The 144,179-nt window shown below is 36.9% G+C and overlaps 1 protein-coding gene across 2 annotated transcripts; it reads right to left on the bottom strand.

The window, feature by feature from the left end:
- Nucleotides 1-51,178: 51,178 nt before the first annotated feature.
- Nucleotides 51,179-143,355, bottom strand: SLCO6A1 (solute carrier organic anion transporter family member 6A1). 2 transcript variants are annotated; one of them, XM_003920939.3, is made up of 14 exons: nucleotides 143,132-143,355; nucleotides 132,416-132,673; nucleotides 129,955-130,137; nucleotides 127,956-128,052; nucleotides 121,937-122,055; nucleotides 120,342-120,451; nucleotides 104,248-104,392; nucleotides 89,543-89,738; nucleotides 81,732-81,885; nucleotides 69,333-69,520; nucleotides 64,990-65,054; nucleotides 62,354-62,491; nucleotides 52,758-52,912; nucleotides 51,179-51,531 (listed from the first exon to the last, which is right to left on the bottom strand). In XM_003920939.3, exons 1-13 carry the CDS (start codon nucleotides 143,163-143,165, stop codon nucleotides 52,773-52,775), a joined length of 1,827 nt encoding a protein of 608 aa, XP_003920988.2. In that variant the 5' UTR covers nucleotides 143,166-143,355; the 3' UTR covers nucleotides 51,179-51,531; nucleotides 52,758-52,772. The 2 variants fall into 2 exon arrangements, with proteins under 2 accessions (XP_003920988.2, XP_010338424.1); XM_010340122.2 differs by having other exon boundaries at nucleotides 51,179-51,479.
- Nucleotides 143,356-144,179: the final 824 nt, after the last annotated feature.

The following is a 144,179-nucleotide window of genomic DNA, read 5'->3' as shown; positions in this document are numbered from 1 at the left end:
TTTTACCCCATATCCACCATAATGTGCTGAGTCTTGCCTGAAGACAGCAAATCTCAGATTCTCACTGCACTGGGTCAGACCTATAGCCAGCACAACACTGACTCTCATTCAAGGGCTGTTGTAACCACTCCCTGACTACTGCCTACGTTTTCTCAAAGGCCTGGGGTACTGTAATCACCAGGTGGCAAAGTCAGTCATGCCTGCATTCTATCCTTCAGGGCAGTGAGGTCCCTAAGGCCCTGGGTGGGTCCAGAAGTGCCACCCAGGATTCAGGGACTAGTTAAATTGTGTTTCAGCTGAGCCAGCACTCAAATTGCAGGATGCAGTCCTTCCCATTCTTCCATCCTTTTTCCAAAGGCAGAGGAGCTTTTAAAATGCCTGTCACATGACCTATATGCCTAGTTCTTACCAACTTTTAGAAAACAAAATTTGGATCATTGTGACAGATAATTGTTGATTATCCTCCATATATTCCTTTTCTTGTTAAGTAATCCCATTTTTTTTTTTTTACAGTGATGGCATGTGTACTTCAGAGTTATATTTCCAGTTTTATTGTAACTAAGGACCTTCAAGTGACAGTTTAGGACAATGAGTTTAAGCATGTAAACAAAGCCACTGGTGGGGGCTTTTAACATGTGGCTTTTTTCATGCTTGTCTTTGGCTCTTCTTTCTACCTTTTTTCCTGCCTAGAATGAGGAGAAAACGCTTGGAACATCTATCTTATGACTACGAGAAGGGAAGTCAAATGTTAAGGATGTCTTTCCTCCGAGAAAGGCAAAAAAATACTGGGTTCTTATTTTTTTGAAACTGTCTACTCAAGACTTTCTGCTTTGTGAGAAAAGTTAGTCCCTGATTGGTGCCATTTCTGTCATCATCGTCATTCTCTGATCTTTTCACTTTATGTTCATATACATCCTATGTTCTTTTTAATAAAATTCCATTTACAGAAAATGGGCTCCTGGCTTTGCTCCTAGCTGAACCAGATGTTTTCGGTTAGTTCAGAGAATCACCAATGTGTAATTAGTAGTGTCCTAAAGAAAATAGCCACTGTTCCAAAATTTGTGTTTGAGACTGATACCCCAAAGACATTCATACACCTAAACAGATGTTAAATATTTTAGGAACCCTTTGCTATACTACTGTCTTGATTTTCTCATGGGCTCTTTTCCAATAAGAACTCTTACCTAGCCGGGCGCGGTGGCTCAAGCCTGTAATCCCAGCACTTTGGGAGGCTGAGGCGGGTGGATCACAAGGTCGAGAGATCGAGACCAACCTGGTCAACAAGGTGAAACCCCGTCTCTACTAAAAATACAAAAAAAAAAAAAAAAAAAATTAGCTGGGCATGGTGGCGCGTGCCTGTAATCCCAGCTACTCAGGAGGCTGAGGCAGGAGAATTGCCTGAACCCAGGAGGCGGAGGTTGCGGTGAGCCGAGATCGTGCCATTGCACTCCAGCCTGGGTAACAAGAGCGAAACTCCGTCTCCGTCTCACAAAAAAAAAAAAAAAAAAAAAAAAACTCTTACCTAACCTCCGGAATTTAGATCTCTAGGATTAAGTGAGTAGTTAATATAATAATATCTTGAATTGGCCATCGGTTTCTGACTTCCGTTTTGCTTCTGCTTTGCTTCAGCTTTTTTCATAGTGCATAATATAACTGATTGCTCTCATGGCTTACAGAATTTTGGATCCTGTACTATACCTCTCTTGTGAACAAAGATTGTGATATCTGAAAATCATATTTGAGCATATCTACCTCTTAATGTAAAAGATGGGAATCCAAGCAGCTTACCATAGGGCACAGGGCGGGGAAGTGCCATTAATTTAGGAGAAAAACATGACTGTTAACAGCTGGGCTGAGCCAGAGAGAGATGAGCTTTCAGATTTCGAAGTAGTCCGTTAAGACAAGGCAAACTTAGAGTAGCATTCAAGATTGTAATCAGCAACTGTGATAGGATAATAAACTAAACCGGAGAAAGTACTGATGCCCTTATATTTCAAGGGTCAGGGGAGATCACTACAGACTTGTACTTATCTCAGCTGAGGGAGTCTCAAACAAAATGCTCCTGCTATTTTGTGAACTTGGAGGTTAGAGATGGGACATAAGGGATGGGTAGAAAAAGTACTAAATACTGATTCAGAATGAAGAAAATTGTCTTCAAGGCCTTTGGATAATATGCTTTCAGCAGAGGCACCTGAGAGAAACCTTAGGGCCTTTGATAGGGAGGCCTTCAAACTGAGATGTTTGGGTTGGGAATGCAGATATGCATAAGAGCATTTGCCTGGGGAAAGGACTGAATTCATTAGGCAACTCCTCTAGCTTGCATACCAAAACTAGTGTGGGGAAGGCAAATTTCTCCTGACTTGTAAATCAGGAGAAAGAAGAATATATTTATATGGTGTTTAATAATTATCCATATAATTTGCTTTTACCAATGCTCTTTGTTTCTTCAAGTAGACTACCTGGCATCACTTTCTTTCAACTTGAAGAACTTCTTTTATTGTTTTTTGTAAGGTTTCCTTATTGCAATAAATTCTGTCTTTGTTTTAATTAAAATGTCTTAATTTTGTCTTCATTCTTGTAAGATATCTTTTCTGAATGTAAAATTATTGCATGACAGTTTTTTTTTCCAGCACTCTAAATATTTCATGTCATTGCCCTCTTGCCTTCATTGTTTCCAGTGAGAAGGCAGCTGTTTATTTTATTGCAGTTCCCTCATATGTCAATTACTTGCATCCTTCTGCTCTTGAGATTTTGTTTGCCTTTCAACAGCTTAACTATTATGTGGTTTTTGTTGTTGTTGTTTATTTTACTTGGAGATGGTTGAGTTTCTTTGATGTGAAGACTAATGTGTTTCATTAAATTCGGGGAGTTCTGGCCATTAGTTTTTAAAATATTATTCTGTCTTTTCCCCCTCTCCTCTGGAACTACTATGGTAACTTTGATGCTGTCCAGCAAGTCTCTGAAGTTGGATTGATCTTTCTTAATTTTTTTATTTTTGTGTTTTTTAGATTAGATAATCTCTACTGATCCCTTTCAGTTTCACTGATTCATTTTTCTGCTAGCTCAAATCTGCTGCTTACCATCTCCAGAGAACTTATTTCAAAGTACTTTTTAACTTTAGGAAATCCAGCTTTTTTTTTTCTTTTATAATTTCCACCATTCACCAGTGTTTACTTTTATATTATTATTGTTGTTGTCATGCTTTCCTTTAATTCTTTAAAGATGGTTACTCATAGTTCTTCTTACATATTTATAACTGGTTTGATAATCTTGTCTGCCAATTCCTACACCTGAACCCTTCAGAGAAAGTTTTTATTGACTTCCTTTTTTAAATGTATGGTTCACATTATTTATATTTATTTTTATTTTCTTTCTTTCTTTCTTTTTTAATCTTTTAATAGGGCTGACTATTTATGGCTTGTATATTCTATTTTTATTTTTAAGCCTACTTTGCTAGAGATCATCCCTATGGCAGCATAGCTTAATGGCCAGCCAGGAGTTGATCAGAAGTTGTGCTTGTATACCTGGAGACACTAAAGTTTCCACATTTTTCTGAGGGTTCTCTGTGTTGGTTGAGAGTACTTTCAAATTTCAGAAAGTTAATATGTCTATGCTAGTTTTTACCATATGTATTCACCAGGCCTTATATACAACTAGGGGCAAGTAGCTCCTCAGGGCTCTTTTTTTTTTTTTTTTTTTTTTTTTTTAAGTCTCTAATGAGGCTTACTAATGAGTACAGCCTCCCAGACAACCAGCAATATGCAGGATATTAGTAAGACCCTCTTTAGCTATACTATTCCTTAGATTTTCTTCCTGCTTTTCTGTGTGATATGGTGTTTTGTTGTTTGCCCCAACTGTTATTACAACTTCAGATTCGTGGTGATATTAACCGTCCCTGATTGTTTTACTACTGAAATCGCTACTGCTTTTGATGATGCCCTGAGCATGAATTTGTCCATACTCTGTTCCAGTCAGTCCTTTCCAGTGTGACAGCAGAGATATTAGTCCTCATGGCTTTCCCTGACATGACTAAGTAGATCTTCTGTACCATGATGCTGGGGAGACAGTATGAGACTAAACTTTGGTTTAAATGTCATAGACCTTCATTATTCTTAACAAGATTCAGTAGACTTTCTCAAATATTTCTTTTTATTACCTACCTTTGGTTAATTTCCAATCTATAAATGGTCATTTTCAACAACTCTGTCCAGTTTTACTGTTATGCCAAGCTCTTCAGTCACTCATTTTAGAAGTTCTCGGGAGGCTGAGGAAGGAGAATTGCTTGAACCTGGGAGGCGGAGGTTGCGGTGAGCCGAGATCTCGCCATTGCACCCCAGCCTGGGCAGCAAAAGCGAAACTCCGTCTCAAAAAAGAAAAAGGAAAAAGGATTTCTCCTTTTAGTATTTTTTAGATATGTAGTTGTTCATAATCTTAAAATTTATAGCTTTTGTATACTTAATGAAACTTCTGGCTTCGTATTACCACCCTATTTATAGTTCTCTTTGCTCTTACTTTCTAATCTATGTGTTCTTTTCTAAATATAAATACCTATTGGGACATATTTACATTTGATATAAGCAATTTTAAATTTTCTTTGGAAAGAAATAGCATATAATTTGAATAAAATGTGAAATTATGTATTTATTTGAAAATTGTAATTACAGTCTACACCAATGGTCTAAAAATTAATTTTACTTTATTAAAACCTATTGTCTGCATAGTACCATAGTTGGTGCAGCCATTGTTTATAAGCCAAAGAATACGCTTCACAAAATTTGTAATCTCTTAGTATTTTAACTTCTTGAGCTTTTAAATAATTAAAGCCTATTATCATGAGTCTAGTTAGGTCTTTAGGGTAATTTATTGTACTTATTTTTATTTTGAGGAAGCCAACAGGAAGAAATGAGTTTGGTTGTAATAAGAAATGCAACAGCATATATTATTTTAGTGCTTACAATAAAAAACAAAAACAAAGAGGAAGAATACATTATAATAGGAACATTATATCCCTCAACAATATTGACCAAACTACCGTTTCTAGCAATATAATAATTTTAAAAATTGAAGAAAGATGAAAGAAACTGAAATTCACCTATCTAGTATTTAAATGTCTTTTTTTTCCCTGAGTGGACTTATAATCAATTTATTTAAAAATCTTCCCTAAAGTAAGCAGATAATTTAATTCCCTGATTTAAATAAGCAATCTGTCTGAAATAATATGTAACTTGCTGTAATAAATCCAATTTTAGGCACCAAATATATTTTCTTAAATATAAAGTTTATAATAAAATTTTATTGAATAAAAGATTTATGCAAGTCCAGAGGATATCGAATACTTTAAACCATACTTCAATATGGGCAAATTCAAACAAGTATTCTCAAGAAAGTTTGCCACACAATAAGTTCAAGAGAATAAAGGTTATGTGTTCCCTCTTAAACCTACCTAAGAAACAAATCAAGGGGTTACCAGCAAAGCAACAAGTTAGGGGATTCCCTAGAAGGGAATCCCCTGTGCTTTTTGAACCAAACAGCCATAAAGTGTTCATGCACAGCAGCATTTCATCATGAAATAGAAGTGGTATATACTTGATCAGGCTCAAGCAGATCCTGAAGGCAAAAGTAAGTTACATGAGGAAACGGTACAATTGCTCATGGTCTCCATTTCTGCCACCCTGCCTTCTCTCCCTCAGCCTTCACTGATGGCCTCTTGGGAAGTTCTTAAGATCAGTTGACAGAGGAAGAGAAGACTAGGGCATATTTTACAGATGGCTCTGCACAACATGCAGGCACCACCTGAAAGTGGAAAGCTGCAGCACTACAACACCTTTCTAGGACTTTCTTGAAGGACAGCAGCAAAGGGAAATCTTCCCCATGGGCAGAACTTTGAGCAGTGCTACTCGATTATATACTGATTCATGGGCTGTGGCCAATGGTTTGGCTGAATGGTTCAGGGACTTGGAAGAAGCATGACTGGAAACTTTGTGACAAAGAAATTTGGGAAAGAGGTTTGTGGATGGACCTCTCTGACTGGTCAAAAACTGTGAAGATATTTGTATCTTATGTGAGTGCTCACCAAAAGGTGACCTCAGCAAAGGAGTTTAATAATCAAGTGAATAGGATGACTCGTTCTGTGAACACCGCTCAGACTCTATCCTCAGTCTCCCCTGTCATCACACAATGGGCTTATGAACAAAAAGCCTATGGTGGCAAGGATGGAGTTATGCATGGGCTCTGCAACATGAGCTTTCAGTCACCAAGGCTAACCTGGCTACAGCCACCACTGAGTGACCGATTAGCCAGCAGCAGAGACTAACACTGAGCCCTTGATATGGCACCATTTCTCAGAGTGATCAACCAGCTACTTTTTGGAAGGTTGATTATATTGGACCTCTTCCATCGTGAAAAGGGCAGTGATTTGTCCTCACTGGAATAGATACACACTCTGAATATGGGTCTGCCTATTCTGCACAGAGTGCTTCTGCTAAGACCATCCATGGACTCACAGAATGCCTTAACCATCATCATGGTATTTCACACAGCATCACCTCTGACCAGGCACTCACTTTATAGCTAAAGAAGTGTGGCAGTGGGCTCATGCTCATGGAATTCACTGGTCTTATCATGTTGCTCATCATTCTGAAGCTGCTGGATTGATAGAACGGTGGAATAGCCTTTTGAAATCACAATTACAATGATAACTAGGTGACAATACTTTGTGGGGTTGGAGCAAGGTATACACAGAAGGCTGTGTATACTCTGACTCAGTGTCCAATATATGTTACTGTTTCTCCTATAGCCAGGATTCATGGGTCCAGGAATTGTGGGATGGAAGCAGAAGTCACACCACTCGTCATCACCTCTAGTGACCCACTAGCAAAATGTTTGCTTCCTGTTCCTGTGACATTATGTTCCGTTCTGCTGGCCTAGAGGCCTTAGTTGCAGAGGGAGGAATGCTGCCACCAGGGGGAGGAATGCTGCCACCAGGAGACACAACAATTATTCCATTAAACCTGGCCACTTTGGAGTCCTCCTACCCCTAAGACAACAGGCTAAGAAGGGAGTTACACTGTTGGCTGGGGTAATTGGCCCAGACTATCAAGATAAAATCAGTCTACTACTCCACAATGGAGGTAAGGAAGACTATGCATGGAATACAGGGAATCCTTTAGGGTGTCTCTTGGTATTACTGAGACCTGTGAAAAGGTAAATGGGAAACTAAAACAACCCAATCCAGCCAGGACTACAAATGGCCCAAATCCTTCAGGAACGAAGGTTCAGGTCACTCCACTAGGTAATAAACCATGACTTGCTGAGGGGCTTTCTGAAAGCAAAGGGAATACAGAATGGGTAGTAGAAGGAGGTAGTTATCAATACACCTACTACTATGTAACCAGTTACAGAAATAAGGATGTAATTGTCGTGAATATTTTGTTAAGAATATCTTTGTGCAGGAATACACTTGTACTAAGAAAATATATTTCACTTTATTTTCTTTCCCTTTTCTTTATCATGTGACATGAGATTTATTAATGTCATATTAGCATCTTAAGTGTTGTTAACTTTATGTAAAAGCATTTAGGTTCAGATTAGTGCACTTACAGTTGTACATGGGATAACTGTATTATGTTAGGCACAATTATGATATTATTATATTTATTTGGAGATTATGTATGATTTCAGGAGATATTTATGGTTCAAGTTGACAAGGAGTGGACTTGTGATGGTTAATATTGTCAACTTGATTGGATTAAAGGATACAAAGTATTGTTCCTGGCTCTTGTCTGTGCAGGTGTTGCCAAAGGAGATTAATATTTGTTTGTGGCCTTGGGAGAGACAGACCCATCATCTCTGTGGGTGGGCACCAATGAACTAACTGCCAACATGAGGAGAATGATGCAGATTTTCTATGTCTTCCAACCATCATTTTTTATCCATGCTGGATGCTTCTTGTCCTCAAACATTAGACTCCAAGTTCTTCAGTTTTTGAACTTTTGACTTATACCAGTGATTTGCTAGGGACTCTCTGGCCTTTGGCCACAGACTGACACCTGAAATATGAATGTCCCTGCTTTAAGGTTTTGCGACTAGGGTTAGCTTCCTTGCTCGGCTTGCAGAGGCCCATTATGGGACTTCGCCTTGTGATCATGTGAATCAATATTTCTTAATAAACTCCCCTTCACATACACATCTCTCCTCTTAGTTCTGTCCTTCTAGAGAACACTGACTAATATACAAACTTTTAGTTAATTGCATCATTCTTTTAATTAAAAAACTTCACATTACACATGATACATGTAAATTCTGTATCCGATATTTTTTGATATCTATAAAATAGGTAATAGTTCAAGCTCTGAAAGGGTGACAATTTTCACAATATAAATCTCCAGTCATGAGAATGAGAGGAGTGTCTCAGGTACATATCAATCCAAGTGATGTAAACAAAGTGCAAAAAGCTCTGATGTAAATGACTGCAGCAGCCCCAGATAGGTTCACAAGTTCTGTTTTTATTTCTTAGATACTGATGACCACAAAAGAATAATACAGCTTGTAGTACTCCGAGTGACTTACTTAATTTTGGAAATCCAAATTTTTTTAGAAGAACAGATAAGAAGCCGGGCGCTGTGGCTCACACCTGTAATCCCAGCACTTTGGGAGGCCAAGGAAGGTAGATCATGATGTTAGAAAATTGAGACCATTGTGGCCAACATGGTGAAACCCTGTCTCTACTAAAACTACAAAACACAGCTGGGCATGGTGGTTCATGCCTGTAATCCCAGCACTTTAGGAGGCCAAGAAAGGAAGATCACGAGGTTAGGATATTGAGACCATCCTGGTCAACATGGTAAAACCCCATCTCTACTAAACATACAAAAATTAGCTGGGCATGATGGTGTGTGCCTGTAATCCCAGCTACTCAGGAGGCTGAGGCAGAAGAATTGCTTGAATCAGGGAGTCGGAGATTGCAGCGAGCCAAGATCTCACCGCTGCACTCCAGCCTGGCAACAGAGTGAGCTCCATCTCAAGAAAAAATAATAATAATAGATCAGAACATTTAATTAGTGACCAAATTCTTAGACTATATAAAAACAGTGTTTTTAACCCTTAGCCAACCTGAATTTTAGAAAGACTAATAATAAAAACTGCATATTTGGCCCCAGCAAAATTATGTAAGATTTTCTTTAACAAATGAAGTCTATTTTTTGAATAAAAAATGTTCCATGACAACAGATCACACAAGAAAAAAATATTGCTTAGCACTTGAATGTTCTAGGAAGAAGAACATTGAAAGCTCTGCTCATATAAGCAATTATTAAATTCAGTTTGTGTCATCTAAGATACTGCTAATTCATAAATTACACTTCTAGATGGTCTTGAGATGGATTTTTTTACTATAATCCGGGAAAACATTATTTCTTCTAAGAGTGAAAATCTTGTTTAAATTCTAATACGTTGTTCATAAGCATGCATATTTTGAATTTGCACTCATTATTTATTTCAAGTGTGTTTCTAAATGTAAATAGAGTTACATTAATATTTTTAAAAGATAACATATACCAAAGAACCATATTCAACAATTAACTAAATAAAAATTGTATAAAAGGGCTAGAGAATGCTGTCAGATACATACTGGCAAACAAAAAACATGATTGCAACCAATATCCTTGCAATAGATAAAATAGTTCTGCTGTCTTTTTGATGGCAAATGACAAATTTTAGACCACACAGACCTAAGGACATAACACTTGCCTTTCCTCTTCTGCCCTACTCATCACCTCCCCATAAAAGAAAAAAAAAAATTCTCTATGGTTTATGTGGGGAAGGAATGTACAGCCAGAAGTGACTACCAAAATCTGCAAATCTTGCACAAGAAATTAACTACTGACATTTTCTTTCTCTCTCTCCTGTACTCCTGAGCTAAGTAAACAAAAAGCTATTTTCCTTAAGTAACTGGAAATATTTGCACCTGGACTTGCTTAGACAAGACAAAATCACATGTTAAAAATAGTAATATATTCTTGAGCATAAGCAAAAAAAAGTAATATAACAATAATCACTTTAGATAACTTATAATCATATAACAAATCTATCACATATAAAAAAGAAATTAACCTGTTGCAATACTTCATAGGAAATGAAATACAGAAACTGTATTTCATATTTTTTTTTTACTTTCACTTGTCATGATGAACTAAACAGTAGTGTCATCTATCAGATCATGGCATAAAAATTAAATTTACATACACACTTTTGAAACACTTTTGCATAAATTGAGCTAAATGTACCTGTCACACTCTAATATAACATTGTATATTTTTTAAACTCTAATACCATTCTAAATGTTTACTGCTAAAAAATGATTTAAATTTTCACTGACTTTAAGATTATAAAACATGTTTGAAGAAATACTAAATGATCTTTTTGCTATCTCCAGGTTCAACAAAGAGCAAAAGGAGTTGTACCTGAATATTTTGAAACCAAAGTCCCGAATATTTTGAAAACAATCTCCCAAATATTTTGAAAACAAACTCCCATGTGAGCTTATTTTTTTTATTTTTTATCAATTGTGAGGCAGTTTTAGAACTGAAAAATTTTAGTATTTACTTTTTAGTAATCTTCCAGAAATCATTTAGCACAAAGATTTTTCTCTGGTGAAATTTTTTATGTGAAGTATTTAACTGGTGCCAAATCTGTCCTATCACCTACTTAGGTTTTGCTGTCTCCTAAGTGTTATTCATGGAAACTTCAACAGATTAATGTCACTTAAGATCTTTCCTCTTAGTCAAACAATATTGAATTTAAAAAGAAAACTAAAAGTCATAGAGGAAATTTAAAAAAATACAAGAGTACATGCATTTTTGTTCTAAAGATCATAAGATAAGAGCAGATTACTGTACAAATTGCACGTGATAATTGGAAAAAGTAACTTGCTGGATGAAAGAATAAAACCTTTAACAAAAAAGTGAGATTTGTCTAGTTGGAACTTTAATATAACATTCTTGAAATAAATCTAAGCAAGCAAAATCATAATAATAACTAATATTCATATACAATTTCATAGGGCTATTTTAAACAAGTAGCACAAACTATGTCATCTAAAACAACATGACTTTATTTTCTCACAGTTCTGGAGGTTAGAGGTACAAAATCAAGGTTTTGGCAGGGCTGTGGCTTCTCTGAATGCCACAGGGAAGCCTTTCCTTTCCTCTTCCTAGCTTCAGGGTATTGCCTACAACTCTTGGTGTTCCCTGGTTGATGGACATATTGCTCCAATTTTTGCCTCCATCTTCACATGGTGTTCTTTCTGTTCTATGTATACATTTTTCTCTTCTGAAGGGATACTGGTCATTGAATTAGGGCCCACCCTGATCCAGTATGAACTCAACTTTATCACATTTTCAGAGACTATATTTACATATAAGATCATATTCACTGGAACTAGGGGTTCTAATTTGAATGATCTTTTTGGAAGATGTATTTCAACTTAAAATTGAACAAACTTTGCTGAAATAGGCCTTTAAATAGGTGCTATGTTTGTAGGTTAGGGAGGCCAAGATGAGTTGGGAAATGACTTTGAAAAGAAGTCCCAAAGATCTTATTTGCAAATCCTCTAAGATCCACAGACAAATTTATACCTATATCTAGCAAGCTAGGACTTTGATGCCAGTGACATTAAAATAAACTCACTAGCCATTAATTTGTTCAATTGATTTTTTACATTTTTTATGTAAAAAGCAGTGGGAATGGGGGTGATGAACAGACTTTCTTTCAAAGGCTCGTAATTTAGAAAAAAATCCAGGCAGTTACAACAACTTTCATAACCTGATCAGATAGAAATTTTAAAAAGATTTCTTTCACAGCAGGGAGGAGAGTGAGTTGGAAGAAGAAAAGGTCAAGAGACCAGTTAAAGAAGTATCATGCTGATTTTATGACAGAAAATAGAGAAGATTGCAAATATTAGGTCATAATAAAATGATTCTAAGGGCAGAGAGAAGAGACACGTTCAGAATATCCTGTGGGTTGAGGAATTCACTCAAGTTCTAGCTACCAAACCTACAAAATTACCTTCAGTTGTGCCCACCCTTTTCTTCATGCGCTCTGTGGCAATGGAGGAAATCCTTTCTCTTTACTACACAGAATTTTTCTTCCTTTGTTTTGGACTCCACCTTATCCCCTCTGTCTTTTGAGCAATCTAGTTCTATTAGCTATATTTTTGCTCCTAAGTAGCAACCTCGTCTTTGATCCCTGACATGCTCAAGGAACCCTTGAACACGCTCAAGCTCATCACAGCAGTAATAGCAACAGCCCTCATACCTACCACCCTCTACAGATAGCAGTACTCCAGTTAGTTAGTCTTCTCAAATGCATTCCTTGATCCACTGCCATTTGGTTTCTGCCCCTACAATTCCTCTAAATTTGCTTTGAATCCTGTTTTCCAACAATCTTTCTGTTCATCATAAATCTGCTGGGTACTTAGATCACTTATTTTCCCCTGATGCTCGGTGAAAAGTGACAATTTCGACTACTTTCACTCTCTTCATATACTGTTTTGCCTTGGCTTGTATTGCATCCATTTTAATCTTTCTTTCTTTTCTTTTCTTTCTTTCTTTTTCTTTCTTTCTTTCTTTTTCTTTCTTTCCCTTTTTTTTTCTTTCCCCTTTTCTTTTTTCCTTCATCTTCTTAATATTTTCCTCTGACCATTTCTTATACACTGTGTTCCTCAAATCACTAGGTCCTTTTCTCTTCGTAGGCAAATGTGTATTTTTTCCATGTCTCAAATTATTATTTTCATTCATATGATCCCCAATTATTGCTCCAATTTAGATCTCTCTTGAACTTCATCTATGTGTTTTTAACTGCCAAATGCTACTTGGTTACCTCCAGCTTTGTTCTTTCTGCTTAGGATTGTCTTGGCTATGTGGGCTTTTTCACGCTTACATATGAAATTTAAAGCAGTTTTTCCAATTCTGCGAAGAAAGTCAATGACAGCTTGATGGAAATTGCATCGAATCTATAAATTACTTTGGGCAGTATGGCCAGTTTCACAATATTGATTCTTCCTATCCATGAGTATGGAATGTTTTTCCATTTGTTTGTGTCATCTCTTGTTTCCTTGAGCAGTGGTTTGTAGTTCTCCTTGAAGAGGTTCTTCATATCCCTTGCAGGTTGTATTTCTGAGTATTTTATTCTCTTTGTAGCAACTGTGAATGGGAGTCCTCTCATGATTTGGCTCTCTGTTTGTCTGTTATGGGTGTACAGAAATGCTTATAATTTTTGCCACATTGATTTTGTATCCTTAGACTTTGCTGCAGTTGCTTATCAGCTTAAGGAGATTTTGGGCTGAGATGATGGGGTTTTCTAAATATACAATCATGTCATCTGCAAACAGAGAAAATTTCACTTCCTGTTTTCTTAATTGAACACCCTTTATTTCTTTCGTCTGATTGACCTGACCAGAACTTCCCATACTATGTTGACTAGGAGTGGTGAGAGAGGGCATCCTTGTCTTGTGCTGGTTTTCAAAGGGAATGCTTCCAGCTTTTGCCCATTCAGTATGATATTGGCTGTGGTTTTGTCATAAATAGATCTTATTTTAAGACATGTTCCATCAATACCTAGTTTACTGAGTATTTTTAGCATGAAGGGCTATTACATTTTATCAAAGGGCTTTTCTGCATCTGTTAAGATAATCGTATGGTTTTTGTCATTGGTTCTGTTTACGTGATTAATTACGTTAATTGATTTCTGTATTTTGAACCAGCGTCACATCCCAGAGATGAAGCTGACTTGATCCTGTTGGATAAGCTTTTTGTTGTGCTGCTGAATTCAGTTTGCCAGTATTTTATTGAGGATTTTCACATCAATGTTCAGGGATATTGGCCTGAAATTTTCTTTTTGTGTGTGTGTCTCTGCCAGGTTTTGGTTTCAGAGTAAATGCTGGTCTCATAAAATGAGTTAGAGTGGAGTCTCTCTTTTTATATTATTTGGAATAGTTTCAGATGAAATGGTACCAGCTCCTCTTTGTACTTCTGATAGAATTTGGCTGTTAATCTGTCTGGTTCTGGACTTTTTTTGGTTGGTAGGTTGTTAATTTCTGCCTCAATTTCAGAACTGGTTATATTGGTCTATTCAGGGATTCGGCTTCTTCCTAGTTCAGTCTTGGGAAGGTGTATGTGTCCAGGAATTTATCCACTTTTTCTAGATTTTCTAGTTTATTTGCATACTGGTGTTTATAGTATTCTCTGACGGTAGTTTGTATTTCTGAGGGATCAGTGATGATATCCCCTTTATCATTTTTTATTGTGTCTATTTAAGTCTTCTCTCTCTTCTTCTTTATTAGTCTGGCTAGTAGTCTATATTTTTTTTTGATCTTTTCAAAAAACCAGCTCCAGGATTTATTGATTTTTTGAAGGGTTTTGCCTCCGTTTCCTTCAGTTCTGCTCTAATTTTAGTTATTTATTGTCTTTTGCTAGTTTTTGAATTTGTTTGCACTTACTTCTCTAGTTCTTTTAATTTTGATATTAGGGTGTTGATTTTAGATCTTTCCTGCTTTCTCTTGTGGGCATTTAGTGCTATAAATTTCCCTCTACACATTGTTTTAAATGTGTCACAGATGTTCTGGTACATTTTGTCTTTGTTCTCATTGGTTTCAAATAACATCTTTATTTCTGCCTTAATTTTGTTATTTACCCAGTAGTCAGGGTTGTTGAATTTGCATGTAGTTATGCAATTTTGCATGAGTTTCTTAATCCTGAGTTCTAATTTGATTGCACTGTGGTCTGAGAGACTGTTTGTTATAATTTTCATTTTTTGGCATTTGCTGAAGAATGTTCTACTGCAAATTATGTGGACAATTTTAGAAAAAGTGCACTGTGGTGCTGAGAACAATGTATATTCTGTTGATTTGGTGTGGAGAGTTCTGTAGATGTCTGTTAGGTCTGCTTAGTCCAGAGCGGAGTTCAAATCCTGAGTACCGTTGTTAATTTTCTGTCTCATTGTTCTATTGTTGACAGTGGGGTGCTAAAATCTCCCACTACTATTGTGTGGGAGTCTAAGTTTCTTTGTAAGTTTCTAAGAACTTGCTTTATGAATCTGGGTGCTCCTGTATTGGGTGCATATATATTTAGGAGAGATAGCGCTTCTTGTTGCATTGATTCCTTGACCATTATGTAATGTCCTTCTTTGTCTCTTTTGATCTTTGTTGGTTTAAAGTCTGTTTTATCAGAGACTGGGTTTGCAACCCCAGCTTTTTTTTTTTTTTCTTTCCATTTGCTGGGTAGGTATTTCTCCATCCCTTTATTTTGATCTTATATGTGTCTTTGCATGTGAGATAGACCTGAATACAGCACACCAATGGGTCTTAAGTCTTTATTCAGCTTGCTAGTCTGTGTCTTTTAATTGGGACATTTAGCCCCATTACATTTAAGGTTAATATTGTTATGTGTGAATTTGATCCTGCCATTTTGATACTAGCTGGTTATTTTGCCCATTAGTTGATGCAGTTTCTTCATAGAGATGATGATCTTTTGTATGTTTTTGCAGTGGCTGGCACCAGTTGCTCCTTTCCATGCTTAGTGCTTCCTTCAGAAGCTCTTGCAAGGCAGGCATGGTGGTGACAAAATCTCTCAGGATTTGTTTATCTGTAAAGGATTTTATTTCTCCTTCGCTTATGATGCTTAGTTTGGCTGGATATAAAATTCTGAATTGGAAATTCTCTTCTTTAAGAATGTGGCCTACACCTTCTTCTGGCTTGTAGGGCTTCTGCAGAAAGATCCACTGTTAGTCTGAGAGGCTTCCCTTGGTGCATAACCCAACCTTTCTCTCTGGCTGCCTTTAACATTTTTTTCCTTCATTTCAGCCTTTGTGAATCTGACACTTATGTGTCTTGGGGTTGCTATTCTCAAAGAGTACCTTTACGGTTTTCCGTTTTTTTCTGAATTTGAATGTTGGCCTGCCTTGCTGGGTTGGAAAAGTTCCCCTGGATAATATTCTGAAGGGTTTTTCAGCTTGGTTTCATTCTCCCCATCACTTTCAGGTACACCAATCAAACGTAGATTTGGTCTTTTTACATAGTCTTTTATTTCCTGGAAGCTTTGTTCATTTCTTTTCACTCTTTTTTTCTCTAATCTTGTCTTCTCTCTTTGTTTAATTGAGTTGATCTTCGTTCTTTGATAATTTTTCCCACTTAATCAATTTGGTTATTGATACTTGTAAATGCTTCATAAAGTTCTCATGCTGTGTTTTTCAGCTCCATCAGGTCATTTATGTTTCTTCTCTAAACTGGTTCTTCTAGTTAGCAATTCATCTAACTGTTTTTCAAACTTCATTGCCTTGGGTTAGAACATGCTCTCTCAGCTCAAAGGAATTTGTTATTACCCACCTTCTGAAACCTATTTCTGTGAATTCATCAGGCTCATTCTTCATCCAGTTTTTTTCCATTGCTGGTGAGGAGTTGGAACCCTTTGGAGAAGAGGTGTTCTGGTGTTTGGAATTTTTAGCTTTTTTTGTGCTGGTTTCTCCCCACCTTCATGGATTAATCTAACTTTGGTCTTTGATATTGCTGACCTTTGAATAGGGTCTCTGAATGGACATCATTTTTGTTGATGTAGATATTATTTCTTTCTGTTTGTTAGTTTTTGTTTTTTAACAGTAAGGCCCCTGTTCTTTCCTCTGGAAGATTTGTACCAGAGGTGCACCCACCAGATGCCAGCCAGAGCTATCTTGTACAAGGTGTCGGTTGGACCCTACTGGGAGGAGTCTCCTAGACAGGATACATGGGGGTAAGGTACCCACTTGAAGGGACAGTCTTTCTCTTATCAGAGCTCAAATGCTGTGCTGGGAGATACACTGCTCCATTCAGATCTGTCAGGCAGGGATGTTTAAGTCTGCTGAACCCGTGCCCACAGCTACCCTCCACTCAGGTGCTCTGTCCCAGGGAGGTAGGGGTTTTATCTATAAGTCCTCCACTGGGTCTGCTGCACTTTTTTCAGAGATGCTTAGCCCAGAGAGGAAGAATCTAGACAGGCAGTCTGGCCATAGGTACCTTGCTGAGCTGTGGTGGGCTCCACCCAGTTTGAACTTCCCAGTGGCTTTGTTTACACTGTGAGAGGAAAACCACCTACCCAGCCTCAGCAATGATGGACACCCCTCCCCCCACCAAGCTTGATTGTTCTGGGTCAACCTTAGACTGCTGTGCTGGTAGCTAGAATTTCAAGCCGGTGGATCTTAGCTTGCTGTGTTCTGTGGTGGTGGGACCCACAGAGCCAGACCACTTGGCTCCCTGGCTTCAGCACCCCTTACAAGGGATTGAGGGGTTTTGTCCGCTGGGATTCCAGGTGACACTGGGGTATAAAAACAACAACAACAACAACAAAACTCCTGCCACTTGTTTGGTGTCTGCCCAAATGGAGGCCCAGTTTTGTGCTTGAAACCCAGAGCCCTGATGGTATAGGCACTAGAGGGAATCTCTTAGTCTTCCAGTTGTGAAGACTGTGGGGAAAGTACAATATCTGGTCCAGAATGCACCATTTTTCCCAGTACAGTTTCTCAGGGATTCCCTTGGCTAGGGAAGAGAAATCCCCCATTCCTCTTGTGCTTCCTGGGTGAGGCAATGCTCTACCCTGCTTTGGCTTACCCTCCATGGGCTGCACCCACTGTCCAATCAGTCCCAATGAGATAATTCAGGTATCTCAGTTGGAAATGCAGAAATCACCTGCCTTTTGTGTCGATCTCACTGGGAGCTGCAGACCAGAGCTATTCTTATTTAGCCATCTTGCCCGCAGCTCCTGAATATATTACTAAAGGTACATGAGACCTAATTCTTCTGAAAACCCATGACCATGTGCAGCATGCCCCAAAGTTTTCTCATACGAATGAAAACTATATTTTGTGTTTATTCTTCAGTCCCCAAAACTGTATACTCATGGAGTCACATCGACTAATTTCCTGATATTTTTGGCCTACTTTCATTCACAGGCTGAAAGAAACCCCTCAGATAGAGAATCACAGAAGCTTGTGCTAGGATGCTTTCAACATGTAGTAGAACAGTGAACACCGGGAATTGGTAATACATAGACACGCAAAAAAGTTTACCCCTTGCACAGCTGATATTGCCTTGTGCTCCATGTTAAGGTTACGTAAGTTAAATTTCATTATTTTATTTATTGTGTGGCTTCCCTATATGGAAACAGGAATAATCAATTAGGGACTCCGACACCAAAAATAAGTAATTCAATAAAAGGCAATTAAATGGGCTTGGGGGAAGACTTGGACAGTAAACTGCAGTTAATTTTGTTCAATTTCAACTCTTAGCACAGTAGCAGTAGCCCATTTCTCAATCCCAACCCAAGTCAGGCAGCTGTGCATGTGTTTCTGGAAAAACGTATACTCAGTTACCAGATACCAGGGTGAGAAAAAACACCCATGCCTGTAAATATATGGGAACTGTGTTCTTATCCCTCATTGCTGCTTCTAATCACAGATGTGTAGACAAAAAAGCAGATAATCATGGTCGTTACACCTCCTGCCATATTGTTTCAAACTCCTCTTTTTCCAGCTGAAGTGTCTTTTATAAAATTTAAATTATTGGAACCCTTTTTCCTCTTCAGTTTTCTCTTCTTATTCCCTTTTGGTAGCTAGGCATTCTAGAATAAGACATTCAAAATCAACTGCACAAAAAGAGAAAATTAGAAAGTGGCCACATATATCCAGGGAAGGATGTTCCTCAGAAAAGACCTGAGGAGACCTTAAGTTTATACCCCAGGCAGGTTCTTTGCACAGAGAGCCTAAAATTTTTTTTACAACAATAAACAAAAATGACAATCAATAAAATAAAGCTTAGGGTAAGATGGTGAATCTGATCTCCAGTGTTACCACATTATTAAGTTGTCCAGCTTTCAGCTAAAAAATTACAAATCATACAAAAGAATAGGACATCAAAACCCATTCCAAGGAAAAAACTAGTTTGGTAGAAATTTTTCCTGAAAAAAACATATAATGGCAGATCTACTTTAAAAAGACTTTAAAACAATTATCTTAAAGATGGTTAAAGAGAAAAAAAAGTGAAGAAAGTAAAAAAAAAACATATGAAAATATTAATAAGAAAGATAGAAAATCTATAAAGAAATCAAAAAGAAATTCTGGAGCTGAAAATTATAACCAAAACGAAAATTTACTGCAAGAATTCCAAAGCAGATTTGAGCAGGCAGAAGAAAGTATCAGTAAACTTGAAAATAGGACATTAAACTTTAGTTAAATGACCTAATAAAAAATAAAATTAGAAATAAAAATAGGAATCTTACTACCAGTTCTACAGGGAAAAAGGATTATAGAAAAGTACTATGAACAATTATATGCTAACAAATTGGATAATGTAAATAAAATAGATAAATTGTTAGAAACACAAAACCTCTTAAGTTTAATCACAAATAACTAGAAATTTTTAATAAACTTGTATTTAGTAATGAGATTGAATCAGTAATCAATACTCTCTCAACACAGAAAAGCTCTGGACCTGGTGACATCAATGGTAAATTCTATCACACATTTAATGAAAATTTAACATCAATGCTTCTGAGACTTTTCCAAAAAGTTGGAGAAGAAGAAACACTTTCTCATTAATTTAATGATGTCAGCAGGACTCTAATACTAAGTCAAAGAAATTACAAGAAAATGAAACTACAGACCAATATCCCTCATGAATTGAGGCAAAAATCTTCAAGAAATTGCTAGTAAATAAAACTCAATAGCATATTAAAAATAACATTGTTACTGAAAAGGGATCATAATCCAGACACTAAGAGAGGGTTCTTAGATCTCACACAAGAAAGAATTCACAGCCAGTCCACAGTGCAAAGCAAAAACAAGTTTATTAAGAAAGTAAAGTGGTGAGAGAACAGCTCCTCCATAGACAGAGTAGGGTATTTCCAAAAGTAAGAGGAACATGCCTACTGTAAGTACAATACTCATTTATATATAGGATTAAAAAAAGATTATGGAGAGATATGCTCTGCTACAAGTGTTTGTGATAAAAAATTAATTTTTCTTATATTTTTCTATGTGAAATTTTTTATTTTTAAAAATTAAGTCAGTTTGCTGCATAGTTTGTGTTCTTGGTACAAAATACAAATGATATGAGACATTATGAGTCATCCTACTATTTCATAACAATTAATAAAAGAAAAATTAAAAAATTGATTTTCTTCATTACTGTATTTTGCAAGAATTGGTATTATTGTCTTTAATAAAAGCAAAATTAGAAATGCTTCTGTTCTCACGATATCAAGATATCAGGACACTCCTAAGTCTGGGTCTGTTTAGTAAATGTTATCAGTCTGTTCCCTTAACCATAAACATCTAGATGCTAGGAATGCCTAACTCTCTGGGAATGCAGCCCAGTATGTGAGTAGAGAGGAGCACAGTAAGAAAGTGTTAGTACCGACTTTCAAGATGGCCGCCTAAGAACAGCTCAGGACTTCAGCTCCCAGTGAAAGTGCAGAGGGTGAGTGGACGCCGCATTTCCAGACGAACTCTTATTGCCCACAGACCAGGAGATACCCAGGCAGAGGGGTCGCCAGCGTCGCAGTCCCAGCCGGTGCGGCTGTTTTGGCCCCCGCGGGGCTGATTCCGCCCGCGCGGCTGCTGTGACCACTCCCTGTTGCTGCGGTTCTCCGTACAAAAGCCACTGGTCTGGGAGCCCTCTTAGCTGGCGAGCAGAGCCTTGAGACGGCAGAATAGCCCATTCATCTGAAATAGCGAGTCAGGCCAGGAGATTCCTAGGCAAAAAATCCGCCAGGAGCCGGCGCCGCGGTTCGAGCCGACTCCGTGAGTCGCAGCACGGGAGATCCCGGCGCCTTTTCAACAAGCGACCAGAACGCGGGGTCGTTCAACTTAAAAGAAAAGACTCGGAGTCAGGGAGCCAGGTGATCAGGCTCGGTTGGTCCCACCCCTCCACCCCCAACAACAACGAAAACAAAAACAGTAATTGGAAACCCTCTGGGTTGAGCCCTTCAAACCAAGCACAGCTGAACCGGGACGGTCCGGCTCCGTGGGGGAGGGGCTTCCGCCATTACTGAGACTCTCCACCGCTACGGAGGCAGGCTGCCGTTGCCGAGGCAACCCGCCGTTGCCGAGGCAACCTGCCACAACAGAGAGAGTCCGCCATAACAGAGGCGGGGCCACCATTGCCCAGACAGTTCTAACTACGCCCATATAAAAAGGACTGCAGGGAAGAGCTCAGGGCAGCTGGGCGGAGCCCACAGCAGCTCAGCAAAGCCCCTGCGGGCAGGCAGAGGCTAGGCGTGCTGCTAGCTGGGCGGGTCCGACCTGAAAAAAAAAAAAAAAAATCAAAAAAGGCAGTAGTGCAACGGAAACTCATAAAGCTCCAACTCCCTGGGACAGAGACAGACAACAGGTGGATAAACCCACAAAAATGGGTAGAAACCAGCGTAAAAAGGATGAAAACTCCCGAAACCAGAACACCTCTCCTCCTAAAAGTGATCACAACTCCTCACCAGCAAGGGAACCAGACCGGATGGAGAAGGAGGGTGATGAAATGACAGAATCAGACTTCAGAAGATGGGTAGTAAGAAACTACAATGAGCTAAAAGAACATGTTCTAACCCATCGCAAAGAAAATAGGAACCTTGAAAAAAGATTGGACGAACTGCTGACGAGAATGGACAGCATAGAGAGGAGAATAAGTGAATTGATGGAGCTGAAAAACGCAACACGAGAACTTCGTGAAGCATGCACAAGCTTCAACAGCCGAATTGACCAAGCAGAAGAAAGGATATCAGAGGTCGAAGACCAACTCAATGAAATAAAAAGAGAAGGCAAGAACAGAGAAAAAAGCGCAAAAAGGAATGAACAAAATCTTCAAGAAATGTGGGACTATGTGAAAAGACCTAATCTACGTCTGATAGGTGTACCTGAATGTGATGAAGAGAATGAATCCAAGCTGGAAAATACTCTTCAGGATATTATCCAGGAAAACTTCCCCAACCTAGCAAGGCAGACCAATATTCAAATCCAGGAAATACAGAGAACACCACAGAGATATTCCTCAAGAAGAGCAACCCCAAGGCACATAATCGTCAGATTCACCAGGGTTGAAATGAAAGAGAAAATGCTAAGGGCAGCCAGAGAGAAAGGTCGGGTTACCCACAAAGGGAAGCCCATTAGACTCACAGCAGATCTCTCAGCAGAAACCCTACAAGCCAGAAGAGACTGGGGGCCAATATTCAACATCCTTAAAGAAAAGAACTTTCAACCCAGAATCTCCTATCCAGCCAAACTCAGCTTCATAAGTGAAGGAAAAATAAAATCCTTTGTGAACAAGCAAGCACTCAGAGATTTCATCACCACCAAACCTGCTCTACAAGAACTCCTGAAAGAGGCTCTACACATATAAAGGAACAACCAGTACCAGCCACTCCAAAAACACACCAAATGGTAAAAAAGCAGCAACACAATCAAGAATCTGCATCAACTAACCAACAAAACAGCCAGGTAGCATCAAAATGACAGCATCAAATTCACACATAACAATACTATCCCTAAATGTCAATGGACTAAATGCCCCAATCAAAAGACACAGACTGGCAAATTGGATAAAAAGCCAAAACCCATCAGTGTGCTGTATCCAGGAAACCCATCTTACATGCAAGGATACACAAAGGCTCAAAATAAAGGGATGGAGGAAGATCTACCAAGCAAATGGAGAGCAAAAAAAGGCAGGAGTTGCAATTCTCATCTCTGATAAAATAGACTTTAAAGCAACAAAGATCAAAAGAGACAAAGAAGGACATTACATAATGGTAAAAGGATCACTGCAACAAGAAGAGCTAACGATCCTAAATATATATGCACCCAATACAGGAGCACCCAGATACATAAGGCAAGTTCTTAATGACTTACAAAGAGACTTAGACTCCCACACAATAATAGTGGGAGACTTTAACACCCCATTGTCAATATTAGACAGATCAACCAGACAGAAAATCAACAAGGATATCCAGGACCTGAACACAGACCTGGAACGAGCAAACCTAATAGACATTTACAGAACTCTCCACCCCAAATCCACAGAATATACATTCTTCTCAGCACCACATCACACCTACTCTAAAATTGACCACATAATTGGCAATAAATCACTCCTCAGCAAATGCAAAAGAACAGAAATCATAACAAACAGTCTCTCAGACCACAGTGCAATCGAGTTAGAACTCAGAATGCAGAAACTAACTCAGAACCGCACAGCTTCATGGAAACTGAACAACTTGCTCTTGAATGTTGACTGGATAAAGAATGAAATGAAGGCAGAAATAAAGATGTTCTTCGAAACCAATGAGAACGAAGACACAACATACCAGAATCTCTGGGACACATTTAAAGCAGTCTCTAGAGGAAAATATATAGCAATGAGTGCCCACATGAGAAGAAAGGAGAGATCTAAAATTGACACCCTATCATCAAAATTGAAAGAGCTAGAGGAGCAAGATAAAAAAACTCAAAACCTAGCAGAAGACAGGAAATAACTAAGATCAGAGCAGAACTGAAGGAAATAGAGACACAAAAAACTCTTCAAAAAATCAATAAATCCAAGAGCTGGTTTTTTGAAAAGATCAACAAAATAGACAGACCACTAGCCAGATTAATAAAAAAGAAAAGAGAGAATAACCAAATTGATGCAATAAAAAACGATAAAGGGGATATCACCACAGATTCCACAGAAATCCAAACCATCATCAGAGATTATTACAAACAACTCTATGCACATAAACTAGTAAACCTGGAAGAAATGGATAAATTCCTGGACACCTGCAACCTCCCAAGCCTAAACCTGGAAGAAGCCGAAACCCTGAATAGACCAATAACATGGTCTGAAGTCGAGGCAGCAATAAAGAGCCTACCACCCAAAAAAAGCCCAGGTCCAGATGGGTTCACAGCGGAATTCTACCAGACATACAAGGAGGAGCTGATACCATTCCTTCTGAAACTATTCCAGACAATCCAAAAAGAGGGAATCCTTCCCAAATCATTTTACGAGACAAACATCATCCTGATACCAAAACCCGGCAGAGACTCAACAAGAAAAGAAAATTTCAGGCCAATATCCATGATGAACATAGATGCAAAAATCTTCAATAAAATACTGGCAAACCGATTGCAACAGCATATCAAAAAGCTCATCCACCATGATCAAGTAGGATTCATCCCGGGGATGCAAGGCTGGTTCAACATACGCAAGTCCATAAACGTAATTCACCACATAAACAGAACCAAAGACAAAAACCACATGATTATCTCGATTGATGCAGAGAAGGCTTTTGACAAAATTCAACAACCCTTTATGCTAAAAACCCTCAATAAACTAGGTATTGACGGAACGTATCTCAAAACAATAAAAGCTATTTACGACAAACCAACAGCCAATATCATACTGAATGGGCAAAAACTGGAAGCATTCCCTTTGAAATCTGGCACTAGACAAGGATGCCCTCTCTCACCACTCCTATTCAATATAGTACTGGAAGTTCTAGCCAGAGCAATCAGGCAAGAAAAAGAAATAAAGGGTATCCAAATTGGAAAGGAGGAAATCAAATTGTCTCTATTTGCAGATGACATGATTGTATATCTGGAAGACCCCATCATCTCAGCCCAAAATCTCCTGAAACTGATAAACAACTTCAGCAAAGTCTCAGGATACAAAATCAACGTGCAAAAATCACAAGCATTCCTATACACCAGTAATAGACTTCAAGAGAGCCAAATCAAGAACGAACTGCCATTCACAATTGCTACAAAGAGAATAAAGTACCTAGGAATACAACTAACAAGGAACGTAAAGGACCTCTTCAAGGAGAACTACAAGCCATTGCTCAACGAAATAAGAGAGGATACAAACAGATGGAGAAACATTCCATGTTCATGGTTAGGAAGAATCAACATCGTGAAAATGGCCATACTGCCCAAAGTAATTTACAGATTCAATGCTATTCCCATCAAGCTACCAATGACCTTCTTCACAGAACTGGAAAAAAACACCTTAAACTTCATATGGAACCAAAAGAGAGCCCGCATAGCCAAGTCAATTCTAAGCAAAAAGAACAAAGCGGGAGGCATCACACTACCGGACTTCAAACTATACTACAAGGCCACAGTAATCAAAACAGCATGGTACTGGTACCAAAACAGAGATATAGACCAATGGAACAGAACAGAGGCCTCACAGGAAATACAACATACCCACAACCATCTGATCTTCGACAAACCTGACAAAAACAAGCAATGGGGAAAGGACTCCCTGTTTAATAAATGGTGTTGGGAAAACTGGCTAGCCATGTGCAGAAAGCAGAAACAGGACCCCTTCCTGACACCTTACACCAAAATTAACTCCAGATGGATTAAAGACTTAAACATCAGACCTAATACCATAAAAACCTTAGAAGAAAATCTAGGCAAAACCATTCAGGACATAGGTGTAGGCAAGGACTTCATGACCAAAACGCCAAAAGCAATGGCAACAAAAGCCAAAATAGACAAATGGGACCTAATCAAACTCCACAGCTTCTGCACGGCAAAAGAAACAGTCAGTAGAGTGAATCGGCAACCAACAGAATGGGAAAAAATTTTTGCAGTCTACCCATCTGACAAGGGGCTGATATCCAGAATTTACAAAGAACTAAAGCAGATCTACAAGAAAAAAACAAACAAGCCCATTCAAAAATGGGCAAAGGATATGAACAGATACTTTACAAAAGAAGACATACAGGAGGCCAACAAACATATGAAAAAATGCTCATCATCACTGGTCATCAGAGAAATGCAAATCAAAACCACATTGAGATACCATCTCACACCAGTTAGAATGGCGATCATTAAAAAATCGGGAAACAACAGATGCTGGAGAGGATGTGGAGAAATAGGAACACTTTTACACTGTTGGTGGGAATGTAAATTAATTCAACCATTGTGGAAGACAGTGTGGCGATTCCTCAAGGACTTAAAAATAGAAATCCCATTTGACCCAGCAATCCCATTACTGGGTATATATCCAAAGGATTATAAATCATTCTACTACAAGGACACGTGCACACGAATGTTCATTGCAGCACTGTTTACAATAGCAAAGACCTGGAACCAACCCAAATGCCCAACAATGATAGACTGGATAGGGAAAATGTGGTACATATACACCATGGAATATTATGCAGCCATCAAAAACGATGAGTTCACGTCCTTTATAGGGACATGGATGAACCTGGAAACCATCATTCTCAGCAAACTGACACAAGAGCAGAAAATCAAACACCGTATATTCTCGCTCATAGGCGGGTGTTGAACAATGAGAACACATGGACACAGGGAGGGGAGCACTACACACTGGGGTCTGTTGGGGGGAAATGGGGGAGGGGCGGGGGGTGGGGAGGTGGGAAGAGATAGCATGGGGAGAAATGACAGATACAGGTGAGGGGACGGAAGGCAGCAAAGCACACTGCCATGTGTGTACCTATGCAACAATCTTGCATGTTCATCACATGTACCCCAAAACCTAAAATGCAATAAAAAAAAAAGAAAAGAAAAAAATAAATAAATAAATAAAAATAAAAATGGTATTTAAAAGTTAAAAAAAAAAAAAAAAAAAAAAAGAAAGTGTTAGTATGGTGAGAGTTGTTTAGAACTCTGAGTTTTAACAAAAGGTGATATCTGGAAGATTATTAAGTGTCCAGTTTAAGAAAACATTGAGTAAGCTCTTCTTGTACTCCTACACAGAGTACAACCACAATATATTCCACCACAGCAAAGAAAAATAAGTAAAATTATTCCAAGTAAATGATATAGAAAGGCTTTCCAAGAACTGGGCAGTTGTTGGAACCAAGCAGATATAGGGTTGACTGACAGCACATCAATGGCAGAAATGTAAGTGTCTAAAGGTTTCATAGCCTGGGTAATATTATGTGGATAGTCTGGAACATACACGCAACATTTGGGTTTAATCAAAGCAAAAGTTCCTCCTTGGGCTGTTGTTAAAATGTCCAAAGTCATATAACCTTGTAAGGCTGCCTAATCTGAGAAGTTTCCTCAATTAGGAGGATAAGGGCAAGGCATGTATTATTGAAAACTGCAGCCATTTGCTTGGCTAAGGCTTCAACTTGTAACTAAAACTGATTGTAGCTGCTGGCAGGGAAACTATAGCCATTGGGTAGAACCGTGAAAATGCCCATTTTTATCACCTATAAAGAGCCTTTACAATTTCCCAGTTAGATGGAAGAGTCCAATTTGGCGAGGTTGAGGTTATATCCCAGGAGAAAGGACAATCCCACATACACCTTCCAGTCCAGTTATAAGGTAAGAATGGTAAGCCATGAGTTCCAGAAGCCCTTAATCACCCACAAGGAGAAGAGTAAGCACCAATTTTTGGCAAATATTGTTGCCATCCCATCCACATCTACCCTGTTAAAAGAAGGGTCTGATTACATTCTAGAGGTGGTAACCATCCTATATCATAAGATATAGTCTGGTGGTGACTATTATTGTGACTATTTTTTCTTTCTTTAACTTACTTATTATACTTAAAGTTCTGGGGTACGTGTGTAGATTGTGCAGGTTTGTTACATAGGTATCCACCTGCCCTTGTGGTGATTTGCTGCATCCATTGTCAGGTCATCTACATTAGGTATTTCTCCTAATGCTGTCCCTCCCCTAGTCCTCCACCCACTAGGCCTTGGTGTGTGATGTTCCTCTACCTGTGTCCATGTGTTCTCATTATTCAACACCCACTTATGAGTGAGAACATGCAGTATTTGGTTTTCTGTTCTGGTATCAGTTTGCTGAGAATGATGGTTTCCAGTTTCATCCATGTCCCTGCAAAGGACATGAACTCATCCCTTTTTATGGCAGCATAGTATTCCATGGTGTATATGTGCAACATTTTCTTTATCCAGTCTATCATTGATGGACATTTGGGTTGGCTCCAAGTCTTTGCTATTGTAAACAATACCGTAATGAACATACATGTGAATGTGTCTTTATAATAGAACAATATATAATCCTTTGGATATATACCCAGTAATGGTATTGCTGAGTCAAATGGTATTTCTATTTCTAGATCCTTGAGGAACTGCCACACTCTCTTCCCCAATGGTTGAATTAATGTATACTGCCACCAACAATGTAAAAGCATTCCTATCACTCCACATCCTCTCCAGCTTCTGCTGTCTCCTGATTTTTTAATGATTGCCATTCTAACTGGCGTGAGGTGATATCACAATTTGGTTTTGATTTGCATTTCTCTAATAATCAGTGATGATGTGCATTTTTTCATATTGGCTACATAAATGTTTCCTTTTGAAAAGTGTCTGTTCATAGGCTTTGCCCATTTTTTGATGGGGTTGTTTTTGTCTTATAAATTTGTTTGTTCTTTGTAGATTCTGGATATGAGCCCTTTGTCAAATGGGTAGATTCTAAAAATATTTTTCCCATTCTATTTCTTGCTGGTTCACTCTGTCGATATTTTCTTTTGCTGTGCAGAAGCTCTTAAGTTTAGCTAGATCCCATTTGTCTATTTTGGCTTTTGTTGCCATTGCTTTTGGTGTTTTAGTCATGAAGTCATTGCCCATGCCTATGTTCTGAATGGTATTGCCTAGGTTTTCTTCTAGAACTTTTATGGTGTTAGGCCTCATATTTAAATCTTTAATCCATCTAGAGTTAATTTTTGTGTAAGGTATAAGGAGGGGATCCAGCTTCAGCTTTCTGCATATGGCTAGCCAGTTTTCCCAATACCATTTATTAAATAAGAAATCCTTTCCCCATTGCTGGTTTTTATCAGGTTTGCCAAAGATCAGATGGTTGTAGTTGTGTGGCATTATTTCTGAGGCCTCTGTTCTGTTCCATTTGCCTATATCTCTTTTTTGATACCAGTACTATGCTTTTTTGATTGCAGTAGCTTGTAACATAGTTTGAGTCAGATAGCGTAATGCCTCCAGCTTTGTTTTTGTTGTTGTTTTGTTTTGTTTTGTTTTGTTTTGTTTAGAATTGTATTGGCTATGCGGGCTGTTTTTTGGTTTCATATGGAGTTTAAGGTGGTTTTTTCCAATTCTGTGACAAAAGTCAATGGTAGCTTGATGGGGATAGCATTGAATCTATAAATTACTTTGGGCAGTATGGCTATTTCATGATATTGATTCTTCCTAATCATGAGCATGGAATGTTTTTCCATCTGTTTGTATCCTCTCTTATTTCCTTGAGCAGTGGTTTATAGTTTTTTCTTGAAGAGGTCCTTCACATCACTTGTTAGTTGTATTCCTGGGTATCTTATTCTCTTTGTAGCAGTTGTGAATGGGAATTCACTCATGATTGGCTCTCTGTCTATTATTGGTGCATAGGAATGCTTGTGATTTTTGCACATTGATTTTCAAAACAGAAGCTCTTTGATGGTATCTGTACTTGAACAGCTGTCATCTGCCCAAGTCCATTGCGTACAGTACAACCTAAAGTTGGGGTAAAGTTTAGCTGTTTCCTAATTAAATAAAAAGGTGCTTTCTTGTCTCTCCACAGGAGAGAGGAAGGTAAGGCTTGTATGGCTATAATAATGGGAAAAGAGGGGCTATTTTTACAATGTTCAGTTTCCCAATTATAATAAAATCCCCACAAACTTAGGTTGGCCAGTTGAATATGCCAGGGCAACATGGTAGTGGAGGAAAGTGGCAATTCTCCATATACTAAAGAGTCTGTCTGATTATGTAGAGAGGCTAAAGTCTGCCCACTCAGCAAATAAGTTACTTTCTGTGTGATTCCAACTTATACCCAAAAGTAGAATGCCAATCTATATCTCCGTTACCCACCCTTTTATTTCTTCTGAACAGGAGCTGGGGGTCCCTGCTTGCCTTACAACAATATGTGGGGTCAGTCTCTTTTGTTCTGTCACCTGTGGAACTTCATAAGAGACAGATTTAATTCGAGATAAGTGGATTCAGTTGTTTATTTCTAGAAAATTTGTAAAAAGATTCTCTTCCTTAGTAGAGGAAAGGAGTCTTTGATTTCCATATTCAAGGAGTGTCTTTTGCACTTGTCCCAAGTTGATTATGGAATTTCATAGCTTTAAAGTATATGTCTATTAGGAAGTCTGTCCTTCTATACATTTTTTTCTAAAGGGCTGGGCTGCAGATTGCCCGGGAAGCCACTCTAACATGCAACAAGGCTACAAGCAATAAACACAGTCAGGTTTCTGATGTTTCCTGGCATACTTTAGCAAGGGTCCCTTTCAGAGGTTGATTGGCTTTTCTACTGTCCCTGAAGAGTGTGACCTCCATGTCAAGTGAACGCAGTACTGAAAGAACTGAAGATATGTTTGGGTAATTGTTGCTGTGAAAAATGAGCTATTATCACTCTTCAAGCTCTTAGACAGCCCAAATCTAGGAATTATTTCCTTTAGTAGGAAGTTAGAAACCTCAATTGCCTTTTCCTACCTGGTAGAAAAAGCCCAGATCCAACAGGTAAAGGTGGTGATGAATACTAATAAATATTTAAACTCTTTACATGGGGACATCTGAGTATAATCTACTTGTCAGTCTTCACACAGGCATGAGTTACCTGCTTTGCTGTTTTAAGTAAGCCTTATTCTATAAAAAGGCAAGACATCAATTGAAGCAGGGATTCTCTTCCCAAATGAGAAGAGTCACACAAATGTTTAACTATTTTCCACTGATTAGCAACTGTTGTCAACAGTTTGTTGTGATTGATAAACCACCCAGAAGAATCTTGAAGTAAGCCCTGACCTTTAGCCCATTCTTGTCTTGGTTGTGTCATTACTGGGGCAGAGTGCACTAATATGCCTGAAAGTCCAAATGGCTCCTTTAATGCAGTTGCCTTATCTGACGCATCTGCAAAGAAGTTTCTCTTTGCCACACTACAGTCTCCTTTATGATGTCATCTGTGATTAATTACAGCTACTACCTTGTGCAGCAGAACAGCATCCAGTAGATTCAGAATTTTCAAATGATATTTTACATGGGAACTTTTAGCAGTTCAGAATTCTTGTTCCTTCTAGATAGCAGCATGAGCATGAAGTACCAGAAAGGCATACTAGAATCGGTGTAAATATTGATTCTCAAGTCCTTTCGCTATTCCAGGGCTCTACTAAGAGCTATTAATTTGGTCTTTTGAGCAGAGGTAGAAGCTGGTAAGGCCTGAGATTCAAATATCTTGTGTTAACTGACAACAGCATGCCAGCATGTCCAGCTTTCCTGTTTCCCTGGTGCACAAAGTTACTTCTATGTGTAAACGATTCCACCTCAGAATTATCTCAAGGCTTGTCCTTTAAATCTGGTTGGCTGGAGTAAAATTGTCCAATAGCTTGTATACAAGAATGATGTAGGGTACCTGTGGGTTCAGGCAAATAGGTTGCTGAATTCAAAGTATGGCAGTATGGCATACCTTAAGAGTTACATCAGGACTGTCTAGTGGCAAAGGCTGATATTTCAGTAAGCATCCCCCTGTCATCCACTGGTGTCCTTTAGCTTCCATTTGGAGATGCAATGGCTAGAGAATTAAGAACGTTACAATTAAATAAGGCACTCTTATTCAATGTGTGAATGACTTTAAGTTGAACTTTTGTATCGGTATGGTATTAAAACATCCAGATGTTGTCCTAAAGGTAGTTTATTGGCTTCACTTACTAAAAGAGCAGTTGCTGCAACTACCCTGTGGCATCCAGGCCATCCTGAAGTGATATGGTCTGATTGTTTAGAAAAATATCCCACTGCTTGGGGGATATCTCCCAGCTTCTGGACAATGACATCTAGGGTTGTTTCTTGTTTTTCAGCAGTATAAAGAAAAAAATGCTTTATCAAGATTAGGAATCTCTAGGGAATGAGCTGATCCTTATATTATTATTACTATTATTATTATTTTGAGGCTTTAAAAGCTTGTTCACGGTTACTATCCCATTCAAACAGATCTACATTTGCTCCTTTCAGGGCCTCATATAAAGGCTTAGCTATATGCTCAAATCCAGGCACCTATAAATCACAAAAGCCTGCCATCCCTAGGAAAACCCACAGCTGCTTTCTAATTTAGTATTCTGGAACACCCAAGATAGCTTTCCTTTTGGTGCTATTGCCTGGGTGCCAAGTGTTAGGATATATCTTAAGTTTTTAAACTTTTGAGTTGAAATCCTAGAAAATGCAGCAAGACTCTATACTCAGTAGCTTCTGGAAAATTTAGCAACTTAATGGTATTTTTATCTGAGTCTCTTTTGCTTGGGCTAGCAACCAATAAGTCATCCATATGTTAGATAATAGTTTTATTTAATTGTAGCATTCTTAATTCTCTAGCCAATGCATTTCATAGCAAATGAGGGCTGTTCCTAAACTCCTGGGGTAGAGCTATCCAAGTTAGTTAAGAAACCAAATGACTATCAGAATCAGTCTATTCAAAAGCAAAGACGAATTGTGAATCAGGGTGTACTGGAATTTAAAAAATGGCATCCTTAAGATCTAAGACCATAAACCCAATTGGCATCTCCAGGGATGTGGGGTAACAGCATGTAGGAATTGGGGACTATAAAATATATGGAGCCGGGCGCGGTGGCTCAAGCCTGTAATCCCAGCACTTTGGGAGGCCGAGGCGGGTGGATCACGAGGTCAAGAGATCGAGACCATCCTGGTCAACATGGTGAAACCCCGTCTCTACTAAAAAATACAAAAAATTAGCTGGGCATGGTGGCACGTGCCTGTAATTCCAACTACTCAGGAGGCTGAGGCAGGAGAATTGCCTGAACCCAGGAGGCGGAGGTTGCGGTGAGCCGAGATCGCGCCATTGCACTCTAGCCTGGGTAACAAGAGCGAAACTCCGTCTCAAAAAAAAATAAATAAATAAAAAATAAAATAAAATAAAATAAAATATATGGAAACGACAGCCTCATTGACATCTTAAAGATCTTGAACAAATCTAAAGTCTCCGTTTGTCTTTTTGACTAGCAAAATTCGCCTATTACAAGGAGATTCATGGGCCTTAACAAACCAAATTGCAAAAACTTTGCTTTTAATGGTATGATCCCTCTGTGTGCTTCTGGCTTTAAGGAGTATCGTCTCCTACCAGTGGTATGGCACACCAGGCCTAAGTTGGGTGCAAAATTTGAGAATGTTTAACACTTTGCCTGGAACCTTAGTGTCTCATACTATAGGATTTTCTTGAGAAGTTTCTTCAACAGGTAAACTAGATAAGTCCCCTATTAACTTTTCTCCCTTATCACAGGAAAGGAAAAGGAACAATCCCTCATCTGCTTTGATTTCCAAAAGATACCACTGTTTGCAGATGAGTCAACAAATCCTTTTCCAACAAGGAGTTTTGCACTCAGGCATAATAAACTGAGATCCTTGAAGGGCAGCTTAAACAATATGTAAAATTGTTCCATGAGCTTTTCCATCAATCTCTATGACCGTTCAGTGTCTGGGTGACAGAGGCCCATTATAATGGGTCAAAATAGAGTAAGCAGTTCCAATATTGAGAAGAAAGTTAATATTCTTACCTGCCATGTCAAGGGTTACCCAAAGCTCTTCCAGATATATGACTAGTTGTCCAACGGGAGCTGGGGCAGAATGTCTCAGGCTCTGTTCCACACTTGGGCTTGACTGGTTATTTCAGCCATCATTGGTTCTGGTACTGACGAATCCTTTAAGAGTGCTAGGCAGCCCCTCTTCCAATAGCCAGTTTATTTGCAGTGTGCACACTGATTTATGCCCAAGGTATGGTGACTTGGATGCCCAGTTTGGGCTTTCAGCCTTTCTGCATCCCTTGTTTAGGCCAAGACCCAGTAGCAGAACACCATGTGGGAGGTGAGCTTAAGACTGTAGCCAAGAGCTGCACTTTGGTGGAGGTCCTTCTTGTTCTTTCTGGGCTAACAGCATGTGGGGATTGGGCACTATAAAATGTATGGAAACAACAGCCTCAATGGCAGCTTAAAGTTTTTGAACAAATCTAAAGTCCCCACTGGGCTCTTTAACTAGCAAATCCCCTTCTCCTTACCTGTCTAGTTCCGCTTGATACCCATCACTGCCTGAGAAACCTAGCCTTGTCAGTACTACTCATAGTGAAGTAGTACTCCAATGTGCTTTCTATGCTCTTTCTGCTTCCTATGCTCTGTCCCTGATATTAAAAACTAAAAATGTCATCTCCAAAAGCTGTTCCATAGGAGTCTGGAAACTGATGGTTGTTTTTTGTAGTTTTCTACTAATATAAGGGGCAGACTGGCTTATAAGAGATACTCCCAAAAGGGTCTTTCTTTCCCTTGAGGCAGGATCAGTGTTAGTTTATTTACTAATTGCTCAACTAAACGCCCTTGAAACAAAGCTGAATTCTCATCTTTACCCTGAGAAACTTCCTTAACGTTTTCATAATTAACAGGTTTTGTCATACATTCCTTCATCCCTTCCAACAAACAAGCAATGATAAGATCTGCCCTCCCCAAGTCCTCACCTTTGATAGCTTTATTCTGGATCTTGATCTGAAACTGCTATACCTCCTGCCAAATATATACGATGATCAGAGTTGTGAGCCAATACTTTATCTGCATGGATTATAGCTGTCCCCAAAATGTGTTGTTTATCAGCCACTGTACAACACAGAGGCAACAAAACATGCAGACCCTGCCAAGTTAAACTATAGGTCAGAGTTAATTTCACAAACTCATCTACGAATTTTTCTGGATTTTCAAGAAATGATCAAACTTCTTTTTACATATAACAATATCAGGCATAGAAAAGGGGACATGTACTTTTACAGTGCCTTTTTTTCTCATTTTCTACCTCTCTAAGTGGACAAAGATTTCCTTCTTGGAGTTGATAAGAGGTTCCACTATGAGTAGTACTGACAAGGCTAGGTTTCTCAGGGACTGGTGGGTATAGAGTGGAATTAGACAGGTAAGGAGGAGGGGATCAAAGGTTCTCAAAAGAACTTTTTGGTGGACTAGAGGCAGAAAGGGTCAACACATCTGAACTTTCAGAGCTGACAAAAGGAGGTTCTGCTCCACCCCAAAAATCCCCACGCAACTGGGGGTGCTTGTACCAAGAGATCTAGTATGTCAAGTTCTTTTTCTTCTTCTCATTTCTTCAAACATGCACATGCCTGCTGCTGGGTTTTATCCTGACTGAGCAGCAAAAATTCTTGAACATATGCTTTTTTATCCCATTTTCCCTCCCATTTACAAAACAAATCGAGTTTAAGTATAGTATTAAAGGCTGTAATTTCAGTAGGAGGCAATTGCTCTTTTTCCAAATAATAATAAGGCTAAACAGTATTACATAGAAACACCAGTTGTCTCCTCTTCTTAAGCCCATTTAGTTTAAACTCTTCCCAATATTCAAGAATATATCCTAGCTGAGTCCTTTGGGATTGTTGCTGTGGTTTCCACAAAGGAGGCAGGTGATATTGGAAAAATAAAAGTTCAAAATCTGTGAAATTGTATTGCCACTGGCCGACTTCCACTAAAAGGGAAAAGAGAGATTTTAAAGGCTAACTGCATTAACGAGGGGATCCCTGTTTATAACTGAATTTTCTTATTCACACTATCTGAATAATATAAATGAGCTGAGCAATAAATCTTAGATAAATCACAACATGGAATCCAACAAAAGAAATGTTGACTAAGGGAAAGGAAATGATAAGGATTTAGATGGGAATGACCAGAGCAAGCAGGCTCTGGGCAACAGTGACAGCATGGATTGGATAAGCAAAGCTGATTTGCCTGAATCAAAGACAGGAAAAAAGTGCTTTTAATTTTTTTTTTAAGTGTGTAAATGAAATGAAACAGCAAAGAGAAAAGTTCCCTGATTTCCACCTGAATCCTTCTCGATCACACCTAGTGGGTATAGCTGCAATGAAACATAACCACATCTATCTAATCTTATTGCTCATAGCAATCTCAGTCAGAAATAGCAAATCTCAGTCAGAAATTTTAGACATAGAGCCTTCAATATTTTTGCTCTCAATGTTTCACAAACAAATGGACAGAAAATAGGAGGCACACAGGGAAAGAGTAGGTTAAAATATCTAAGATTAGCTAAATTAAGTCTTCTGAAAATTACAGTGAAACTGAGACAGCAAACAAGAAATTAACTCATTCAGCAAGAAGACAAAGGCAGGTTAGTACAAAGAGCCTAAAAATTAACATCCCATGGTGCCAAACCCATCCTTAGGTGAGAGGGACTTTACTGAGAGGGTCTTCTAACCCCCAAAATCTCAGTAAAGATTCTAACCTTCCTAAGTTGGGCCTCAAACCCAAGGTCAGTTCAGCATTCTTGCCTTAAATGAGAGAAATCTTTAACCCTCTCTGTCTTACGAGAGACTCTACCTCCTCTCTAACTTGGGTTTCTAACCCAATCCCATCCTTCACCCAAGTACCCTAACCCTTACCCAAACTCAGCAAATCAGTATTGCAGTCTATTTCTTTTGGGTCAGAGGGGTTTCTTTAGTATTATCCCTTCTGTGGTTCATCAAAAAACATTACCAGAAAGGGGTTAGAATCTAGAGTGTGCACCTCCTGTGGGGCTACACTCACTCTGGATTGTTCCAGAAAGGCTGCATTCCTGTGGGGAACACCCCAGCTGTGCCTGCTCTGGAGTGACAGGGGAAACTAAGACCCCTTCTCCAAGGTCCTTCATGATCAGAGATGCTACCTGCTATCTGCTTGTTAGGGTGTAAGTGTAGAGTTTCCCTACTGCACCCAGCACTTTGTGTATGCTGTTAAAAACTACCCAAAATTGGAAAGATCTGAAACTCATGGCCTACTATTCAGATTATTTTGTCCCAAGGAGCGATCCCTTGATGTGGCACTCTCCCCCTTTCCTAAGGATTAAGCTTCCTAATAGCCAGACTGCAGTGATTGTTATTATTCTCTGGGTCTAACCACCCAACGGGGCTACCAGGCTCCGGGCTGGGGAAGAAGAGACATCTAAATATTTGAAAAACTTAGTTGAGGGAAAAATTGAAGAAAATTTTCCCTGCTTGCTGGAGATCAAGACATCCAAATACAAGAAACTCAAAGAATTCTCTAAAATTAATCGCAAAAAGATTATCATCCAAACAAATTGTCATGAGGTTATCTAAAGTCAAGGTGAAGAAAAACATCTTAAAATCTGAGAGATGAAAACATCAGGTAACCTATAAAAGAAAACCTATGAGATTAAAAGCTGATATCTCAGCAGAAATCTCTCAATTCAGAAGGGATGGGGGTCCTACCATTAGCCTCTTGAAACAAAATCATTGTCAGTCAATAATTTTCTATCCAGTGAAACTGGCCTTCATAAATGAAGGAAAGATAATCTTTTCTCAAATAAATGCTGAGAGAATTAATCACTACCACACCAGCACTATAGGAAATAATAAAAGTTCAAAATTTTGAAAGAAAACCTCAAAATATACCAAAAAAGAATCTTCTTAGGACATAAATCTCAGAAGACCTATAAAACAATAACACAATAATTTTTTTTAAAAGCACTTAGGCAACAGCTAACATGATGAATAGAACAGTACCTCACATCCCAATACTAACGTTGAAAACGAGTCACCTAAATGCTCCACTGAAAAGATACACATTGGCAGAATGTATAAAAATCCACCAATCAGGTATGTGCTATCGTCAAGAGACTGACCTAACACATAAGAACTCATATGAACTTAAATTTAAAAAGTGAAAAAAGATATTCCTTGCAAATGAAAACCAAAAGCAAGCAGGAGAAGCTATTCTTACGTCAGATAAAACACACTTTAAAGCACAAATAGTAAAAAAAAAAAAAAAAATAGAACAGGACATTATACAATGATAAAAGGATTCATCCAAAAGGAAAATATCACAATTTAAAATATATGCACCTAACACTAGAGCTCCCAAGTTTATAAAACAATTACTACTAGACCTAAGAAAAGAGACTGAAAACAACACAATAATAGTGGGGAATTTCAATACTCCACTGGCAGCACTAGATAGGTCATCAAGACTGAAAGTCAACAAAGAAAAAAATGGACATAAACTATATCCTATAAAAAATGAACTTAACAGATATTTACAGAATATTCTACTCAACAACTGCAAGATATACATTCTTTACTTTTTCTTTCTCTTTTTTTTATTATACTTTAAGTTCTGGAATGTATGCACAGAACACGCAGGTTTATTACATAGGTATACAGTAAGTGGAAGTTGAATAATGAGAACATGTGGACATAGGAAGGGGAACATTACAAACCAGGGCCTGTCAGGGGTGGGGGCCTAGAGGAGGGATAGCATTAGGAAAAATACCTAATGTAGATACCATGGTGGTTTGCTGACCCATCAATACATCATCTACGTTAGGTACTTCTTCTAATACCATCCCTCCTCTAGGCACCCACCTGCTGACAGGCCCCAGTTTGTAATGTTCCCCTTCCTGTGTCCGTGTGTTCTTATTGTTCAACTCCAACTTAGGAGTGAGAAGATGTGGTGTTCGATTTTCTGTTCTTATGTTAGTTTGCTGAGAATGATGATTTCCAACTTCATCCATGTGCTGCAAAAACATGAACTCATTCTTTTTTTATGGCTGCATGATACTCCATAATGCATATGTGCCACATTTTCTTTTTTCTTTCTTCTTCTTTTTTTTTTTTTTTTTTTTTTTTTTTTTGAGACGGAGTTTCGCTCTTGTTACCCAGGCTGGAGTGCAATGGCACGATCTCGGCTCACCGCAACCTCCGCCTCCTGGGCTCAGGCAATTCTCCTGTCTCGGCCTCCTGAGTATCTGGGATTACAGGCACACGCCACCATGCCCAGCTAATTTTTTGTATTTTTAGTAGAGATGGGGTTTCACTATGTTGACCAGGATGGTCTCGATCTCTTGACCTCGTGATTCACCCGTCTCGGCCTCCCAAAGTGCTGGGATTACAGGCTTGAGCCACCGCGCCCAGCCTTCTTTTTTTTTTTTAATTGCATTTTAGGTTTGGGGGTACCCCTCATTCCTCCCCCATTTGCCCCCAACAGACCCCAGTGTATAGTGCTCCCCTCCCTGTGTCCATGTGTTCTTATTGTTAACACCCATTTATGAGTGAGAACATGCGGTGTTTGATTTTCAGCTCTTGGGTCAGTTTGCTGAGAATGATGGTTTCCAGGTTCATCCATGTCCCTACAAAGGACACGAACTCATTGTTTTTGATGGCTGCATAATATTCCATGGTGTATATGTACCATATTTTCCCTGTCCAGTCTATCATCGATGGGCATTTGGGTTGGTTCTAGGTCTTTGCTATTGTAAACAGTGCTGCAATGAACATTCATGTGCATGTGTCCTTATAGTAGAATGATTAAAATAATCCTTTGGATATATACCCAGTAATGGGATTGCTGGATCAAATGGAATTTCTATTTTTAGGTCCTTAAGGAATTGCCATACTGTCTTCCACAGTGGTTGAACTAATTTACACTCCCACCAACAGTGTAAAAGTGTTCCTATTTCTCCACATCCTCTCCAGCATCTGTTGTCTCCAGATTTTTTAATGAGCACCATTCGAACTGGCATGAGATGGTATCGCAATGTAGTTTTGATTTGCATTTCTCTAATGGCCAGTAATGATGAGCATTTTTTCATATGTTTGTTGGCCTCCTGTATGTCTTCTTTTGTAAAGTGTCTCTTCATATCCTTCACCCACTTTTGAATGGGCTTGTTTGTTTATTTCTTGTAGATCTGTTTTAGTTCTTTGTAAATTCTGGGTATCAGCTCCTTGTCAGATGGGTAGACTGCAAAAATTTTTTCCCATTCTGTTGGTTGCCGATTCACTCTACTAACTGTTTCTTTTGCTGTGCAGAAGCTGTGGAGTTTGATTAGGTCCCATTTGTCTATTTTGGCTTTTGTTGCCAATGCTTTTGGTGTTTGGGTCATGAAGTCCTTGTCTACGCCTAGTTCCTGAACGGTTTTGCCTAGATTTTCTTCTAGGGCAGGCGTCTCCAAACTATGGCTTGCAGATTGCATGCGGCCCCCTGAGGCCATTTATCCGGCCCCCCGCCGCACTTCAGGAAGGGGCACCTCTTTCATTGGTGGTCAGTGAGAGTAGCACAGTATGTGGCGGCCCACCAACGGTCTGAGGGTCAGTGAACTGGCCCCCTGTGTAAAAAGTTTGGGGATGCCTGTTCTAGGGTTTTTATTGTGTTAGGTCCTATGTTTAAGTCTTTAATCCGTCTGGAGTTAATTTTAGTGTAAGGTGTCAAGAGGGGGTCCAGTTTCTGCTTTCTGCACATGGTTAGCCGGTTTTCCAACCACCATTTATTAAACAGGGAATCCTTTTCCCATTGCTTGTTTTTGTCAGGTTTGTCAAAGATTGGATGGTTATAGATATGTTGTGTTTCCTCCGAGGCCTCTGTTCTGTTCCATTGGTCTATATTTCTGTTTTGGTACCAGTACCCTGCTGTTTTGATTACTGTGGCCTTGTAGTGTAGTTTGAAATCAGGTAGTGTGATGCCTCCTGCTTTGTTCTTTTTGCTTAGAATTGGCTTGGCTATGTGGGCTCTCTTTTGGTTCCATATGAAGTTTAAGGTATTTTTTTCCAGTTCTGTGAAGAAGGTCATTGGTAGCTTGATGGGAATAGCATTGAATCTGTAAATTACTTTGGGCAGTATGGCCATTTTCATGATATTGATTCTTCCTAGCCATGAACATAGAATGTTTCTCCATCTGTTTGTGTTCTCCCTTATTTCGTTGAGCAGTGGCTTGTAGTTCTCCTTGAAGAGGTCCTTTACATTCCTTGTTAGTTGTATTCCTAGGTATTTTATTGTCTTTGTTGCAATTATGAATGGCAGTTCGTTCTTGATTTGGCTCTCTTTAAGTCTGTTATTGGTGTATAGGAATGCTTGTGATTTTTGCACATTGATTGTGTATCCTGAGACTTTGCTGAAGTTGCTTATCAGTTTCAGGAGATTTTGGGCTGAGATGATGGGGTCTTCTAGATATACAATCATGTCGTCTGCAAATAGAGACAATTTGGTTTCCTGCTTTCCTATTTGAATACCCTTTATTTCTTTTTCTTGCCTGATTGCTCTGGCTAGAACTTCCAGTACTGTTGAATAGGAGTGGTGAGAGAGCACATCCTTGTCTAGTTCCAGATTTCAAAGGGAATGCTTCCAGTTTTTGCCCATTCAGTATGATATTGGCTGTTGGTTTGTCATAAATAGCTTTTATTATTTTGAGATACGTTCCATGAATATCTTGTTTATTGAGGTTTTTTTTTAGCATAAAGGGCTGTTGAATTTTGCAAAGGCCTTGTCTTCATCAATTGAGATAATCATGTGGTTTTTATCTTTGGTTCTGTTTTTGTGGTGAATTACATTTATAGACTTGCATATGTTGAACCAGCCTTGCATCCCCAGGATGAATCCTACTTGATCATAGTGGATAAGCTTTTTGATGTGCTGTTGTAATTGGCTTGCCAGTATTTTACTGAAGATTTTTGCATCTATGTTCATCATGGATATTGGCCTGAAGTTTTCTTTTCTTGTTGAGTCTCTGCCAGGTTTGGTATCAGGATGATGTTGGTCTCATAAAATGATTTTGGAAGGGTTCTCTCTTTTTGGATTATTTGGAATAGTTTCAGAAGGAATGGTACAAGCTCCTCTTTGTATGTCTGGTAGAATTTGGCTGTGAACCCATCTGGACCTGGCCTTTTTTTGGGTGGTAGGTTCTTAATTGCTGCCTCAACTTCAGACATTGTTATTGCCACATTTTCTTTATGCAATCTATTATTGATAGACATTTGGGTTGTTCCAAGTCTTTGCTATTGTGAATAGTGCTGCAATCAGTATACAGGTGCATGTGTCTTTATAGTAGAATAACTTGTAATCCTTTGGGTATACACTCAGTAATAGGATGGCTTGGTCAAATGGTATTTCTGGTCATTGAGGATTCACCATACTGTCTTCCACAATGGTTGAACTAATTTACATTCCCACCAACAATGTAAAAGCATTCTATTTCATTAGAATTTCTAATTCTGTGAAGTCAATGGTAGCTTGATGGGGATAGCATTGAATCTGTAAATTACTTGGGCAATGTGGCCATTTTCACAATATTGATTCTTCCTATTCATGAAGATGGAATCTTTTTCCATTTGTTTGAGTCCTCTGAATATCCTTGAAGAGGTTCTTCACATCCCTTGTAAGTTGTATTCTTGAATATTTTATTATATTTGTAGCAATTGTTAATGAGAGTTCACTTATGATCACCATTCTAATTGGTTTGAGATAGTATCTCATTGTGGCTTTGATCTGCATTTCTCTAATGACCAGTGATGATGAGCTTTTTTCTCATATGTTTTTTGGCCACTTTTGAGAAGTGTCTGTTCATATCCTTCACACACTGTTGAAGTTTTTTTTCTTGTGAATTTAAGTTTTTTGTAGATTCTGGATATTAGTTAGCCCTTTGTCAGATGGATAGATGGCAAAAATGTTCTCCCAGCCTGTAGGTTGCCTATTCACTCTGGTGATCATTTCTTTTGCTGTGCAGAAGTTCTTTAGATTCACTAGATCCAGTTTCTTAATTTTGGCTTTTGTTGCCATTGCCTTTGATGTTTTAGTCAAGAAGTCTTTGCCCATGCCTATGTCCTAAATGGTTTCTTCTAGGGTTTTCATGGTTTTAGATCTTATGTTTAAATCTTTCATCCATCTTGAGTTAATTTTTGTATAAGGTGTAAGGAAGGGGTCCAGTTTCTCTTTTCTGTATATGGTTAGCCAGTTTTCCCAACACCATTTATTAAACACAGAATGTTTTCCCCATTGCTTGATTTTGTCAGCTTTGTCAAAGATCCGGTGGCTGTAGATGTTTGGCATTATTTCTGAGGCCTCTGTTCTGTTCCATTGGTCTATATATCTGTTTTGTTACCAGTACCATGCTGTTTTTGTTATTGTGATCTTCTAGTAGAAAGTCAGGTAGTATGATGTCTCCAGCTTTGTTCTTTTTGCTTAGGATTGTCTTGGCTATACAAGCTCTTTTTTGGTTTCATATAAAATTTAAAGTAGTTTTTCTAATTCTGCAAAGTCAATGGTAGCTTGATGGGGATAGCATTGAATCTGTAAATTACTTGGGCAGTGTGGCCATTTTCACAATATTGATTCTTCCTATTCATGAGGATGTAATGTTTTTCCATTTGTTTGTGTCCTCTCTTAATTTCTTGAGCAGTGGTTTGTAGTTATCCTTGAAGAGATTTTTCACATCCCTTATAAGTTGTATTTCCGAGTATTTTGTTATCTTTGTAGCAACTGTGAATGAGAGTTCACTTATGATTTGGCTCTTTGTTTGTCTATTACTGGTGTATAGAAATGCTTGTGATTTTTTGCACATTGATTTTGTATCCTGAGACATTGTTGAAGTTGCTTATCAGCTTAAGGAGATTTGGGCTGAGATGATGGGGTTTTCTAAATATACAATGCAATCCTATCATTTGCAAACAGAGACAATTTGACATTCTCTCTTCCTATTTGAATACCCTTTATTTCTTTCTCTTGCCTGATTGCCCTGGCCAGAACTTCCAATACTGTGTTAAACAGTAGTGGTGAGAGAGGGCATCCTTGTCTTGTGCCAGTTTTCAAAAGAAATTCTTCCAGCCTTTGCCCATTCAGTATGATATTCGCTGTGGGTTTGTCATAAATATCTCTTATTATTTTGAGCTATGTTTCATCAATATCTAGTTTATTGAGTGTGTTTAGCATAAAGGGGTGTTGAATTTTCTTGAAGGGCTTTTCTGCATCTGTTGAGATAATCATGTGGTTTTTGTTATTGGTTCTGTTTATGTGATGAATTACATGTATTGATTTGCTATATTGAACTGGCCCTGCATCTCAGGGATGAAGTCAACTTGATCATGGTGGATGCGCTTTTTGATATGCTGCTGGATTCTGTTTGCCAGTATTTTATTGAGGATTTTCACATCGACAGTCATCAGGGATATTGGCCTGAAATTTTGTGTGTGTGTGTCTCTGACAAGTTTTGTTATCGGGATGCTGGCCTTATAAAATGAGTAAGGGAGGACTCTTATTTTTTATTGTTTGGAATAGTTTCAGAAGGAATGGTACCAGCTTCTCTTCATATCTCTGGTAGAATTCGGTTGTTCGGCTGTGAATTCATCTGGTCCTGGGCTTTTTATTTTGGTTGTTAGGCTATTTATTACTGCTTCAATTTAAGAACTTGTTACAGGTCTATTCAGGAATTCAACTTCTTCCTGATTTAGCCTGAGGGTGTATGTGTCCAGGAATTTATCCAACTTTTTTAGATTTTCTACTTTATTGACATAGATATGTTTATAGTATACTCTGATGGTAGTTGTATTTCTGTGAAATCAGTGGTGATGTCCCTTTTATTATTTTTTATTGTGTCTATTTAATTCCTCTCTCTTTTCTTCTTTATTAGTTTGGCTAGTGGTCTATCTATTTCGTTAATCTTTTCAAAAAAAACCAGCTCCTGGATTTATTGTTTCGTGTGTGTATGTCTGTCTCATTCAGTTCTGCTCTGATCTTAATTATTTCTTGTCTTCTGCTAGCTTTTGAATTTGTTTGCTCTTGCCTCTCCAGTTCTTTTAATTTTGATGTTAGGGTGTCGATTTTAGATCTTTCCTGCTTTCACCTGTGGGCATTTAGTGCTATAAATTTCCATCTAAATACTGCCTTATCTGTCCCACAGATGCGGGTATGTTGTGTCTTGATTCTCATTGGTTTCAAAGAACTTATTTATTTCTGCCTTACTTTTGTTATTTACCCAGAAGTCATAAAGGAGCAGGTGGCTCAGTTTCCATTTAGTTGTGTGGTTTTAAGTGAGTTTCTTAATCCTGCATTCTAATTTGTTTGCCCTGTGGTCTGAGAGATGGTTTGTTATAATTTCTGTTTTATGCATTTGCTGAGAAGTATTTTACTTCCAATTATGTTATCAATTTTAGAATAAGAGTGATGTGGTGCTGAGAAGAATGTATATTCTGTTGATTCGGGGTTAAGAGTTCTGTAGTTGTCTATTAGGTCTGTTTGGTCCAGATCCTAGTTCATGTCTTGGATATCATTGTTAATTTTCTGTTTTGTTGTTCTGTCTAATATTGACAGTGGGGTGTTAAAGTCTCCCACTATTATTGTGTGAGAGTCTATGTCTCTTTGTAGGTCTCTAAGAACTTGCTTTATGTATCTGAGTGCTCATGTATTGGGTGAATATACATTTAGGATGATTAGCTCTTCTTATTGCATTGATCCCTTTATCATTATGTAATGCCCTTCTTTGTCTCTTTTGATCTTTGTTGTTTTAAAGTCTGTTTTATCAGAGACTAGAATTTCAACTCCTGCTTTTTTTCTTTTCTTTTTCTTTTTCATCATTTGCTTGGTAAATGGTTCTCTATCATTTTATTTTGAGCCTATATGTGTCTTTGCATGTGAGATGGGTCTCCTGAATACAGCATACCAATGGGTCTTGACTCTCTAATTTGCTAGTCTGTGTCTTTTAATTGGGGCACTTATCCCCATTACATTTAAGGTCAATATTGTTATGTGTGAATTTGATCCTGTCATGATGCTAGCTATTATTTTGCCCATTAGTTGATGTAGTTTCTTTATAGTGACAATGGTCTTTACAATTTGGTATGCTTTTGCAGTGGCTGGTACCACTTTTTACATCCCATATTTAGTGCTTCCCTTAGGAACTCTCATAAAGCAGGCCTGGTGGTAACAAAAATCTCTCAGCATTTGCTTGTTTGTACAGGATTTTATTTCTCCTTCTCTTATGAAGTTTAGTTTGGCTGGATATGAAATTCTGGGTTGAAAATGTTTTTCTTTAAGATTGTGGAATATTGGCTACCACTCTCTTCTGGCTTGTAGGGTTTCTGCAGAGAGATCTGCTGTTAGTATGATTAACTTCCCTTTGTGGGTAACCTAATATTTCTTTCTGACTGCACATAACAATTTTTTCCTTCATTTCAACCTTGGTGAATCTGACACTTATGTGTCTTGGGGTTGCTATTCTCAAAAAGTATTTTTGTGGTATTCTCTGTATTTCCTGTATCTGAATATTGTTCCGTCTTGCTCGGTTGGGGAAGTTCTCCTGGATAATATTCTGAAGATCGTTTTTCAGCTTGGTTCCATTCTTCCCATCACTTTCTGGTACACCAATCAAACATAGGTTTGGTCTTTTAACATAGTTTCATATTTCTTGAAGGCTTTGTTTGTTCCTTTCATTCTTTTTTCTCTAATCTTGTCTTTACTCTTTATTTCATTAAATTGATCTTCCTTCAATCTCCAATATCCTTTCTTCCAGTTGGCTATAGATACTTGTCTTGTGCTGTGTTTTCAGCTCCATCAGGTCATTTATGTTCTTCTCTAAACTTATTATTCTAGTTAGCAATTTCTCTAACCACTTTTCAATGTTCCTAGGTTTCTTGCATTGGGTTAGAGCACACTCCTTTAGCTCAAAGGAATTTGTTATTACCATCCTCTGAAGCCTACCTCTGTTAATTTGCCTCTGTTAATTTGTCAAACTCATTCTTCATCCAGTTTTGCTCTTTTGCTGGTGAGGAGTTGTGATCTTTTGGAGGAGAAAATGTGTTTTGGATTTTGGAATTTTCAGCCTTTTTGACTTTGTTTTTCCTCATCTTCGTAGATTTATCTACCTTTGTCTTTGATGTTGGCAAACTTTCAATGGGTTTTCTGTGTGGATGTCCTTCCTTTTTTTTATGTTGATGCTATTCCTTTCTGTTTGTTATTTTTCCTTCTAACAGGCCCCTCTGCTGCAGGTCTGCTGGAATTTGTTGGAGGTTCACTCTTGACCCCTTTTGCCTGGGAATTACCAGCAGAGGCTGCAGAAGTGAAGACTGCTGCCTGTTCCTTCCTCTGGAAGCTTTGTCCCAGAGAGGCACTCACCAGATGCCAGCTGGAGCTCTCCTGTATGAGGTGTTTGTCAACCCCTGCTGGCAGATATCTCCCTGTCAACACTTAAGTCTGTTGAAGCTGTGCCCACAGCCGTCCCCCTCCTCCAGGTGCTCTGTTCCAGGAAGATGGGAGTTTTATCTATAAGTCCCTGATGGGACCTGCTACCTTTCTTTCAAAGATGTCCTGCTCAGACAGGAGAAATCTAGGGGAGCGGTCTGGCTACAGCAGCTTTGCTGAGCTACAGTGGCCTCTGCCTAGTTCAAACTTCCTGTTGGTTTTGTTTACACTTTGGGGGGGGGGAAACCACCTACTCAGACCTTGGTAATGGCAGATACCCCTCCCCTCACCAAGCTCAAGTGTCCCAGGTTGACTTCAGACTACTGTGTTGGCAGTAAGAATTTCATGCTAGTGGATCTTAGCTTGCTGGTCTCCATGAATGTGGGAACTGCTGAGCTAGACCACTTGGCTGCCTGGCTTCAATTCAAGATGATATTTGGGTGGGGACATAGCCAAACCATATCATCCTATCCCCAGCCCCTCCCAAATCTCATGTCATTATATTTCAAAACCAATCATGCCTTTCCAACAGTCCCCAAAGTCTCAACTGTTTTCAGCATGAACCCTAAAGTCCACAGTCCAAAGTCTCATCTGGGACAAGGAAGTCTTTTTCATCTATGAATCTGAAAAATCAAAGGCAAGCTAGTTATTTCTTAGATACAATGTGGGTACAGGTATTGGTAAATACAGTTGTTCCAAAGGGGAAAAATTGGCCAAAACAAAGGGGTCACAGGGCCCATGCAAGTTCAAAATCCAGTGGAGCAGTCAAATTTTAAAGCTCCAAAATAATCTCCTTTGATTCCAGGTCTCGCATCCAGGTCACACTGATACAAGAGTTGGATTCCCATGGCCTTGGGCAGCTCTGGCCCTGTGGTTTTGCAGGATATAGCCACCCTCTTGGCTGCATTCATGGGCTAGCATTGATGTTTGTGGATTTTCAAGGAACACAGTGCAAGCTGTCAGTGGATCTACCATTCTGGGATCTGGAGGACAGCGGCCCTCTTCTCACAGCTTCACTAGGTGGTGCCCCAGTAGGGACTCTGTGTGGGGGCTCTGATTCCATATTTTCCTTCCACACTGCCTGAGCAGAGGTTCTCCATGAGGGCCCACCCCTGCACAAATTTTGCCTGAGCATCCAGGCATTTCCACAATCTGCTGAAATCTAGGCACAGTTTCCCAAACCTCAGTTCTTGACTTAGGTGCACTCACAGGCTCAATGCCATGTGAAAGCTACCAAGGCATGGGGCTTCTAGCCTCTGAAGCAATAGCCCAAGCTGTACGTTGGCCCTTTTAGTCATGGCTGGAGTGTCTGGGACACAAGGCACCAAGTTACTAGACTGCAAAAGCACAGGGACTCTGGGCCTGGCCCATGAAACCATTTTCTCCTAGGCTCTAGGCCTGTGATGAGAGTGTTTTCTGTGAGCATCTCTGACATACCCTGGAGACATTTTCCTAATTATCTTGGGGATTAATATTCAAAATTTTTGCAGCTGGCTTGAATATCTTCTCAGAAAATGGATTTTTATTTTCTGTCATATTGTAAGGCTGTAAATTTTTTGAACTTTTGTGTTATGCTTGCCTTATAAAAGTAAATGCCTTTAACAGCACCCAAGTCACGTCTTGAATACTTTGCTGCTTAGACATTTCTTCCACCAGATACCCTATATCATGTTTCTCAAGTTCAGAGTTCTAAAAGTCAACCTTTAGGGCAGGGGCAAAATGTCACATATCTCTTTGCTAAAACATAACAAGAGTCACCTTTGCTCCAGTTCCTAAAAAGTTCCTCACCTCGCGCCGGGCGCGGTGGCTCAAGCCTGTAATCCCAGCACTTTGGGAGGCCGAGGCGGGTGGATCACGAGGTCGAGAGATCGAGACCATCCTGGTCAACATGGTGAAACCCCATCTCTACTAAAGATACAAAAAATTAGCTGGGCATGGTGGCACGTGCCTGTAATCCCAGCTACTCAGGAGGCTGAGGCAGGAGAATTGCCTGAACCCAGGAGGCGGAGGTTGCGGTGAGCCGAGATCGCGCCATTGCACTCCAGCCTGGGTAACAAGAGCGAAACTCCGTCTCAAAAAAAAAAAAAAAAAAAAAAAAAAAAAAAAAAAAAGTTCCTCACCTCAGCCTGGATGTTATTGTCTATATCACTATCAGCATTTTGGACAAAACCATTCAACAAGTTTCTAGGACGTTCCAAACTTTTCCACATTTTCCTGTCTTCTTCTGAACCCCCCAAACTGTTACAACCTCTGCCTGTTACCCAGTTCCAAAGTCCCTTCCACATTTTTGGGTATATTTTCAGCACCACCCCACTCCTGGTACCAATTTATTGTCGTAGCCTGTTTTCACACTGCTGATAAAGACTTATCTGAGACTGGGAAGAAAAAGAGGTTTAATTGGACTTACAATTCAAAATTTCACACCATTCTGGTTAGAGAAATGCAAATCAACACTACAATGTGATACCATCTTACACCAGTCAGAACAGCAATTATAAAAAGGCCAAAAATAATAGATGCCAACAAGTTTGTGAAGAAATGCAAGTGCTTATACACAGCTGATAGGAATGTAAATTTGTTCTGCCATTGTCAAAAGCAATGTGGCAATTTCCCAAAGAACTTCAAACAGAATTGCCATTTGCCCCAGTGATGTCATTATTGGGTATACACCCCAAAGAATAAAATTCATCCTGCCATAACAACACATGGACAGAGATGTGCATTGCAGCCCTATTCACAATAACAAACCTCTAAAATCAGCCTAAATGCCCATCAACAGTAGAATGGATGAAGAAAAGTATATATGTATATAAATATATACATATAATCAATAAGGGAGGACTACAATTAATATTTATAGCGAGTGGAAACCTCCTATGTCAAGAGTCAACAATAGATTAATAAATTCATCACTAGCACTTTTAATACCAGATACGCAGACCCTCCGAAAGTAGTCTCACATTAGAGTTTGAAAACCAAATATTGTGCTGTAATAATACTCATTAAAATATTATATTAGACAATGTTAAAGATATGAAGAGTGCCATTAAAAATATTAAATTGAATATATCTTTACTTCTCTGCATCTAACAGACTGAAATAACAAAATAAAACATGGGACTAAACTCTTTACAGTGCTGAAAACTGAGAAGCATGCCATTAATAAATCCCAAATTAACACTTTCCTACCTACATATTGCATTTCTAGACTACATTTAGCATTAGACTGCTAGATGTTATAAGCAGCAAAATTTCAACCTGATGTTAAAAAAAAAAAATCTGGAAAAAAAATGACTAAGAAACTGGGATTTTCATAGCAATCATTTTAAGACTTCAGAACAAGTGCAACTTGAAGAGCACAAATAAATTATCATCATTTTTAAAATCTGATCATTTTCACTATAATATTTTATAGACACTTCTTTATAGTGTCCCTTTAGGCAAAATTAAGCTCCAGGACTAAGTAGGCTTATGGAGAAAATATTGTAGAGATTAACCATTCAAAAATATTCAACTTTGTAACCAGAGTTCTAACAAAAACTATCAGAATCTCAACACACCTTAGCAGTTAAACTTCCACTAGCATTTTTACCCACCACCATTTCCTTTGTAAGATTAAATGCTGGGGCTCACCTTCTTCCTTTAAAATGTAGGTCCTTGAAGATATAAACTCCAAAAACAGATCAGTTTCATCAAAGTTAGAATCCCAATATTTAGAAGTATCTTTGCACCTTCTTCACCTGCACGTGTAGTATCGTCAGGTACATTAAAACTCTCAAAAGTATAGTGATTCTTGATGGTGTTAAATTATTCAAAACTGACTCCAAAGAAAGGCACTTCTGTGGGATTTTTAGCAGTTTTTAAGATTTTATTTATTGCTAACATCTTCTCTGTAATATTGAGAAACTTCCCCTGATTATTTAAAGAGGTATTAAATTGGAATTAACCAATAGAACTTCTGAATTATATTTACATTACTTCCCTTTTTGTGAATCCTCCATGAATTAGTTTGTGATACAGCAACACATTATTCTTTTATAGCAAAAATCTATATTTAAAGTCTCAACAGTACTTCCCAATATTTAATTTTTATTATACCTTCGCTGATTTATTTTCTGAAAAAAAGAAAGCAAGAGTAACATAAACAGGTAATAATATATCTATACAAACCTCCCCCCAACACACACACCACAAACACACCTTAGAAGCATGTTCAAAGTGGCTCTGAATGTTATTGTTTTACTTTATTTTTTAGTTATATAATTTTTAAAATAATATTCTGACAGCAGAATATTAAGAAGAGATGTAAGTAATCTAAAATTATTAAAATTTAATTATCCCAGTAAATTCTAAAAATTCTATGTACATTAAAAACATTATCAGAAATGTTTCACAAGACGGCACTTTATTATGTAAATATAGATCACTATAAATACATTTAAGCTACTTATGTAAACATCATGTGTGATTTTCCTCTTCTGAAAGTTGGGCACAGCAACAAATCTTCCAGAATCTTTAAAAGAGAAACTCATTTTCACATTCTGATCCTCAAATGATTTGCAATCCTGCTGGCTGAAACAGAGAAGAGTCAAGCAATCAAGTATTTTTACATGAAGACTAGTTCATAGATTTTTGAAATGCATGCTGAAATAAAATGTATAGCAAGAAATAAAAACGTATAGCAAGATGTGAATATTGCCTGCTTCACATTTCCTTCTGCTAGCCATGACCCTGAATAAGAAAATGTCCACACATCCACTTAAGGTCATTGACTACTGTTAATAACAACAGAGAAATTTTGTCAGCTATCACTTCTCCCAAGAGAACAAAGAAACATTGTAGAGAACTTTGTTTCACAACAATCTAATTTTTATACTTTGTTTCACAACAATCCAATTTTTATAATATTTGGAAAATATAATTTGGATCGATGTACAATAATGTATAAAAATTATAACAAAATCTCTATATAAATACATTTTAGTTTAAAAAAATCTATAGTTGACCCATTTTCTACATTTAAATATTTCTTCACATTAAATAATTATGACTAATCATAAAACAAAGTATAAAAGCACAAAAGTAGATTTCAACTCAGATTATCAGTTAGTCTTTATCAATAAAATTCAAGTGAAGTTAAAAAAATGTAAAAAGGTAAAAAAATTAGGTAGAAGTATAGGATTATATTGAATTTTATGTTTACTAAGGTTAAAAAAAAACAGAAAATATTTACTGTAAACTGGTCAATTAACCAGAGAAATATTCTGAGGATACCTCTACATGTCAAATTACAGATAGATAAAATATTAATTTAAAAATGTTTAAGATAGTCTTTTTTAGAAAATAAATATAACTTTAATTTCAACTTTAATTACATAAATTTGATTGACAAAGATGCTTTTATGTAGAAAAGAAAATAAACATCTACTACCCAAATCAAAAGTACTAAGAACAAACTAAAAAGGGAACCTAATTAATTCTACATAGCAAAAGTCAACAATTAATGGGATAGCACTTCAGGCAAAATTAACCTAGGTGTATTTTTCTATTTTCATTCCATCTTTTTCAAAGTATTGTCTTTTATTGAAAGTATTACATGTATATTGTATATTTTTAAAAATTTTAAACATAAAGTCTATATTATTATATTTGCACTCAAAATATAATAAAAGATGTAAAATTATATGAAGCACATTTATTTGTTAAACATGTAATTATATTACTGTTATTTTAAATTTTATTAATATTAATATACTATTTCATTGGTAGATTGACAATATGTAATTCTTACAAAATGATGATCCAGTTACAAGTCAGTTTTTCTTTTCTTAACTTCTGGATTCTCAGATTCTATATCTGGGATGTCAATGCTGTCCTTTACACGATGTTTGTATATGAGAAATGCAATGGTAGTGAAGATGAGAGTGCATAATTTGCAAACAAAACCTAAATTTAAAAAAAAACACAATGATCAGATATGTCCATTTATTTAGAACAAAAATATAGGGGAAAAATGCTATTTACCAAGAAAGATAAGTATATTTCACCTATAAAGATATAAATTCCCCAACTGTAGAATGCAATTAATGTCATAAAATTATATCAAGTTACTTAAAAAAAGGTTTTAAAATGTTTATGTTTTAGATTTCTTAGATATATTATGCCACTCCCAAATTCAAGGTGTGTTATTACCTCATAGAATGTGTTAATTCCGAAGCATAAAATATAAATTCTGACTTTCAAAACTTAACTACCAATAGGAACTAGAGCTAAGTCATTTCATGCAGCTTTACTCTTTTTGAAATATTCATCATTTTTCAAATACAGAAAATATTACAGAAAATTAAATAATGTAGGGTTTTTTCATTTTCATGTTTCAAGTTGCAGTAAGTTAACACATTACAACATTACAAGCTTTACATAAAATACTTGAATATTTGATGCAAATGAATCTGTTAATTCTTTTTTATTTTCTTTTAAGATAGGGTATCACTCTGTCACCCAGGCTGGAGTGCAGTGGTGTGATCTTGGCTTATTGAAGCCTTGACCTACCTGGCTCAAGCGATCCTCCCACTTTAGCCTCCTGAGTAGCTGGGACCACAGCTAATTTTTGTAGTTTTTGTAGAGATGTGGTTTTGCCATTTTATCCAGGCTGCTCTCTTGAACTCCTGGCCACAAGCAATCTGCCTGCTTTCAGGTCCCAAAGTGCTGGGATTACAGACATGAGCCACCACTATGCCTGGCCTTTTTCTTTTTTCTTTCTTTTTTTTTTTTTTTTCATTTAATCCTGAAACAGAGCCTCTGTCTATTTCTCAGGCAGGGGTGCCACTAGCATAGCTCACTGCAACTGAACTGCTGGGCTCAAGTGATTCTCTGGCCTCAGCCTCCTGAGTAGCTGGGACTACAAGTGGTGACATCATACCTGACTAATCTCTTTTTAATGTTGGGAATTGTGCTAGAAACTTTTTTTTCTTTTTTAAAATTATTATTATTATACTTTACGTTCTGGGGTGCATGTGCAGAATGTTCAGGTTTGCTACACATGCCATGGTGGTTTGCTGCATCCATCCCCCATCATATACATTAGGTATTTCTCCTAATGCTATCCCTTCCCTAGCCTCCCACCCCTGAAAGGCCCCAGTGTGTGATGTTCCCCTCCCTGTGTCCATGTGTTCTCATTGTTCAACATCCACTTATGTGTGAGAATATGCGGTATTCAGTTTTCTGTTCTTGTGTAAGTGTGCTGAGAATGATGATTTCTAGCTTTATCCATGTTCCTGCAAAGGACATGAACTCATTCTTTTTCATGGCTGCATAGTATTCCAGGTGTATATGTGCCACATTTTCTTTATCCAGTCTATCATTCATGGGCATTTGGGTTGATTCCATGTCTTTGCAATCGTGAACAGTGCTGCAATAAACATATGTGTGCATGTGTCTTTATAATAGAATGATCTGTAATCCTTTGGGTATATATCCAGTAGTGGGATTGCTAGAAATACCAAATGGTATTTCTAGTCCTAGATCCTTGAGAAATCACCACATGGTCTTCCACAAGGATTGAACTAATTTACACTCCCACCAACAATGTAAAAGTAAAAGTGTTCCTATTTCTCTACATCCTTTCCAGTATCTGTTGTCTCCTGATTTTTTTTTAAATGATCACCATTCTAACTGGCCTGAGATGGTATCTCAACATGGTTTTGATTTGCATTTATCTAATGACCAGTGGTGATGAGCTTTTTCATGTTTGTTGGCTGCATAAATGTCTTCTTTTGAGAAGCATCTCTTCATATCTTTCACCCACTTTTTGATTTTTTTTTTTTTTTTCTTGTAAATTTGTTCAAGTTCTTCGTAGATTCTGGATATTAGCCCTTTGTCAGATGGGTAGATTGCAAAAATTTTTTCTGTTGATTGCTGGTTCACTGTAATGATAGTCTCTTTTACTGTGCAGAAGCTCTTTAATTAGATCTCATTTGTCTATTTTGGCTTTTATTGCCATTGCTTTTGGTGTCTTAGACATGAAGTTCTTGCCCAGGCCTATGTCCTGAATGGTATTGCCTAGATTTTCTTCTAGAGTTTTTATGGTGTTAGGTCTTATTTTAAAATCTCTAATCCATCTGGAGTTCATTTTTGTATAAGGTGTAAGGAAGGGATCCAGTTTCAGCTTTCAGCATATGGCTAGCTAGGTTTCCCAACACCATTTATTGAATAGGAAATCCTTTCCCCTTTGCTTGTTTTTGTCAAATACCAGATGGTTGTAAATGTGTGACATGATTTTTGAGGCCTCTGTTCTGTTCCACTTGTCTGTATCTCTGTTTTGGTATCAGTATCATGCTGTTATTGTTATTTTAGCCTTGTATTGTACCTTGAAGTCAGGTAGCGTGATGCCTCCAGCTTTTTTTGTTGTTGTTGTTTAGGATTGTCTTGGCTATACAGGTTCTTTTTTGGTTTCATATGAAATTTAAGGTGTTTTTTCCCGGTTCTGTGAAGTCAATGGTAGCTTGATGGGGAGAGCATTGAATCTACAGATTAATTTGGGCAGTACAGTATGGCCATTTTCAGGATACTGATTCTTCCTATCCATGAGCTTGGAATGTTTTTCCATCTGTTTGTGTCCTCTCTTATTTCCTTGAGCAATGGTTTGCAGTTCTCCTTGAAGAGGTTCTTTATGTCTCTGTTAGTTGTATTCCTGGGTATCTTATTCTCTTTGTAGCAGTTGTGAATGGGAGTTCACTCATGATTTGGCTCTCTGTTTGTAGAAATGGGGTCTTGCTAGGTTGTTTCGGCTGGTCTCGAACTCCTGGCCTCAAATGATCATCTTGCCTTGGCATCCCAAAGTGTAAAATATTTTACAGCCACAATATCAATTATCTGGCATAATGGTTTCAAGACGAAAAGGAATCATTAATGATTCTATGCCATTTATAATGATACAATAAAGTTTCAAACATTTTAAAGAGAAAGAATACTATTTTTAATGATGGTTGTATCTGACATAGTTGTGACATTATACAATTGTAACATATAAATAACATAGTAAATAATGATAGCATATCATTCTTTTGAGGGTTCAGCTTGCAAAGAAAAGTTGAGCAAATTTGAAAAACAAGCCAGTAATTCTTCCAAGAAAAAGGGAATTGTTGCAGTAGGCAAATAATCTGAAAATGATGGAAAAAGGTAGATTAAAATATTCTGTTTAAAGACTTGATGAGCAGATGAAGAAATGAAAAACAGATAGATTAATATCCAAGGCAGGGCAGAACTTGAGTGAAAGTGATCTGAATCCTGCAACAGCTTTTTCTTTATGGTTATTTTCTATATTGGATGGGGCAAGCGGGTAAGGTAAAAACCTTTACTCTGGCAAAAGATGCTGCTGAAGAACAAAGTTTTATTTGGCCTAACTGGGCTGAAGTGACAAAGATGAAGACAGCAAAGGTTTCAAACAAATGGCAAAAAAAAAAAAAAAAAAAAAAAAAAAAAAAAAAAAAAAGACATACGTTGGATATCAAAAGCCAGCAGAGTCATAACACTCAAAGATATGTAGCCTCTTTGTGAAGCACAGGCAGGTCTACAAATTTTGTCATTGTCCACAACTAAAGCACTAGAGAAGACAAAGTTCTAATCATTCACCCCTTGAAAATTTGAAGCCAAATTGAAGCTACAAACTAGCCAAGAACCGGTTGAGTCGGAAATTTAATTAACTTACCATCCACTTAGGTAGACTAACAGAAGAAAGAAAATGTCCCTTTCTGAGGGTATTTATTACTCTATTATACAAAAGGCCTGAAATGCAATCAAATGTTGCAAGACATATGAAAAAGCAAGGAAATACTATTTCCCATTAAAAGTGGAAGTAGTCAATAAAAGCATACTTAGAGAGGCTTTAGCAGTTGGAATTAACAGAAAGGAACTTTAAAATAATTATGGTGAAGCATAAATGTATCTACTGGAAAAGGCAGACATTGTGCATGAAGAAATGAGAAATTTTCAGTATAGAAACTGAAACTACAAAAATGAACTTTGTAAAATAACTAGAAAAAAAAAAGAAAGAAAGAGAACATAGCATCCATGATACATGAAATAATATCAAGTGGTTGCATATGTATTTAAATAGAGCCCCAGAAGGAGAGAGTAGGAAAAATGAGATCAATGTTTTGAATGGTGATGTCCAAACACTTTCCAAAAATGTAGAAGACATAAACCCATGGATCCAAGAAGCTCAGCATACACAAAAGAAGGGGAAAAACCCCAACAATACATAGAAAACCATACTTAGGCACATTGTAGTCAATTTAACAAAAGTCAAACAAAATCAAAGAGAAAATCTTGAAAAAAAATCCAAATGAACAAGACATATTACATGTTGGAAAGCAACATTACAAATGACAGCTGACTTCTCACCAGAAACAATGTAGACCAGAAAGTGATGTAATGTGTCTAAAGTTCAGAGTTACAGGATTCTATATTAAGCAAAAATATCGTTCAAAAAGTAAACACAGACAAAATACAGTCTCAATAAACAAAAAGGTAAAAAAATTCATCTCTTGTATAAAAGAAATGCTAAAAAATATGTTTTTAAGGTACCTATTTTAGATAGAATATTACAGATCTACAGAAAAGGCACATATTTAGATGAACCTAAAAGAATATATGTACACATACACTGTAGACTTTATGAAAAAGAGCACTGATAGAGGGGGCAAAATGGACATTAAGTAATAATAAAAATAACAATTCATCAAAAACATAAAAATCCTATGTGAGTGTGCCAAACAATAGGGCTCCAAAATATCAAAGAACAAAATGGAAAATTTAAAACTAGAAATGGATTATTAACCTATTTGCAGATTTCAGCATCCCTCAAGTCACTAACAGAACACAAATACAAAATATGTTAGTAAAGATATAATCTGAACATGATCTGAATAATACAAAGTGAGCTAACTGATATTGTCAAAAGATAACACCAAAACTACAAAATATGCATTTCTAGGTGTACATGAATAATTCATGAGATAGAGCATCTGATAGGTCATAAGAGACGTTTCAGACAGGAGGATCACTTGAGGTGAGGAGTTCAAGATGAGCCTGGGCAACACAGTGAGACTTCCTGTTTTAAAAGTAAACAAACTAGCTGGGCATGGTGGTATGGGCCTGTAATTCTAGCTGCTCAGGAGGTTGAGGTGGGAGGATTCCTTGAGCACATGATTTGAGGTTACAGTGAGCCATGATCTCCCACTCCAACCTGGGTGACAGAGCAAGACTTGTCTCAAAATAAATAAATAAATAAATAAATGCATAGAAGCCCCATTTGTACTAACCAAACACTGTAAACAATTCAAGTGTTGTTAATAAGAGAACTAATAAACTGTAGCATATTCATAAAATGAAAATCATAGTAAGTCCTATAAAGCACAAACTTCTGCTGTAGAAAGAATATTCATGAATTTTCCTTGCATAAAATTAAGCAAGATAGACACAAAAAAGAGTACAGTCTTCTACTTATGTAAATTTCTATACCCAATACAACAGATATTTTTTAAAAATCCATGCCGGGCACAGTGGCTCCTGCCTGTAATCCCAGCACTTTGGGAGTCCAAGGCGGGTGTATTGCCTGAGCTCAGGAGTTTGAAATCAGCCTGGGCAACACAGTGAAACCCTGTCTCTACTAAAATACAAAAAAATAGCTGGGCATGGTGGCATGTGCCTGTAGTCCCAGCTACTCAGGAGGCAGAGGCAGGAGAACTGTTTGAACCTGGGAGGTGGAGGTTGCAGTTAGCCCAGATCATTGCCACTGCGCTCCAGCATTGGCAACAGAGTGAGACACCAAAAAAAAAAAAAAAAAAAAAAAATCTGAAAGGACTGTCGGGGACCGTCCGGGAGAGGTAGGCACGTCTGCCAGGGATCTCTCGACCTGCAAGAACACGGGAATGTTCCCCACAAAGGACTCCATCTAAAGAGGAGGGAAAGTGACTGAAAAGGTGGTCATGGGAGAAATTTCCATATTTTGTTTTGGGTGTTGTTTCCACAAGGGTACTCAATTATCAAAAGCCATCAAATTGAACTTCTAAAATCTATGTTAATTGAACTAATTACAGCTCAGGGTTTTTTTCTTTTTTTAATAAAAATAGTATTGTTTAATATATATATTTATTTAAACAACCTCACTCTGTCACCCAGGCTGGAATGCAGGGTCTCAATCTCCGCTCACTGCAACCTCCACCTCCCAGGATCAGGTGATTCTCCTACATCAGCTTCTCAAGTAGCTGGGACTATAATCGTGTGCCACCAAATCCAGTTAATTTTTTAATATTTTTTGTACAGACAGGATTTGGTCATATTGCCCATGCAGATCTTAAACTTTTGATCTCAAGCTATTCGCCTGCCTCAGGGCTTTCAAAGTGCTGGGATTACAGGCATGAGCCACTACATCTGGCTAATTTTTGCATAATTTGTATAGGGACATGGTTTTGCCATATTGCCCAGACTGGTCTTAAACTCTAGAGCTCAAACTATCTTCCCACATCGGCCCTCCCCAAGTGCTGAGATTACAGGCCTGAGCCTCCATGTCTGGCTGTTTGATATATTTTTTACAAACCAAACACAGTGTGACCATCACTTGAATCATGAATGAAATACGGTTAGTACCCTAGCAACCCTACTCATGATTCCTCAAGGTCACTAACTGATAAAACTTAGTTTTGTTTGCTCTTGAATATATTCATATAGCAAGCCAAAATTATGTAAGTGAATACTCATTTGTGCCTGGTTTTTTCAAATCAACATAGTGTTTGTGTGATTCATCTATATTTTACGTAGTCGCGTTCTTTACGTTTTCATTGTTGTATAGAATTCCATTGTTCAATTTACCACAATTTATTAACTATTCTATTGTAGCTTTTTTGTTTGTTTGTGATTTTTTTGAGATGGAGTTTCCCTCTTGTTACCCAGGCTGGAGTGCAGTGGTGTGACCGTGGCTCACTGCAACCTCTGCCTCCTGGGTTCAAGTGATTCTCCTGCCTCAGCCTCTGGAGTAGCTGGGATTACAGGTAGCCACCACCATGCCCAGATAATTTTTGTATGTTTAGCAGACATGGTGCTGGGCAGGTCTTGAGTACCATAGGGGCGGGCCTGTTTTCTGCATCTGCAGAGGTGGTTCTAAAGCCTGGGTCTCCAGGGGACAGGACAGCATCAAAGTCTACTGGAGTGAGCCTGGACCCTATATCCATTGGAACCTAGGGCTAGAGGGATCACTCTGGATCCTGGGAACACAGGGGACAGGGCTGGAACCTGTATCTGCTAGGAATGGCCTGGAAGTTGGGTCTGTGAGTATCAGCCTGGTGCCTCAGGCTGCAAGTACCCAGCCCAGTGCCTTGGGCTACAGATACTAGCCTGAAGCTAAGGTTTTTGTGAGCCAGTCTTGTGCAACACAGACTGGGGGCATAGTCTGTGGGTGCCAACCTGAAGTGCAGAGCTGTGGGAGTCAGCCTGTAGTTGAGGCAGGCCTGAAGACTCCTCCACAGGTCTCTGCCTCGAGCCTGGTGGTAAGGGGATCAGCCTAGAGCTGTATTTTACTGAGGCAGACTTGGTATCTAGTCAACGGCAAAGTCAGATTCTTGCTTAGAGTTCATTCCTTCACATGGAGGGTATCTCTCTGCATTATTCTGCCAGACTTGGGGGAAGGGTGATGCATAACTATACTTCCTATCCTCCTCAGTGTGTCTTTTCTTATTTCTCTGCTATATCCAGGTGCTGTATTCTTTCAAAGTAATTTCTGTAGCTCTTCCGAAGGTATGTTCACACATGGATGGTAAAATAAATGATTCTGTGAGGAAATAAGTGCTGAAAATTCCTATTCCTTAGTCTTGCTAATGTCTTCCAATCCCTGGAATTCTAATTCAGGACCTCAGAATGTATATTTTTAATAAGAACACCAAGTGATTCTGAGTCATATAACCAATTAAATACATTTTAAAATATACTGGCTTACACTAAATTCCCACACATGCATAATATTGCAGTTTTCTATCTTTGCATAGATTTTCTATCTGACCACAATTATTTATATTCTTTGTTATTCATATCTCCTTCCAATAGCACTTTACTGGAGTTTCTTCTAGTTCACCAACTTTGTCAAATACCTTCTGTGAAAACAGGTAACCATGTGACAATTATATCTAAAATAAAAAATTAAAGTCTCTGCAAAGTTTTAAGACTTCCTTAAGAAGAATTCCTATTTTTGTTGAATTACCTCCAACAAGTTAATTTTGACTTCTCAAATGTCATGTTACTCTTTGATTTTTTTACATTTTACTCAGTTTTTGTTGTCGGTCAATCTTGCCGAATAATTGACTTCAGAATTAGAAGGCATTGCTCTATACTTTTATGAAACAGATATTTGTTACTCTTAAATATTAGAGTCTATCATTCATTTTTTTTGAATTATTGAATCTACTCAGTGAAACCACAAAACATGTAAACACTTTAAAGTATTTATAACACAAAACGTATTTATACAATACAATCATTTAATGTTCACTCTGATTAAGACTGAAGAAATTATGCAATACAATATCCTCACTTAAAAGATTAATAAATTATGATTCAGGAAGATTTGATAAGTTTTCTTAAGCAATAAAAACATGTCTAGACTTTCCCAACACTTTGACCATATCTCATACCACCATGGCATCTTGATTCCCTATATCTCTTATGTATTCAGCAAATACTGAATGATTACTGTGTTCTAGGCACTGCTATATCATTGAGCAAAAGAGAAAATACGAAGTGTAGATTTAACTGAAATAAGAGTAGCGTGATGTTCTCCAGTGGTGCAAAAATTTTGTTCAAATTTATCCAGTCTTTTACTGTGGAGGTAGAATGGGTTACAATGTCAAGAGATTTGTTTGTACATGGGCAAAAATATTTCCCAAAACTAAAATTCTGCTAATTATCATTCTTTATTTGGGAACGATTATGTATTTAATGCACTGACTCCAAAACATGTAAATTCTATGGCACTTAGTTTCTAAAATATTTACTATATAACTAGATAATCCTCCTTTTTTATTTTTTATTTTTGAGAGAGTCTCACTCCGTCATTCAGGCTGGCATAATAATGACTCACTATAGCCTCAACCTCGCAAGCTCAAGAGAGCCTCTCACCTCTGAATAGCATGTGACAATATGCTTGAATTTTTTTTTAATTTTTTTTTATTTTATTTGTAGAGATGTGGTCTCACTCTGTTGTGCAGGCCAAGCCTCCTTTACTCATCAAAGTACTTATTTCATTCACAGTTTATTCTAATTCTACCTTACTATAAATAACCATAAGTCTTAAAAATAATTTTATTTCTCTCCATTTCCTTAATACTTATCACTTACATATTCCTACCAATAGGTAAGCCATTTTTGTCTGGTTATATATCCAACATTGTCCTCTGTGTCCACAGTCATTAGTGTCTCGAAAAATACAAGAACTTTCTCCTGATATTTTAAAGATGAATGGTCCAGGAATAGTCCCTATGAGAAATGCAATGATTAAAATTCTTAATGAAAACACTATAGGTCAGGATTAAAATTATTTTCTTTTAAACATGTAATACACACACACATAATATATATGAATGGTGAATCATCATTCAAAACTTATCACTTAAATTATCTAAAATGTATTTATAGATAAGATTGTTAATCAATGGAAACAATGTGAGTTTTCAGAAAAAAAATCCATATCCCTGTAGGTATGAAACAATTATTAGTTTTGCATCTGTTTAGAATGTTGTACATGTTGTTATTTAGATGACATTTTAATTTTTTTTTTTTTTACTTTTGTGTGAAAAACTTAGGAGAAAGTACTTAAAACAGAGTTACCAAATACTGATTTTGTGAAGTTAGTATGTGATCAAAGATCTCTAACTGACATTTTCAACTACTGAAAAAATGAGTTTGCAAATGTATATCTGTTATTTATCAGGACATTGAGAAAAATAACTGAAAATGCAAACACACTAGTGTGTTTATAGTAGCCCCAGATTCAGATGACCTCAAATCCAGAGGACCAGCTGTGCTGCCTGAGGGAAACCTCTACATAGTCTCAGACAAAATCTCCACAGTAACAATGCTACTTTCAGCCAAAAGTGAGTGAAAAGTCACACACACACACACACACACACACACGCACACACACACGAGTTGCCTCCAAACACACCAGATTCAAATTCTCAGAACTAAAATCTCTGACGATTGATCATCTTTCTTAAGCAAATATCAGAACCTTCTTGCCTAAACGACTCTTGATTCCTGCCAATCCTCATTATCTAGATTCACTCCTTTTGGTGAGCGGTAGCACTCTCTTTTTTATAATTGCTCAAGGTTAAAAAAAAAAAGACTACTATTCATTTTTTCTATTTTTTACCATCTTTTCCCAATCCATCATACATCTTTGTAACACTAATTCCAAAGATATTTTGGTTATACTGTCTTCACTCTATCTCTACTACAAACCCTAGAATCCACTTTAATTCTTTTTTTTTTTTTTCCTTTGGAGACAAAGTCTTGCTCTGTCGCCCAGGCTAGAGTGTAGTGGTATGATCTCCGCTCACTGCAATCTGTCTACCAGGTTCAAGATATTCCCGTGCCTCAGCCTCCCGAGTGGTTAGGATTACAGATGTCTGCCACCATACCCAGCTAATTTTTCTATTTTAGTAGAGATGGAGTTTTACCATGTTGGCCAGGCTGGTCTCAAACTCCTGACCTCAGGTGATCTACCAGCTTCAGCCTCCCAAAGTGCTGGGATTACAAGAGTGAGCCAGCATACCCGGCCTAATACAATTCTTAGACTTCAGCAAAAGCCCTTCCTTTTCTTTTCCTCCACATTGATTTTCTGTAAGTATTTTTTCCTCTATCAGCAGAGTTACCTTTTACTTTTTTACTTTTAAAATTATTATTATTATTATTATTATTAGAGACAGAGTCTTGTTATATTGCCAAAGCTGGTCTCCAACTCTTGGCCTCAAGGAATCCTCCCTCCTCAGCATCCCAAAGTGCTGGGATTACAAATGTAAGCACTGTGCCTACTACCCAGTGTTATCTTTTAAATGTAAATCAAATAATATCTATCATCTGCTTAAAATTATCTGGTAGAAAAACCCTGAAATATCTATAGACCATTTATGTCTACAATATTTAATATCATCTTAATCTACTTTCTCCCATTCAAAAATACATCAGCCTCACTGGCTCCCTTTCTGATGCAAGAAACTTCCTGTGTACTGACTGTTTCCTATGCTACCTCTTCCATTACAAATCTCTGATCCAGTGAATCATTGTCCAAAACAAAAATATTCTAATTTTCCCAGTTAAAAAAGCTAATTTTAATCAAGCATGTAGATCTAGCTATAGAATGATGTCTCTGACCCCTATCAGAGCCACACTTAGATTTTTCTACACTTTTTAATTATATGTCTTTCAGTCTTCAATCCATGAACTTAAGTCAATCAGAGGTTCTAAAATCGTCATAATGTGCATCTGAAATCTAGTTTTTGCTATTTAAGAAAGTCAAAGAAAATAGCACATTACTCCCCAACATTTATTTGTTCTTAGAAACAAATAAGTCTTTGAAAACATTAGATTCAGTGTGGTTGGTGATGAAAATTTTTAAAAACCCTAGTCTAGGTTAGTGACTTCCCAAACACGCAAACAATGTAAAGTATTACAAGAGTTTTCTATGAGCTTGCCAAACCACACATCTAAGACGATTAATATATTTCAAATTAAATTTGTTGTCTCTTCTGATCAAATATAATATGCATATTTTATTTGATAATTTGAGAATTAGGATGAGTTTTGCATTAGGTAGTCCCTCTTTACATTGCCTCCTAAATTCTGCAAAGCAGCCCACCCTTTCACTTGCTTTGGTCATTTACCGTTATTTGCTTGTAATACTCAATATACATGTAGACACATATACAAATAAAAAAACCGATTTGATGTAATGAAAGATGGCCAAAAATACATACCAAATATTCTCAAAATCACATAGCTTACACCCAAGGCCAGCGAACGCAGTGTTTCAGGTACAACTCTAAAAGTAAATAGCAATGATATAGTCAGTACATTTTAATTAGCACTAAGAATGTATGCTGTGTGTGTGTATATATATACATATATATATGCATCAGTTGTACTAAGAATCTTCAGCCAGTTTAAGCTGGCCTGTTAAAGGACTACAACTCCCCCTTTCTCCATATTATGCCCCTTGCCAGCCAATTCCAAATGTCCTTGATCTTCCAAAAGAGGAAGGTTTTTATGGCCCAATCCCTCTGCCCCTGCTCCCTTTCCTTTGCTAGAAAGAGTACTAGATTTTATACTTATCTTTTCTCATTCTGTCATGTACACCCATTATTTTAGATTTTTTTTTTTTTTTTTCCCCCTGTGAGATGCACTCTCCACATTTTTCTATACAGCTCTCTGCCCTGGGAGGCTGAGGTAAATGGACTATATCAATGGGCTCTCCTGTCTTCTGGCTACTGATTGGGACACTTCTGAGTGAGGGAGGAAAGATCTGTATTCCAAGGCTCCCTCCTGGCAGTTACCCAGGCTGATCGTGTCCAATGGGCGAATGAGTCCTCCCTACAGGACCCCTTTTTCCTTTCCAGTCTCTGTTTCCCTTCAGGCCTGGAGTGGAAGGATACCAGAGATAATGCACTATTTTTTGGAATTCCTTACACCTTACCTATATTTTAAATAGTCACTTTATTCAACTTTACTAAAATCGTTCTAATTTGCGGGTGCCACCTCTTTCGTGTTTGACCTGTGACTACTACATTCACTATTTAAAAGCTAAAATAAATTAAAAATAACTTTTCCAAATATAAATAATGAAGATTGCAGTATTTCCTACTGCAAATACTTGATCTCAAACCAAGTATTTATTTAAAAAAGAAAAAAATGCACGACAGGACATATTAGGAGTTGGAAAATAAAAATACAATTAAAAATAATCCTTAAACATTTTAGGAAGTTAAAAAATATGGACTATATTATTAATGGGCATTTAAAATAAACTCAATGCTTACTTTTTGTTTCTTTGCCTTTAAACTTGGACAATAAACTGTATTATGACCAATATTTCATCCAAAATAATCAATTTATAAAAATATAGCATATACACAGTATTTTGTAATATTTTGCAGAAAGGGAGACAATTCTACTCATATCAACCTAGTAAAAATATATTTCTTCCCCATATATTTACTATTAGAAAAATAAAAACAACCCATTCTCAAATAACTAAATTTTTAAATAATAATTTATACTTTTATTATGAGCAGATTCACTATGAGTTAAAAAAGTGTCATGTTTTCAAATCAAAGCTTAGTATAGTTTTTGATATAAAGTGGAAATGTTGCCTAACTGTAATTCAGTATTCTCCTTTATTTAGCATAAGTAGTTTTCTCCTATGTCATATGATACTAGAGCTATCTGAAGCACATATATAGCTGACCATTATTCATAAGGAAGCAGTATTTATGTATCTTCAATTTGACTGCAACTCTCTTTCCAACTAATATAGAAAATAAGATGAAAGATTAATAATTTCCAGGATTTTCCAAAATTAGTTAAGTGAATAGCACAAAAATAGCTAAGAGATATGTATGCAAAATTAAGATTTGAATGAAAAACCATAGTGCTTTAACAAAAAAGTAGCATTAAAAAATTATAATTTAATCAATAAAAGAATTAAGAATTTCGTGAAATAAACAAAAAAAATTGTCAATACTCTCCCAAAATGTAAAAGGAAGCTTTCATAGTCTTTTGTATGGCCTCTAAATTTATATTTTTAGTCCATATCTTTCTTATGAACATGGGTTCTAAAGGTAAGTTGGTATCTTGCACAAAAATCTGTTCTTCCCTTAGAACTCCCTGCTTAAAAAAAAATAATGAAAATGGAATCTTCATTTACGCACTTCTCAAGCCCAACTCTTGTAAAAAGGCATTTTTGGAAAGATCTTTTTTTCTCATATACCACAGCTAACCAGTAGATCCAATACTGCCATTAAATTTCTTTTTCATGTCTCCCTTTTGATTTTCATTATCTCTAATACCACTGCTGAATTTCACGCCTATAGCTTCATGAAATAAATGAAAGAATTTATCTTTCAACAACCATCCTTATCCCTTTCGTACATTCTCCATATAAGAACTAAAGTGATTTTTTAAAGATGAAATTCTGATTATTCTACTGCCTCACACTAGGATCTTTCCATGTCTTCCCACTGTTCTTAGAATTTAATCTAGAAATGCAAAGAAAATTTGAAACGGTCAGCCTGATCTAATCAGTGCTATTTCCTGCCACCTCCAAACTTTTGCCCCATCACCCTCCTTGCTTACCACATTCTATACGAGAACACTCTTATAAAGCTACTTCTCCCCCCAGACATTTTGCATCTGTTGTTCCCACTGTGTGAAGTACTTATCTCTCATCCTTCAGGGTTTGGTTCAAATGTAATTTCTTCAGGAATACCCTCCTTGAATCCCCGGAATAAGTTAGACTATCATGTAATTTTCTCATTGTGTTTTTCTACATTTTGTTCAGGGTATATTTTAATATTACAATTAAATATTTATTAGTGAAACTACATTTTTTTTTATTCTGTCTACCTTGTTACATCTGACATTCATCAGAGGAGCAGACACCTGGTCGTTTGTGTTCCTCTTTTATTCCACATTTGTCCTTAAAGTGCTTGCCCACTCTCTTGTTTGAATCCACAGTGATTACCACAATTAAGGGACATAAATATGTTAAAATTATGAAGACAAAGGAAAAATGTTGAAGAACTAGTTTTTTAAATGAGCCTCTCAATGGAAAGATACAGATAAATCGCGATTCTTTATTATTTATACTGAAGCCCTTCACTGCTTCAGATTTTAGCAAATTTCTCAAGAGGAAAAATTACTTTGTCATTCTTAGCCCCATGTGATCGCTGTAAACCCTGCCTGTTTGCTTGTCTTCCGGTTGTGACCCGCCAGCCTGGGCCTAGTCCAGATTGTCAGCATCTAGCCTGCATCAAGAATTTGGCAAGTACCTCACCGGCAGCTTTAGATGCCCAGTTCACCTCTGAAAGCTTCTGCTCTCTCTGGAAGTTTGACTCCTTTAGTCCCGGGCTTCTTTTTGATCTTAAATATATGCCTTTTATCATTTAAACCAGCCTTTCCAGTTGTCCTCTATATGAGCATTAACCTGTTGCAAATCACTGAAAGCTATCCCATTTCCATGGCTTTAATGATCACTTATTTAACAATAATTTCATATTTAACGTCTTTAGCTTTGACTTTTATTGAACTTTTAAAGATTGAACTTTGTCGAATTTGTAATATTATTACATGCTTTGAAAAGCAGAACAATATAAAGATTTCAGTGGTTCCCAGGTGTGTACGCAGAATAACATTCACATTAATGTGGCAACAAAGATCGTGTTAATGTGAATTAACACGACCTTTACCTAGCTCAAATCTCTTGGTCTCATTCATCACCATGCTATTCCTGTCCTAGAAAACTTTTGCCTGGGATATTTCAAACATTTTTTGGCCTCACTTTCACTTCTCACTTTCCCTGCTAAGGCCTTGTCCTGAGACTGCTTGCATTATGAGAAATCATTTATCTTCATAATTCATTTCATGGAATAGATCCTAGAGCACTTCCAAATCAACTCAGATAGAAATTACCATTTTTCTCACTTCGTTTTCTGGTCAGCCTATGCAGGTTTCTCATGTCTTAAAGTGTTTTGTTAGTGTCTTAAAAACAAAATTAAAAATAACAAAAAAATTTTTTGTACTATGAGACAAATGAATATTAAATTGATTTCATATATTTCAGAAGAACACATGAATAATAAATGTTGGTTTTCTTTAGAATAATAATAAAAATTATGTACTGAAATTCTAAAAGTTATTACACTCCTTTGTGGATGACACTCATGTTTTCTCACAGTCAAATTAACCAAAATTGATATAAATAGTTAATAAATTCCTATAACCAATTATAATGAGTCAACATTATAATCAAATCTGTGTTAATATTAATTTTTCCCACATTTATGACGTTTCTATGTGTGTTAAATTAGGTAAGTACATTGTTTTAAGCTAAAGTTAAACAATGTGATTTTTACACACTTTATGCAAATAAATTAGCTAAAAGAGAAATAATTATATACATGAACTGTGATAATTTAACAACTTTCCCTCTGCATTTGCTACCATGAAACACAGAGCAAATTGTTTGCCACAACATTCTAAAGTATTTCTAAAATTACTTTTCTTATATATTAAATAAAAATAATAATGACTGATATATACATACTGCATGATGCCCAAGAGGATTGGTACACTACAAAAAGAAGAAAATACAAGTGTAGAAAAAATAAAAGCAACGAACAAAGGCAATTTGTAGCACTTTGCATCACATTTCCCAGGTCTGGCATCAATAAAATCACCTTCACCATCTTCAGTTGTTAACCCCTCTTTAATGCAAGAACAATTGTAGTAAGTCTGTAAGTAGTGAAAACAGGAAGCAATCTTTCAGAAAAATAGTCATAAATAAAAGCTCTTATCATAAAATAAAAATTAAATCAATAACTGCAGGGAGACTCACTAGTTTTATTTCAAAATGCCTTTATATTAAGTCTGCTATGTATTTTTTAGAAATGAAACATTAATGATTTTCCAAGATATTTTACATGGCAGAGAATCTGTGTGTGTGTGTGTGAGTGTGTGTGTGTGTGTGTGTGTGTGTGTAATTATAGTTACTTAGGAAAAGTTCTGTTATTTTAAGAAATTTTCTTCAAAATATTTATATTCAAATTCACAAGTAATTATTAAATCTATAAATAAAGGGAAATTAAAAATAATATAACAAATAAAATGAAAATGAAATTTTAGCTGAGATTTAAAATATAGACAGTTACCCAATTGTGAAAGGCTTTGAAATCATACTAAAAAGACTTTATTTTGTATACAATAATGACAGGTCTGCTATCCATTTGGGACAACAAACACAATACCTAGAATCTCCAATACATTCAGGGATACATAAAATATTTTAATTTTAAAGCATTTTAAAATCAAAGAAAAATGAGTATAATAATAAATTATATAAAATGAATATATAATGGTGAATTCAGCTTGGATTATATCTTTTTCATACCAATGCACTGTAGATAAAATAATATATCATTATTAATTTTTTTAGTGAAGAAAGGGGAGCACAAAGGCAAAATGATCTAGAGCCAATGAAATTCATACTGTAACTCCAAATGGAAAAACAATGAGAATTTGTGGTAGGGTGGATAATTTAAAGAAGATGAATTGGTGACATTTTTGAAGGAGAGCTAAACAGGGTCAAACATGTGGAGACCAACTCACAATTTATTAATTTATTGAAAATATTCTAAACCACAAAATAATAATAAGAAAAAAAAGATTAATATAACATATTTAGCAGAAATATTGAATTAGATTTTACTGGTGGAAAAAATAAGAAATTAAACATGACTTGAATACGAGTGATTCAGAAAATTATAATTCAAACAAATTTGTCAGTTTGGTGGGTGAAGTTGCTGAGAGGTTAATAAATATGTTAAATAATATAAATATCTAAATATCAATTTCTTCATTCCACCAAATTTTTTGAGTGCTTATATGCCAAACATTCTAGGTTTTGAGATAACACAGTAAACAATACAACAGAAACCACTGTTCTATGTAGAAAACTTTCTATTTGGGGAGATGGGACATTTTTTAATAAAAGGAACTTGAGTATTTAATGACAAATGCTATGGAGAAAATAAAACAAGGAAAAGTACAGGGAATATTGGGGGACTATAAATGAATACTTAGCATGATAAGAGAATGTCTCAATGATGAAGCAATATTTGCACTGAGATCTGATTGGAAGGTAGGTGAGTGGGCCACGTGGTTGTCTAGAAGAAATATACTTCAGGTAAAAAAAAAGAACAGTAATTGAAAAGCCTTGTGCTAGAGCTTGCTTGAAAAGTTGAAAGGAAAGCAAGAACAGGATAGGCTGGATCAGAATGAACAGAAGGAGACTAAGAAAATAAAATCAGGGTAGTAGGAAAAGGAGGATTATACAGATATTGGATGGCAATTACAAGAGCAAAGTAAAGAACTTTGGTTTTTATTCTTAGTGATATGAAATAATTGAATGGATATATAAATGACATATTTTAAAAGATCATTGTGACTGCTATACTGAGACTCTTGAAATATGTAGGCATGGGTAAAAGCAGATGAAACCGTTAAAAGCCTATTAAATAAAGTACAAGACAACAGTGGTTGGGAGACCAGGGTGGTAATCAGAAAAAAATGAAAATGACCAAATTCAGCACTTACTCTGGAAGAAGATTTGAAAGGATTTGCTGAAGGATTCTAGAGTAAAAATGGTCACCAGAAAGAAAAGATCATGTGGAGAAGGACTCCCTAAGAGAAACTATGACTTTTAGTCAAGGGAGGCAGTCAGCCATCCATGGCTCAGGAAAAGAACCAAGAAAATAAACACCATGACTTCACTTGTTTTCCTGCTTTCCTATTAGGACTCCTTATCATCTTAATCCAGTCCAAAGCCAGAGGGCAAAGGAGCTGTCATCCTATAATTCAATCTCCCGAGAGATTGAGGAGGGCAGAGAAAGGTGAAAAATGGATATGGAGGACAGACAAAAGATACCTAGCACAGCAAATAATTGTAGGCCATAGAATCTAAGCTGGCTAAAAGGAGAAATATTATTTTCATAAACTTGCTATTACTATAATGGATTTATGTACACAATGTTAGTATAAAATGTTAGACTAACAGAGGCATTAAAAAATCTAAATTTTGTGGGAGAACACTAGAGAGTTTATACTTGTGTTCTATTACCTACAGAGTAAAGAGGCAACTACTCAACTGGCATCGCAGAAATTAAAGCAGAGAAAGGCTGAAAGAAAGAAGCTCTACATTTGATGAAACAATAAAACAGCCACAATCTTAATTCAAAACATAGAGGATAAAAATAGTGCTTAAGGCTGGGCCTGGTGGCTCATGCCTGTAATTTAGGCACTTTGGAGGCCAAGGTGGGTGGATCACATAAGGTCATGGGTTCAAGACCAGCCTGACCAATGTGGTGAAACCCCATCTAAAAAAAAAAAAATTGCTTAAATGTAGTAAAATTTATTCCAAACCAAAGATACAAAAAGAAAATACACATACTTCCTTAGCCTGGAGGTATCTCAAAGAATTTTCTAATATGGGAACATGAATTTAAAAGCCACAATATTTATTGTATCATTATTTGTTATACAATTTTACAGCATTTAAAATAATTAGTGAGAGTCCCTTTTCTGACATAAGTCCTCCAAGTCTCATCCTTCCAACTGATTACAAATAAAAACTCTGTTTAAAATATGCAAAAAGTAACTACCTGTACTAGTTCTAAATAAAGGAAAAGCAGCTGAATTGTGAAGGAGAAGAGAAAGATATCAGAGCAGAAAAAGGCATTTAAATTTGAAATTACTGAAAACTCCCCAAATTTGGTAAAAATATAACTTTATGGATTCAAGAAGTTCAGCGAATTCCTTGAGGATACTTGAGTGCATTCTTTGAGAATAAACTCAAAGAAAACCAAACCATCACACTAATGAAAAGCAAAATAAAAAAAAAGATATTGAAAATAGCTAGATAAAACAATACTTATTATATACTTATTGTATACAAGTAAATCAATTATTTGAATCACCACAGATATGTCCTCAGAAAGCATAGATGCCAGAAGACAGAGAAGCATCATATTTACAGTTTTAAAAGAAAATAATGATCACCCCAGAATTCAATGTCTAGTGAAAATATTCTTTAGGAATGAAGGCAAGACAAAGATATTTTAAATTGAAAGAATACTAAGAGGATGTCACCAGCTGATCTCCTTTACAAGAAATGCCAGAATAAGTTCTTCAAACTTAAGGTAACTGATAATGCTGAGGGAAGCTCAGATTCTCATAAATGATGAATATTAAATTTCTGGGTAAATATAAGACTATTTTATTTTCATATGGTATTTTAAGCACATGATTGTTTTTTAAGCAAACCATAATATTATCTATCACAAATTTGATTATATGTGTAGCTATAAAACATGTTACAACTCCAACATAAATGTTACTGGGGAGAAGTAAAGGTACATATATGGTGAGTTTTATACATATATGGTGAGGTTTATATTATACTATGTTCTATAATATTAATTCTAAATAGACTGTGAAATGTTGTATAATCTAAGAGCTATTCAATTAAATATCAATTCAAAGAGATAAACCAAAATTTCAAGGTATATTAAAATGAAATAGTAAAGTATATTCAATTCCAATAATAAAATGGGCAGGTAGATCTAAACTCAGCTGTATTGATAATTACATTAAATGTTAATAATTTTGAAACTCCAATTAAAAAACAGAATTGGAGAAAACATATATCCATACTTACTCTATGCTGGCTACAGGAGGCAGTCTAAACATAAAGACACTGATAGGTGAAAAATAAAAGGATAGAAATAAAATACACCATAAAAATCGCAAAATAAAGCTATGATAATTATTTCATATCATGTAAAATAGACTTCAAGACAAAGAATATTATCAGAGATGGAAAGGGACATTTTAGAAAGATAAATAATTCATCAAAAAGATGTGACAATTATTAATGTGTAGACATATAACAGAGCCTACACATTAATAAATACACAATGCAAAAATAAAAAGAGAAATACAATTATACAATTTTATTAGATCCTTTTCATACATAATGTTCAGAATTTAATACAATATTATAAGCCATACAAAGTGACAAGAAAAATTGGCTTAAAATTAAGAGAAAGTATAAAATATAATTAGATTAATCAATGAACTAGATAGCAGAATTAATAGTAAGAATGTTAGAATGTTAAAATAGTTGCGATTAATATGTTCCAGAAAGTACAGGAGACAAATGAATAACATAGCTTAAATTATGTAGAATTTCACCAGAGATTTGGATTCTAAAAAAAAATATATTAATACTAGAAATAAAAAATACAAGTGAAATTAGAACCTTGGAAAATGGGTTTAACAGCAGAGCAGACACTGCAGAACAGAGGCTTAGTAACTGAAAGACAGATGAACAGAAAATATCTATATTTAAATATGCAGATTAAAGAAGATGGAAAAAAGAAAAAAATAGTAAAAGATTATGGAACAGAAGTCGAAATGACTATTTTAGTCTGGGTTAAGCAGAATTCCAAAACATCACCCAAGATTCTCTCCCTCTATTGTGTGTATCCTGCATAATCCCCAGGACTGTAAGTTGATAATGAAGTAAAAGGCAAAACTCAGCTCTGTCAGTGGGGGCTCAAACACTGGACAAAATTGAGGACTAGTTAAAACAGGGACAAGATGAAGCAACTTTCCATAAGACATGCCCACTCCTGTGCCATGTCAGTTTACCATTGCCATGGCAACAATAGAAGTTACCACACCTTTCCATGGCAATGACCCAACAATCCAGAAGTTAATTCCCTTTTTTCTCTCTGCCCCTTAATTTGCATGTAATTAAACTGGATATAAATATGCCCGCAGACCGGCCTCTGAGCTATTATTATGGGCACACTGCCTATTGGATAGCCCTGCTGCACAAGAAGCAGTGCCTCTCTGCTGCTACCGTATACCAGTGCTTCAATAAAAGTTGTTTAATACCACCCTTGAATAATGCCCTTGAATTCTTTCCTGGGAAAGGCCAAGAACCTTCCCAAGCTAAGCCCCAATTTTGGAGCTCATCTGCCTGCATCAATAGGTTTCACTCAATTATAATCTATGGCATAAGTAACTTTAAGAAAGACTGACTATCTTGGATAAACTTCACCTAATTAGGTGAGCCTTAAAATGTACTGAGCTGCTCTTGAAATCAGAGGTACGAAATATGCAACAGAAGGGAGATTCTCTGTTGCTAACATTGACGATGAAGGGAGTCATATGTGAAAGAATGTGAGTAGCCTGTGAAAGCTAATACTGGCATCCAACAGACAGCTTGAAAAAATGTTAGAGCCTTGTTTTTTATAATCCAAAGGAACCAAATTTGGTCAATAACCTGAACAAACCTAGAAGTGAACACTTTTCCAGCCCTTCCAGAAAGGAGCACAATTCAGCCATCATCCTGATTTCAGTCTGTGAGACTTGGAGCAGAGGACCCAGACACACATAGCATGTCTGGATTGCTGACCTAAGAACTGAGAGCTAATAAATGAGTGTTATTTAAAACTACTAAAATTGTGGTAAAATAATCCTCCCTTATTCATGGAAAATGCATTCCAAGATCCCTGAATGCCTGAAAGCATGAATAGAACTGAATCCTATATTTACTGTTTTTTTCCTATACATACATACCTACAATAAAGTTTAATGCGTAGTCACAGTAAGAGATTAACAATAACTATTAATAAAATACAACAGTTATAGCAATACTGTAATGAGTTATGTGAAGATTCTCTCTTTCTCCTTTTCTCTGTCTGTCTCTTTGTGTCTCCCAAAATACTTTAATATTTTCGGACCACAGTTAATTGCACGTCACCTAAATTATGGATGCAGGGGCTACTGTAATTTATTATGTAGCAATTATAAACTAACAGACAGTTCCTAAAAATACAGGAAAGAGAGAGAGAGGTTAATAGCTAAACATTTTTCAACTGATAGACATGAATCTACAGACTGAAGATACACTGTGAAACCCAAGCAAAATAAATATAATCAAAGCCCCATCTATGCACATCAAAGTAAAATTGCTGATAACCAAGAAGAAAGAGAAAATCCTAAAGCATCCAGAAACAGAATGGAATATATGTTATCTTTTAAATGCTGGTGGTGGGAGGTATGAGGAGTGGGGGGAATCACTGCCAATCTACAATTCCATACCCAATGAAAACAGTTTTCAAAATGAAGGTGAGATAAGATTCTTCAGGCAGAAAGAAAATAATTTCATATGAAAGAATGAAAATGTATGGAGAAGGGTAAATATAAGTCAATATTGACTGTACAAAAGCCACATTATAACATATGCCATTTAAAACATACAAAATTAAAATATATATTAAAAATAACAAAAAGATAGGTCAGTAAATAAAATTAAAATATTCCAAAGGTATTTAAACTGAACAAGAACATGAAGCCTTGTTTCTTGTAATCCTTAATCCTGTGGATGTGATTTACTTTCCTCTTCAGAGATAAATAGAATGAAGCTCCTATTGAACCACTGGAAGAATGCTCTATATTGCTATTTTATAACGAAAACTATATCAGCTGCTGAAAGGAGTCATTCTTAAGGAGGTAAGGAAAAAAAAGCACAGGATTTGTTTAATACCTATGTAAGAAAATTTGAAGATCTTTGGAAGCATGGATAAGAAGAACACATGTGGATTTCAATGAGGCAAACTTGCCCAGGAATATTATCAATAACAACAGCAGATATCTATTTTCAGTTTTAGTAGAGCTGTTCTTTTCTAGAGAAACCTAAAAATCTTCAGAGGTATAGCATTTCCTGCTATTCCTCTTGCAAACTTTTGCATAAGTTTCATTGAAGACCATCTAATTCTAACTTATGTTGACCCTCATCATATTTTGAATAGGAACATTTAATTAAAATTATTTCATACTTGACATATTTTCATTGAGGAAATATTTTTCAAAGGGGATTCCATTAACACCATGTAGGTACTTGATCATTTTTTGTATAGTGTTTATATTATTTTAATTTTTATTTTGTTAAGAATATTTTTATTCCAATAAATTATATCAATCTTCTCCCATTTGAAATTGATGCTTATTCTATTCACTAATTGGTTCCATCCATATCAAATTTTACTAATAGCTTCTACTTCATAGGTTTTCCATCAAAGTCATTTTTTTCTAGCAAGGCTAATTGTCCTATTGGGCAATTTCTGACATATTTATTTTATTCTTTCAGTTTTCATTAAGTATCAAATGTTACCACACAATTTGAGTGATTATTTTGGTGATTATTTTTATCATGGTTATTCCTCATGAATTAATTATTCCTTAGAGGATATAAAAAACTATAAAGAGTTTCATGAAATAAAGAGTCTCTAAAAGAGATTCCCCAGAAAAAAAGAAAGCAGGGGTTGGAGCTATATCCTGGATGGCCTGTTTAGCTCTTCAATGTTCCATGGAATGAAAACATCAAGTTCAAGCTGTTCTACTGTATACTGTGATGACGTAGTGAGCATTTAAAAATAACTTACTTATAGAAAAATAAAATGAAGGAGAGGAAGTGGTGTTACAGGACTTTGGGGCATCACCTGCAGGCCAGAAATCTCCTTGGCTGGTGGTGGCACCTTTGCCCAAGTTCTTGTCCTATGTCCAGGAAGAATGAGGTAGGCAGACAAGTAGAAGGTTAATAAGAAGAGGAGGCTCTTTACTGAGTGTTACAACAGCTCAGAGGAGAACTGCAGTGGGTACCTCCGCTGTGTGGGCAGGTCATCCTGTCCAATGTTCAGCTCTCAGCAGAGAGGAGTTCATGGAGAGTGCAGCTTCTCTCTGTAACTGGTCATCCCCATGTCTGCAGCTTTAAACAGAGATAGTAGCTTCTCTTCTATAGTTAGTTGTCCTTCATTGCTCTATTCTTTGCCTTGCTCTGGTTGAGCCTGGGGCTTTTATGGACCTCAGAGGGGAGGCAGTCCATGCCCGATTTGTCCATGAATGGCCACGGGCAGGCCAAAAAAGGCACCGCAAGTCCCCACTCTGATCCAAGAGATTAGCATCCCAGGCCCCCAGCCTTCAGACTGTCTCTGGCCAGAAAGAGGATCCTTACCAGGGGACCCACCCCTTTCGGCCCAGGATTCTGTCTGCCTCATGCCACTGGCCATGGCCCCAGGCTGCTCACGTGAAGGGGAATCTGCAGGCCAGTACCCAGCCACCCTCAGCTCCCACTCAGCTTCCCCTCCCATGCTCCTTAGTGCCCAAAGTCCAGAGGGGGGCAAGTCGGCAGGAAGCTGGCATGTCAGCACTGCTCTGAGTGTGTGAACATCCAGCCAGACTGTAATAGCGTCTGGGCTGGGACCTGCTCAGAGAACAGAACAGACACTGGTAGTGGGGAGAGGACAAGCAATGGGAGCAGGCACCTCAAAGCCTGTAAGGGCAACAGGGTCCTTTTCAGGCCCCCCAAGAGTGCAGAGATGCCTGGGTGTGCAGCTCCAGCTTGGGTGGCTGCAACTGCCATGGGGAGTGGGATTCCTGCTTGCTCCTTGGAGTGGGATGCCCTGATCCACAGCCACAACTTGGGCAGTTGCAGCACTACCCAGGAGGGTGGGGCTCCTGCCTACTCTTGACTCCCAAGAGCACAGGGGTGCCTCAGTTGCAACCATAGCTTGGGCAGCTGCATTTGTACCTGGGAGCACCTGCCCTGACAACTTGGAAGGGGCCGGGTTCCCACTCGTCCCCAGCTCCCACCAGCTCTGTGGAGCACAGCACCCGGCCACACCCCATCACAGTCTGGAGCAGGAGCCAGGTCCTCCCTGGGCCTGTGCTGAGCAGGGAAGGGGTGACATTGCCATGAGCTCTCCCTGTGGGCCTGGTGCTCAAGGGTAGTCCAGACCTCCTTTTTTCCCAGGGGCAATCCAGCCCAGGCCCATAACAGCAGCCCCCAGGAGGGCAGGCTGTTGGGGGTTGGGGGCTGGTGAAAGGCTCTTCATCTCCTCCCCATGCCTTCTCTGCAGAGGTCAGTATGACATCAGTGGCCGCACCAGAGGGCCCACTGCTGCCATCAGTAGGTAGTAGTGTAAATAAAGCAAGCTCTTCTATAAATTAATAAATTGCTGAAGATGGATAATTGGTATACGGGAATTCATGTTTTTCTATTACATTTAAAACTTTCTGCAGTAACATATTTGAAAGATTTTAAACATAATTTTTAACATACACATTTAAGAGGAAAGATTTTTAAAGGATATACAAACTTCTTATGTTAATGTTCAATAAAAATCTGAGTATATGTTATTAAATTTTAGGTCAGTGAAAACATTACTATGAGGAACTAAATTGAAGGTCAGGCATACTAATTTCTTAAGATAAAATTATCTGTGTATAACAGGGAAAATGTTGTTGTACAGTTATATAACAAAAAAGAACTTTATTAACTATTAAGGGAGGTAGCATAATGCCTATAACTTAGGAAATCTACCTCTTTGTTGGTCTCTCCCATTCATAAAGACTAGCCAGACCAAAACCTAAAATGCAATTAAAAAAAAAAAAAAAAAAAGACTAGCCAGAGCAAGGAAAGAGAAACAGAAATTTCAAAGCCTGGATCCATTCTTCTATGCTATTTAAAAAGTGAAAGTTGGAGTACAAAGTCCATCATTTAGTTAAAAGCTTATTTATGCAAATTGTGATATTAAAAAATTAACCTAAACAAGTGGCAGAGTGATCAACTGCTCTTTATAACAGAAGAAAATGTGCTGGCGGGGTGGCAGAAAGCCCAGCAAAATAAGGGATTCTGATGGTAATCTAAGCCCCATAGATGAGCACATAGGAGAATTTTTAAATAACCTCAATTTACATAAATGCCAAAGGACAAACAGAAATAACATATATTCAAGTCATGTATGTTATTGCCCTATAAAACTCTAACTCTCACTTTCCTGGATGTACTAATAAAAGCATACAAGGTAAGGGGACTTCTGATAAACCATAAAAGGATTATAAGGACAAATTTTCATATCTAAGTGAATGTGGAGCAGAAAGAGAAATAGCAAAAAGGCAGAGAATAAACACTTTGAATCCTGCATATTAGGAATAACTGAGTGAAAGGTGACCATAAGAATAGTATTTGTCAATCTCTGTGAGTGAAAAAGATTGTGGCTCAAGGTTTCAGGGGATTGGGTGCTGCTATTAAGTAGCATAGAACTAAGGCAAAATACATAGGGGAAGACAAAAGGTTCTTTCAGGCTGTTTCTTTCAACTTTGCTATGGCAAGAGGTAGATAAGAGTTCTCCATTGCTTTAAATATATAATATACATATAGAGAGACATATTAGAGAGAGAGAGACTTTGTTTTGTTTGTTTTTATGAGACGAGTTCTCACTCTATCACCCAGGTTGGAGTGCAGTGACACAATCATGGCTCACCGCAGCCTTGACCTCCCAGGCTCAGGCAATCCTCCCACCTCAGCCTCCCATGTTGCTCAGGCTGGTGTTGAACTCCTGGGCTCAAGTGATCCACCCTCCTAGGCCATCCAAAGTGCTTGGATTATAGGCATGAGCCAGTGTACCTGGCCCCATAGATGTGTTTTTGAGGACTAAGCTCTGATTTTTTTTTTTTTTTTTTTTTTTTAATCTTGCTCAAATTCCTATCTAAGGAGTCTGGGAAGTCATGCCCTTCACATAATAAATTCTCATCAGATGGGTTTTATTTAACCCTATATGTCATGACTTACTTTCCAATCTGACTCTGGCATAACATTAAGTGACAAAGAAGAAAATCAAAACATTTTGACTCAAAACATCTTTCTTTGTCATATTTTGAAATGATTCTGCAAAGCGGTCCTTTGTGGGGGAAAATTTCCATCTGTAAAGAATGTCTGTTAACATAGCCAATAACAATTATTTCTTCCAGCCTTCCCAAACCTGAAGAGGTTAACTGACAGTCTAGCACCTTTTAAAAGGTCTGAATAGGAAACATTCCTCATCTACTATCTCTAAGGGCAGCTACTATGAGACTTCAAAGGAACCTTGGTTTCCACAATCTTCTGTCTTGACCTGAACATTTCCTTTCTATTGATCCCTGGTCTTTAGACAAACTCAACCGATTGTCAACCAGAAAATGTTTAAATTTACCTATAGCCTGGAAGCCCCACCACCACCACTCTATGCTACACTACCACCCTACCCTGCTTCAAATTGTCCTGCCTTTCTAGACCAAACCCATGTACTTCTCAAATGTGATTGATGTCTCATGCCTCCTAAAAATGAAAAAACCAAGCTGCACCCTGACCACCTTGGGCACACATTCTCAGGACCTCCCAAAGGCTGTGTCACAGGCCATGGTCACTCATATTTGGCTCCGAATATATCTCCTCAAGCATTTTATGGAATTTGACTCTTTTCACTCACATTTTCATGTAGGAATATCTCTTTCACTCCTAATTTCCATAAGCTCTTTGTATTGTGGTAATATAAAACAAATATTTGGCCAGGCATGGTGACTCACACCTGTAATCCCAGCAGTTTTGGAGGTGAGGTCGAGGTGAGTATATCACTTGAACTCAGGAGTTCAAGACCAGCTTGGGCAACATGGCAAAACCCATCTCTATGAAAATTAACTAGGTGTGGTGGTGTGTGCCTGTAGTTCCAGCTATTCTGGAGGCTGACGTGGGAGGATGGCTTGAGCTTAAGAGATGGAGGTTGCAGTGAGCTGGGACCACCGCACTTCAGCCTGGGTGACAGAGCCAGACCTTGTCTCAAAAATAAACATACACACACAAAACTAAAGTTTTATTTTCTTGTTTTTAACACTTAAAAAGAGAAAACAATAAAAAAATAGGTTTTATAGAGTTGGAAGAAAAATGTGAATAGCTTCTACTAGTTGGACATTTCACTAAAGAGGAAAAAGCATAAAAAATAACAATTATAATTAAAATATAAATGTATAACAAAGCATAATAATTATAAGAAATAATTACCTTTTTTTGGTTTAATGTTTTAGAATACATACAGCCTGCAAAGCAGGGAGAAAAATATTCAACATCATCTCTTCCACATATAGAAGAATAAATCGAAGATGAGCAGCTACAGTTTTGGTTGCAAGGAGCCGTGAGGTTTCCCAACTGCCCTGTTCTATAAAAACAAGATTGAAAGTAATCATCTTACAATTGTTTGATAATTATTGATGTAAATGTCGATATCTTGAAATAATTTCCTTTTTTTTAACAGCTTTACTGGGGTCTGATTACAATAAACTGCATATACTTAGACTAAAATTTGAAATTTTTTGATATATGTATACACTTGTGAAATTATCACCAGAATCATGCCAACAAACATAATAATCACACCCAAAAGTTTCCTTGTGTCCCTTTGTAATTTACCCACTTCCACTGATCTACTTTCTGTTACTATTAACTCATTTGAATTTCCAAAAGTTTATGAAATAGAAGAGTACAATATGTACGGTTTCCTTGGCTTGTTTCATGCAGCTGGTCTTTATTTGGTCTTTGTTTACATGCTTCCATGTCTCTTGAGTAAATATTAAGATACAGAATGTTTGCATCATGTGGTAGGTGTTCACTTAACTTTTTTTTTGAATAAACTGTCACTTTTGAAGAATTGTTGTAATATTTTACATTTCCATCAGCAATATATAAGAGCGTCATTTGTTCTCCTCACCAACATTTGGCATGGTCTCTTTTTAAAAAAATGTTAGACATTTAACATGGGTGTAATAGTTTCATATTTTGGGCTTTAATATGCATTTTGCTAGTGACAAATGATGTTGATCATCTTTCCATATATTTGTTTTTAATCTGTATTTTTTGTTAAATATCTGTTCAAATCATTTGCCCATTTTTGTTGAATTGCTTGCTTATTTTTTAATATTTTGGAAGGAATTTTTTTGTTAGAGGTATGATTTTATGATTTTCCAATATTTTTTCACTTTCTATGGCTTGCTTTTTCATATGTTAAACAAGGTCTTTCAAACAGTAGGTTTTAAATTTTTGACATGGTTCAACTTATCAGTTCATTTCTTTCTGGATCATGTATTTAGTGTTATATCTAAAAGATATTTGTCAAATGCAAAATCAAAAATATTTTCTCTTATATCTTTGGAGTTTTATATTTTATATGTACATTTATAATCATTTTGAACTAATTATTTTATATGGTGTAAGATGTAATTAAAGTTCATTTATTTGCATATAGCTATTTAATTATCCAGCAAAATTTGTTAAAATTATTGGAACAAGACAAAAGCACCCACTTTAAGCAATCCTGTTCAAAAGAGTACTGGAAGTTCTAAACAGAGAAACCAGACAAAAGAAAGAAAGAAACAGCTTCCAAATAGTAAAAGAGAAAGTCAAACTATCCCTGATCATTGATGATACAATCTTAGATCTAGAAAAACCTAAATACTTCATTTAAAAATCTCTTAGATTTGATAAATAAATCTAGTAAAGTTTAAATAAGTCCAATTATCCCTGATAATTGATGATAAAATCTTAGATCTAGAAAAAACTAAAGAATCCATCAAAAATTTCTTAGATGCGATCAATGAATCCTGTAAAATTTCTGTAGAAAATTAACATACAAAAAATAGTAGCATTTTTATGCACCGATAAAAATATAGCTGAGAACAAAATTTAAAAGGCAAGTGGCTTATGCCTTCATGCTATAATCCTAGAACTTTGGGAGGCTGAGACAGGAAAATTGTCTGAGCTGAGGATTTTGAGACAGCCTGGGCAACATGGTGAAACCTCGTCTCTACTTAAAATACAAAAAATTCCCAGGCATGGCAGTATGACCTGTAGTCCCAGCTACTTGGAAAGATGAGGCAGGAGAAGTGCTTGAACCAGGGAAATGGAAGTTGCTGTGAGCTGAGATAGGGCCACTGCACTCCAACCTGGGCAAAAAGAGTGAAACTTTATCTCAAAATAAAATAAAATAAAATGAATAGGCAAGCCCATTTATAATAGGTCCAAAAAGTAAAACACCCAGGAATACATTAAACCAAGAGGTGAAAGATCTCTACAAGGAAAGAAAACTACAGGAAAGCAATTGTAGATTATACAAACAAATGAAAAAGCTTTCCATGCTCATAAATCAGAAGAATTAATCTTGTTAAAATGATTTTCTGGCCCAAAGCACTCTACATATTCAATACAATCTCTGTCAAAATATCAGCATCATTTTAATAGAATTTTTAAAAATCCTAACATGCATATACAACCAAAAATAAAAGCCCAAATAGCAAATGTTATCCTAAGCAAAAGGAACAAAGTTGGAGGTTTCACATTATCCAACTTCAAATTACACTTTAAGGTTACAGTAACCAAAAGAGCATGATACTGGTATAAAAATAGACATATATATCAATAAAATAGAACAGATAACCCAGAAGAAAAGCCACATATGTACAGCCAACTGATTTTTGACAAAGTCAACAGGACATACATTTGGGGAAAGGACACCATTTTCAATATATGATGCTGGGAAAATTGGATTGCCAGGCATTAAGAGAATGAAAATGGATCCGTCTGTCACCATATACAAAATGCACTCAACATGGATTAAAGACTTAAATGCACATCTCCAAACTAAAAATATCAGAAGAAAACCTAGGAAAAATTCTTCCAGACGTTTGTTTAGGCAAAGAATTTGTGATTGATACCTCAAAAGCATCGGCAACCAAACAAAAACAGATAAATGGAACTTAATTAAACTAAAAAGCTTTTGCACAGCAAAAGATATACTCAACAGAATGAACAAACAACCTGCAGTTTAGGAGAAAATAATTGCAAGCTATCCATCCAACAGAGACTAATATCCAGAATATATAAGGAACTCAAATAACTAAACAAAAACCCCCACAAATAATTCCTCTGACAGGGGCAAATGATATGAATAGACATTTTTTAAAAGAAATCACACAAATAGCCAGCAATTGAATGATAAATGCTCAACATCACTGATCACCAAACAAATGAAAATTCAAACCACAATGAAGTATGATCTTACTCTACTCAGAATGGCTATTTTTAAAAAGTTAAAAAATAACAGATGTTAGCAAAGATGTAGAAAAAAGGAAATGCTTATACACTGTTGCTGGGAATGTAAATTAGTACAACTTCTATGAAAAACAGTATGAAGTTTTCTCAAAAACTAAAAAATATAAATACCATTCAATCCAGTACTCTCACTATTGGGTATCTAAACAAAGAAAAATAAAACAACATATCAAAAAGATTACTGCATTTATTTATAGCAGCAATATTCATAATAGAAAGGATATGGAATTATCCTAAATGTTCATCAACAGATGATTGGATTAAAAATGTTACACACACACACACACACACACACACACACACACACACATAGAATACTATTTGGTCATTAAAAAAGAATAATGTCCTTTACAGCAACATGGATGAAACTAGGAAGTCATTATCTCAAGTGAAACAAGCCAGACACAGAAAGACAAATATCATATGTTCTCACTCATAAGTGGGAGCTAAAACATGTGTGGCCATAAGTGTAGAGAATGGAATGAGGGACCATGGGGACTCAGAAGGGTAAGGAGGTGAGAGGGTGATAATGAGAACTTACTTAATGGGTAAGTTCTAAAAGCCCTGCCTTGAGCACTTACATCATCTATGCGTGCAACAAAATTGCACTTATACAAATTTATACAAATAAAAAATATATTAAAAATGTACTGAGACTTGTTTTACAACCCAGAATATGTTCTACCTTGGTAACCATTACATGCACACATGAAGAGAATGTATAATGTTATGTGGGCCATTTCTGAAAATGTCAATTTGGATAGCTGGCAGTGTCGTTCAAACTGGATTTTTAAAATCTAGTTCTGATCACTGACTTTTTGGTCTGCTTTTTCTATTTATGGTTGAGTTTTCTTCTATTCATTATTGGGCTATAGCTGTAAATGTCTTCATTTCTCCTTTCAGTTTACACATTTTTGCTCTACATGCAGTTCATATATATTTAGGATTGTTATGTATTCTTGATGAATGGGTCCTTTTATCATTATGTAATGATCTTTATTCCTGCTAATATTCTTTGCCCTCTAAACTACTTGATCTGGTATTATACTACAGGTTTCTTTTGGTTATTGTTAACAAGATGCATCTTCTTTCATTCTTTTCTGCTTAATATACGACTATCTATATTTGAAATGCATTTATAAAATGCAACATATATAGTTGGGTTTTTTTTTTTTCAAAATAAAGATTATCTCCCTTTTAAATGAGATATTTAATGATGTACATTTAATGCAATTACTAAGACGGTTAGGTTTAAATCTATCCTCTTTGTGTTTCCCATTTGTCTTATCTCTCTTTGTTCCCTTTTCCTCTTTTTCTGCATAATTTAGGATTAAATATCTATTTTTTATAATTCATTTAAAATTCTATGTTAATTTATTTGTTGTGACTCTTTGTTATTTTATGGTTTCTTCATTACTTATAGCATACATTTTTAACTTAACACAGTCTACCAGCATATGCTATGATAGCATTTCATGTAAACCCATACTGCATGCTATTCTGTTTTAAATAATTATTTTCAATAACACTTAAAGAACAATTTTTACAATGTATATTAATCCAAATAGTTAACATTTTTATTGTTCTTCTTTCCTTTATGTAGATTCATACTTACATCTGGTATCATTTAATTTCTGACTGAAAGACTTCCTTTACCATTTTAGATAGTGTGGGTAAGGAGTTCAAGACAAGCCTGGCCAACATGGTGAAACCTCATTTTTCCTAAAATAGAACAGTTAGCTGGGCATGGTGGTACACAGCCGTAATCCCAGCTACTGAGAGGTAGAGGTGGAGAATAGCTTGAACCCGGAAGGCAGAAGTTGCAGTGAGTCAAGATTGTGCCAAGCACTCCAGCCTGCATGACAAGAGTGAAGTTCTGTCTCAAAAAAAAAAAATTACTTACACTTTTTGTCTAAAATTACTTCTCCTTCATTTTTTGACAGATAATCTGGCTTGATATAAAATTATAGGTGATTTCTTTTTAGGACTTTAAAAATTTTTTTCCACTGTCTTCTTACTTGCATTTGTTTGAATACAAATATGCCATTACTCTTATCTGTGGATCTTTATACACATTTTCCTGCCTTTGCTAATTTTAAGATTTTCTTTGTATCACTTACTTCGAATAATTTGATTAGGATGTGTTATGGTATAATGTTTTTATGTTTCTTGTACCAAAGTTTTGCTGAGTTTTTGACATCTGTTTATGGTTTATTTATACATGAAATTTGAAAAAAAATTGTTAATTTTTGTTAACTCTGTTTTCTGTTTTCTGTTGGATAATTATTGCTACTGATATGAAGTTCACTTATCAGTTATATTTTATAGCTTTGGATCATATTATCTCTCTATGACACAGCATGTTTGCTGGCCAGACTAACCCAGTTAAAGATCAAATTAACCCTTGGCCAGGCCATAGTACTTTAGAAAGGCCCCTGCTCCTAGGTCTTAGCCTTACACAGATGTTGAGAACCAGGATTTACCAGGATTCTTTTACCTAGCATATTCTATATTCTAGCTTCTATCTATAGAGCAACACAATATGGCTGGAGTTCTTTCCTGATTTTCATGAAATTTCTGCTTGATTTTAGCTTCCCAGCTTCAAAATACAGCAAACGTATTGAGTGAAAATCTGGCAGAGTGTTGCATTGTTTGTTTACCTCTCTCTTCTCTCTGATACTATGGCATTTCTATGTCCTAAATTTTTTCTCTTTAGACTCAAATGTCTATTGAAATTCTTGTAATCTTACTAGATGCTTTTGCCCAAACTTTTTGCCCAAATTCTCAGCTTCTTGCCACTGTCTAGAATCAGCAAATATCCTCAGGGGAAAAGTAGCTGCAAAACGTTGCCCTTCCTCTCCACGGTCTGCCTTTTTCCAGGATTTTGGCCTTTAAATTCCTATTTGCCTATATAACTCTTTGATTCCTTTAACCAAATCTTTTTAAATGGTATTCAGCTTTTCTAGTTGCTCTCAGTGGGAACATGGGTTTGCCACAAGCTAATCTATTGTTACTGGAAATAGAAATCTTATACTGTTATTTTTTTATTTTTATTTTATTTTTTATTGCATTTTAGGGTTGGGAGTACATGTGAAGAACATGCAGGATTGTTGCATAGGTACACATGGCAGTGTGATTCGCTGCCTTCCTACCCTTCACCTATATCTGGCATTTCTCCCCATGCTATCCCTCCCCAACTCCCCACCTACCACTGTCCCTCCCCCATTTCCCCCCAACTGACCCCAGTGTGTAGTGTCCCCCTCCCTGTGTCCATGTGTTCTCATTGTTCAACACCCGCCTATGAGTGAGAACATGTGGTGTTTGATTTTCTCCTCTTGTGTCAGTTTGCTGAGAATGATACTGTTATTTTACTTGTTCAATCCTTTGGTTTTTGAATCCAGTTTTTTTTCTTTAGTATTTAGTTTCAAGCTCTGTTCAGTTCTTTGATTTTGGCATATTTAGCTTTAAGGAGATATTACCCATGCATACCTTCAGGTGAACTATAGTTCCATTCTTTGATGTCTATAAGAGGCAGACAAACCAATTCGGAAACACAAGGCAAGACTGGGCTTTGTGGAGGCCAATGAACATATGAAAAAATGCTCATCATCACCGGTCATTAGAGAAATGCAAATCAAAACCACATTGAGATACCATCTCACACCAGTTAGAATGGCGATCATTAAAAAATCAGAACACAACAGATGCTGGAGAGGATGTGGAGAAATAGGAACACTTTTACACTGTTGGTGGGAGTGTAAATTAATTCAACCATTGTGGAAGACAGTGTGGCAATTCCTCAATGACCTAAAAATAGAAATCCCATTTGATCCAGCAATCCCATTACTGGGTATATATCCAAAGGATTATAAATCATTCTACTATAAGGACACATGCACACGAACGTTCATTGCAGCACTGTTCACAATAGCAAAGACCTGGAACCAACCCAAATGCCCATCGATGATAGACTGGATAGGGAAAATGTGGTACATATACACCATGGAATATTACATAGCCATCAAAAACGATGAGTTCGTGTCCTTTGTAGGGACATGGTTGAACCTGGAAACCATCATTCTCAGCAAACTGACACAGAGTTGAAAATCAAACACCGCATGTTCTCACTCATAGGCAAGTGTTGAACAATAAGAACACATGGACACAGAGAGGGGAACACTATACACTGGGGTCCGTTGGGGGGAAATGGAGGAGGGACAGGGGGTGGGGAGGTGGGGAGAGATAGCATGGGGAGAAATGACAGATACAGGTGAGGGGAAGGAAGGCAGCAAACCACACTGCCATGTGTGTACCTATGCAACAATCTTGCATGTTCTTCACATGTACCCCAAAACCTAAAATACAATTAAAAAAAAAAAAAAACTGGGCTTTGCTCAGACGGCTAGTACTGTCTCCTAGTTGCTATGCACTCAAATATAAAACTTTATTTCTAGGTTCTCACCTCTTCAATGTGCTTTTTATTTATTACTTTATGAATGCATAAACAGTCATATCAAAAGATATCATTATAATATTTGTGCCTTACTAAGAATGTCTAAACAATAGTTTATATTTCTTTTATATGTTCAATAATTCCAATAATGTTTAATGATATGAACATATAAGTGTTACTGCATAGATAATTATCAATTGCCTGAGAAATATGCTGTTAGATTTTGATGTAAAAGTCTAATGTACAAGATTACATTTACCCATCATAATCTTCACTGATCCCAGCAAATTGCACTGGATTACAGCGTACAGCAATAATAAACGTAAGCAGTATAAGTGATACCACAGATGTAACAATTGTAAATCTCATAAGGGCTTTATAAGACATTTGTAATGTGGAAACAATGACACCTCCCAGAAGATGGCCAAGTGCACCTCCTGGAAGTAAAAGAATTCCTAAAAAAAAAAAAAAAGAGAGAAAAAGGCAGTTAAAAATAATCAGCTGATCATACAGATAATATATACATTGATAGAATTACTTTTGCTCTAAACATATAGCAAACATGTATTTAAACTAAAAGACAGAGTGAACATGTACAGTTATGCTAACATCTTAACAAACCTGAACCTTAAAAGAAACAAAAACCTGTGAGTAGGGCTGAAGCCATAGCCTACTGACTTTAGGGCAGTGATGGTGAAGTTTTGGTTCTTTATAGTAATGACATCAAAGACAAACCAGGAATTTAGTCCATGCAAAATGGAAGATGAGAGCTGTCTTATTGAGAGCTTTTATTAGCAACCTTCTTGTTTTTATAGCTTATTACAAGAGACATGATTATACTGACAAGAGTTCACAGAGATTCATTAACAAGAATTGAACAAAGCCACCCATTAGTTCTATAAATGGATGTTCAATATTAACAATCTCACAACAAAGTGGGAATCTAGAAGAAAAATTATAAGATATTATTTTCTATTCAAGAATAAGGAATTAGAAACAGGTAAGCAAAGGAAATAGAGAAAAAGGAGAAGGAGGCATGGAGAAGAAGTATAGTCAGAAAGCAATCAGATGAGATAGCACGGTGAATTAATACATTGAGGCAATTCCCTCTACTCCAAATATGTAACAATTGTGGATTTAAATACGAATTTAACAAGAAAGACATAGGATAATAACAACAAAAAAATCCCATAAACTAGATTAAATGTTATTCAAACAGGAAGAAAGGAAGTCAAATTGTCTCTGTTTGCAGATGACATGATTGTATGTTTAGAAAATCCCATCATCTCAGCCTAAAATCTCCTTAAGCTGATAAATAACTTCAGCAAAGTCTCAGGATACGAAAGTGATGTGCAAAAATCACAAGCATTCCTATACACCAATAATAGACAAACAGAGAGCCAAATTATGAGTGAACTCCAGTTCATAGTTGCTACAAAGAGAATAAAATACCTAGGAATACAACTTACAAGGAATGTGAAGAACCTATTCAAGGAGAAATACAAACCACTGCTCAAGGAAATAATAGAAGACTCAAACAAATGGGAAAACATTCTATGTTCATGAATAGGAAGAATCAATATGAAAATGGCTATACTGCCCAAAGTAATTTATAGATTCAATTCGACTCCCATCATGCTACAGTTGGCTTTCTTCACAGAATTAGAAAAAAGCTACTTTAAATTTCATATAAAATCAGAAAGAACCCATATAGCCAAGACAGTCCTAAGCAAAATGAACAAAGCTGGAAGCATGATGCTACTCAGCTATACTACAAGGCTATAGTAATAAAACCAGCATGGTACTGGTAACAAAGCACATATATAGACCAATGGAACAGAGGCCTCAGAAATAACACCACACATCTACAACCATCTGATTTTTGATAAACATGACAAAAACAAGCAAAGGGGAAATGATTCCTTATTTAATAAATAGTGATGGGAAAACTCACTAGGCATATGCAGAAAACTGAAACTGGACTTCTTCCTTACACCTTATACAAAACTTAACTCATGATGGATTAAAGACTTAAATGTAAAACCTAAAACCTTAAAAACCCTGTAAGAAAACCTAGGCAATATCATTTAGGAGATAGGCATAAGCAAAGACTTCCTGAATAAAACACCAAAAGCAAAGGCAACAAAAGCCAGAATTGACAAATTGAATCTAATTAAACTAAAGAACTTCTGCACAGCAAAAGAACTATCATCAGTGTGAACAGGCAACCTACAGAATGGGAGAAAAGTTTTGCTAACTATCCATCTGACAAAGGTCTAAGATCCAGAATCCAGTATTTTTGTCATGTTCTAGAAAAATTTTTGAAATTTGAACTAAATCAGAAGACTTCAGAATGATGAACAGTAAACCTTCAGGCAATACAATTAAGCAGCAAACCATATTTTACCCTAAAATTTCAGACATTGAGGATATTAGGTACCATTAAATCAAGGGTGAAGTGGAGTTAAAAACAAGAAAGATTTGATGGCACTATATATAAAATATTTGATCCCCAATTTGTATCCCCCCCCCACATGCCACATAATTGTCCCTCTGCACCTGCATAGAATATCCTAGTTTATTCAGAGTTTGAATGAGACTGTAGGCTCCAAGGCCATGAAGCTATTTCCCTATGCTTTCTTCTAAACCATACATATCTGTGAGCAGAAAACTGAGAACTCTACCCAACTCATCTAAGAAAATACTGGCTGTCAGGTTTACTACCCAGGCAGAAAATTGTAGGAAAGCTGACTGAGAAAACTCTGCCTCAACAGAAAAGATGCAGAAAATATGGGATAGTGGGGGTTTAACAAATTTATAGCTTTGTTTCTGAAAGATCACACCAAAAAGAGACAAAAGTGTTCAAGATTCAACAATGCACAAGACCTCCAATTAGCTTTAACGTAACGATGTTAATGATGTACATAAAAGTACACAAATTATAATAGTACCCATTGAATTTCCAAAGTGAACACATGTAAAGAACCACTGCTCAGGTAAAAATTGAACATGACCAGAAACCCAGGGGCTCTTTCATGCACTCAGGATTTCATTTTAAAAGGGATCATAAGATACGTGTGCATTGTCCAAATGATGTTTGGACAATACTCATATTTTTATATAACAAAACATGCAATTGTGCCTTCTTATTGCTTAAAGTATTGCTATAATATATATACCACCTTATTTATTCAGTGTGATGTTCTGATTTGTGCTACTACTATAAAAATCTATGTATATGTCTTTTATAAACATTTGCATTTCTGTTGACTATACTCTTAAGAGTAAAATTTATGTTGAGTAGATAATTAGGAGTGTACTTTCTGGGCCGCGAATATGTATATATTAAGATTTTGTGGTATTGCCCAATAGGTTTACGGAGTAATTAAACTAATTTACACTCTCACCAGCAGTAGATGAAATGCCAATTGCTCCACATCCAAGCCATCATGTTTCACTCTTTCTCATTTTAGCCATTCTGGGGAACGGGTTGTAGGGTTATAGTATAGCTATAATATGTATTTACCTGAAAACTTATGAAGGTGAGCACATTTTCAGATAAATATTGGCCAATTTATGTCATCTTTGGTAAAGTACCTATTCAAGTCTTTTGTCCATAATAAAATATCTCCCATTTTATTATTGTCACTGTTCTTACATATTCTGGATAAAAATACTTTGCAGAATAATTCTATTAAAAAGATTGTGTTGCTTCCTTTTTCACACTCATACTAATGCTTGAAGTTCTTAATTTTAATTTAATAGCACTTTTTATATTTTTCCCCTTTTTTTGGCTATGTGATTTGTGTCGTGTTTAAGAAATCTTTGTCTTTTCCAAGGCCAAGAAGATATTTTCCTATGCCTCACTCTAAAAGATATGGTATGAGGTAAGGTAGAAGTAAAACTTTACTTTTTCATAAGGATGCCTAATCAATCCAATGTTACTGTACTGCTATGTTACTTTTGTCTCAAATCAGATGACTCCAAATGTGGGACATTCTATTCTGTGCCATTGACCTATCTGTTTATAATTGCACCAATCACACTGTCTTAATTACTATATCTTTATAATATATCTTTTTGCAAATTGTGTTTTCCAGAGACAGCTGAAACATTACCTCTTCTCACAGGCATTTGATCTAGGAACTCTTTCCATTGAGTGGTCTATTTCCTTCCCCCTTGAACCACAGTTTCACTTTGGCAGTGAAACTATGTAATAGCTAAGGTCAGGTCATAAAAGTGGCTCTCTTTTTGGCTACTTAATCTTCTAATCAAGCCACCATGCCATGATGAATCTTAAGCAGCTATAGAGAGGTCCATGTGGAGAGAACTCAGGCCAATAGCCCTGTTGTTTCCAACCAACATCCAGTATGATTTTCCAGAAATGAGTGTAAGTCAACTTCAAAATAAACCCACCAAAATCTAGTTAAATTTTCCCCGCTTATGCCACATAGAATGAAAAGAAGCTCACTCTAGTGAGCTCTACCAAAATTTAAATTTAAATTAAATAAATAAAGTAACTTAAAAAAAAAACAACAACAACCCTTAGTTTTACAGCAATACTTTATAGATGCAGTAACTGGAACAGTCTCAATATCCAGTAGTATAAGACCTGCAACTTTGGTCTTCTCCAAAATGGAGAACAATAATTTGGGGACTTGAATGTCCATATAAGTAGTATCAACCTTTTTTTTTTTTTTTTTTTTTTTTTTTTGAAAACTTTTATTTTAGGTTCAGTGGTACATATGCAGGTTTGTGATACAGGTAAACTCGTGTCACGAGGGTTTGTTATACAGATTATCTCATCATCCACGTAAAAAGCTTAGTACCCAATAGTTATTTTTTTTTTATCCTCTCTATCCCACTACCCACCGCCTTAGGTAGGCTCCAGTGTTTATTGTTCCACTCTTTGTGTCTATGGGTCTATGGGTTCTTATCATTTAGCTCCCATTTATAAGTATTTGGTTTTATGTTTCTGCATTAGTTTGCTAAGGATAATGACCTCCAGTTCCATCTGTGTTCCTGCAAAATATGTTAATTCATTTTTTACGGCTGATACTATTTCATGGTGTGTATGTGCCATTTTTTAAATCTAGTCTACCATTGAGGGGCATTTGGGTTGATTCCACATCTTTGCTATTGTGAATAGTACTGTGATGAACATATGTGTGCATGTGTCTTTATGATAGAAAAATTTACATTCCTTTGGGTATATATCCAGTAATAGGATTACTGCATCAAATGCTAGTTCTGTCTTTAGCTCTCTGAAGAATCACCACACTGCTTTCCACAACTGTTAAACTAATTTAGACTCCCACCAAAAGTGTGTAAGCATTCCCTTTTCTCTGCAACCTCGCCAGCACTTATTTTTTGACTTTTTAGTAACAGCCATTCTGAATGCTGTGAGATGGTATCTCACTGTGGTTTTGATTTGCCTTTCTCTAATGACCAGTGATACTGAGCTTTTTTCATACTGTTGACCACATGCATGTCTTTTGAGAAGTATCTGTTTAGGTACTATGCCCATTTTATTACGGGGCTGGTTTTTTAATTAATTTTTTTCTTGCAAGTTTAAGTTCCTCATAGATGCTGGATTTTAGACCTTTGTCAGATGCTTGCCTTGGAAGTGTTTTCTCCCATTCTGTAGACTGTCTGGTTTACTCTGCTGATAGTTTCTTTTGCAGTGCAGAAGCTCTTTATTTTAATTAGATCCCATTTGTAAGTTTTTGCTTTTGTTGCAATGGCTTTTGAAGTCTTTGTCCTGAAATCTTTGCCAGTTCCTATGTGCGAAATGACATTGCCTAGGTTTTCTTCTAGGATTTTTATAGTTTTGGGTTTTGCATTTAAGTCTTTAATCCATATCAAGTTGACTTTGTATATGGCATAAAGAGGGAGTCAATTTTCAACCTTCTGCATATGGCTTGCCAGTTATACCATCACCATTTATTAATAGGGAGTCTTTTCCTCGTGGCTTGTTTTACTCCGGGTTGTTGAAGATCAGATGGTTGTAGGTGTGTGGCCTTATTTCTGGAGTCTCTATTCTGTTCCATTGGTCTATGTGTTCATTTTTGCACTAGTATGATGCTTTTTTGGTTACTGTAACCCTGTAGTACAGTTTGAAGTCTGGTAGTGTGATGTCTCCAGTTTTGTTCTTTTGCTTAGGATTGTCTTGGCTATTTGAGCTCTTTTTTCAATCCATATAAATTTTAAAATAGTTTTATTTAGTTTTGTGAAAAATGGCATTGGTTGTTTAATAGGAATAGCAACATATCTGTAAATAATTTGGGTAGTGTGGCCATTTTAATGATATTGATTCTTCCTATTCCTAAGCATAGAATGTTTTCCCATTTGTTTGTGTCATCTCTTATTTCTCTGAGTAGTGTTTTGTAATTCATTGAAGAGATCTGTAACTTCCCTTGTTAGCTGTATTCCTAGGTATTTAAGTTTTTGGTGGAAACTGTGAATAGAATTGCATTTCTAATTTGGCTCTCAGTTGGCTGTTTTTGGTGTATAGAAATATTATTAATTTTTGTATGTTGATTTTGTACCCAGAAACTTTCCTTATGTTGTTTATCAGCTTAAGAAGTTTTTGGGCCAAGACTCTGGGGTTTTCTAGATATAGAATTATGTTGTTTGTAAATAGAGATAATTTGACTTCCTCTCTTCTTATGTGGATGTCCTTCATTTCTTTCTCTTGCCTGATTGTTCTGGCCAGGACTTGCAATATCATGCTGAATAGGAATGGTAAGAGTGGGCATCATTGTGCTGGTTTTCAGGAAGAGTGCTTCCAGCTTTTCCCTATTCAGTATAATGTGGCTGTGAGTTTGTCATAGATGGTTCTTATTATTTTTATTTCTGTTCTTTCAATACCTACTTTGTTGTGAGTTTTGAACATGAAGGGATGTTGAATTTTATTGAAAGTTTTTTCTTCATCTATTGAGATGATCACGTGGTTTTGACTTTCGTTCTGTTTATGTGATGAATTATTGACTTGTGCTTATTAAACCAACCTTGGAATACAGGGATAAAGCCTACTTGATCATGGTGGATTGGCTTTTGATGTATTGCTGGATTCATTTGCTAGAGTGTATTGAAGATTTTTGCATATATGTTTATCAAGGATATTTCATTCTTACCAAGGTAGAATTTGCAATTGCTAATGTATTTTGTTATGTTTGGATTAATACCTCAGGCTAAGTAGAAAGGTCAGTAGAGAAACTTAAAAAGAAAGCCATCTGATTTTTTTAAGATAGACCTCAATGGCTGAAGGATTTGTTCAGTTGGCTAGATCCAGGACCTTGAGGGGATGGTTAAAGTAAATACTGCATGTAGCCTTATATTGGTGCTTGGAATCCATTGATAATAACCTTAATTAAATATGTTAGGAAACAAATGGAATGGATTTACTCCTCAACTTCTCTTGATTTGATTAATAAGAGTGCCCCAAACCTGGTGTGCTCATGAAAAAAACTGTCATTATGGCCCTTGAAAGCTGATCTGTTCTGGCTTTTTGGACAATTTGCAGTCAGACAAGACTGTGTCTTTTATATATATATATAAAAGTACTCCATAAAAGGTTTAGGTTTATAGTCAATATTTCTGTACATCTTAATCTTTGTTTTCTATTTGCCCCACATGTTTTCTTTTGTTTTTGTTTTTCTGTCTGTCCTTTTTTTTTTTTCTTTCCTTTTTTTAAATTGTACTTTACATTCTGGGGTACATGTGTAGATCATGCAGGACTGTTGCATAGGTACAAATATGGCAAAGTGGTTTGCTGCCTCCATACCCCCGTCACCTATATCTGGCATTTCTCCCCATGTTATCCCTCCCCAACTTCCCCCCCACTGCTGTCCCTCCCTTGGCCTCCCCACAACAGATCCCAGTGTGTGATGCTCACTTCCTTGTGTCCCTGTGTTCTTATTGGTCAACACCTGACTATGAATGAGAACATGTGGTGTTTGAGTTTCTGTTCTTGTGTCAGTTTGCTAAGAATGATGGTTTCCAGACTCATCCATGTCTCTACAAACTCATCATTTTTTGTGGCTGCATAGTATTCCATGGTGTATATGTGCCACATTTTCCCTGTCCAGTCTATCGTTTACAAGCATTTGGATTGGTTCCTGGTCTTTGCTATTGTAAACAGTGCCACAATGAACATACATGTGCATTTGTCTTTATAATAGAACTGTTTATAATCCTTTGGGTATATACCCAGTAATGGGATTGCTGAGTCAAATAGAATTTCTGTTTCTAGGTCCTTGAGGAATTGCCACACTGTCTTCCACAATGGTTGAACTAGTTTACACTCCAACCAACAGTGTAAAAGTGTTCCTATTTCTCCACATCCTCTCCAGCATCTGTTGTATCCAGATTTTTTAATGATTGCCATTCTAACTGGCATAAGAGGGTATCTCAATGTGGGTTTGATTGCATTTCTCTAATAATCAGTGATGATGAGAATTTTTTCTTATGTTCGTTGGTCTCATATATGTCTTCTTTTGAAAAGTGTCTGTTCATAACTTTCACCCACTTTTGGATGGGTTTGCTTGGCTTTTTTTTTTTTTTTTTTTTTTTCCTGGCAAATCTATTTTAGTTCTTTGCAGATTCTGGCTATTAGCCCTTTGCCAGATGGGTAGATTGCAACAAATTTTTTCCCATTCTGTTGGTTGCCAGTTCACTCTAATGATTGTTTCTTTTGCTGTACAGCTCTGGAGTTTAATTAGGTCCCATTTGTTTATTTTGGCTTTTGTTGCCAATGCTTTTGGTGTTTTAGTCATGAAGTCTTTGCCTATGCCTATGTCCTGAATGATTTTGCCTAGATTTTCTTCTGGGGTTTTTATGGTGTTAGGTCTTATGTTTAAATTAAGTCTTTAATCCATCTGGAGTTAATTTTAGTGTAAGGTGCCAGGAAGGGGCCCAGTTTCTGCTTTCTGCACACTGCTAGCCAGTTTTCCCAACACCATTTATTAAACAGGGAATCCTTTCCCCATTGCTTGTTTTTGTCAGGTTGGTCAAAGATCAGATCGTTGTAGATGTGTGGCATTGCCTTCAAGGCCTCTGTTTTGTTCCATTGGTCTATATCTCTCTTGTGGTATCAGCACTGTGCTGTTTTGATTACTGTAGCCTTGTACTATAGTTTGAAATCAGGTAGTGTGATGCCTCCGGTTTTGTTCTTTTTGCTTAGGACTGTCTTGGCTATGTGGGCTCTCTTTTGGTTCCAAGTGAAGCTTAAGGTGGTTTTTTTCTAGTTCTATGAACAAGGTATTGGTAGCTTGATGCAGATAGCATTGAATCTATAAATTACTTTGGGTGGTATGGCCATTTTCACGATATTTATTCTTCCTAACCATGAGCATGGAATGTTTCTCCATCTGTTTGTGTTCTCCCTTATTTCCTTGAGGAGGGGTTTGTAGTTCTCCTTGAGAAGCTTCTTTACATCCTGTGTTAGTTGTATCCTAGGTATTTCATTCTCTTTGTAGCAATTGTGAATGGGAGTTCGCTCATGATTTGGCTCTCTTTAAGTATGTTATTGGTGTATAGAAATGCCTGTGATTTTTGCACATTGATTTTGTATCCAGAGACTTTGCTGAAGTTGCTTATTAGTTTAAGGAGATTTTGGACTGAAAGGATAGGGTCTTCTAAATGCACAGTCATGTCATCTGCAAATAGAGACAACTTGACTTCCTCCTTTCCTAATTGAATACCCTTTATTTTTTATTTTCTTGCCTAATTGCTTTGGCTAGAACTTGCAATACTATACTAAATAGGAGTGGTGAGAGAGGGCATCCTTGTCTAGTGCCAGATTTCAAAGGGAATGCTTCTAGTTTTTGCCCACTCAGTATGATATTGGCTGTAGGTCTGTCATAAATAGCTTTTATTATTTTGAGATATGTTCCTTCGATACCTAGTTGATTGAGAGTTTTTAGCATAAAGGGCTGTTGAATTTTGTCAAAGGGATTCTCTGCATCTATTGATATAATCATGTGGTTTTTGCCTTTGGTTCTGTTTATGTGGTGGATTACGTTTATAGACTTGCATATGTTGAACCAGCCTTGCCTCCCCGGGATGAAGCTTACTTGATCGTGATGGATAAGCTTCTTGATGTGCTGCTGCAATCATTTTTCCAGTATTTTATTGAAGATTTTTGCATTGATGTTCATCATGGATATTGGCTTGAAGTTTTCATTTTGTTTGTTGAGTCTCTGCTGGGCTTTGGTATCAGAATGATGTTGATCTCACAAAACGACTTGGGAAGGATTCCCTCTTTTTGTATTGTTTGAAATAGTTTCAGAAGGAATGGTACCAGCTCCTCTTCGTATGTCTGGTAGAATTCATCTGTGAACCCATCTGGACCTGAGCTTTTTTTGGTTGTTAGGCTATTGATTGCTGCCTCAACTTCAGCCCTTGTTATTGGTCTGTTCAAAGTTTTCAACTTCTCCCTGGTTTAGGCTTCGGAGAGTGCAAGTGTCCAGGAATTTATCCATTTCTTCCAGGTTTACTGGTAGATGTGCATACTGTTGTTTGTAGTAATCTCTGATGGTAGTTTATATTTCTCTGGAATCAGTGGTAATATCTCCTTTTTCATTTTTTATTGCATCTATTTGATTCTTCTCCCTTTTCTTTTTTTATTAATCTGGTTAGCATTCTGTCTATTTTGTTGACCTTTTCAAAAAACCAGCTCGAGGATTTATTGATTTTTTGAAGGGTTATTTGTGTCTCTATCTCCTTCAGTTCTGCTCTGATGTTAGTTATTTCTTGTCTTCTCCTAGCTTTTGAGTTTTTTGATGTTGCTCCTCTAGCTCTTTCAATTTTGAAAATAGGGTGTTGATTTTAGATCTTTCCTTGCTTCTCTGGTGGACATTTATTGCTATAAATTTCCCTCCAAACACTGCTTTGAATGTGTCCCAGAGATTCTGGTACGTTGTGTCTTCATTCTCATTGGTTTCAAAGAACATCTTTATTTCTGCCTTGATTTCATTGTTTAGCCCAGGCATCCCCAAACTTTTTACACAGGGGGCCAGTTCACTGTCCCTCAGACTGTTGGAGGGCTGCCACATACTGTGCTCCTCTCACTGACCACCAATGAAAGAGGTGCCCCTTCCTGAAGTGTGGCGGGAGGCCAGATAAATGGCCTCAGGGGGCTGCATGCGGCCCGCAGACCATAGTTTGGGGATGCCTGGTTTAGCCAGTCAACATTCAGGAGCAGGTTTTTCAGTGTCCATGAAGTTGTGCAGTTTTGAGTTAGTTTCTGAATTCTGAGTTCTAATTTGATTGCCCTGTGGTCAGAGAGACTGCTTGTTATGATTTCCATTCTTTTGCATTTTCTGAGGAGTGATTTACTTCCAATTATGTGCTCAATTTTAGAGTAGGTGCAATGTGGTGCTGAGAAGAAGGTATATTCTGCTGATTTGGGGTGGAGATTTCTGTAGGTGTCTATTAGGCCCACTTGGTCCAGATCTGAGTTCAAGTCTTGGATATCCTTGTTGATTTTCTGTCTCACTGATCTGTCTAATATTGACAGTTGAGTGTTAAAGTCTCCCAGTATTACATGTGGGAATATAAGTCTCTTTGTAGGTCAAAATTGCTTTATGTACCTGGGTGCTCCTGTATTGGGTGTCTACATATTTAGGATCATTAGCTTTTCTTGATGCATTGATCCTATTACCATTATGTAATGTCCTTCTTTGTCTCTTTTGATCTTTGTTGGTTTAAAGTCCATTTTATCAGAGACTAGGATTGCAAATTTTGCTTTTTTTTTTTCCTTTCCATTTGCTTGATAAATCTTCCTCCATCCCTTTATTTTGAGCCTATGTGTATCCTTGCACATGAGATGGGTTTCCTGAATACAGCACACTGATGAGTCTTGACTTTTTATCTAATTTGCCAGTCTGTGTCTTTTGATTGGAGTATTTAGCCCATTTACATTTAAGGTTAATATTATGTGTGAATTTGATCCTGCCATTTTGATGCTAGCTGATGTTTTGCCCATTAGTTGATGCATTTTCTTCATTGTGTTGATGGTCTTTACCATTTGGTCCATTTTTGGCATGGCTGGTACTGGTTGTTCCTTTCTTTGTTTAGTGATTCTTTCAGAATCTCTTGTAAGGCAGGCCTGGTGGTTATGAAATCTCTCAGCAATTGCTTGTCTGTAAAGGATTCTATTTCTCCTTCACTTATGAAGCTTAGTTTGGCTGGATATGAAATTCTAGGTTGAAAGTTCTTTTCTTTAAGGATGTTGAATATTGGCCCCCACTCTCTTTTGGCTTGTAGGGTTTCTGCTGAGAGATTCGCTGTGAGTCTGATGGGCTTCCTTTGTGGGTAACCTGATCTTTCTCTCTGGCTGCCCTTAGCATTTTTTCCTTCATTTCAACCCTGATGAATCTGACGATTATGTGCCCTGGGGTTGCTCTCCTTGAGGAATATCTGTGTGGTGTTTTCTCTGTATTTCTCGGACTTGAATGGCAGGCTGCCTTGTTAGGTTGTGGAAGTTATCCTGGATAATATCCTGAAGAGTGTTTTCCAGCTTGGATTTATTCTCTCCATCACATTCAGGTATACCTATCAAACATAGATTAGGTCTTTTCACATAATTTCACATTTCTTGGAGTCTTTGTTCATTTCTTTTCACTCTTTTTTCTTTGTTCTTGGCTTCTCATTTTGTTTTGAGTTGATCTTCAATCTCTGATATCCTTTCTTCTGCTTGGTCGATTCGGCTATTGAAACTTGTGTATACTTCATGAAGTTCTCGTGCTGTGTTTTTCAACTCCATCAAGTCATTTATATTCTTCTCTAAGCTGTTTATTCTAGTTAGCATCTCATCTAACCTTTTTTCTCAGTTCTTAGTTTCTTTTTATTGGGTTAGCATGTGTTCTTTTAGCTCTGAGAAATTTGTTATTACCCACCTTCTGAAGCCTGCTTCTGTCGATTCATCAGATTCATTCTCCACGCATCTTTGATCCCTAGCTGGTGAGGAGTTGTGATCCTTTGGAGGAGGAGAGGTGTTCTGGTTTTTGGTGTTTTCATTCCTTTTGCACTGGTTTCTTCCCATCTTCATGGCTTCATCTACCTGTGGTCTTTGTAGTTGGTTACTTTTGGATGGGGTCTCTGAATGACTGTACTTTTTGTTGATGTTGAAGCTATTTCTTTCTGTTTATTAGTTTTCCTTCTAACAATCAGGAAATTGAAGGGAAATTCCTTCAATTTCCCTCTTCTGCAGGACTGCTGGAGGTCCACTCCAGAACCTGCTTGCCTGGGGATCACCCACAGAGGCTGCAGAATAGTAAGAGTTGCTACCAGTTTCTTCATCTGTTATCTTCATCCCAGAAGCATACCCACCAGATGTCAGCCTGAGTTCTCCTTTATGAGGTGGCTCTTTGGGTATATGGTTGTCAGGGAGCTGCTTGAGGAGATAGTCTGTCCCTTATAGGAGCTCAAGTGCTGTGCTGGGAGCTCCACTGTTCCATGCAGAGTTGCTTGACAGGTACCTTTAAGTCTGTTGCAGTGGAATTCATAACTGCCTCTTTTCCCAGGTGCTCTGACCTAGGAAAGTTGGCTTTATTTATAAGTTCCTGATATGCAGTTGCCTTTTTTCAGAGATGCCCTGCCCTGCACAGAGTAGTCTAGTCACAGTCTGCCAGCAGAGGCATTGCTGAGCTGCCACAGCCTCTGCCCAGCTTCTGTGTGAACTGCCTCAGTAGTGGTGAACTGCCTCATTAGTGGAAGATGGCCTTCCCTCATTGAGCTGGACCATTCCAGGTCCAGCTGCACTTGCTGTGAAACTCTCAATCCAGAGAGTTTCAGATTGCTTGTTTTTGTGAGGGTGGTACCCACTGAGTCAGATCACCTGGATCCCTCTCTCAGCTCCCTCCCTTTCAGTTGAATGGGCAGATCTGTATCCCATGCGTTCCAGACACCAGTTGAAATGGCTGCCCAGATTTGTGTGAGTTGCTGTGCAACAACCCACAGCACCAGTCATGCTGAAAACGTGTGCTTTTCGGCCCAGGAATCTCCTGGTCTGTGGGCAGTGAAAATTTGTTTGGAAATGCGTTGAGCACTCTCACCCCCTGCATTGTTCTTGCTGGGAACTGCACTCTGGAACTGTTCCTATTCAGCCATCTTGAATCCTCTACTCTGTCCTTTCCTTTTTAATTAAATTTTTTTCATATTAATATACTCTCTCACTACTATTTGATTGGTTACCCTAAAAGTTGCCACATGCATCCTTGACCTTTTATACCCTAAAATAAATTATTATATTTACAACTTTCTTACTAAAACTTTAAAACATTTAATTCAATTTGCAACCTCTTTTGGAAAGCTAATGTTCAATAACTCATAAAATAGAAAATGTGCACAATAGCAATTTTCCTTCAGTGTCTAAACTTAGATCAACTCTTACAAATGTACATAAAGAGATATGAACAAGCCTATTCATTACTGCATTCAATGAGTGAAAAAGTGGGAGTCAACGACATATCCATTAATTGGATGATAAACAATGGTATATTCATAAAATAGAATCATAAAATAAAATAGCAAACTAAAATGAATTAAATAGATATAGATAAACACAAATCTAAAGAACACAATTTTTGATGAAAAAGTAAGTGGTAGAAGAGTACGTATAAAATGATACATAAATTTTAGAAATAGATGTGTATAGACAAGCACATAAGCAGTAAAGATACATAAACATGCATGGGAATGATTCACTCTGACTTCAGAAGAGTGATTACCTGTGAAAAAGAATGAAGGGAAATGGGATAAAGGAGGAGTACAGAAGTTTTTACAAGCATTTATATGTTAAAAATATTGACACAATGATGGCAAAGTGCTCATATTTGTAAAATTTTCAAAAATCATATCTCGGTATATAATTCTTTATATTATTTCAAGTATATCATAAGTACATACAATAAGACTGTGCAAAATTTTTGATATGGTACAATATAAAAGTAAATCTACCTGCAAGTGCAGTTGCCATATTGGGTGTTAATATAAACTGATTTTCTAAATATTTAGGCAAAAATTCAGAAGCTCCAATCAAAACCAAAGATTCTGCAGCTTTTGATAGAGCTAGGCATATGAGCACTGGATTCTTCATCAGAATCTGAAATAAAAATTTTATATATCAATTATTTTATTAGATAAAGAGGAATAGATAGAATCAAATGCTAATGATCTGTCTATAAAAATTACCATTCCCAGTCTAAACTGAAAAGATGATTGATAGATTGATAGATAGATAGATATGTAGATATATAGATAGATGATATGTAGAGATCCAAACAGTAATATATGATGCAACAATATACAAACTCTATAAAAGACAAATAGGTTTTGACAATTTCCATTTTGATTTGCTCTTCATACCACTTATAATTTTTATTTATGAGCTTGGAAGTTTGTTGGACAGATTAGAGAAAAATTGATGTCATTAACCAGATATCTAGAATTTCTCTTTACTTTGGCTTGCCTACTTATTTTTTTAAGCAAGTGTTTCTTATTCAACTAAATCACAAAACAAATAAAATTTAAGCAATATTCAAGAAAAAAGAGGACTGCAGAAAATATTTATATTTTACTCCTCAAAGCCCATCCATATAAAGAATGAAATTATTTAAATTTTGCATTTTAGCAAACTTGTCAAACTTATTTAGAAGGCTTATTAAGATGTGATGGTTTATCATTATCTATTATACTATACAGAGTAATTAACAACATAGTAAAATATTAACTTTCAAATTAGTTACTTTATTTCCTTGGTTATCCATTTCTCATTGAAAATATATTTAGTGCTATTTTATGTTTGTATATTTTTAATTACTTTAAATTTTTTTCTGGCTCTAAACTTCCCCTGTTAGGTGTAATCATATTCTGCAAATTTCAACTAGTTCAGCTTCTGCGTGCTATCTAATTTTATGAAGTGTGATTCTGCCATATTTATTCATTCCCATAGGATTTAATACTTGTCTTGCCTTCAAATGCCTACTATCACAAACTAGGCTACATTAAATATCCCTGTGTATGTACCTTAAGGTCCAATGATAGAGTGTCTCTAAGAAGTATACATCCTAGAAAGGAATTCCTAGGGGATAGGGATTTAGCATACTTTATTCCACTATTTCTCTAGATTGTTCTTCAAAATGCATCAGGTTACTCTACAATGAGTACACCAGCACAATGATGGTAGTGTTCCATTTTCTTCATTTAGCTTGTACTTTCTAAAATTTATCAAAGAAATATTTCTGGTTTAGCACGCCCATGCAGAACTATGTCATTTTCCCATAAAAAGTCATTAAACTTGGAAAGGCCTTCTAACTGTCTCAATGAAACGAATAATGCTATGACTTTTGAGGATAGATCGTAAAATGAAAATATGGCTTCTGCTGGGATTTTTCACACTCTGAGAATGCTTGCCTTGGGACTCAGTTACCATGTTGTAAAAAAGCCCAGGACAGATGCAAAGGATATGTGTGGGTATTCTAGCAAACAGACAGTATAAAAAACTAACATTTGAGCAAACAAGCCTTCAGATGGTTCCATTCTCCAGACTTTGATCACTCTAGCTCAAGGATCCCCTAGACTCTATAGAAACAACAGGAGCCCAGTACATGGCCTGTTAGGAACCAAGCCATACAGCTGGAGGTGAGTAGCAGGTAAGGGAGCCAAAGTGTGCTTTGCCTCCTGTTAGATCAGCAGCAGCATTAAATTCTCATAGGAGCACAAACCCTATTGTGAGTTGCACAAGTGAGGGATCTAGGTTGTGCAATCCCTATGAGAATTTAACACCTGTTGATCTGTCACTGTCTCCCATCATCCCCAGATGGGATAGTCTAGTTGCAGGAAAACAAGCTCAGGGCTCCCACTGATTCTACATTATGGTGAGTATGTAGTAATAATAGAAATAAAGTGCACAATAAATGCCATGAGTTTGAATCATCTTAAAACCAGTGCCCCCACCTGGGAAAATATTTCTTCCATGAAACTGACCCCTAGTGCCAAAAACGTTGATTACCACTGCTCTAGTTGACCCCAAGTATAGTTGAGAGAGACAAGCCCTGTCCAAACTGCATTTTCATGAGCAAAATATATTTTATATTGTTTTAAGTCGTAAGTTATGGGATAGTTTATTATGTAGCAGTAGATAACTACAATACCTCACATAATCACACAGACTTGATATTATTAGCTGGCTTTCAAAATGTTGCCATGGTGACCAGTATAAAGTAGTACCACAATGGTTTATTTCCTATTTCTCTAATTTCCAGTCTAACTGAGGCTTTCTTTCCATCATTCTTCGCTATTTGGGATTCTTGTTGAGTGCATGAACTTGCTCATTCTATCACTATTAGGCTTCCTGAAATCTGGGGGTAGATTTTCTAAAAATTCATTGTTTATTCTAAATAGTAATCACTTGAATTTAGATATCTGTCACCCATCTATTTTTTTTTTTTAAATTGCATTTTAGGTTTTGGGGTACATGTGATGAACATGCAAGATTGTTGCATAGGTACACACATGGCAGTGTGCTTTGCTGCCTTCCGTCCCCTCACCTGTATCTGTCATTTCTCCCCATGCTATCTCTTCCCACCTCCCCACCCCCCACCCCTCCCCCATTTCCCCCCAACGGACCCCAGTGTGTAGTGCTCCCCTCCCTGTGTCCATGTGTTCTCATTGTTCAACACCCGCCTATGAGCGAGAATATACGGTGTTTGATTTTCTGCTCTTGTGTCAGTTTGCTGAGAATGATGGTTTCCAGGTTCATCCATGTCCCTACAAAGGACGTGAATTCATTGTTTTTGATGGCTGCATAATATTCCATGGTGTCACCCATCTATTAATGGGGTGTACAGTTTCTTTCACAGAACACAAATCCTTGACTTGATATATCTAATCCATAAAGCTTGAATTCGCATTTAATACTATTGCAATCTTGTTTAACATTTTCCCACCTCTATGTCACAAAGCTATTTATTTCATTTTTAACATTAACTGTGTTGTTTTATCTAACCACATTTTATTAACCTGGAAATCAACTTTGTACATAATATGAGGTAGAAACCCATCATTATTTTTCACAAATAGCCAAATTGGCTATCACATCTACTGAACTTTACAGTGCTTCTTTTATCACATAGCAAGTTCACATGTACAATATTTAGTCTGTTGCTGAATTCTCAGTTATGTTACATTGATCTGTTAATCTATATCATGCAAGTGCTACACTGTTTTTACTACTGTGGTTTCTGTAGTGAGTCTTAATATAAAATAGGTCCAGTGCTCTTTGTTTTAGTTATCCATGCCCTTATTCTGCCATACAAATTTTATAATCTGTTTGTCATTGACTAAAAAAATAAAATATTTGCCACAGTATTGATTACACTTGCATTGGATTCATAGATTATTTAAGAAAACTCACCTAGGTGAAGATTGTCATTTCAAACATTAACATGGCATATCTTTCAAGCTATCCCAGTCATCTTTAATAATGTGGCATAAAATTTTAATTTTTTCATGAAGTTTTATAGCATCTGTTAAATAAATTTCTGAATTGCAGTTTTGTGATTACTTTATCCTTTCTTTTTACTTTATTATCTAATTTTAAATATAGATGATTATGTTTATTCTACAGTTTTTTATTTTACTTTTATTTTCTATTTAATGCAGTACATTCAAATATTGATTAGAGAATTACAGCTTTATTCATAGGTTTTTCTAGTTTACAAATGTTACATATTCATTTATTTTAAAGTAACTATTGAGAACTGAATATTAAGCACACTTAACCCTAATAAGAGTTTATATTCTATGATTTTATATGAAAATGTCGGTCTGCATGATTTTGGAGCATCAATAAGCAAATCACAGTTTCTCTGTATCTCATTTTTAGGAAGTATTACATTACAGTAGGCAGATTTCTGAATTTAGAGTCAAATACAACACGCATTCTTATGCTCTTATCTTCAAGCCACCGGTATGGGGTGTGTGTGTGTGTGTGTGTGTGTGTGTGTGTGTGTGTGTGTGTAACATGTTTTTGTTTTTTGGAAAAAATATTCACTCTCTTTAAATTACTGGTTTGCTATCTGTAAAATAGAAACAATAATGTCTATTTTTCCAAGTGCTTATGAGATTTGAATATATGTAATTGTTTAATACTATTGACACATAGCAAATGTCCAGTAAAAATACACATTAATTTCTTAATTTATAAAATTAAAGGTTGCACTTGATTACGAGAATTGTTGTCTGCAAATTTTAACGTGCCTTGAATTATCTGCATGGTATAAAACACAGATCGCAGCTCCCACTCAGATTTCTGAATCTGCAGTCTGGAGTGGTGCCTGAGAATTTGCATTTCTAATAAATTCACACATGATGCAGATGTTGCTGGTCTGGAAATCACACAGAATCACTGCACTAGATAATTTTCACGTTCAAGCTCTTTCAGATTAAAAGGAACATACACTCTTAATTCCACTGATGCAATTTATCATAAGGTTACATATGAAAGTAAGAAAACTAATACACTTTGTCAATAGCTAAACAATTCAGCATGCATAAAGTGCCTCATTCACATTAAGTCTTAATTGCTTCAAAGACCCAGATATTTAACTTACTTCTGTCTCATTTGTATATTCATCTAGGTCTATTTTAGCTAATGACTATTTTTTTCACACTTACTTCTCCTTCTCAATGGCCTTTGTACTTTTATTTTTGCTATATCAATTTATCAAAGTTGTGGTGTTTGAGTTTCTCACTCTTGCTATTATTTATGCTTTCCTCCCAAAAAGGAATTGACTAGATTAGTCACTCTTCAACAAAGTGTCCTTACTGGATATTTTTCTCAAATTAGGACATTTCCCAGGTTTAGGGGAAATATAAAAATTGCTTCCTTGAGCTAAAGTGCTGATGCCAAAAACTATAATAGTTTTGGCTAAAACATTTGGACTACATTATACAGAGCATGGTAACCAATACACAAGGAAATATTTCTGGCCACTGTATTTTGAAAGGTACTGTGAGAATAGTAAATATTAAGAATACCACAGATTTCCTTCCAATAAAATGTCCAGATTTTCCTGCATTTTAAAGGTCTATATCTTTTCTTAGCTTTAAATATGGGAGACAAAAGTGAAAGCCAGATAGATATACAAATAAATATACAAAGAGTTTTATGCAGTAAACTCAGGCTCAATTCTGACAGATGCTGATATACAAAGGGAGAAGTCAAAATAGTGTTATTCAGTGGCAGATAGTTCTTTTCTACCTTCCATATCTCACAGTATTATGGCTATTAAGTAGCCCTTGTTAATCACAGAATTTGTCTAAAACCAAGGTTTTTTCCACACAGGAAGGGATTCATTCTCTTCTAGGATTGCTTTCCAATTAGGCTAGGTACTCCTGCATGTTCTTACTTAGTAAGAGTCTGAAATAAGAGTAGGATCAGCAAATACATAAAATGTAAGGTATAAAGACTGCAGAAAAGTATTTTTAAGTTCAGGATAGTCCTCTAATAGAAGTCGGAAACAAAAGATGAGGAGGAAATAAAGGCAGAGGAATGTTGCAGAGAGGAAAGAGTTTGTAGAGTCTCAACCAGGGTTCATTGAAGGTGGGACATACAGTGTCCCATCTTTTTCTAGAATTTTATCTTTCAAGCACTGATTTACTCCCTATCCTAGTCAAGTTTGCAAGGCAGAAGACACTGATCCTGCCAGTAAAAGACATTTCCCTAGAGACAAAAAGGAGGAAAACATAAGTTAAAGAGACCAATAAACCGCTTTGCACTCTTTAAGTGTTTTACTTTTTAATTTAACTTATGTGCCCTGATCTTGATTCTTTATGTTAAATAGTCATAATTTGCCATAGAAAGTAAGTAATGGCTCCCTTCATCAAATCTGTCCATCAGAATAAAATATCTCCTCTAGGAAATGCTGCTAATTGCAAATTAAAATAATTTGTTTTTGCTAACTCTGTTGGCATTTCACCTCCTCTACTTTCAGAATAATCAGTTTATTTAGAGTCATGCCTAGTAGATGATTCAGGCTAAAAGTACTATAAAATGTTCTGACTTAAACACAAGTGATAACTATCATTTTGTTTTCTTTGATTTTATTTTCCAACTTTTACTTAAAGTTTGTTACATGGGTAAATTGTGTGTTATGGGGGAGTGGTTTCAGAAAATTTTGTCATCCAGATAATCAGAATAATACTCAATAGGTAGTTTTTCAATGCTCACCCACCTCTCACCCCCACCTTCAAATATACCCCAGTGGTTATTGTTCACTTCTTTGTGTCCATGTGAACTCAATGTTTAGCTCCCAGTTATAAGTGACAATATAAGGTATTTGATTTTCTGTTTCTGCATCAATTTGCTTAAGATAATGGCCTCCAGCTCCCTCCATGTTACTGCAAAGACTAAAATCTCATTTTTGTATAGCAGCATAGTATTCCATGACGCATATATACTGCATTTTCCTTACCCATTTCACCATTAATGAACATCTACATGGATTCCATGTTTTTGCTATTGTGAATAGCGCTGTTATGAACATATGCATGCATGTGTCTTTATGATAGAACAATTTATATTCCTTTGGGTTCATATCCAGATATGGGATTTTTAGATCAAATAGTAGTTCTGTTTTAACTTCTTTGAGGAATTGCCACACTGCTTTCCACAATAAACTAATTTATATTCCCAGCGATGCTTTAAGAGTTCCTTTTCTCTGCAACCACACCAGCATCTGCTATTTTTTTCACTTTTTAAAATAGCCATTATTGCTAGTGTGCAGTGGTATCTCATTGTGGTTCTGATTTGATTTTCTCTGACAATGTAATATCAAGCATTTTTCATATGCTTGTGAGCCACATGTATATTTTGAAAATTGTCTGTTTATGTCCTTTGCCCATTTTATAGTGGGGTTGTTTTGCTCGCCGATTTGAGTTCTTTACAGATTGTGGATATTAGATCTTTGTCATATGTATAGTTTGCAAACATTTTATCCCATTCTGTAGGTTTTCTGTATACTCTGTTGATAGTTTCTTTGGCTGTGCAGAATGCTTTAGTTTAATTAAGTCCCACTTGTCAATTTCTGGTTTTGTCGTGATTGCTTTCAGAGTCTCCAGCATGTCTTTGCCTGGGCCAACATCCAGAATGCTATTTCCTGATTTTCTTCTATGGTTTTTATACTTTAGATTTTACATTTAAATCTTTAATCCATCTTGAGTTGTATATGGTGAAAGATAGGGGTCTAGTCTCAATTCTACCTATGGCTACCCAGTTACCTCAGCATCATTTATTGAATAGGGAGTCATTTGTCTATTGCTTGTTTTGTCAGCTTTTTTGGAAGATCAGGTTGTTGTAGGTGTGCACCTTTATTTCTGTGTTCTATATTCTGTTCCATTGGTCTATGTGTTTGTTTATGTACCGGTACCATGCTGTTTTAGGAGCCTTGTAGTATAGTCTGAAGTTGGGTAGTGTCATACCTCCAGCTTTGCTCTTTTTGCTTAGTATTGCTTTGGCTCTTCAGGGTTTTTGTTGTTGATGATGTTCCAAATGAATTCTAGAATAGTTTTTGTTTTTGTTTTTGTTTTTGTTTTTTGTACTAGTCCTGTGAAAAATCTCATTGGTAGTTCATTAGGAATAGTATTAAATCTGTAAATAGCTTTGGGCCGAATGGCCATTTTTAACTATATTGAATCTTCCTATTCATGATTATGGAATATTTTGCGATTTGTTCATGTTGTCTTTGATTTCTTTCAGCAGTGTTTTGTAGTTCTCCTTGTACAGATCTTTCAACATCCTTGTTAGTTGTATTCCTGGGTATTTTAGTCTTTTTGTGGCTATTGTGAATGGGATTGCATTCTTGATTTGGCTCTCAGCTTCGACATTATTGGTATAGAGAAATGCTACTGATTTCTGTACATTGATTTTGTATCCTGAAACTTTGCTGAAGTTGTTTATAAAATCCAGCGGACACTGGGAAGATACTATGGGGCTTTCTAGGTATAAGATTATATTGTCTATAAAGAAAAATAGTTTGCAAGCACCACATATTCTCACTCATAAGTGGGTGTTGAGCAATGAGAACACACAAACACAGTGAGGGGAACATCACACACTGTCTATAAAGAAAAATAGTTTGCAAGCACCACATATTCTCACTCATAAGTGGGTGTTGAGCAATGAGAACACATGAACACAGTGAGGGGAACATCACACATTGGGGCCTGAGAGGTGGGGAGCTGGGGGAGGAATAGCAGGGGGTGGAGAAATTGGGGAGGGATAGCATTAGGAGAAACACCCAATGTAGATGATGGGGTGATGGATACAGCAAAGCACCACCATGGCATGCATATACCTACGTAACAAACCTGCACTATCTGCACATGTACTCCAGAACTTAAAGTATAATTTTAAGAAAAGAGAAACAGTTTGACTTTCTCTCTTCCTATTTATGTGCCTTTTATTTCTTTCTCTTGTCTGATTGCTCTGGTCAGGACTTTCAATACTATGTTGAATAGGAATGGTGAGAGAGGGCATCCTTGTCTTGTTCCAGTTTTCCAGGGGAAATATTTTCAGATTTTGTTCATTCAGTATGATATTGGTTATGGGTTTGTCATAGATGACTCTTACTATTTTGAGGTATGGAACTTCAATGCCTAGTTTGCTGAAAGTTTTGTTTGTTTTCTTTTCTTTTTTTTTTTTTTTTTTTTTTTTTTTTGAGACACAGTCTCACTCTATTCCCTGGGCTAGAGTACAGTGGCATGATCTAGGCTCACTGCAACCTCCACCTCTTGGGTTCAAGCTATTCTCCTGCCTCAGCCTCCCAAGTAGCTGGGATTACAGGCACCCACCACTATACCCAGCTAATTTTTTGTATTTTTAGTAGAGATGGGGTTTCATCATGTTGGCCAGGCTGGTCTCGAACTCCTGACCTCATGATTCGCCCACATCAGCCTCCCAAAGTACTTGCTTCATTATCCATCTTGACAGTCGGTGCCTTTTAAGTGGGAGCTGTAATCCATTTCTGTTGAAGGTTAATGTTCACATGCGTGGATTTGAGCCTATCATTGTGTAGTTAGCTGTTTGTTCTGTAGACCAGATTGTGTATTTGCTTTACAGTATCAATAGTCTATGTACTTGAGGGTGTTTTTGTGATGGTCAGTAATGGTGTTTCATTTCCATGTTTAGCACCCCCTTAGGAACTTCTTATGAGGCAGGCCTAGTGGTAAGAATTTCCTTAGCATTTGCTTATCTAAACGGGATTTTATTTCTCTTTGGCTTACAAAGCTTAGTTTGGTTGGATATGAATTCTTGGTTCTAATTTCTTTTCTTTAAAAATGCTGAATATAGGCCCTCAGTCTCTTCTGGCTGTAGAGTTTCTGCTGACAGGTCTACTGTTAGCCTGATGGGGTTCTCTTTCTAGGTGACCTTTCCCATCACTCTAGCTGCCTTAAGTATTTTTTATTTTGCATTGACCTTGGAGGAGCTGATGACTATGTCTCTTGGGGATAGTCATCTTGTATAATATCTCACAAGAGTACTCTGAATTTCATAATTTGCATATTGACCTCTCTAGTGAGACTGGGAAAAATTTTGTGGACAATATCCTCAAATGTGTTTTCCAAGTTCCTTACTCTCTCCCTGTCTTTCAGGGATGTCAATGAGTCAGATTTGGTCTATTAACACAATCTCATGTTTTTTGGAGGTTTTATTTATTTTGTAAAATTCTTTTTTATTTTTGTCTGAGTTAATTCAAACTACTGACCATCAAGATCTGAGATTCTTTCCTTGACGGTTAATACTCCTAATTATGTTATGAAATTCTCGTAGTGAATTTTTCAGCTATATCAGCTCGATTTGATTCTTTCTTAAAATGGCTACATCATCTTTCATTTCTTCCATAAATTTACTGGATCCCTTATACTTTTTGGGATAGGTTTCAGCTTCTGAATATCTAAGATCTTCATTTCCATCCAGATTCTGAATTCTGTCATTTCAGCCTTTTCATTCTGGTAAATAAGCATTTCTGGGGAGCTACTGAGGTTGTTTGGAAGTAAAAAGACATTCTGGCTTTTACAGTTGCCAGACATTTTGTGCTGGTTCTTACTATGTGTGTTGGCTGATGTTCCTTTAACCATGGTATAATTTGACTAGAATCAGTTGATTTAATTTCTGGATGTTTTCAGAGACCCGAGGCTTTGTGCAGCATCTTTATTTGTGACAGAATTTCCGTGCTTGGTTTCATAGTGGGGTACATTAGCCAAGTATTTTTGGTGTTGAAGTTCGGGCTGCAATCCAGTAAATGGCACTCAAGCATCATGGCCAGTAGGTGGGCTCTTGCTCAGCCATGCAGCTCCTCTGTATTTCCTTGCATTTGCAGCCATGCTCTCTCTCAATGATCTGAGAGTATGAGCTCCTTTCCCACTAGTGTTGGCTGCAGATCTCAGCTTGGCATTTCCAGGCTGTGCACCATAGCCCTGGGGCAAGCTCATGATTTTTCTTCCCTATATGGCTTGGGGGTGCTAGGGGCAAGGACTTTGGCAGTGGCAATGGCAGAGGGCCTTTCACTTATCTCTTGGGTCTCCACTCCTGAGAAACACAGAGCAGCTGCCAATTGGTATGATTAGCCAGGGTGAAGCAGCTGCGTTGCTGGTCCAAGCCAAGGTACCCTGCCTGTTAGTGAGCAGGGGGCACACAGGCAAGAAAGACTGGCCTGTTCCTCCACAGGGTGGCCACGGCATGCTGGAGGTGTGAGTAAAGCCCTCAGGCCCTTTGTCTCTTCCTAGCCCAAGAGTAGTAACTATGGTACTGCTGTAGCAGCAAGGGCAGAGGGGCTGAGGTGTCTCTGATTTTCCTCCCCAGAGAAGTGCAGAGCCATCATCAACTGAAGGCTTCAGGTTGGGGCAGGGTGACTGTGCTGGTGACCCAGGTAGAGAGACCCTGCCCAATGAGGAGTCACAAGGGCAGGATTCCATGTGGAGAACAGTGTGGTGGCTTTTATGTAAGGAAGCTGCACTGTGCAGGAGGCCCATAATAGTCCTTAAGCTCATTGCTGCCTATCAAGCCTGAGAGTAACGGAGTGGCAAAAATGGCAGGCTGTCTGTTACCTCTGGGAGCCACATCCCAGGGATATACAGAGCTGCTCTCAGCCTGAGAGCTCAGGTAGGGATGCGCCGGCTGTGCTAGCATCCCACCGCAGCGGGCTTTGTCTGGCGAGGTATAGAGGAGGCAAGGCCCTCAGTCCATCTGCTCAACAGCACTGTGGATATGGTCCCTATCCAGAGGGCATGTGAGAGAGTCTGGCCTCCTTTGCTGGCAGAAACACAGCTGCTGGCATAGGGTGTTCAAGAGTCCAATGCCCCTGGGATTTGGCATGTATCTGAACAGTAGCTCTGCTCAGGCTCTGTGCAACTCTTCATATCAGTCTGGAGGCCCTGGATGGAGCAAGTTGGGGAATCTCCTGTGTCCAGGGTTGCAAAGAGTTGTGACAAAAATGTGGGACCTTGGGGGCTCTCACTTGCTGTTTCTCCTCAATGAGGAGCCTACTATGGCTCTACGCCAATCCCAGGTGGGCGGCTGTCCTGTCTCACTCTTCCCTCTTTTCCATGGGCCATGCTGCTTCCTTGATGAATCCCAACGTATCCTCCTGGACAAGCCAGTTGATAAGGTAGGTGTTAACTTGCCACTCTATCTCCTCTCCATGAGAGCAGCACACACTAGCTGCTTCTAGTCAGACATCTTGGAGCTCTCTAATATCGTTTTGAAAATCATATTATTTAAATAAGATTTACATTGATTCTTCTATAATAACAATTTACTTGCTTTCAAAGGAAATTCATTATTTTAATTACCAATAGGAAGATGACTAAATAATTTGGACACTGGCTTCCTTTATTTATTTATTTATTTTTTGGCAACAATTAATAGTCACGGAGCAATAATACCTCACATTCATTTTGTTTTTCACAGTTCACACGATTTTCTATATCATAATATTCATTGACACTTCCTTGTTCATCTAAGGCCTAGTATGCAAATATGTAGCTCCTCTGATAAGGCAGAAAACTTACAGGTGAGATGAAGAAAAATGATAAAAGGGTTGAGCTCTCTATTCCACACATTTAGAGGGAGCTTTTCCTCTGTAAAATCTTATTCCTTACCAAATTCCATCCAAGATTTTTTGTTTTTTTTCTTTTCCATGTTCTTCCCTAACCTCCAAACTTTGTTTTTATTATTTTCTAAATGTTTCTAATCTGTTTTATTCTTACATCTATAGATAGTTTTTGTTTTTATCCTCTGTTCTAATTTCTGATCTTAAAGTCTAATGCCAACTACTTTTATATTTTTAACTTGTAACCTCATGGATACTATAACTTCATTAAAATGTTTAATGCAGGCATCTCCTAACTACCGCCCGCGGGCCACATGCAGCCCCCTGAGGCCATTTATCCGGCCCCCCGCCGCACTTTGGGAAGGGGCACCTCTTTCATTGGTGGTCAGTGAGAGGAGCACAGTATGTGGCAGCCCTCCAACGGTCTGAGGGACAGTGAACTGGCCCCCTGTGTAAAAAGTTTGGGGATGCCTGCTTTAATGTTTTGTCTTTGTTTTAGCCTTTCAAATTTTATTTTACTTGCATGTATTTTATCTACTTTAAAATTATTAAAATTACTGATTTTTCATAAACTCTCTTTCCTAAAAAATTGTTTTAAAAAGATATAATGATCAGTGAAACATGGTAATCCATTCTAAAAATAGGTACTTCTCTGTTTCACTTTAATAAAAATTCATTACAAGAAAAGTCTATTTTTTAAGATCTGTGCCTAGATACTCAGGAGGAGTATATTTAAACAAGCTCCTAGTCAATAAGTCTTATAATGATGGTGACATATGATTTCTTTGTGGGAATTATTTTCTAGTAGTCCTTGTGTCAGGAGTTTCTAAACGGCCATTGGATTTCAAGAAAATGATCCAAACCAAGTGTTATATGAAGATCAATAGAACTATAGAATTAATAAAGACAACTGGCCTTTAGCAAATGAAGCTTCTCTTAGTACGCTTTTTTAGTTTTCTTATTTTCTAGGCAACTTTCCACTCTTTTTCAAAATAAAAGGAAACTTTGGTTACACAGTTTCCCTTAATTTTTTGTACAATTCTTTCCCTAATCTAAAATCAGAGCTATCTCACATAAGCCACGTTCAAGACCAGCCTGAGCAACAATAGTGAGATTTCTCTACATAAAATTTAAAAATTAGCTGGGTATGGTGATGTGCACCTACAGTTCCAGCTTCTCAGAAGGCTGAGGAAGAGTGAGGCTGCAGTGAGCCATGATTGTGCTGCTGCATTCCAGGCTGGGTGACAGAGTGAGACCCTGTCTCAAAAAAAAAAAAAAAAAAGAAAAAGAAAAAAGAAAAAGAAAAGAAAAAAACAAACATTTTAAAAATTCTTTTGAACATATTTATAATAGTTTACATGAAATTTTTGTTTACTATATCCAACATCTGAGCCACCTCAGAGACAGTTTGTACTGACTTTTTCATTATGTGGGTCACATTTTCTTCTTCCTTTGCATTTTTCCTGAGGTTTTATTGAAAACTGGACACTTTAAATAATACGTTGTAGGTTTTCTGGATTCTGATTTCCCCACCCTCAGGAGTTGTGTTGTTGCTGTTTTCTGTATTTTGCTTACTGCTTTTCAGGACTAATTAAATAAATTATATCTCCCTGGGAGTGTGCAGCCACTGAAGTCTATGCTCTACTTTCAATTATTTTCTTCATTTTTAAGCCTGGCTTCCCAGGAGTCACCCTAGGGTCAGTACACCTTGATGTCCACCCAATAACTGGGCTGGGGTTTTACTTAAATATCTTGGGTCAGTAGGGCTTCCACTTTTTGCTGAGGGGACCTGTACATGGATTGGATCACATATTCAAACTTCAGGCAGTTTACAATCTGCTTTGACTTCCACTTTCTGTTTATGTAGGGACTTGTGGTCAGCCAAGAACCAGCAGATAACTGGGGCCATCTTTGACTTCTCCTGAGCATGTCAACAGATCCCCAAGAATGTATTAGAGCTTTAAAATCCCAATATCATTGGCCATATATAGCTTTTACATTTTCAGCTGGTTTAGTTTACCCTAACCAGTATTGCTGCCTTTGGTAGCTGTGATATTGGCCTTTTCCAAAGATTTGCCACTAGTATTGTAATTGCTGTCCCTGGACTTTCCCATGGAGCTCCAAATTAGAGCAGCCACCTCAAGTGGCAGGAAGACAATTGGCCTTTAGCAAATTAAATTTCTCATACTACTGTTTTTTAGTTTTCTTATTTTCTAGATCAAAGAAAATAGCCTTCTCTGTTACCAAGACATAGAGGACAGGAAGGGAAGAAAAGACAGTGGATATAGTCCCAAATTTAAATGTCACAGAGCCTACTTTTCTAACCAATGTTCAATAACTATTGAATAAATGCTTTCAATTTATTGTATGCCTTTGCTTAATTTCCAGATTTTCAAAATAGTTGTTGACAATTCTGCCAGTTTGCCACCACCTCTTGGAGGTAAGGATTTTCCATGTTTCTTGCTCTACAATTCTAAAAGTTCCACCTTCTGATAAACTTTAAGAAGAAATAAGATATCTTCTAGGTATCTACTCAAATAAATGTTAGTCAGAAGTCTAAGGTTGTTGCTAGGCATTATATTATTTTACATCCTGTCTAGCAATAATAATAAAATGCTCCATATCCAAGAAAGAAGTATTGGAATTGGCCTTTTTTTTTTCTTTTCTGGCATTAAACTTAAAAAAACCTTTAAAACATTCATGTTTAAATTTTCTGAAGTGTTTTTAATAATTGCATGTTAATTTTTACCAATATGAAAGAGATTATAACTGGCTTCTGCATTGTTACAATATATGTACATGTAATATTTTGATAAAAAAATAAATAAAAATCTGAATTAAATGTAACCAATTGGGATGATTGGTTTATGATCTGATTGAAAGATAAACACAGAATAGAAACAAGTAAATATATTTTGGATTTTATACAACATATACATTTGTTTTAGGATTAAAGATTAAACCAGTATAACGAAAGTGTGTTTGTGTGTATGTATGTGTATACATATATATACACACACACATATATATATAAAACATTATAACAAAGATCTATCAAAGTATTAAGGAGGGAGAAACTCATTTTTTCCTGGGAATATAAGGTAAGATTTGACAAATAGTTTTATTTATAATAGAGAAGAGAGAGAAGGACATTTTAAATAGAGGGATTAGCATTCTACTAAATTACAGGACTATAAAAATTATCTAATGTGTCAGGAAAGGCCAAGTGGCTGGAATGTGGGGGAGAGAGGAATAAAATTTTAAGGAAATGGGATAGGAAAATTTAGTTGATGCTACTGTGAAGGATCTTGAAAGTCCTATTAAAAAGTATGAAATTCATCTATCAAGTAATCTGAGAAATGACTTGATACTGTCTATATATGAGGAATACAATTCTGCAAACAACAGAAAAGATGAAGTTATGAATAGCAGAAGAGAAAACAAATGGAAAGTCAAATTATTATTTCAAAGTTGGTGTTTTTAAACTCCACAATATCTGTATTATAGACCTTGTTTCAGTTAGAAAAACCAAGATTTTCTTCATTTAATATTGAAATATTTTCCACAAAATATTATGTTTGTGGGACTATTTTTCAACTTTTAGAGTTCTCTTCTAAGTCACCTAAACATAATAAAAAGATAATGTTGATTCATACATGTCATCCCATTAAATGCTTGATTTCTTTCTGCAGAGAAAAAGTAAACATAAAGTAATATAAAACTAAGAGAAATAGAAGGAAAGTACCGGGTACCAATCTCTGACACTAGTCAAGTTATTAGTAAGGTCAGTCCTATTTTTTATTATCTGTAAAGTGAATAAGTTAGTTCAAAGATCCCAAAAGTTTCACCCAGATTTAGATTAAACTCTTTTCGGGTATTTTCGTAAATTCGCTATTAGAAAATTACATAGGTCAACTTAGTTGGCTTGTTTTACTTTACCCAAAGGCCAGCAAATAAATCCTTGATACTAATTCCAAGTTCCAGATCTTTATGTTTTTCGTCAAACAAATGAAGCCGTTTACGTTTCTCAGCTTTTATCTGTGTTGAACCTGTATATTAACAAGTAAAAATATCTTATGACATATTCAAGTAACTAAAACTCATATATAAAACATACCTACATACCCTAGTAAATTCAGTTAATCTTGAAATGACAAATGAGTTATTTTTGAACAAGCTAGAGTCAATCTCATTAATCAAAAGACACAGTCTTCTAAAACAGTATTTTCCTGAAGAACATTCTGTGATAATGAAAACTTTCCATATGTGCACAGTCCATTACTGTAGCCACTGGCTACATATGGCTATTAAATACTTAATGTGCAGCTCCTATGACTGAGTAAATAAAATTTTAATTTATTTTAAAATTTAAATAGCCACACTTGGCAAATGGCTACCAATTTGCTCTAAAATATAAGGGAATAATCTTTGATACTATTAAAACTATTTTGTGCCAATGAAGTGTACTATAATAAGAAGAATATTTGATTTATTTGACTTTACATGTACTTTTCAGTGTTTTCAAGAAAATTTTAACAGTTATCATTGGATCTTACTACAATTCTGAGGTAGTCCATACAGTAAATGCTGCATAAGTAGATTTAAATATGCTTCAGTTTACAAAACAACTTATGAACTCTAGATATAAAGCATTTTTAAAGGAAATAATGAGAACCAAAAATATGCACTAATTCTAATGAAATTCTGGGCCAGTTGTAGTGGCTTAGACCTGTAATCTCAACATATTGTGAGGCTAAGGTGGAAGGATAGCTTGAGACCAGGAGTTCAAGACTAGCCTGGGCAACATAGCAAGACTCCATCTCTTAAAAAAAAGAAAAAAATTTTAAAACTTGCTAAGCATGGTGGCATGCACCTTTAGTCCAAGTTACTCTGGAGGCTGAGGCAGGAGGATGACTTGAACCCAGAAGTTTGAGGCTGCAGTGATCTGTGGTCACACCACTGCACTCAGTCTGAGTGACAGAAGAAGACCCTATCGCAAAACTAAAGAAATAGGCCAGGTGCGGTGGCTCACGCCTGTAATCCCAGCACTTTGGGAGGCTGAGGCGGGTGGATTATGAGGTCAAGAGACCAAGACAATCCTGGTCAACATGGTGAAACTCTGTCTCTACTAAAAATACAAAAATTAGCTGGGCATGGTGGCACGTGCCTGTAGTCCCAGCTACTCGGGAGGCTGAGGCAAGAGAATCACTTGAACCCAGGAGGAGGAGGTTGCAGTGAGCTGAGATCGCACCACTGCACTCCAGCCTGGGTAACAGGAGCAAAACTCTATCTCAAAAAATAAACAAAAAAAAAACCTAAAGAAATAGGAATTCTGGCACATAAATCAAATAATATTTGGTTGTAGTGCTGCTTTATTTGCTTAAATAACACTAGCATTTGACACTCTATTACAAACGACTACAGCAAGAGGCATACTCATTTTTTTTAATGTAATATAGTTATTTTCTGAGAAGAAGAACGATGGAGAAAAAAACTACTATCCTCTAATTTAGTAAATGACATTTTATAGTCACCTGGCATATTGTTTGGAAAGCATGACAATGGTATAAATATACACCATGCAACAATAGCGGCATAAAGAAAACTAATCCACCAAGTCAATTTCCAATCTGGAACATCATTGTTTGTAGTGCTTTAATAGAGAAAATGAAAAAAAAAATCAACTTTAGGTATTTTATTACAACAAAACCATAATCGGAGTGGAGAACCTGAGAGTGAGAGACAGAGGGTTGGAGAGTGAGACAAATGAATTTTTTGTTAATTTGTCACTATTGTTTGTTTTGTTGAAAGGGAGTAATTGTGAGTCCCCAATTATATGCTTCTGTTTTGTCTTATAGGATTCTAATTTTTCCCCTTTTCCTTCTTTTCCTTGGTATCACTTGGTAGACACAAAAGTACTCACTCAAATACTCACAAAAGGTACTTGTTTGTTCCTATTAAACTTTCTTCACCAGAAGCTATATATTTGGAACACTGTCTTTTTAAATCTTATCTCTCCTTTAAAATCATTCTTAAAAATCAAGCACTTAGACCTTTATGGCAAGCCTGGCCCTTTATGTTGCACAACTGAAACTTTTTATGGCATTTAACCCTTTCAGTTACAAATACATTGAAATCCCTTTCTTCTAGTCCCTTCTCTGAAGTCTCAGATTTAGTGTGAATGTATCCTTCTAGTTATTATTTCAAATTCACCTGTAGGACCCTTTGTTAAGCTCTCTGTCTTCTGTCTTCTCTGCAATTTTTCTTCATCTGCCTTTGCTCACCATAAAGCCTTGCAGTGGGGAAGGTGATATGGGAAAGTAAAGGATCCTATGCTGGGATTTGTTATTATTCGCTTTTTAGTCATAATTATTTTGCAGTTTAAGCATACTTTGTCTTCAGTTAATACTGAAACCATGGATTTGTGAGAATTTTCACAGTTGTAAAGCTATTCTGTCATTTAGGGAGGATATCAGGGGAAGTTGATTAATACATAGACACCATCGTCTTCCACTCTGCACACATTTAAGACCCCCTTCAAACAGCCATTGTGGGAAAATGCCTACATCGACAGGAAACACAGTTTTGGAAGTGCTGGGTTTTCATGAGTGTTTCTATTGCCAGCCAAGACCTGGTGAGTAACTTGCTTATAGGCCTTGTTTTTTATAGAATGTACACAGTCTTATTCACTGATGGGACAACTCATTATCCACTGCAAGCATTATTAAGGAATAGAAATTCCACTTTTCCTAGGGTTGCAGTCTTGATTTCCATTACCCACTTGTCATACACATCTGCATATGCTACACTCAGGAAGTTTCAATTCCAGATTGTCACTAGGGCTGCATGTTTCCTCACTGATTATTATATTCAGGAGATTTTTTTTCACTTTTGAACCCAGCTATGCATTCTAACTACATACATTATATTACATGTGATCATTACACATGTATATATAATTGTGTACCCAGAAGAGTTAGGGAAATCAACTAAAAAGAAAACTTATCAATTGGGGAAAACAATATAAAGGTTACATATAAAATACGGAGATTCCACACACAATATTTAAAAAAGTATGAAATGCCTAAGAACAGGCTTAATGAAATACGTTCAAACGTATTACATCTAAAATAGTTACCACTACCAGGGCTCATCATATAACCTAGAAGAATAAAAATTAGAAGGAAATTAACACAAAACCTAGTTGCCATGGTCCCTGCATCATTATTAGTGACAAGGTCTAAGTTTACCACCACATCTGCCTTCTTTTACCACCTATTGTATGAATGCCTTACCCTCAGCTAGCACCTTGGTTGGAAAGGATACTTCACCTGGTGAGGTGACCTAACTATTGTCCTATTCCTATAGGATCTGAACCTTAGTGGTATTTTCTTTAATGAGTTGAGGCAGTTATTTAAAGAGAATTACTGGGCCATGTGAATACTAAGAATCAGGTAAACCCCCTGGATTTCAAACAAAGTTATGACTGTCTCTGTTATATAGCAGAAACCCATTCCTCCCCAACCAGTAACTCAAAATATTCACATTAGTTAGTATTGTGATTCTCTTTTTTTAACTTTTATTTTAAGTTCATGGCTACATGTGCAGGATGTGGAGGTTTGTTAAACAAGTAAATGTGTGTCTTTGGGTATATACTCAGTAATAGGATTCCTAGGTTGAATGGTATTTCAGTCCCTAGGTCTTTGAGGAATTACTACACTGTCTTCCACAATGGGTAAACTAATTTACACTCTCACCAACACTGTAAAAGAGGTCTCACCCAATGAGGAGGAGTGGAACTAGGTTTCATTTAAAGAAGCTGTCTGGCCACGCCTTGGCAAAGCAGTTGTGTTGTACTGGGATAACATCTCCAACCTGCTCAGCTTGGACTCTGCAAAGTCCTCAGCTTGGAATAGCTGAGTTGTCTGAACAACCAAGATGATGGCCTACCCCTTCACCCAGGAGCTCTTTCCCATCTCAGCCAGGTGACTGGCTAGAATTCCAGCCCAGTGGGGTCTTGTCTTGTGAGGTGCTGTGAAAATGGGGCCTGCAGAATAACCCTGCTCAGCCCCTGGATATGGCCCCCTTCCTAGGGGTATGTACAGACCTCCCTTTTTGCCTGAGTTGCAGTCATCTTTGCTGGGGATCCTGGAGCCAGAGTAGGTAAATCTTACAGGTTTCTGTGCATGCCTAAGCAGTTGCTCTGCCAAGACTCCACATAACTCTGTATGTCAGACCCAAAGCTCTGGGGGAGTGGGTACAGGAGGAAATCATCTGATCCAATGGTTGCAAAGATCCATAGGAAAAGTATCGTTTTCCAGAGTCACATGTTTACTCACCACTTCCCTAGGTTGAGGGTTGGAGTTCCCTTGGCTCCATGTTACTCCCAGGTGGATAATTGCCTTGCCTTTTCTTCATTCTCTGCAGGTCAAGCTGTTTCCTTGAGCAGTCCCAATGTGAGTACCTGGATATTTCTATTGAAAGTGCTATATTCACTTCTTTTGCTCCTCTGTGAATGCCACACTGTAGCTGCTTCTAATCAGCAATTTTGACTCCACCTCCTAGACTCTCTTTCACTACTTGTTAATTCAGGGTCATCAGAATTTGCAACTGACTGAGAACATTATACTTCTTTATGTATCAAAAGCATGTCCCATTGGGAGTAAGGATCTCCAAACCCATTAAGCTCAAAAGTACAGAAAATGAAAGCAAAAATTCACCCAGTAGAATATTTCATGTAAAAATGAGATGATCTGCTTCCAACCTTTGGTTCCCAGAACCATGCAACCATATGGGGGAGATAGCACCACAAAGAATTGTTTGGATCAATGCATAAAATGAATCTTGCAGACAGTAATCTAGCTTCAAATATTAGTATCTTCATAACAGTTGAGGGTATGGAGTCATTACACCATTCTATCAAGCCAGTTGTTTCTGGACAATGGAGTACAGAGTAAGACCAATGAATTCTGTAGTTATCATACAGTCAAACTTCCTTTGTCTTGTCATATATTTCTTAGAAACAAAATTATATGAGATATTATAGGGATGTATAAGGCATTTGTAAGTCTGTGGATGGTGGTACTGGCAGAAACACTGCAGGTAGAGAAGAAAAAACCCTGTCTAGAATATGTATCTTTCCCTGTAAAGAGAAAATTACTGTTTCCTCTACATTAAAAGAGGGCCAGTGTAATCAGCCTGACAACAGATGGTCAACTTGTCTTTCCAAAATTGCATCACATTGGAAACTCAAGGTTGGCTTCTACTATTGACCACTTGGATAATCAGCAAGAGTAATATTAAATTCCTAGTGAATATAATTAATTAGAGATTGTTCTTGGTAAGAAGTTCATGTTAGTGCTCTGATACAAAGTCACCATTCCTATATCATGACCATTTTTCTCTCTTTTAAAAAAATTATTTCAATAGGTTTTTAGGCAACAGGTGGTGTTTGGTTACATGGCAAAGCTCTTTTGTGGTAATCTCTGAGATCTTGGTGTACTCATCACCTGAGCAGTGCACACGATACCCTTTTATCCCTTGCCACACTCCCATGCTTCCCCTGAGTCCACAAAGTCCATTGTATCAACAGTATGCCTTTGTATCCTCATAACTTAGCTCCCACTTATGAGTGATAACATGCAATGTTTGGTTTTCCATTTCTGAGTTACTTAGAATAATGATCTGCAATTCCATCCAGGTTGCTGCAAATGCCATTATTTCACTACTTTTTATGGATGAGTAATATTTCATTATATATGTATAGAATATACATATATTATATATATATATTTGGCTTGTCTGCTTATTCTGCTGATTATTACATTTGCTGTGCAGAAGCTTTTTAGTATAAGTCCCATTTATTTATCTGTGTTTTTGTTGCATTTGCTTTTGGGTTCTCAGTTATGAAGTCTTTGCCTAAGCCAAGTCTAGAAGAGTTTCTCCAATGTTTTCTTCTAAAATTTTTATGACATCAGGTCTTACATTTAAGTCTTTGACCCATCTTGTGTTGATTTTTGTATAGGTGAGAGATGAGAATCCAGTTTCATTTTTCTACATGTTGCCTGCCAATTATCTCAGAACCATTTGTTGAATAGGGTGCTCTTTCCTCAGTTAATGTTTTCATCTGCTTTGTCAAAGATCAGTTGGTTGCAAGTGTTTGGTTTTATTTATGGGTTATCTATTCTTTCCCATTGGTCTGTGTGCCTACTATTATGCCAGTATCATGCTATTTGGTAACTACAGCTTTGTAGTAGTTTGAAGTCCAGTAATATGATGCTTCTAGATTTGTTATTTTTGCTTAGTCTTGCTTCGGCTATGTAGGATCTTTTCTGGTTCCACATGAATTTTAGGAAAGCATAGAGAGAATGATTCATGACACTGGATTTGACAATTATTTTTTGGATATTACTCCCAAAGCCCAGACAGCAAAGCAAAAACATACAAATGCACTACATAGAGCTTAAAATCTTTTTTTACACTAAAGAAAAGAATTGGTGAAGTGAAAAGTAGCCTGCAGAATGGGAGAAAGCATTTGAAAACCATGTCCTGAAAGAGGCTAATATTCAGAATATCTAAAGAACTTAAACCCAATAGCAACAAAAGAAATCTGATTTAAAAATGGCCAAAGGACTTGGATTGATACTTTTCAAAAGAAGATATACAAATGGCCAAGAAGCATATGAAAATATATTTAATATTACTAATAATCAGGGAAATGCAAATCAAAACCATAATAAGGTATCACCTCGCATCCATTAGGATGGCCACCATCAGAAAAATAAACAAATACGAAAAACAAATATTCATGAGGATGTGGAGGGATTGGAACTCTGTGCACTGCAGGAAATGTAAAATGGTGCAGTCACTATAAAAAAAAGCATAAAAGTTTAAAAAAATAAAATTAGAAAAATAGAATTACCATATGATTCAGCAATCCAATTTCTGAGTATATATACAAAAGAATTAACGACAGGATCTCTGTGGGATATTTGTACACCTATATTCATTGCAGCATTATTCACAATGGTGAAGAGCTGGAAGCAACTTAAATGTCCATTGAAAAATCAATGAATAAAGCCAGTGTGGTATGTACAATAATACAGTGGAGCATAATTGAGCCTTAAATGAATAAGGATATCCTGTTATATACTACAACAAGCATGAAACTTCAGGATATTATTCAAAGTGAAATAAGTCAATCACAAAAAGACAAATACTGCATGATTCCAGTTTCATAAGGTACCTGAAATAGTCAAACTCTCAGAAACAGAAAGTAGAACAATGATTGTATTTTTCAAGATGCAAAAGTTCTAGATGTATATTGCAAGACAATGCGCATACAGTTAACAGTATAGTTCTACACACTTCAAAATATTCAAGATGCCTACTTTAGATGTATTTATATGTACATATATGTGCATATGTCACACTTGTATATATTTTTCTAAAACCATGGTTATTACAAATTAAATATATGTTTATTTATAAGCTATGGCATCTATTTAGTAAACATTTTATACAATGTAAACAAAAGAAAAAAATAATGCTTACTTTTCTGCAGCAGTACTATGCTCATGGACCTTAACTAGTGGGGCTCCTATCACATAACCCAGAGCATATCCAATGATTTCTGAACATTCTGCAATACCTATAAAATAAACATTGAACATCAAGCAATTTTATAAGCCAGCTTTGTTATGATAAAAATTAATTGACTAAAATTGATTACTTCTGAAAGCTTTGCACAGCATTCTGTATTAGTCAGAGTTCCCCAGAGAAACAAAACCAATAAAAGAGAGAAAAACAGGAATGGAAAATCAAACATCATATGTTCTCACAAGTGGGAGCTAATCCATGAGGATGCAAAAGCGTAAGAATTATATAACGGACTTTGGGGACTCAGGAGTAATGGTGGGAGGGAGGTGAGTGAAGGATAAAAGACTGCACATTGGGTAGAGTGTATGCTGCTTGGGTGATGGCTGCACCAAAATAAATCACCACTAAAGAACTTATCTAACCAAATACCACCTGTTCCCCCAAAAATTATTGAATTTAAACAAACAAAAATAAAAATAACTTTCAAAAAACACACAAAGAAAAAAAACAGAGAGCTTCATTTTAAGGAATTGACTCATACAAAATACAATTATGAGGCCTAGCAAGTCCCAAATTTGTAGAGAAGGCCAGCAGGCTGGAAATTCAAGTAAGAGTTGATGTTACAGTCCAGATAGAACTGCTTCTTCAGAAAACCTCAGACTTTCCTCATAGAACCTTCAACTGATTGAATGAGGCCCATCCACATTATGAAATCAGTTTTACTCAAAATCTACTGATTGTAAATATTCATCACATCTAAAAGTGACCATCACCAAAACATCTAGATTAGTGTTTGTCTGTACAACTAGGCGTCATAATTTAGCCAAGCAAACACATAAAACTAATCATAATACATATTATCCAATACATGTATTGGAGAAACTCAGTATATAATTCATTATACCTTATTTACATATTTCATATAAATTAAATATATGTAGTATATTTATATTTAATATATCACAAAGTATATTTATATTTAAAATAATTATAAATTCAAAATACCTTATTTTATTTCAATTTGGGTGCTCTAGCAAGATACTTTAACGTTATCATTACCTCTTCACCCTTCACCTTAGCTACCAGGGTGTCAGGATGTCTCAATACACCTTTGCAGTAAGTATATAAAAACAACTTAAATTTTCAGAAGTGATAGTTAGATAACCCTGTAGAAATAGATGATCTACCAGGACCAGAATCTATTGCAATATAAGAGAGTACAGATTACCCTGAGATATAGCCAGGTTTTCTTATTGTAGGATACAATAGCATAAGAGATTGTAAATAGGGATAGTATGCTATTATTCATTAAATATACATACACATATATAAATATACATATTTATAAATGTACATACACATATCCATAAAAAGGATGATTTTTATTACTTAAGAGAGTATTTTTTGTTTGTTTGTTTGTTTTTTTGAGACAGAGTCTTGCTCTGTCACCCAGGCTGGAGTACAGTGGTGGCATCTCAGCTTGCTGCAATCTCTACCTCCTGGGTTTAAGTGATTTTCCTTCCTCAGCCTCCAGAGTAGCTGGGATTACAGGTGCTCACCACCACACCTGGCTGATTTTTTTTGTATTTTTAATAGAGACAACAGTTTCACTGTGGCTTTTCACTCCTGACCTCAAGTAATCCGCATGCCTTGGCCTCCCAAAGTGCTAGGATTACAGGCATGAGGCACCATGGCCTGATGAAAGTATAGATTTTTTTCAATTGCTCTGTATATTTTCAGTGACATTCAGGTGACTTGTCTGGAATCTCAAATCTCAAACAGCTCTTCAGAATTAGGTGAATCAATGTGATTTAAAGGTTTAGCATACCAGTTATCATTTATTACAATGTTATCATAAGGGCTAATAGTACTTCTATATCAGTTTAGACATGCATACCAAAATTCAAGGAAAATTCAAAACGGGTCAATCACATTAGAGGGGGTAAAAACTTGCCTATATAGGTACCAGCTGAGTGTGTAGAAACACTTTCTTCAATAAAGGTTATTCCAAGGACATAAAGAGGCATTGCTGCTATTCCTTGAACAGTCTGCCCAAGGGTGAAGAAAGACAAGTATTTTGATTGAAACGATGCACGCCTCTGGCAACGAGTAACAACCTTTGTTTCTTCGCAAATATCTTTTGAAAAGACAATAATTATAGTTTTGTTAATTGAACTTAAAAGTTAAACATACAACAAATGTGCAGTATTCTTTATCAAATATTTTACAAGCTATTTCCAAAATTATACATTTTTATTTTAGTTAACATGTCATTTACACTGAATGTAGTAATACTGCAATCAATCAATATGTCATCAGAAAAAATGCCATTATAAAATTTGGGCTAGACACAGCACACAGCTGTAGTACCAGATACTCAGAAAGCTGAAGTGAGAGGATTGTGACAAGCCTGGGCAACATACTGTGACCCCATCTCCAAAATAAAAAAAGAAAAGAAATTGTGTGGGAATCCTGCAAAAGATGCATATATTATAAACCAAAATATAAATGTGCATGCTACACATAGCACATATTCCTCTTAAATTTGGCATCCTGTTCCCCGGGCTTTTGACCCTAGGCCAAAAGTATTTCTAATGTTCTAGATTTTATCAAAGAGTACCTTCTGAGTTTAGTTTTATGTCCACCTCTTTAACAATCTTTATGTTAAGTTTGTCTCCTTCTGATTAAATAACTTCCCATTTTAGACCCACTAACTTTCAGAACATAGGTTCATAAGGAGAAGGCATTACACAGTATACATTTCTTTCCATTAGAGTTAGTCATTATGTGGTCATCCACTAGATTTTAATTTCCTTCAGGTCACAGTATATTTCTTATACATTTTTTCTTCAGATGGTTATAAAACAGTATTAAGTAAATGCTTGTGTAATTATTATTTGTTTGTAGGTTGGTAGATCCAGGCAATTGTATTAGATTATATTGTACAGGTCATTTTGCTTGACATTTAACAAATGCTTTTAAATTATATTGTGGAAGCCCTATTAAAGTGCAGATTGCAAAATAGTATACAAATGAACCTTTTCAGCTGGCTTAGTATCCATGTGAAATGATTTTGACTCCATATCAAGTGGGAGGTAGTCTCTAGAACTATCATTCAAATGCTGAAGGTTCAGTTTTATACAGACCTATTAACTTGTGATATCAGTGTCTATGTGATACTTCCAACATCCTGGCCTCTTAGTTCCTTGAACTTTTTTGCTGTTATGCACCGTACTCCACCTGCCTTGGCTAGTGCTATAGTTTGGCTCTGTGTCACCACCCTCACCTCATGTGGAATTGTAATTCCCAATGTTGTGGGAGGGAGGTGGTGGGAGGTGACTGAATCATGGGGGCGGATTTTCCCCTTGCTGTTCTCATGATAGTGAGTTCTCACAAGATCTGGTTGTTTGAAGGTATGTAACACTCCCCACTTTGCTCATCTCCTGCCACAATGTGAAGATGTGCTTGCTTCCCCTTCACCTTCCACCATGATTGTAAGTTTCCTGAGGCCTCTCCAGGCCTCCTATATAGTCTGTAGAACTGTGAGTCAATTAAATCATCTTTCTTTATAAATTACCCAGTCTCAGATAGTTCTTTATAGCAGTCTGAGAAGAAACTAAAACAGCTAGTCATTTTAAATGTCAAAAGTAATAACTACAACCCTTTTCTAATAATAATTTCAAGCATCTACATTCTAACCACCACTATCTTTCCAGCTGACTCTTTCTAGCAATGCACTGCCAAAAATCCTTAAAATTTATCAGGGCATATAATCCATTGATTTTGCTCCTTTTCACTATCCCAACGTCCCCTTTACATCCTTACTTCTTTCACTATCATCTAAACACTTTTACTTCTCTTGCTGTCTTTCAGATGATGCAACCCCATGGTAAAACTGCAACCCTACTCAAAATAACTCTTTTTCCCACTCCCTATATGCACTTTTAAAGCTTGACATGATTGTACAACCGTGCATATCCTACTTTGAATTCATGATTAACAAACTCAAGGAAGTCCTTTATGCTTCTGATAATCATAAAATGTGTGCCTAATCTATTTACTCTTCCCTTCTCAAAGAAAATTCAAGTTGTTTGTTTCTCTTCTCCTAGGGATCACAGTCCTGAGCTTCCTACTGACAAACATCTGAAAATAAATGTTTTCTATCAATAGAATAAAACTAATCATTAACTTCCTCTGTTATGACATATGTGTACACTAGGATGTGTACATTAGTTAATTAGCAAACTTGATCATATAAACCAATATGGATGAATGGACTATTATCACAGTCTATTTTAAGTTCCTTAAGCCAAGGTTTGAATAAATATTGAATAAAGGTTTGAATAAAGCCAAGGTTTGAATAAATATTTGAATAAATATTGATTTGATGCATGACAGTATATTTAAAACCTTACCTTCAATTGCTGCCTTACTTTGATAACCTTTTTCAGTAAATGATGGAAAAGCACATAAAAGTGATCCAAATCCTACTAAAAAGGAGGAAACTACAAAGCATGTTACTTTTTTTCTGTCTCCATAGAATGCTACAAATATTACTACCAGGGCAGACGAAATATCATAACTGAATTGAAGTGCCAAATTTTCAATGGTTTTCACATAATATTGCCTCTGAAAATCACCAATGCTGACATCTATAAGACCAAAAATCACACCTAAAATGTAAAAGGAAAAAGAGAAAGCAATGATATGCATTTTAAGATGTTGTCATTATGATTATTACAAAGCAAAATTTAAATTACATAATGCAAGTTTATTTTACATTATTCTGAATGTTTAAAAGCTGCAAGAAAGTAACAATTGCTTTTCTAAAACACAAATAGGCCATAACCTCTACAAAATATTTGCTAATTGAATTTTCGAAGCTATTTTTTAACTACCTCTATGAGTAATTTCCTCAATAAAAGTGATTTTTGTATCATCTCACTTAGTACTGATCTTTATTTTAATGTATTGCATTTCAAATTATAAAAAATTAAAACTATTACTAATATAATATTTACCTACCATTCAGAATAGGAAATAAAACATTATCAAAATAGTTAACGCCAGATGCAAAGTTTCCAAAATCGTTTTTCTCCCTCCCTTCCATAATCAGTATCCTGTGTTTAAATTTTACCGTTTTTTAGCCTTTTTAACATTTTTGACAATGTCTCTATCCTTAGACAATATCAAGTATTGTTTTTCATGTTCTTGAATATGAAGTAAATGGTACCATATTATGTGTATTTCGATTACTCAACATCCAACTAGGAAAAAATTAGTCATAAACACACTAAGAATTTGAAACAAAATTAACTGAGTAGGGATTGATTACAAAAGTAGTACATTAGTTGGAGTCCAAATGGTTACTAATAAAAATTCCTGATATCTATGCAACCAAAGTAACTGGAGCATGGGCTGCTTCTACTATTGCTGTGGCTGCTGCTGTTAGAACTACAATCACTACCTTCTTTTGCAGGAAGCCAGGAGCTCACAGTCTTCCTAATGCTATGACAAAGAGCTCACCTGCTGATTCTGATGCTCTTGCAGGTGCCAGAGCCGGAGTCCATGAGCTCTGTGCTGCTGGTAGCACCACATTTATTCTTGAACATAAATCTGGGAGCTTTTAATCACCCAGAGTTGCTCCTGTTGCCAAAAACACCACCAGAAACAGAAAGGAAAAGAGTCTTCCCTTTCCCCTTTTTCAAATCTACTGCCACAGATTCACTGGCAACACGTAAGTGGAAATCAGCTGGCCCCCAGCAACTCTGGGAAGTGTAGTTTCAGGCTTCCCATTCCCTTGCAAATAAAGAGTGAGTAATGGAGTTCATGGCCAACAGACAAATGCCTTGCAGAGTTTATCTTTCAGACTCTTTGATATACATTTTCATTCTTCTTCCCATATTTAAACTTTCATATCAAATAAGTATCAGTATCATCACCCTTCTGCCTAATTGTATCACAATTATCATTTTACAGAGATGCTCTTACTGTTTCCCCAAAAATGAGAGATACATAGTCTAATCAATCAGCATGTCTATCTCAGTGTAATGCTAATCCTTCAGTTTAATCACAAACCTAAAAACCAAATTGCAAAAATAACCACCAATAATTAAGCAAATATATCACAGGCCTAACTAAATTTTTGAGGGAAATGTATTGCCAAAGAAACCACAACCCAGATTTGGAGCCACAGCTAGTTTTAGCAGACCAGTACCAGTAGGAAACAAGATATAATAACTTTGCTGCACCCAGAATGAGAATTTTCTTTAATTCTTACATTAGATGTGGCCAAGGAGGATAACGGCCAATGTAGAAAATAAGTCCTGTCAGTAACTGAATTTATCTCTAAGTTGGGGATATCAATTCCTCTTCTAATTGAGGCATATTCTATAATCTAGAGATTAATTTACATGGTTCTCTACTTTAAGTAAATTATTAATAGAAAAATAATATAGGAAAGGGGAGGAAGGCAGAAAATAACCAAGACATATAAATATATAAACATACAGACAGACAAATGTCCATATGACATATTTGTGTGTGAACACATAAGATAAACAAGTAAGAGGAAATGCAGAGCTGCTACAAGTTTTGTTACTCTAAGTGATTATGAGACTACAGTTGATATTATAACTTCCTTCTTCTACTATTCACTCCCTCTTTTACCCCTTTATCCCAGATAACATACATAGGTTGCGCTCTCAAAGTGCATATCCCATCCTATAGGACAGCACTACAAACTTGTTGTCTACTACTGGGAGTGGTTGATTGTTGTCTGCTACTAGGAGATTTATCTGAGTCTTCAAAAGACTCATCATTATCTATAAGACCAAGAGCTTCTGGTTATTGAGATATGTAGTAAAATCAGTGAATTCCATGAACGTGAACCTTCTGCTATACTTCTTTACTGTAAAATGAGTTCCTTGATTAGAAGCAATGTGTTGCTAAAGATTATTATAATGATTTATGTGGTATTCATTATGTCTGGTTATGGTAGCATTAGCACAACCACGATGACAATAGAAGAACCCATATCCAAAATCAATGTCTAATTTAGTGAGGAAAAATTATTGTCCACTTCATAACAGAACCAGAACTGTATAATCAACCTGCCTCCAGGTAACTGGTTGGTTTCACTAAGGAATTCAGCCAGTACCTAGACTATCTTGACTTTTCCTGGTAGCAAGGCAGGCATTCAGCAGTCCAATAGCCAGACCAGCTCTGGTGAAGATAAGGCCATGTATTCACCTCTTATATAACCTCCATCCTTGATGTAATTGTTACTATAAATAAGACCCTATTGAACAAGAGGTAGAATGGCGAGGGAAAGAGACTAGAAATATTCATATCCATCTATTTCATTATTGACAGCCTCTTGTGCAATGGCTTTCTTTTGGTGAACATGCATTCACATAGGATAACTCTACTCATGTGGAGAGACACGTCACTTACACAGCGTTCCTAATTACCAAATAGTCAAATCATTAGGCAATGTTCAGCTATAGCTGACAATCAGATATACTGCTCAATGTTCTGTCCACTGGGAGGATTTCCTTTTTCCTCTACTGTTTAGGGCCTCCTTTGACTACGTCTATAATGCTACCATAGCATACTACTACCATTGAAAAACCACAGAGGCTCACCAAAAATTGTACCCTTTCTTAATAGTGGGTGGTAGAATAGCACACATTTTTCCTTCATTTTGGAAGACAGTGTGTCCAATATACTCCAAACCATTTGGTGTCTAGAAACATTACTGAAGTGGCACACTAATTTTTGGTATATAGGATATTTTCTCATAGGGTAGTGTTAATGATTCTTGGAAGGCTGGGTCTGATTTGAGTTATTAATCTGGCGGCAATGGGGTATGGGATGGGTTATAAGATGAGGCCAGGTGAGGCTCAGGTGAGGTCAACTCAGTGTCTTCAAGCAAGGAATTTTGTTCTCTTTAGATATAGGAGAAATAAGTGTTCCTACCAGCAAAGAAGGTCCAGGATTTGGGGTTTCATGGTTCTCAGAATCACCAAATTTCACCCAAATGCCTTTATCCTAATTCTCAGAAGTTTTATTTTTCTGAAATCAATGTCCCAACTCTCACAGAAGTGATCTGGTGAATTTGTGAGTTCAACTTATGCTTCAATTCTGCTGCCTGTGAACAAGTTAGTATTGACCAAAATAAACAGTATGTGGCTAAAAATAAGAGTTCCTTATGAAACTGAGAGAAGTTCACATATTTCCTAACCATATCCTAAACTTTTCATTTTGCTTCTATAAATTTTTCAATGGAGTCAAAGATTCCACCATAGGAGTCAATTGCAGCAGCTGTTTTGTCTTTCAAAGTCTTGCCTTCAATAAGAACTTTATCCTAGGCAGTAATTTAAATGACTTTTTCGTTGCTACATGCCATGGATTTCTAGGGAACCACAATTCACAGTCACAAATATCACTACTTTCATTGGTTTCAAGCTCAGTCACACCAAACAACCAATTCCAGATTTCCATCTTTGAGGGTTTGTTAGTTTGTTTTGTTTTGTTTTTCCTGGTTCAATGACTGGTACAGAATATTATATCAAAGGTCGTTATTGGCCAGCTGTGGTGGCTCACACCTGTAATCCCAGCAGTTTGGGAAGCCAAGGAGAGTGGATAACCTTAGGTTATCCCAGGTAGCTAGGACTACAGGTACACAACATCATAAGCAGCCAATTTTTTGTAGAGACTGGGTCTCACTATGTTGAACAGACTGGTCTTGATCTCCTGGACTCAAGCAATACTCTTGCCTCTAGACTGTGTTTAATGTTTGCTGCTGCAAACATTAAATTATTTCTAAATTATGGGTCACAATTTTATCTTTTCTTTGCATGCTGGTATTGTATGCCAGACATTGTATACAGTATATTGAAAGAAGTTTGCATTACCTTGTCTTCCTTTAAAAAGTGCTGAGTGTTGTTCTGAAGACACTTAATTCACTTGTAACTTTCCTTGGTCCTTTTAATGCTTTGTTTTAGGTTTTCTTTTCAGATGGAGGTGGCGATCTAGAGTAGTCCTTTTAAAAGGGCAAGGTGCTTAATTCTAAAATGTGTCTTTTTTTTAATCCCCGAGTGCTAGGATTACAAGTGTGAGCCACCACACCTGACCAGTCTCAATAAATGTAAAAAGATTGAAATCATACAAAGTATCATCTCTGACCAAAATAAAATAAAACTAGAAATAACAGACATGAATTAGAAAAGTCCACAAATATGTGAAAATTAAACAATACATTTCTAAATAATCAATGGGTCAAATAAGAAATCAAAACTGAATTAGGGCTGGGTGCAGTGGCTTACACCCATAATCCCGAAACTTTGGGAGGCTGAGGCAGGCAAATCACTTGAGATCAGGAGTTCAATACCAGCCCAGGCAACATGGTGAAACCCCATCTACAAAAAATACAAAAATTAGCTGAGCACAGTGGCATGTGCTTGTAGTCCCAGCTACTCAGGAGGCTGAAACAGGAGAATCACTTGAGCCCAGGAAGTAGAGGGTGCAATGAGCTGAGGTCATGCCATTGCACTCCAGCCCAGGCAACAGGAGTGAAACTCTGGTTCAAAAAAACAAACAAACAAAGAGCAAAAAAAAGTGAAATCAGAAAATATAGTGAGATCATCAAAAATAAAAATAAAAAATGTTAAAATTTAATGGGATGCAACCAAAGCTAATACTTAGAGAAAATGCCTATATAAGAGAAGAAAAAAAAAAAGTCTATATAAGAGAAGAAAGAGCATGACATGGTGGCCTACACCTGTAGTCACAGCTGCTTGTGAAGCTTAAGCAAAAGGATCACTTAAGCCCAGGATTTTGAGGCTACAGTGAGCTATGACTATACTACTGCACTTCAGCCTGGGTGACAGAGCAAGATCCTAACTCAAGAAAAATAGGATGAAGAGTTAAAATCAGTTACCTAATCTTACACCACCATAAGATTAAAAAAAAAAAAAAAAACACCTAAATCCAAATCAAGAAGAAAAATAAGAATAATTAGAATGTGAATAAATAGAATATAAAATAGAAACAACAGAGAAAAATCAATGAAATAAAAAGCAGATTCTCAGTAAACATCAACAAAGCTGACAAACCTTTAGCTACATTGGCCAAGACAAAAGAGAGAGACCCCAGATTCATAAAGAGAGGAATGAAATAAGAAACATTACTACTGATTATAAGAAAACGAAAAATTATAAACAATTGTAGAGCAACGGTTAGAAACCTAGATGCAAAGGAAATATTCCTATCAAGACACAGCTGTAAACATTGGCTCAGGAAAAACAAAATAGAAAAATTGAATAGATCTACAACAAATATACAGCTTAATTAGGAATTTTTTTAAAACACACACACAACTTCCCATAAGAAAAAGTCAAGGCCACAAGGCTTCACCATTCTACCAAATGTTCTTTGCCAAATTTTCCCAGAAAATAAGAGGATATAATACTTCCATAATCATTTTTTTCTCTTTCTTACAATCCCCACTCCAATTCCCCATTTATTCTATTAGACCAGCATTACTTTGACATCAAATCCTGACCAAAAACAACAACAACAACAACAACAACAACAGCAACAAAAGAAAACTACAAAACAATATCCCTTTGGCTATAGATGTAAAGATTTTCAACAAAACACTAGCAAACTGAATCCAGCATATTAGAAAAATGATGGTAAACCTGATAAAGTGGGATTTTCCCATTAATGCAAAGTTAGTTCAATATATGAAATTAGGGTTAATCACTGTATTAATAAAATAAAGGATAAAAACCACATTATCATCAAAATGTCAAAAAAAGCATCTGACAAAGTCCAACACACTATTGTAATAAAAACACTCAAAGCTAGGAATAGAAAGCAACTTCCTCACACTGATAACTTTATATATGAAAAACCCTCAGTATACTTAATGATGAGAGCCTGAAATCTTTCCCATGATAAGGAACAAGACAAAGATGTCCACTTGTACTACTTCTATTCAGCATTGTATTGGAGGTGCTTGCCAGGTAAGTCAGACAAGAAAAGGAAATAAAAGTCATCCACATTGGAAATGAAGAAGTAAAACTATTCACAAGTGACATGATCTGGTATACATAAAAGTGTAAGGAATCCACACATGTACAAAACAAAATGCTACAGCTATAAAACGATTCATCAAGATTCAGCATACAAGACTGATAGGCAAATTGTATTTCCATATACTAGATATAAACATGCTTAAAATAAAAGAAAATCCAAAAGAAGTGAGCAAAAGAATTGCAAGAAATGAATATGGAAGTGGCAAAACATCACTGAAAGAAAGCAAAGGCCCAAATAAATGGTAACACATTACATGTCATGGATTCAGAGATTTAATATTGCTAATGTGGCAATAATCTCCTAATTGGAGATTAGGAGATATAAAATAAAACCTACAGATTCCTCACAACCCCTGTAAAATCCCAGCTGACAATTGCATAAATTGACAAGCTTATTCTAAAATTAAGATGGAAATGCAAGGAACCCACAATAGCCCAAACAATCTTGGGAAACAAAAAGTTTCAAGACTTATACTTCCTTTCTAAATCTAAAACCTACTACAAAGCTATGTGTGATACTGGAATAAGGATAGATATATAAATCAATGGTGTATAATTGAGAGTCCATAATTAAATTCATACATGTAGAGTCAATTAGGGTGGAATTTCTATTTTAGAAGAGGAAAATACTTAGAAATTAGTAACAACAGTTGCACAACTTTGTGGATATTTTTTAAGTGTACTAAACTGTTCACTTCAAAAGGAAAATTTTATGATATGTAAATTATATTGGTTTTCATTTTATAAAAGAAAAGTTGCATGTAAAGAAGCCAACTTTAACCCCACAATGACAAAAACAAAATAACTCTTTTGTTGTTGTTGTTGGGGATCTCAAAGACCATCACAGGTTCAATGATTCACTAGAAGGATTCAAAAGTCTCAGGATGCAGTCTCATTCATAGCTCTGACCTACAAAGCAAAAGCAGCAAAGGGAAAAGTTACATGGGCTAAAGTCAGAATGAAACCAGGTGCAAGTCAAGAATCTCCCCTACTGGAGTCAAACAGTACACATTTAATTCCTTCAACTTTAAAGTGTGACAACCTATGTGAACTGTCTTCTAACCAGTTAGGGAATGGTGAGAACATTACAAAAATCCAACTGCCAAGATGGCAGTCAAGAGCCAACCATGCAGATAGACCTTTTTCAGGCCTGGTATGTTAACACCTTTCTGCACACTGGTCCTTTATAAAATCATAAAAATTGGTTGTATTAGTCTGTTCTCATGCTGCTAATAAAGACATACCGAATACTGGGTAATTTATAAAGGAAAGAGACATAATTGACTCATGGTTCCACATGGCTGGGGAGGCCTCAAAATCATGGTGGAAGGTGAATGAGGAGCAAAGTCACATCTTACATGGCATCAGGCAAGAGAGAATGTGCAGGGGAACTTCCCTTTATAAAACCATCAGGTCTCATGAGACTTATTCACTGTCACATGAACAGCACAGGAAAAACCCACCCCCGTGATTCAATTACCTCACACCAAGTCCCTTCTACAACACATGGGAATTATGGGAGTTACAGTTCAAGATGAGGTTTGGGTGTGGACACAGCCAAACCATATAATTGGTTAAGCTAAACTGATCACAAATAAAAGAGAGAAGACCAAGAATGAATGACAGAGTGGACATCACAACAGCTCCTACAGACATTAAAATAACAATAAAGACCTTTATAAACAACTATATGCTAAAAATTTAACAACTTAGATGAAATAAATCCTTGAAAGATACAATTACTAAAATGACTCAAAGAAGAACTTTTAAAATCTGAATTTCTGGATATCTATACATGTAACTGAATTAGTAATTTTTAAAACTTGCCAAAAGGAAAAGTACAGGCTCAGATAGTTTACTGATGAATTACACTAAACACTTAAAGAAGTAACTCCAATATATATCAGTTTGGGTTAAATTAAAATACAGACAACATAAGTAATTTATACAGGGTAAATTTAATATAGATAATTATTAACTATAGCAGGGGATTGAGTAACAAGATATTATTTAGTAAAATGTAAAGAGAATTATAAAGCATATAGGAATAGCAGCTATAAAGAACAGCTGCTTCCCTTAGGACTGAAATATAGCACCCAGGGAATCCCTTACTGCTCCCCCAACTCAAACTGAGACCCAGATCTTGTTGATGACAGCACAGCCCTGGTGTGGTGACTGCCTGCATTTACCCACCACCCTTAATGGTATTGGTGTCCACCTTGCCTAAGACAATAGTTACTGCCACTTGACCCCTATGACTTCATTGAATTTCAGAACTTATTTCAATGGCAGCATTCCATACAATCCTATCTATCTTAAAAAGAAAGCAGGCACAGAGCTCTTTATTATGCCAATTTTTCTCTAATTGATGTATCCCTCAATACTGTAGTGACAAAAGTGTCTTCTAGGCCCTTTCATGGACCATAACTGGGTAAGTTGGGGAGAAGATGATGCAAGCTACACATGAAAAATCGAGTCGACATCCCCTCCTCCCTAGGTACTTGAATTCCTTCCTACACACCATGCCAGGGCATTTTGAGATCTCCGCCTCATTAACTTTAAGCTACTGTTAGGTCCAAGTTTCAATAAACCAATCATGTAAACTGTTAGAGCCATCTCCAGTGCATGTGCTCACACATTAAAACTGTTATCTCTAGCAGGTGAGACGATACCAATGAATTCAGAAGAATCCAATGTTTTATTTTGCCCATCTGGATCTACTAACTCACAGACTCCATTCTCACACACTTCTCCAGGGTTCTGCCAATACATTAGTAAAGCTTTAATATTATTTCTGTGTATAAGTTCTTTGCTCCTGGGTCTCAGTGTGTACCTCTTGCCGTGGAGCATACTGAGAATTTACTCTAATTATGGATCTAGTGGCTACAGGAGTGGCTGTAGTATATCTTAAGAAGAATAGGCATTCCTTTTCAAGACCTCCAGGTGAACTTCTCACAGATGTTTCAAGGAAGGAACTACCAGCCTCCTCAGCTACCAGAGGGCAAGCTCTTCTATCAACAAAGGAGGCTCAGAATAACTTAGGGAATCAAAAATGTCAGTTTCATCTGCTCCTCCTCAGATGTCCTCATTCCAAGTTTCAGGACCTATTTTTTTTTTTTTTTTTTTTTTTTACAAATCAACACCCTATCTTTCACGTGGGTAATTTGGTGAGACTGTGAATTCAACTGTCATTATAACTCATCAACCCATATTGTGTTTAATTTCCAGAAATATCACGTCTGTGATATTAAAAAAAAAAAAGTGCCAATTCATTTTAGGGATTCCATGGGAGCCCTCAAGTTCTCAGGCCATGACCTGAGCTGAGTTAACAGACCTTGTCATTTGCTTCGTGTGAGTAGGAAGGGCACTCAAAATTATTCATCAACAGTGGAATCCTTATAGTTACCATTACTACCGTAAGGTCAAGTTCTGCAGCCACCTGGGTTCCCAACATACTTGCTTCAATTGGCACTGCACCCCAGTCAAGCACAGGTGACAGCTTTATTAAATACGGTACCACTACTTGACAAGAATTACTGTGATCCACCTTCTGTTGGCAAAAGGATCAGCACTTCACTCAAGACTACAGGTGTGATAAAACCAATCCCCAAACTCCATCTTTATGGGTATATTTACTGGGATTACTACTACCAATTCCATACCTGTCTAATACCAATTTCCCACTTCCCGAGCCCCTACCCGCCAAATTATTTTTAAAAAAACTCTGATTCCATCCCAGAATGCTGGAGAGATTGATTTGAGTAATATTAAAACTCCGGGCTCCCGCACAGCCGGCTCTGCCTGCCTTACTCTTTCTCCATTGCAATTCCCTTGTCTTGATCAATCTGCTGTCCAGGCAGCGGGCGAGGTAAACCCATTGGGCGGCTAAACGTTGATGGAACAGAGCCCCGAGAAGTCAGACAGCAGCCTCAGGCTGGGCCACCGCCGGGCGTCCTCAGCCATCCCCCCCTCCCGCCTCCTCGGGGGGCGGCCCTCGCCACAACAAACCACGTCCTTCAGGCTCACCTTGACAGATGACCAGGATGCAGTGGAAAACCATGAAGCAGCGGATGTTCTTACAGCACTCACAGCAGGGGCTGGCCACACAGCCCACCCCGCAGGGCTGCTCCCAACTGTCGTCGGCTTCTCCGGAATCGGGGGGCTGGACTTTTTTACTTTTTCGGAAACCGCCGAATCTTATCAAGGCCCTTGGAAATAGTTTCAGATACGGGCGTGGTTTCCGGGACTTCCGGGACTTGGAGGACTTGGAGGACTTGGAGGACTTCGAGGATTCCCTGGCCTTCAAGTCCTTCGCGGGCCGGGCCCGCGCAACCCACGACTCCACTCTCCCTAGGGCCGCATCCCGGCCCTCAGAGCGCCGGGGGACGCCTTCGTGCATGGCTCCCCCTGCGCGGCTCCCGCGAACAGCGCAAGTGTCCTCGGCAGCCCGCCCGGCCTCGGCCGGCCCAACCTGGCGTGGGCGTCGGAGCGCTCAGTGGCCGCAGGGGGCGCCTGCAGCGGAAGCCGCGGAGGGAACGTTTCTCTCGGGGCGGGAGGCAGACGTCCTCGCGGGAGGTCGGCAGTTGAGAACTTCCGAGGCTGGTTTCCTTCTTTTCTTCCACGTGCTGGGGGAAGGGAGGCGGAAAAAAAAAGCTAAAATTTTAACTGCTGACACAGACAAGGGGCACTAGAGTAATTTTGATGGAAGTCGAAGAATGCTAGCACTTATTTATTAAATAATACTCACTAGGAAGCATGGGAAAAAAAAAAAAAAGACGGAACTGTCTGTTCCCCAGTTTCTCCAGACTTGCTTTTTTGTGGTGGCTTTCCAACTGGGCGAGCTCACTAGAAACAACCTGAAAATTGAGAGCAGAAGACCACAGTGAAAGATTTGGAGGCACAAAGATCAGAAATCAGTGTCCCAATGAGTGTCCTTAAGTGAAGTGTTTTACACAAATAAATTATTGTTCTAGAAACTCTATCCCAGCTCAAGAACACATTGTTATTTTCCACCTTAATGGGGGCATGAGAACCAGAGGATTATTATTTCAGGTTTAAAAACTTTATCGGAGAG

Source organism: Saimiri boliviensis, chromosome 1 (genome assembly GCF_048565385.1).
Source record: "Saimiri boliviensis isolate mSaiBol1 chromosome 1, mSaiBol1.pri, whole genome shotgun sequence".
Lineage (NCBI taxonomy): Eukaryota > Metazoa > Chordata > Mammalia > Primates > Cebidae > Saimiri > Saimiri boliviensis.
The sequence above is the reverse complement of the archived record's forward strand: the minus strand, read 5'-3'. Positions and strand labels throughout refer to the sequence as shown.

Bases quoted from the DNA above. Each gene is read 5' to 3' on its own strand.
- SLCO6A1 (XM_003920939.3), bottom strand. From the start codon at position 143,165: ATGGTTTTCCACTGCATCCTGGTCATCTGTCAAG. The intron at 122,056-127,955 runs GTAAGCATTATT...TCTCTATTAAAG, and splicing joins CATAGTACTGCTGCAGAAAA to CACTACAAACAATGATGTTC. The intron at 52,913-62,353 runs GTAAGTGATAAG...TTTTAAATTTAG, and splicing joins TTACCTATTGGTAGGAATAT to GTTTTGTTTGCAAATTATGC.